This window comes from Salmo salar, chromosome ssa20 (assembly GCF_905237065.1).
Source record: "Salmo salar chromosome ssa20, Ssal_v3.1, whole genome shotgun sequence".
NCBI classification, from domain to species: Eukaryota; Metazoa; Chordata; class Actinopteri; order Salmoniformes; family Salmonidae; genus Salmo; species Salmo salar.
The window spans coordinates 3,066,735-3,210,913 of record NC_059461.1 but is presented as its reverse complement, the minus strand read 5'-3'; the positions used below and the strand labels follow the sequence as shown (position 1 = coordinate 3,210,913).

The window sequence follows — 144,179 nt, the reverse complement described above, 5'->3', positions numbered from 1 at the left end:
TAAAAAATCCTCAGCAAACACCACACAATACCTCATAATGACAAAGCGAAAATAGGTTTATAGACATTTTTGCACATAAAAAAACAGAAACACCTTATTTAAATAAGTATTCAGACCCTTGCTATGAGACTCGATAATTGAACATAGGTGCATCCTGTTTCCATTGATCATCCTTGAGATGTTTCTACAACTTGAATGGAGTCCACCTGTGGTAAATTTAATTGATTGGACATGATTCGTAAATGCACACACCTGTCTATATAAAGTGCCACAGTTGACAGTGCATGTCAGAGAAAAAAACAAGTCATGAGGTTGAAGGAATTGTCCGTAGTGCTCCGAGACAGGATTGTGTCGAGGCACAGATCTGGGGAAGGGTACCAAAAAATGTCTGCAAAATTGAAGGTCCCCAAGAACACATAATTCTTAAATGGAAGAAGTTTCTATGATTTCTCTCCCTCTCTGCTCTGATAGACATGAGCCTGCACTGTCATCTCTCCAGCATTGCACTTCATTTATTTTCTTATAGAATCATAGCCGCACAAAGAGTTCTGAAGGAACTGCAGCACCCCTGATAAATTGAAAGAAATCTAACAAAGTCATAGAATTACTGCTGTCTGTTCAGAAATGAATTAAATCTTTCAGAATACCCTACTACACCATCAGAAGGCCTATAATTTAGCCACAGAGTATCAATAGATTATTTTTTAAATAGCCTAGCTGTGGATTGTAGCCCAATAACAAGGAATAGCCTACAGTCAAGAACGCGTGGCAAATTTGTCAGTGAAAAAACAGCATGCCGACAACACAGGCCTTTTACAATATTTCAAATACAATCAAAGGAAAACATAGGTTTGAAAGCAAATGGCTGCTGATGAAAAGAGAAGACTAATATGTCTGCTGTAGGCTACCAAAATATTTGATCAACTTCCAAATATTATTTTACAAAGTAAAACAAGATAGATAGGCTTTTGGCACGAGCGCATCAGCCATCACAAGCGAGTGAGCTGTGCATCACTGGGTGAGACAGTGAAACTGGAAAGCATTTTTAGGACTGTACTGTAATTTCCTCCTCATATTGTAGCTAACAATATGTGTCTCCACACACCTAGGCCTAGGCTACTGATGGATTCAAGACAAGGTAGTGTTTATTGATCTCAGATTCTCAGTTTGTCAGTGTCAAAGTAGCCTGCCATTTAGATCATTTGTGCGGCATTGAAAAAGATTCTGCCAATGTCTCCAGTCACGTAAAATGAGGTAGAATTGCATGAAATGAGTTCATAAAAAGGCCACATTTTTCCCAGACCATACTTCATGAAAAATTTTCCCCATGTGAGCAACTTCTGTAAGTGCTTCCACTCTACCGCTATATGCCACAATGCAAATGTGATTATATGCATGCAATGCTCATCCATTCCATTACCTTTTTCTTCCGGCACCTCCCGATTTACAAATGAAGCACTGCCCACTGTATCAAGTTCACCTGACAACCATAACCCACTGCATCAAGTTAACCTGACAACCATAACCCACTGCATCAAGTTCATCTGACAACCATAACCCACTGCATCAAGTTATCCTGACAACCATAACCCACTGTATCAAGTTATCCTGACAACCATAACCCACTGTATCAAGTTAACCTGACAACCATAACCCACTGTATCAAGTTAACCTGACAACCACAACCCACTGCATCAAGTTCACCTGACAACCATAACCCACTGCATCAAGTTCACCTGACAACCATAACCCACTGCATCAAGTTCACCTGACAACCATAACCCACTGCATCAAGTTCACCTGACAACCACAACCCACTGCATCAAGTTCACCGGACAACCACAAACCACTGTATCAAGTTCACCGGACAACCACAAACCACTGTATCATGTTCACCTGACAACCATAACCTACTGTATCAAGTCCATTTGACAACCACAACCCACTGTATCAAGTTAACCTGACAACCATAACCCACTGTATCAAGTTAACCTGACAACCATAACCCACTGCATCAAGTTCACCTGACAACCATAACCCACTGCATCAAGTTCACCTGACAACCATAACCCACTGCATAAAGTTCAACTGACAACCACAACCTACTGTATCAAGTCCATTTGACAACCACAACCCACTGTATCAAGTTCACCTGACAACCATAACCCACTGCATCAAGTTCACCTGACAACCATAACCCACTGCATCAAGTTCACCTGACAACCATAACCCACTGCATCAAGTTCACCTGACAACCATAACCCACTGCATCAAGTTCACCTGACAACCATAACCCACTGCATCAAGTTCACCTGACAACCATAACCCACTGCATCAAGTTCACCTGACAACCATAACCCACTGTATCAAGTTCACCTGACAACCATAACCCACTGCATCAAGTTCACCTGACAACCATAACCCACTGTATCAAGTTCACCTGACAACAGAAGTCAAGTACCTTTTACAAACATGTTCATCTATTGTTTTCTTCCTTTTTTGATACAATATAAAAGGACAACTCTGCGGTCCGTGTGAGCAGACATTTGTTATTCTTTTTTGGTAATATAATTTTGTTGAAAAGAGAATGGGTGCAGTGGGGATCAATAGCAGGTCAGTGTGTGATGGATGGTGGAGAGATTTCACCCCAAGACAAATTACTGTCTCTGCACCACACCACGCAGGCCCTTAAAAAGCCTGAAGAATACGGAGAGAAACAATTAAAAATGGCAGCCCAAGTTCCAATCGTGTTCCCCTATTAACACATCATTCATCTCCATTGCTTCTGCACTCCTATCGTTCACTCTCACTCTGTGAGGAAGAGTAATGAAGGCTGGGGTAGTCAGTAATCACTTGAGAGGAGGATACTCCTATTTCAAACACAGTGCACCATTTCAACAACTGCAGTAGGCTTGCATACCTCCTACGGTGTAAAGATCAGATGAGTACTTTTAGTAATGTTAGGCTGGATTGCACTTGCGTTACACAGTCAGTAACAAAGAGAGAAGCCACACAGCTCTTCAGACTTTATTGGTATAGATTATGCTCAGTGACCACGGAACAATAACTCAACATACAGCATAGTTCAGTTGGTAGAGCATGGCGTTTGAAACGCCAGGGTTATAGGTTCAATTCCCATGAGGGACCACTATGAAAAAAAAAATAATGAAAATGTATCCACTCTACTGTAAGTCATTCTGGATAAGAGGGGCCAGTTTATTAGGTACAACAACCCGGTTACGAAAATGGTTCACTCCTACAAACAGTCAGGTAGCCGTGGATTGCTATATAAAGCAGGTATCAAGGTATTAATTTACTGTTTGATTGAATGTAAGAATTGGCAAAATGAGTGACCTAAGCAACTTTGAGCGTGGTATGATTGTCGGTGTCAGGCGCGCCGATTCCGGTATCTCAGAAACGGTCAGCCTCCTAGTTTTTTCACCCACGGCAATGTCTAGGGTTTACTGAGAATGGTACGACAAACAAAAAACGTCCAATCAGTGGCAGTCCTGTGGGTGAAAACAGCTCGTTGATGTAAGGTCGAAGGAGAATGGCAAAAATCATGCAAGCCAACAGGCAAGCCACAAACGGCACTGTACAGTAGTTGTGTGCAGAACGTCATCTCGGAACGCACAACTTGGTTTGGTTTTTGTCACGGATGGGCTATTGCAGCGGACGATCACACCAGGTTTTACTCTTATCAGTGTGATGACGTTGGCCTGTGGGTAAGGTTTATGACCCCCCATAAATACTTCTCTCCCTTCCCCTCCCTCTGACCCTACTGAAGGACTCTCGAATAGCTTTGTTAAACATAGAGTCTGGGAACATCAAACAAGTGGGGGAAAGGAACCATATTTCGGTAATAAAACCAGTTGGAAATATGCGTTGGAACTTAATGGAGTATGGATGTCAGTTCGGTTGTCATCTGAGACATTATGACTTATGACAGTACGCCAAACTGTACCTGGGAAAGTCTACACATTCTAGTTATCAGATTCACATGGAATTGTGCAATTTAAATGTTTGATATTGAAACTGTTTGTTAGAAGATTAAATATAATTTTAGCTTCCAAATGAGAGAATTGGGTTTTCATAACCTCTATGGGCTAGGTGGGACGCTTGCATCCCACCTACTCAACAGCCAGTGTAATCCCGTGGCGCGTTATTCAAATTCCTCAAAAATGCTAAAACTTCATTTTTTCAAACATATGACTATTTTACACCATTTTAAAGACAAGACTCTCGTTAAAGCTGAACCCAGAAGCAGACCAGGACAAGGTGAGTAAAATGAAGGTGAGTATTTATTTACAGTCTTGATGTGAAAATAGAATAATCCAGGAGACGGAGCGGCAGCGGAGGTGAGTTGATGAGAGTGAATAGGCAGATCCAATGATGTCACTGAATCCACCGACGGCCAGGCAAGGGAGTTGAATGTTCCGGGAGGATGACTGTAGACAGAGTAAACGGGGGTGAGTAACCGGCAAAAAGTACAGAACAACAAAACTAACTCTGGAAACATGAGGCTAATACGCTGACACAACATACTGTTCGTTGCTAACGATCCGGCAGGGAACAAACAAAAAGTCAGCTCAGGCAGAAAACAGACTCAGGAAGCGGGATTCCTGACAGAGACATTCTTCCGAGGACAGGAAGATCTGTTGGCCAACCCGGCCAGCATCTACAACCAACCTACCGAAGCGCAGCTCAGAGTAGATATTTATTGCATTTTCCTTTTTCAAATGGGCGGTAATTTAGAATGCATAAGATTCTGTATTTACGATAGCACAGCTTCTCCCTTTGTTCCTCAGTCTTCCTGCTCTTTCATTCAAGCCCAACCCCCTCGCTTTGTGTAACTGTTACGCACGCCTCTCAAGAGAGAACGCAACACCCTGCTACAACTCAACTCTCCGTGGTGTGAAAGATATGGACTGCAGGTGTGAGTAAGGATGACAAATAGGCAGAGAATACCGTTAACAGGGAATTTATTCCTTCACACGGTATGTTTGGGGAAAAGGGGCTGGACGGAACCAAAGCAAAGAAACTAAATATCAAAGCCCCCTCTCCTACCTTACCTACTACTTACCCAACTAGCACCACCTGGTGCACTAACCAAAATACAGGGGATGGTCCGCCCAGGTCTTTCCTAGTGTGCATAGACAATAAATTACTACGGTTATGTATGCCCGCGGGCCTCTTGCCTAAGCACTCCCTAGGTGCCTTCCCCTTCCCCCCTGGGAACAAATGAAAGAATATTCCAAATGACTTCACAACAAACTGAGAAAAACAATTAACTCAGGACATTAAAGAAGCTCTCTCTGAGCAACAAACTAACACAGAACATTACAATCAGCTCTCACAGCAACAACTACACAGTACATACCAAATGTCTTAGCAACCACCAACATGCTATAACTCTCAACCATTATCTCTGGGTCTTCATTCTGAGCAACAGAACTGGGGCTTATATAGCTTCAGAAGAAGTTAGTAATTGGAGACAGCTGCGTCCTGACGAGGGGGCGGGGTCAGCTCTCCAATCAATGTTGATTGACCAATCAGCTGCTTGTAGAGAATTTCAGGAATCCATTTCCTGAAATACATACTGTACATGATAATACACAAACCATAACACAGAAACTGGGGAACGTAACAGTAACAAGCCTCATACAGGTTCCGTCCACCAGGGACGTTTTCTGTATGACATAATTTATATTCTGTGTATATGTAATTCTGTCTGATTAGTTTAGGTATTTGGTAAATAAATAATTAAACCCAATGTTGTATTGCTGATTCAACTTGTTAGCCAGGGTTCGTGAAGATAACCAATAATTTACAACTTTCATATGAAAATAAGGTGACGATTAATGTGGACTGCTATTGATGTAAAAGATTACTAGGTCTTTAAGAGTTTATTCGGAAGATAACAGCTCTATAAATGTTCTTCCGTGGTGCCCCGACTTTCTAGTTAATTACATTTACATGATTAGCTCAATCAGGTGATATAAATTACAGAGAAAGGATTTTATAGAATAGCATGTCAAATCACTTAATCCGGCATAGCCAAAGACACGACATCAGCTAAAAAGAAGAAGAAGCAGCTCCAGTGGGCACACAATCACCAACACTGGACAACTGAGGAGTGGAAAAATCTTGCCTGGTCTGATGAATCCCGGTTCCTGTTACATCATGCTGATGGCAGAATCAGGATTTGGCATAAGTAGCTTGAGTCCATGGCCCCATCCTGCCTGATGTCAACGGTACAGGCTGGTGGCGGTGGTGTTATGGTCTGGGGAACACGTTAGGTTCCTTGATACCAACTGAGCAACATTGCAATGCTCCAAAGAATTCAGGCTGTTCTGGAGGCAAAGGTGGGTCTGACCTGGTACTAGATGGGTGTACCTAATAAACTGGCCACCGAGTGTACCTGTATATATGGTATTTTGGCCTCCCTTACGTACTGTACTGCTACACTATTTAGTCACCACATAATGAAGTCAGCACAATGAATTACTGCTTTAGGTAACTGTTAATTTCTTGCTAGCCGGATAAAGCACTAAATAAACTTCAGTTAGTGCTAAACACGGCTGCTAGAATCTTGACTAGAACCCCAAAAAATGTATCATAGTACTCCAGCGCTACACTGGCTTCCTGTTAAGGCAAGGGCTGATTTCAAGGTTTTACTGCTAACCTACAAGGCATTACATGGGCTTGCTCCTACCTATCTTTCCGATTTGGTCCAACTCTCTAGAGACAGCGGGAGCGGTAGAGGTAGTCTGAATGATCGGCTACGAAAAGCCAACTGACATTTACTCCTGAGGTGCAAACCTGCTGCACCCTCAACAATCACTGTGATTACTATTATTTGACCCTGCTGGTCGTCTATGAACATTTGAACATTTTGGCCATGTTCTGATACAATCTCTACCTGGCACAGCCAGAAGAGGACTGGCCACCCCTCATAGCCTGGTTCCTCTCTAGGTTTCTTCCTAGGTTCTGGCCTTTCTAAGGAGATTTTCCTAGCCACTGTGCTTCTACACCTGCATTGCGTGCTGTTTGGGGTTTTAGGCTGGGTTTCTGTACAGCACTTTGTGACATCAGCTGATGTAAGAAGGGCTTTATAAATACATTTGATTGATTGATTGATTAATTAAAGCAGTACATGTACGAGGTATATACAGTAGCAGGGCAAGGTATCGAACAAGTATATCATGACTAAAACAGAAATCTGTTAGTGGGTGAAGTCAGTGGGAAGAATGTAAGAAGCAATAATATTTATACGATCAGATTAGAGATAATGATACCTATCCACGATACACATTACTTCACAATACAGATTACATTGGGGAGGGAGGGAGGGAAAATGGCACTGGGGGGAATGAAGCACAATCCCATAAAAGCTGACAATGACCGTAGCATTAACCCATCTCTCAGCAACTTCAGTTGGAGAAGGAGGAAGGGAGGGAGGATTAAATGAATATCAGTTTCACTGATTATAATACGGATGCAGTAGCCCTGCTATAAGGACAGTAGAACACTAGGTACCCATTACTGACAGATTAATTAGAGTGAATGTGTAAAACACAGTGGTTGAAAACATTGTAATACTTGAAGAAAAAGTAAAGATATCAATGACTCAAGTAAAAGTGAAAGCCACCCTGTAAAATACTTCTTGAGTAAAAGTTCTAAACGTGTTTGGTTTTGAATATACTTAAGTATCAAAAGTAAGAGTAAATGCTATTAATCATTTTAAATTCCTTATATTAAGCTAACCAGATAGCCATGGGCACACTAGAACACTCAGACATAATTTACGAACAAACTATTGTGTTTAGTGAGTCTGTCAGATCAGAGGCAGTAGGGATGACCAGGGATGTTCTCTTGATAAGTGTGTGAATTGGAAAATGTTCCTGTCCTGCTAAGCATTTGAAAGGTAATGAGCGCTTCTGCGTGTCAGGGAAAATGTGTGGAAGTAAAAAGTATACTGTATATTTTCTTTAGGAATGTAGTGGGTAGAAGTTGTCAAAAATATAAATTGTAAAGCACAGATACCAGCCAAAAATTACTTCATTAGTACTTCAAAGTATTTCACTAAGTTACTTTGCACCACTGGTAAAACATAATGGTTCGACAAAGGCTTAATGCCTATATAACCTACCAGTTCATGACACTGAACGGGTGCTTTAAAGCGTGTTTTAACTGGTGTATTAACTGGTGCATTAAAGAGTGTATTAACTGATGTATTAACTGGTGCGTTAGCTGGTGTATTAAAGACTGTATTAACTGGTGTATTAACTGGTGTATTAAAGACTCTATTAACTGGTGAATTAACTGGTGCATTAAAGCCTGTATTAACTGGTGAATTAACTGGTGCATTAAAGCCTGTATTAACTGGTGCATTAACTGGTGGATTAACTGGTGATTTAACTGGTGCATTAAAGCCTGTATTAACTGGTACATTAACTGGTGGATTAACTGGTGCATTAACTGGTGCATTAACTGGTGCATTAAAGAGTGTATTAACTGATGTATTAACTGGTGCATTAGCTGGTGTATTAACTGGTGTATTAAAGACAGTATTAAAGACTGTATTAACTGGTGTATTAACTAGTGTATTAACTGGGGTATTAAAGACTGTATTAATGTCACAAACCTCTTCGTCAGAAGATATGTTGAAATCGCTGTCGGACAAAGTGGACCAATATGCAGCGGATTGCGTGCTCATCATCATTTATTTAAATGTGTCCACGAGGAAAAAACTATAAGCAAAACTCACGACAGGAACAGTGTAGCAGGCTAAACAAAAGCAGTGCTAACATACAACTACGCACAAACAAAACACACACCTACTTATAGGACTCCCAATCAGAGGCAACTAGAAACACCTGCCTCCAATTGAGTCCAGCAACCAAACCTGCACATAGAAAACTTAATCTAGAACCTACTCATACTAAAACATACACCATCAAAACCCCGGAACACATAAATAACACACCCCTCTAAGCTATACACAAAAAAAAACTCTGCCACACCCTGACCAAGTAATACAAATAATCCTCTATACTGGTCAGGATGTGACAATTAACTGGTGTATTAACTGGAGTACTTAACTGGTGTATTAATTGGTGTATTAAAGACTGTATTAACTGGTGAATTAACTGGTGTATTAAAGACTGTATTAACTGGTGTGTTAACTGGTGTATTAAAGACTGTATTAAATGGTGTATTAACTGGTGTATTAAAGACTCTATTAACTGGTGAATTAACTGGTGCATTAAAGCCTGTATTAACTGGTACATTAACTGGTGCATTAACTGGTGGATTAACTGGTGCATTAACTGGTGATTTAACTGGTGCATTAAAGACTGTATTAACTGGTGAATTAACTGGTGCATTAACTGGTGCATTAAAGCCTGTATTAACTGGTACATTAACTGGTGTGTTAACTAATGCATTATCTGGTGCATTAACTGGTGCATTAACTGGTGCATTAACTGGTCTATTAACTGGTCTATTAACTGTTCACTTAACTGGTGAGTCAACTGATGTGTCAACTGTTGTGTCAACTGGTGTGTCAACTGGTGCGTTAACTGGGGTGTTAACTGGTGTGTTAATTGATGATTAACTGTTTAATTAACTGGTGCATTAACACACACACACACACACACACACACACACACACACACACACACACACACACACACACACACACACACACACACACACACACACACACACACACACACACACAAAAGCTTTATGACCCCCTCACCCCTAACCCACATACTGTACATACCCTCCACCGCCCCAGAACTCCACAATCCTCTACACTAAAAGTGCAGCCTTTTATTCATTCAGTGTTGTTGCTACAGTGGTGAATGATGGCGAATGATAGAGCATTTGACCCCAAGCTGCCCCAGGCCCTCAATAAAGGCCTTTGGTTTGGCTTCTCATCTATCAGCCTCTAGCCTGCAGTCATAACCCACAAGTCAACCCATCCAACACAATGTCTATGTCCCAGATGGCCATAGGGCTCTGCTCAAAAGTAGTGCACTATAAAGGAAACAGGGTGCCATTTGGTACTGGCATGACGTTGCCCTCTTTGGACACTGCGAGCACCATCCCCCTACCTCTGCACCATCCCCCTCTGTCTCCTACAACCAGGCTGCTGTGGTCAGAAGAGGTCATAAATTCCTATGAGGAGATCCTCTCCTCATGGCCACAGTATAGAGAGAGAGTGTTTTCATAGAGAGACAAAGGAATTTCTTCCACGATTAATCAGTTTAATCGCGTAATAATAATTACAGAGTTATTTGATAAATATGTCTTCAGTTTTAATGATGCCAAAGACACGACAGTACACAAATGTAATGTTAGTTTCACTCCGGATGTACTGATCCTATCAACAGTCAGTCAGCTGGGTCCCTCTCCGATTGCGGTTCCATCAAATTTCACTGTGAGAATTGTGACATCACATCAAAGCATTGTGGTTTACCCATAACAAAATGCTGTAACAGGCAATGCTGAAACATGAAACAGGCGACGAACCATCAAACAGGCAAAGCGTCAATACAGGGCTAAGATTGAATCATACAAAGACAGCTCCGACGCTCGTCTTATGTGGCAGGGCTTGCAAACTATTACAGACTACAAAGGGAAGCACAGCTGCGAGCTGCCCAGTGACACGAGCCTACCAGACGAGCTAAATCACTTCTATGCTCGCTTCGAGGCAAGCAACACTGAGGCATGCATGAGAGCATCAGCTGTTCCGGACGACTGTGTGATCACGCTCTCCGTAGCCGACGTGAGTAAGACCTTTAAACAGGTCAACATAAACAAGGCTGTGGGGCCAGACGGATTACGAGGACGTGTGCTCCGGGCATGTGCTGACCAACTGGCAGGTGTCTTCACTGACATTTTCAACATGTCCCTGATTGAGTCTGTAATACCAACATGTTTAAGCAGACCACCATAGTCCCTGTGCCCAAGAACACAAAGGCAACCCGCCTAAATGACTACAGACCCGTAGCACTCACGTCCATAGCCATGAAGTGCTTTGAAAGGTTGGTAATGGCTCACATCAACACCATTTTCCCAGAAAACCTAGACTCACTCCAATTTGCATACCGCCCAAACAGATCCACAGATGATGCAATCTCTATTGCACTCCACACTGCCCTTTCCCACCTGGACAAAAGGAACACTTATGTGAGAATGCTATTCATTGACTACAGCTCAGCGTTCAACACCATAGTACCCTCAAAGCTCATCACCAAGCTAAGGATCCTGGGACTAAACACCTCCCTCTTCAGCTGAATCCTGGACTTCCTGACGGGCCGCCCCCAGGTGGTGAGGGTAGGTAGCAAAACATCTGCTACGCTGATCCTCAACACTGGAGCTCCACAGGGGTGCGTGCTCAGTCCCCTCCTGTACTCCCTCTTCACCCACGACTGCATGGCCAGGCACGACTCCAACACCATCATTAAGTTTGCAGACGACACAACAGTCGTAGGCCTGATCACAGACAACAATGAGACAGCCTATAGGGAGGAGGTCAGAGACCTGGCCGTGTGGTGCCAGAATAACAACCTATCCCTCAACGTAGCCAAGACTAAGGAGATGATTGTGGACTACAGTAAAAGGAGGGCCGAGCACGCCCCATTCTCATCGACGGGGCTGCAGTGGAGCAGGTTGAGAGCTTCAAGTTCCTCAGTGTCCACATCAACAACAATCTAGAATGGTCCAAACACACCAAGACAGTCGTGAAGAGGGAATGATAAAGACTATTCCCCCTCAGGAAACAAAAAATATTTGGCATGGGTCCTGAGATCCTCAAAAGGTTCTACAGCTGCAACATCGAGAGCATCCTGACTGGTTGCATCACTGCCTGGTACGGCAATTGCTCGGCCTCTGACCGCAAGGCACTACAGAGGGTAGTGGGTACGGCCCAGTACATCACTGGGGCTAAGCTGCCTGCCATCCAGGACCTCTACACCAGGCGGTGTCAGAGGAAGGCCCTAAAAATTGTCTAAGATCCCAGCCACCCCAGTCATAGACTGTTCTCTCTACTACCTCATGGCAAGCGGTACCGGAGTGCCAAGTCTAGGACAAAAAGGCTTCTCAACAGTTTTTACCCCCAAGCCATAAGACTCCTGAACAGATGGCTACCCGGACTATTTGCATTATGTGCCCCCCCCCCAACCCTCCCAAACCCTCTTTTTACGCAGCTGCTACTCTCTGTTTATCATATATGCATAGTCACTTTAACTATACATTCATGTACATACTATCTCAATTGGGCCGACCAACCAGTGCTCCCGCACATTGGCTAACCGGGCTATCTGCATTGTGTCCCGCCACCCACCACCCACCAACCCCTCTTTTATGCTACTGCTACTCTCTGTTCATCATATGCATAGTCACTTTAACCATATCTACATGTACATACTACCTCAATCAGCCTGACTAACCGGTGTCTGTAGGTAGCCTCGCTACTTTTATAGCCTCGCTACTGTATATAGCCTGTCTTTTTACTTTTGTTTCATTTCTTTACTTACCTATTGTTTACCTAACACCTTTCTTGCACTATTGGTCAGAGCCTGTAAGTAAGCATTTCACTTACTTGTGTATACCTGTTGTATTTGGCGCACGTGACAAATAAACTTTGATTTGATTTGAACTGGGAAACTTGGGTCGCGACGGGTTCAGGGATTTTCACCAGTAGTAGGCCTAATGTAGCAACAAGCTATAGTGCTGCACACAACATATACATAACCCATGTTTCTATTGTCTTGTAAGTACTACTAACAATGCCATTGCCCCTTCAGTGCTTTTTCACTGCTCAATTATTTTATTTGTATTTAACCTGTATTTAACTAGGTAAGTCAGTTAAGAACAAATTCTTATTTTACAATGACGGCCTACACCAGCCAAACACGGACAACGCTGGGCCAATTGTGCGCTGCCCTATGGGACTCCCAATCACGGCCGGTTGTGATACAGCCTGGAATCAAACCAGTTTCTGTAGTGACGCCTCTAGCACTGAGATGCAGTGCCTTAGACCGCTGCACCACTCGGGAGCCCATTTGATGCCATAGAATTACTCTTTGTAACTTTATATCTGCCGTAACCCAACACCCCCAGAGCGATGCCTAATTGAGCACTTTGAATGTCAATTTTTGGGGTTTAAAAACGTGTCTTTGCTCATCCGACTAGCCAGACAACATCTTTCTATCCTCTATCCCACTATGCAGCAGCTAAGGAGGAATTATAAATGGTGTAAAACCTTCATTAGCAGTACCCGGTTGATTTATAGAGGCCAGTAAGCCTGCTGCTGAGGTCTTATGTAAAAACTGGACAGTCAAGGCCGTATTTAGCCTCCCGGTAATCAATCACTACAACACTATGAAGGATGGAGGGGGGAGAGAGGGAGGGGGAGGGGGAGAGAGAGAGAGGGGGCGGGAGAGAGAGTGGAGAGAAAGAAAGGGGGAGAGAGAGGGGAAGAGAGGGAGGGAGAGAGAGGGGGAGAGAGGGAAAGAGGGAGTGGGAGAGAGGGAAAAAGAGGGGGAAGGGAAGAAAGAAGAATGAGTAAAAGAGAGAGAAAGAGGGAGACAGGGGTCTGGATGACGGGAATCTGCTGGAACGAAGATATTCAAATGCAAGAGCAGAGAGGAGAGCAGGCATACTTTTGACTTTGTAAAGGACATACAATGGAAAAGCGTATCATTGTAACATGTCACGGTACATGTAAGTAGGTACTGTCTGTGTCTTTCACAATGGTGGACTTATGTTTTTTCTTCCTCATTTCAGATAATAATTTGATATTATGCAGCAGAAGTTGTTTTCTCGTAATATATAAATCAACTGTCAACTAAGCATTTCCCGTTCCAATTTAAATGCACAAATTTCCATAATGGGGCAAATCCGTGCTTTTCTGAAGGTGATATTACCCTCATCAAAAACGCCCCAATCTTGAGAGGGACTGTTTTGATCATTCATTCTGTGAGTAGTGCAGCATTTGAGCATCAACTGCCCATAAAGCAGTCTGACAGGAAAATGAGGATATATTTATAATGTCTCCCCACTGTGTCCCCGGTGAACGTCTAGCAATCTGAGGGCATCATCAATAACACCAAGGCTACACACCAATTGGCACCCTATTCACTATATAGTGCACTACTTTTGCACTTTATAGGGTATACTCATGCACTTTATAGGGAATACTAGTGCACTTTATATGGATTAGGGTGCCAATTGGGATAGAGACCGAAAGAGAGAGGCCTGTTAGGTTGACTACTGCCACTTACAGACAACTCTCTGAGCTTCATCCACCTCCATGTGGGCCACAGAGAAATCACCTCTGGAAACTGGCCCGCACATTGCACCCAGAAGACACAGCGCAGCAGCGGCCGGTAAATACCAGTAGTGCCGGTAATGGTCCATCCAGGATTGCCTTCCATTGGTCATGTGTCAGAAGAACAAAAGTAACTAAAAACAAAACAAATCTCAATATTTCACATAAATCAACATGAGTGTCAATCTGTTGCCAGATGCATATTTCCCAATATCCACCCCATCAAGGTGTCCTTTTAACTCAATAAAATTGACTAAGCAACAGAGAGGTAGCAAGTGAAGGCTCAAGTCATTAATTTCTCTGGAGTAGGCCTGCTCCGCACCATGCTTTGAGGACTGGGATGACCTTTTCCTGGCTTAGAGAGAGCAGAGACGAATGGTACCAAACAAATGAGACATTAGAATAGAGAGGCAGGGGAGACAGAGGGAAAGAGGGAGAGGGTGGGGGTGGGAGAGATAGAACATAGGAGGGGGAGAAGGGAAGTAGAGAGAGGAAGGAAGGAGATAGAGAGAGTGAGGGGGAGAGAGAGAGAGAGAGAGAGAGAAAAAAAATCCCTCCGCATACAAACAGGAGAGACATAATTAATGGATCTGAGGCATGTCATTGTCACACCAGGAAACCCTCTTACCTCCTCTTAGAACAGAAGACATGAGAAAGAGATAACTAATAGAAAGATTGGCCATGTCCTGAAACATCCTTTCAGAAGGGCATGGCTACTGAGCATGTTCCCATTGACCCATCACTTTCACCCAGTGGTGACTAATCAGGGTTAGTTGAAGGACCGAACGGCTACCCAATTTTAGAGGTGTGTGAAATATCTTAATATGGGGTAAGGAAATGGAATCTCCAGAATGACTAGTATACATTTCACAAGAGGAAATGGAGGAAATGGTTGGACATAATCGCCCGCTTCTGTGTAAACTCAGATATCATTAAATCATGCTGACCTACGTTAGACATGAAATTTAACCACTATCTTCACTTACTGGGCAGATTACTGTCCTATTAACTCTCTGTGCTTGGTGTCCCGCTAGCGGGATAATTCCGACAACATCCGGTGAAATTGGAGAGCGCCAAATTCAAATTACAAAATCGTGATATTAAACATTCATGAACATACAAGTGTGTTACATCATTTAAAAGCTTAACTTCTTGTTAATCCAACTGCATTGTCAGATTTCAAAAAGGCTTCACGGCAAAAGCATACCATGATATTATCGGAGGACAGTGCCCCACATCAAAATACTTTTTCAACCAGCACCGGCTTCACAAAAATCACAAATAGCGATAAAGTAAATCACTTACCTTTGAAGATGGTCCTCTGTTTGCAATCCCAAGGGTCTCAGCTACACAATGAATGCTTGTTTTGTTCGATAATTTCCTTCTTTATATCCAAAAAGCCAGTTTAGTTGGCGCCATTGATTTCAGTAATCCTTTCCTTCAACATGCAGACAAAGGAATCCAAAAAGCTACCGGTAAACTTTGTCCAAACAAGTGAAACAATGTATCTACTCAATCCTCAGGTACCCTAATATGTAAATAAATGATAATATTTCAGACGGAAAGAACGGTGTTCAATAGGAAAGGAAAATAACGAAGAGCGCACCCTCATTCACGCACGCCAAAAGCCTACCTTTCTTGATGAGAACACCTTGGATAAACAACAACTACTTGTTTGTTTTTCAAGAAACAAGCCTGAAACCCTGTATAAAGACTGTTGACATCTGGTGGAAGCCATAGGAACTGCAATCTGGGAGCTATTTTTATATATAGACCCATAGACTTCCATTGGAAAGGCCTGTGACCTGCCATATCAGTTCTGTTATACTCACAGACATTATTTTAACAGTTTTAGAAACTTCAAGGTGTTTTCTATCTAATTTACCAATTATATGCATATCCTAGCTTCTGGGCCTGAGTAACAGGCAGTTTACTTTGGGCATGTCAGTCAGGCAGAAATGCAGTATACTGCCCCCTAGACCTAAGAAGAGAACAGTCATGGTTTAATCTCATATCCTGACATACAGTATATCCCCCTGCCTTGTTTGGCCTGTCCTGCCGTGGCATGCAATGCCATCTAGATTGGACAGAGACCAAGCTATAGTTTGTGTCGTTTGTAACCAACATGTCAGCTGTGTGCTCTCCCAAATGTCTAATAAATGAGTCTTTATAAACCAAGGTTGAAGCAAAGCAGATACACTGGTTTGTATGTAAAATCACAGAGAAGAAAAAATACTTTCTAAATAATGGGCCATTTAGTTTTTCGATGTTTGTGTCGTTTGTAACCGATCAGCGCCCGGTAACTGCTATACACGTGTGTTAGGTTAACCGTGTGTATCCTCTCTGCTTGGCCTGGCATGCTATACCAGGTAAAGTGAACAGAGCTATGCCGTGCACCCACTGCTATACACTTATGTTAGGTTAACTGTATCAAATAACTCCTGAAAGGTACTGCAATTGCAACCATTGACCATGCCGCTGGAGAAGGCTTTAATTGGGTGTGGGCGTATTGAGCGCTCCTCTCCCTCACATCTATGGTCGATGCGCCTAGCAGGACGAGCGGTCAAAGGCAGAGGTGTGTCCCAAATGGCACCCTATTCCCTTTCATAGTGCATTACTTTTGACCAGGGCCTATAGGGTTCTGGTCAAATATAGTGCACTATGTAGAGAATAGGTTGGCATTTGGTACCCAGGCAGAGCCTCCTCTCCTCCTTCCCCTCCTCCACTCCTCTCCTCCCTCTCAGATCCATGTTTCAGCCCCGGAGTCATGGGTGAGGCGCGCTTTCATGTTAGCGTGATCCTCAGCTGGGTGGAGCTCATGAGATAACAGATAACAGCCCTCCTCCCTCTCCTAAGAACTACCAGTAGATCTCCTGACCTGTCCTGTCCTCTCATTGGCCTATTGTATAGTAGTAAAGACATGTAGTTTTCACCTGATCTGTCCTGTCCTCTCATTGGCCTATTGTATAGTAGTAAAGACATGTAGTTTTCACCTGATCTGTCCTGTCCTCGCATTGGCCTATTGTATAGTAGTAAAGACATGTAGTTTTCACCTGTTCTGTCCTGTCCTCGCATTGGCCTAGTGATTTGTAGTAAAACGATGTAGTCTTAACCTGATCTGTCCTCACATTGGCCTAGTGTATAGTAGTAAAGACATGTCGTTTTCACCTGACCTGTCCTGTCCTCACATTGGCTTAGTGATTAGTAGTAAAGATATGTAGTGTTCACCTGACCAGACCAGTCCTCACATTGGCCAAGTGTATAGTAGTAAAGACATGTAGTTTTCACCTGACCTGATTCCCAGAGCCACGACGGGCTCTCGCATTCACACAGGGCTACACTACAAAGGTCAAATTAAAATGACTACTGGCCAGCCATGTATGAATATACAAGTCATCTTCCATACATGATGAATTGTATAATTATGAGAATCACGGTAAAATGATTGATGTCTACCACACCTTATCCACACTTTATCTTGAACAGAAGGGATTTACTGTAGCATATATCCCAGAGAAAAGCTGTTTACATGCAACTATGGGAGGCTATACGGCCAGTAACCAATATCAGATTACAGGGAAGAAACATCACGACCACAGAGTGAGCTGTCATTAAGTGTCAACTTGTAGTAAATGTGTTGGTGTAAATCTGAGTTGAAATCTAATTTCAGGCAACAACAGCCTGATGTGTGTCGTTTTTCCATTATTCATAGAAATTACCAAAACATCATGAGTGCATAGTGCACTGTCATAAAATAAGGCACATTTAATGCTCCAAATCATGCTTGAAATAGATTCAGTGTCATTAACACAAGGCCTGCTCTTATTGCAGGCAAAAACATCCTGGCGTGTTGTGTTCTTCCATTGTTGAAGGAAATTAAGTTTCTATTACTTTCTACAGAACATCACATTAAAAACCCCTAGAGTCGATTTCCTTGCCCCGTAGGAAATCTAATTGAAATAATAAAGAAATCCCCATAAAAAGCAGTCAGTGTAAGCTAGAGATATCTGTCTCAGTCGACCACATACGCTGATGTCGCACTTCCGCATCTGCGTTGAAAGGTGACAGAGCAAGAGCGATTTTTGTCAGACCATGAGGTACAATTAAAATGACTACCGGCCAACCGAAAATCGGTCTTCTCAAAATCGTCTGTAGATTCCGAACGGTTTGTCCACAAATGTCTTGGGAGTCGTCTGAATTTGTTACAGTCGATCTGCCATCTTCTGTCTATAGCGTCCGAACAGTTTGGGCTACACACCACTCTGTGGAAAGGTGAGACACTCATGTACACATAGTGTACATGTCAGTTGTTTTCTCTAGGACACCCTATATGGAAACTGTTTAGTGCCAAAAATAAGATGTTAAATACATGATCTTTCTTATATCTCTCAGATATAGGACAGAACAAACTTCCTTCAGCTTCCTTCAGCTTTTTTATACTTCAAGAGGTCTTCAAATTCTAAATCAAATAGACTATACTGTATGTACAAAAGTATGTGGACTCCCTTTCAAATTAGTGGATACGGCTATTTCAGCCGCACCCATTGCTGACAGCTGTATGAAATCGAGCACACAGCCATGCACTCTCCATGCACAAACATTGGCAGTAGAATGGCTTTACTGAAGAGCTCAGTGACTTTAAATGTGTCACCGTCATCAGATGCCACCTTTCCAACAAGTCAGTTTGTCAAATTTCTGCCCTGCTAGAGCTGCCCCGGTCAACTTAAAGTGCTGTTATTGTGAATAATGGCACCAGAGGGGATGGCTAGCCTTTTACGAGCTCCTAACCAACTGTCCTTCTATGCATAGTCACTTTACAAATTACCTTGACTAACCTGTACCCCCACACATTGACTTGGTACCGGACCCCCTTGTATATAGCCTCGGTATTGTTATGTAATTTTCTTGTGTTACTTTTTGATTTTATTTCATTTTTTTTACTATCGTTTATTTAGTAAATATATTTTTTTATCTATTTCTTGAACTGCGTTGTTTGTTAAATGACTTGTAAGTAAGCATTTCATGGTAAGGTCTACACCTGTTGTATTCAGCTCATGTGAAAAATAACATTTGATTTGATTTGATGTGGAAACATCTAGGAGCAACGCGTACCGCGTAACGCGTAAAAAACATATGTCCTCGTTTGCAACACTCACTACCAACCTGAGTTCCAAACTTCCTCTGGAAGCAACGTCAGCACAAGAACTGTTTGTTGGGACTGGAGCAGTGGAAACGCATTCTCTGGAGTGATGAATCACACTTCACCATCTGGCAGTTCAACAGACGAAATTGTGTTTGGGGGATGACAGAAAAATGCTACCTGCCCCAATGCATAGTACCAACTGTAAAGTTTGGTGGAGGAGGAATAATGGTTTCGGGCTGTTTTTCATGGTTTCGGGCTAGGCCCCTTAGTTCCAGTAAAGGGAAATCTTAACGCTACAACATACAGTGACATTCTAGACGATTCTGTGCTTCCAATGGTGTGGAAGAAATTGACTTGCCTGCACAGAGCCCTGACCTCAACCCCATCAAACACCTTTGGAATGAATTTACATGCCTAATGCTATTGTGGCTGAATGGAAGTCCCCGTAGAAATGTTCCAACATCTAGTAGAAATGGAGGCTGTTATAGCAACAAAGGGGGGACCAACTCCATATTAATGCCAATGATTTTGGAATGAGATGTTCGATGAGCAGTTGTCCACATTCTTTTAGTCATGTAGTGTAGCTAAATGATCCTTGGTACGACCTTCTTAAAACAATTCCATATAGCTTAGTAGAATTCCCCCATCCCTAGCTTAGACAGGGCTCAGACGGTTATGGGTTAAGATATCTTGAAGCAATCAAAGCATATTAGACAATCCACTAATGTGTAGCTAATCAACACTAGAAATTAGTTGTGGAGGGCTTACACTGTTGTTTTAACTAAATGTGAATTTAGCTAAGTATGTATCATTACAAGTTGGTTTGTTGACAGATTATAGAGCTGACGTCAGACCTTGTGGCTTTTAGACATTTACAGAATTAAATCTCCCCTGCATGAGAAAGTGTTTGCAGAACCAAATCAGTCATTGGCAATTACAGCAATTTCGTCAACATTTTTCTCAATTATACATTGCAAACAAACCATGTGATCCAAGTTGACTTAAAGCTACAGTCTTCAAGAAACTTGGTAAATATTGAGAATAAAATGACCATAGAACAGACTCCCAGATCCCAGATTATACCTGTAAAATTGCTTTCCCTGATCTAAAAAGCTGTTAAACCAGTTGGATCACTGCTGGTAGTGAAACGTGTTAGAAACAGAGTGGTATCATCAGCATCTAGGCCTATTTTTTCCATACGATCCAAAGCCAGGGATTTATCCTGCAAATATGGCCTACCATGTCCACAGTAATTAAACCTCACACTTTCATTGATCTGCTGCTCCTTTTCTCCACCATTCCTTCCCTCCTTCCTTCCTTCCTTCCTTCCTTCCTTCCTTCCTTCCTTCCTTCCTTCCTTCCTTCCTTCCTTCCTTCCTTCCTTCCTTCCTTCCTTCCTTCCTTCCTTCCTTCCTTCCCTCCTTCCTTCCACCTCCCTCCCTCCCTCCCTCCCTCCCAGTAGATCTATTGTTTACCTAACACCTTTCTTGCACTATTGGTTAGAGCCTGTAAGTAAGCATTTCACTTCCTTGTGTATACCTGTTGTATTTGGCGCACGTGACAAATAAACTTTGATTTGATTTGAACTGGGAAACTTGAGTCGGCACGGGTTCAGGGACTTCACCAGTAGTAGGCCTAATGTAGCAACAAGCTATAGTGCTGCACACAACATATACATAACCCATAACCCTCCCTCCCTCCCTCACCCCTCCTCTCCTCCATCCATCCCTCTGTCCACCCATCTTTCTCTCCCTCTAACTCTCCCTCCCACCCCTCCCTCACCTTCTCTCACCCCTCCTTTCCTCCCTCCCACTGTCCACCCACCCACCCATCCCTCCCTCCCTCCCTCCCTCCCTCTGTCCCTCTATCCGTCCATCCCTCCCTCCCTCCAATCCCTCCCTCCCTCTGTCCACCCATCCCTCCCCATCCTTCCCTCCTTCTGTCCAAGATCTCTCCTTCTCTCTCTCTTTCTCTCTCACTCCCCCTCCCTCCCTCCCTCCCTCCCTCCCTCCCTCCCTCCCTCCCTCCCTCCCTCCCTCCCTCCCTCCTCCCTCCCTCCCTCCCTCTGTCCACTCATCTCTCCATCTCTCCATCCCTCCCTCTCTCCACCCATCCCTCCCTCTTTCTGTCCACCCATCTCCATCTCCACCTCCCTCCCTCCATCTGTCCACCCATCCCTTCCTCCCTCTGTCCGTCCATCTCGTCCACCCATCCCTCCCTCTGTCCATCCATCTCTCCCTCCCTCCCCTGATATTAGACTCTTTAGCTAGATCCTTTCCTCCCATGTCAATTCAATCGATATTAATTTTTGATTACAAACATTTTATTTTTTATATGAAAATCATTAACCATTAAACATACAATAACATACTGCACAACTCAATGAAAAACAATCATACCATTATTTGCACTTCCCTAATGACTCAAGTAATTGAATCTATGTCTGTGTCACATATTGTTTACTAATTCCTGTTAAGTGCTACGCTCATAAGCTTCAGTTCCAAAGTTCATGTTCGTATGATGTAATACCATGTGCTGTTGCATGGAGTTACATGTAAGAGCGGTATATTTAGGAATCTGGGGGTGGGGGATGATGAAATTGCAATGATAATATATTATTTACTGATTAAAGGACAAAATCGCTGTCTCATTAAAGTAATTTGTAGATACAAAAATGTCTCAACACAATAATATTATAATATATATAATACATCTCTTAACAATAATGCATTGCTGCAGAATGTACTGAATTGTAGTTAGTGTCAAGATCCCCAATTCCCTGGGTCCTTGTCTCAGATGTCTAAAAAGCTCAAGTCCTCAGGCTTCCCCAGTTCCTCTATTCTCTTCTGACCTCACATCAACTTCTTATGCAAAGCTGGTGAAGCGAATAGAGAGAGAGAGAGAGACTTATTAAGAGAGCAGATGAGGTCCTTGACTGATCCCTGGCCCTGCTTCTCTTGCTTCTCTTTCATATCCAGCATAGATTTGCTGCCTGCTCATTGACATGTAAGAGCTGCCTGACCAGGGCTCGTTGACATAGGCATGTTCCTGGAATCGAAGGGGAGATTGCCTCATCAGCCTGAGGTGAGGAGAGAAGACGGAGAGGGAATAAGAGGGAAGGAGAGGAGAAGAATGAGAGGGAGGGGGAGGAGAGGGAAGGAGACTGAAGAAATCGGAGAGAGAAGAAGAGAGAAGGAGTGGGCCGTAGAGGGGAGGAGAGAAAAGGAGAGGTGAGAGAAGGAGAGGAAAGAAGAGAGGAGGAGAGAGAAGGACAGGAGTTGAGAGAGAAGGAGAGGAGAGAAGGAGAGGAGAGAGGAGAGGAGAAAGAAGGAGAGGAGAAAAGAGAGAAAGAGAAGAGAAGAGAGAGAATGAGAGGAAAGGACAGGAGAGAGAAGGAGAGGAGAAGAGAGGAGAGGAGAGGAGAGGAGAGGAGAGGAGAGGAGAGGAGAGGAGAGGAGAGGAGAGGAGAGGAGAGGAGAGGAGAGGAGAGGAGAGGAGAGGAGAGGAGAGGAGAGGAGAGAAAATAAATGACAGAGATCCTGGTCCTGTCCTGAAACGGCCCTTAGCTCTCTGGACTTGAAAGGATCTGAGAGGATTTGATAGATTTAAGCAGTGTGTCAAATGCTGCACATTGCCTATTGCCTATTGTGTTCACCTGTCCAATCCTCTCAGACACTCTGCAAGTGTTTAGTGGGCAGGAGTCTAGTGTTTCTGAACAGGGACCTAAAACATCTTAGGAACTCTGGAAGATGTATCATATTCATTGGGATCGCCCACTGCAGCTAAGAGGCTTTTGGCTCTATTCACTGCAAGGTAGATAGAGTCTTCAGAAAGGGAATAGTTATGCAAGTAAATATAAGAGATTAGATCTTTAGTACTCATCTATGTTGTATATCTCTGTTGTATATCTCTGCTGTATATCTCTGTTGTATATCTCTGTTGTATATCTCTGTTGTATATCTCTGTTGTATATCTCTGCTGTATATCTCTGTTGTATATCTCTGCTGTATATCTCCGCTGTATATCTCTGCTATATATCTCTGCTGTATTTCTCTACTGTATTTCTCTGCTGTATTTCTCTGCTGTATTTCTCTGCTGTATTTCTCTGCTGTATATCTCTGCTGTAAATCTCTAGTCCTCACCACAGTATACGATACATGCGTGTGTGGTACTTGTATTGATGTTGCAATTCAACGACAAATACATATCTCATTAACATTTTAACATTTATTGTAATCCCTTTTGTGGGATATATTACTTTCAACATTTGCCTGTGAGAATTTGAAAGGATATCAATAAATAAAGTTGTTTTGCAATCGCTGTGTGGTCTACAGGGCTCAAATTAACTTTGGACAAACAAAAAACTTGTCTACTCGATGAACTGAAACCTAACTGCTTGGGATAGTGTGACAATACTTCAGAGGTAAGACACATTGCATTAACATTAGAGCATTGTGCCTTTATTCAGCATCTGTAGGGACTAGGAGTCGTAATACCTTTGATCTTGTATAATTATGTCTAGAGACAGGACAATGTGACAGAAACATCCAGATAGAAAACGATAAAAAGGAATAATCTGATAATCCTACTTAAATGTAAACTATGATGAGATTAACACCGGCGTACACACGTTATCTTGGATTAGTGAGCACTGTGGACTTCCAGAAACTCACTCTATTTCTTTTCCTTCTGTCCCCATCATTTAAGGATTTTACATGATGTATTGTTGCTTTTTACCTTCCGTTTTGAATGATTATATATGCCATTGAAAATACTATTTGAATAAAGCCGGGTTACCAAACACACTACTAAAGGTTATGTTGTGAAACGTAAACATCTATCTGCCAATAGACGTGCTCCAGTACTGTGAACACTAATTCACAGTAGTAATAGTAATAATTAACAACTCGTGTCTTCTGTAAGAAATACCTATATATCATAAAATAATTACAATCATAACTTGTTTTAAACCATTTGTGAGAGCTAATGGTGAGGGGAAACATTACGTTTGCTAGTGCCATGGAGACTGAGGGGAGGATTGAAGAGATAACAGTGAATGAAGTGAAGCAAATTACCTCATTCCATTTGGAGACGACATTTATTTGTCTTCATCTACCGAGGAGGCGGTATTAGACTCCAAACAATCAAGAATGAGAGCGAGAGAGCGAGAGAGAGAGAGAGAAGAGAGAGAGAGAGAGAGAGAGAGCGAGAGATATAATATTTTTGTTGTGACAAACAGATGATGCAGGCCAATAACAAGATGCTATTAGGATTATAAAATAATAAAGACTGGGTTTGGGGTTGTTATTAAGGTGGTAGACTGGACCGTTCTTAATTTTGGCACATCTAACAGACCTGGTTTCAAATACTATTTGAAATCATTTAAAATATGTTATCGGGGCTTGATTGAGCTTGCCTGGCGCAACAGAAATAATACAAATCACACAACTGCAAACCCTGCCCATCTGTCACTTCAGGTAGGCTAAATCAAAAGTCTAAAGTATTTGAAATATGTAAAATACTATTTGAACCCAGGTCTGATTGTCTTTAACAAACATGATGCTAGCTATAGTACAGTACAGTAAGTGAGAGAGAGAGTGCCAGTAGAGAATTATTTTCAGAGAGAAAGTACAAATTGAACTCCATATGTTCGAGAGAGAGAGAGATAAAGATGTATGACTGATTCTCGTTGTACCTTCACTTTCTCCTTCTCCTGTCCTACTTTGACCTAAAGTTAGAGAAAAAGTGGTGTACTGTAGGCTTTGTTATATAAGGTTCTTATACTGTTCTGTACTGTAGTGGAGTTGATTGTCCAATGTAATCTTGTTGACTCTGGTTGTGCTCAATCTGCTACACTGACACTAAGATCAAATAGGTTTTATATTCCGTATTCCATCTCACCCAGGGTCACAAATAGTCTTAATAAACAATTTATAGAAACAATTCATGCTTATACCCAATAAATGTTGATTGTTTACAACTTCATACACACACACACACACAGTAGGCCTATACAGTGGACCATAAGTCCACACACACACACACACACACACACACACACACACACACACACACACACACACACACACACACACACACACACACACACACACACACACACACACACACACACACACACACACACACACACACAGTAGGCCTATACAGTGGACCATAAGTCCATACACACACACACACAGTAGGCCTATACAGGGGACCATAAGTCCATACACCGACACACATTAGGCCTATACAGTGGACCATATATCCATATGTACCAACTTACAGACAGCTGACGAAAAGTGCAACTGATTTTGCTCGTGGGAAAAATACACCCATTGATGTCTGTCATTGCGTCCCTGCTTCACCCAGAAGACAGCATCAAACCTCAAACCATGCTGCTTGCCCAAGAATCCTCTACTGTCTAGGAAACCCAGGGTCAACAGATAGACAGAGCGCACTAAGATGCACAGAGAGACAGATAAAGAGAGTGAGAGTGAGATAGAGATAGAGATATAGAGATAGATAGAAGACAGAGAGAGACAGATAGAGTGAGAGAGAGACAGAGAGAGAGAGAGAGAAGACAGATAGATAGAGGACAGAGAGAGAGCAAGAGAGGAGAGAGAGAGAGAGAGAAAGAGAGAGAGAGAGTGAGAGAGCGAGAGAGAGAGAGAGAGAAAATAAATATTCTTGTCCTTTAAAACCAAGTGACAGTCTCAAGGAATGTAGCCTTGTGGGCCGATAACGTATGACTTCACCACCGGTGAGGATGACATGACATGTTTGCATATCCCCTCCTTCAAAAAGTTGTGGCCGTCAGGCGTCATCTAATTTCTTGTCTACCTCCCAAATTGCACCCTATTCCCTACCTAGTGCACTACCTTTGACCAGACCGCTATGGGCCCCTGATCAAAAGTAGTGTACTGCATTGGAAAAGGGTGCCATTTGAGACTCAGGCCCTTTTCCTGCCGGTCGCCAGCCGCACTCAAGTACATACAGCGGACGACTGCATCTTAATGTATGAGTCCGAAATGTCAATCCAATCCAGACTGTCGCCATGTTTTAGACGAGGCAATCTAATTAAAACAGCAAATGGAAAGGGGGGGGGGTCAGAATACGTACAGCTTAATGTGAGTAAGTCCACGTTGCCTTTATTCCAATGAGTTAATGAGGTTCTGGACAGAGTGTAAAAACAATTCCATCACTGCTTTTGTCTTCTACAGACCAGCGAGGGAAAATGAGCTGTCAGGAGGATCTTAATGACAACAGGGGTTCGTCTGCTGGGTCACTGGTGATATATGACGAGCTGTGCATCCCGAATGTATGTACTTTTGACCCGGGGTCTGGTACAATGTAGCGCGCTACATAGGGCAATAGGGCGCCATTTGTGATGCAAATAGTCTCATCTTATTGAAGACACAACGGCAGGGTGAGTGACCTACAAGTTTTTTTTAAATTAACAGAAAAGATTTGATGTCTCACATTGATATTGTGATCCTAATAATAACAGCTGCTGTTGAGAGAAGGATTGGAAGGAGGACATCTTGATTGGTTTGCATGGCTTCAAAGCAATGTAGAGTGTTACATTATGGAGCCTGGTATGTAATCAATTCAGGGTACCTTGTAAAAGATTGATATCAACTGAATGAACAGCCATAATTAATTTAAGATGACTCCAGTGATTTTGATGGAGGTGGGGAACAACACTATCCAAATACAACTAATCTCCACTGCATACTAGCTAGTACCACTGCACAGGACACAAATTATTACAATTTGGACAGAAATAAGGCTAGTACTGCTCATGTCATTTACTTAATCATATGCCTCCAGTGGCAATACCCTCAAACTTTCTCTCCTACCAAAGGAAGTATTTTATCTGATCCAGCTCTTATGCTTGATCCTTCTGGTTGCTGATGAAAGCATAGTATAGAACCAGAGCTATCTGCTTTGAAACTCCAACAGCTTGACTCCACTCATTCCATTACGTTCATGAATTAAATATTTTGAGATTCTGTCCCTAACGTTCATTCATATGGTGATGATGCTCACCTGCAGTCATGTACAGTCTCTTATTCTACGGAGGAGTCTATAGACTCCAACCTCTCCCACAATATACCTGTGTCCCTCTCAGTCCTGCAGTATCATTGTTTGAGTCTCAAATGGCACACTACGGGCCCTGGTCAAAAGTAGGGAACTATATAGGAAATAGGGTGCAATTTGGAATGGATATTTATGAAAAATCCACTACAGTGGTAATGTGGGTATCTTGGAGAGTAGAGACTGTAGGCAACAACACATCAGCCCCACTGACCCTCAAAACGGGGGCACCTCCGGGGTGTGTGCTAAGTCCCCTCCTGCACTCCCCTCCTGTTCACCTACAACTGTGTGGCCACGCACGACTCCAACACCATTATTAAGTTTGCTGACGACACTACGGTGGTAGCCTGAGCACCGACGATGATGAAACAGCCTATAGGGAGGAGATCAGAGACCTGGCAATGGGGTGCCAGGACAACAACCTCTTCCTCAACGTGATCAAGACAAAGGAGCCAAGCACACTCCCATCCACATCAGTGGGGCTGTAGTGAAGCGGGTCTAGAGCTTCAAGTTCCTCTGTGTCCACATCACTAAGGATCTATCACGGTCCACACACACCAACACAGTCGTGAAGAGGGCACGACAACACCTCTTCCCCCTCAGGAAGCTGAACAGACTTGGCATGAGCCCTCAGATCCTCAAGAAGTTCTATAGCTGCACCATTGAGAGCATCTTACCTAATGCATCACCACTTGGTTTGGCAACTGATTCGCATCTGACGCTGCCGGCCACGACCGGGAGTCCCATGGGGCAGTGTATCAATTGGCCCAGCGTCGTCCGGGTTAGGGGAGTGTTTGGCCAGCAGGGATGTCTTTGTCACATCGCGCACTAGTGACTCCTGTAGTGGGCCAGGCACAGTGCACGCTGACACGATTGCCAGGTGTACGGTGTTTCCTCTGACACATTGGTGCAGCTGGCTTCCGGGTTAAGTGGGCATTGTGTCAAGAAGCAGTGCAGCTTGGTTGGGTTGTGTTTCGGAGGACGCACGGCTCTCGACCTTCGCTTCTCCATAGTCCATATGAGACAAATCAAATCAAATTTTATTTATTTATATATATATTTTTATTTTATTTATATAGCCCTTCGTACATCAGCTGATATCTCAAAGTGCTGTACAGAAACCCAGCCTAAAACCCCAAACAGCAAGCAAAGCATGTGAAAGAAGCACGGTGGCTAGGAAAAACTCCCTAGGAAAAACTCCCTAGAAAGGCCAAAAACCTAGGAAGAAACCTAGAGAGGAACCAGGATATGAGGGGTGGCCAGTCCTCTTCTGGCTGTGCAGGGTGGATATTATAACAGAACATGGTCAAGATGTTAAAATGTTCATAAATGACCAGCATGGTCAAATAATAATAATCATAGTAGTTGTCGAGGGTGCAACAAGCACGTCCGGTGAACAGGTCAGGGTTCCATAGCCGCAGGCAGAACAGTTGAAACTGGAGCAGCAGCACGGCCAGGTGGACTGGGGACAGCAAGGAGTCATCATACCAGGTAGTCCTGAGGCATGGTCCTAGGGCTCAGGTCCTCCGAGAGAAAGACAGAAAGAGAGAAAGAGAGAATTAGAGAGAGCATATTTAAATTCACACAGGACACCGGATAAGACAAGAGAAATACTCCAGATGTAACAGACTGACCCTAGCCCCCCGACACATAAACTACTGCAGCATAAATACTGGAGGCTGAGACAGGAGGGATCAGAAGACACTGTGGCCCCATCCGATGACACCCCCGGACAGGGCCAAACAGGCAGGATATAACCCCACCCACTTTGCCAAAGCACAGCCCCCACACCACTAGAGGGATGTCTCCAACCACCAACAAGGCCGAGTATAGCCCACAACGATCTCCGCCATGGCACAACCCAAGGGGGGGCGCCAACCCAGACAGGAAGACCACGTCAGTGACTCAACCCACTCAAGTGACGCACCCCTCCCATGGACGGCATGTAAGAACACCAGTAAGCCTGTGACTCAGCCCCTGTAAAAGGGTTAGAGGCAGAGAATCCCAGTGGAAAGAGGGGAACCGGCAAGGCAGAGACAGCAAGGGCGGTAGGAGATAGGTAGGAGCAAGCCCATGTTATGCTTTGTAGGTTAGCAGTAAAACCTTGAAATCAGCCCTTGCCTTAACAGGAAGCCAGTGTAGGGAGGCTAGCACTGGAGTAATGTGATCAAATTTTTTGGTTCTGGTCAGGATTCTAGCAGCCGTATTTAGCACTAACTGAAGTTTGTTTAGTGCTTTATCCGGGTAGCCGGAAAGTAGAGCATTGCAGTAGTCCAGCCTAGAAGTAACAAAAGCATGGATTAATTTTTCTGCATCATTTTTGGACAGAAAGTTTCTGATTTTTGCAATGTTACGTAGATGGAAAAAAGCTGTCCTTGAAACAGTCTTGATATGTCCTTCAAAAGAGAGATCAGGGTCCAGAGTAACGCCGAGGTCCTTCACAGTTTTATTTGAGACGACTGTACAACCATCCAGATTAATTGTCAGATTCAACAGAAGATCTCTTTGTTTCTTGGGACCTAGAACAAGCATCTCTGTTTTGTCCGAGTTTAAAAGTAGAAAGTTTGCAGCCATCCACTTCTTTATGTCTGAAACACAGGCTTCTTGCGAGGGCAATTTTGGGGCTTCACCATGTTTCATTGAAATGTACAGCTGTGTGTCGTCCGCATAGCAGTGAAATTTAACATTATGTTTTCGAATGACATCCCCAAGAGGTAAAATATATAGTGAAAACAATAGTGGTCCTAAAACGAAACCTTGAGGAACACCGAAATTTACAATTGATTTGTCAGAGGACAAACCATTCACAGAGACAAACTGATATCTTTCCGACAGATAAGATCTAAACCAGGCCAGAACTTGTCCATGTAGACCAATTTGGGTTTCCAATCTCTCCAAAAGAATGTGGTGATCGATGGTATCAAAAGCGGCACTAAGATCTAGGAGCACGAGGACAGATGCAGAGCCTCGGTCTGACGTCATTAAAAGGTCATTTACCACCTTCACAAGTGCAGTCTCAGTGCTATGATGGGGTCTAAAACCAGACTGAAGCGTTTCGTATACATTGTTTGTCTTCAGGAAGGCAGTGAGTTGCTGTGCAACAGCTTTTTCTAAAATTTTTGAGAGGAATGGAAGATTCGATATAGGCCGATAGTTTTTATAATTTCTGGATCAAGATTCGGCTTTTTCAAGAGAGGCTTTATTACTGCCACTTTTAGTGAGCTTGGTACACATCCGGTGGATAGAGAGCCGTTTATTATGTTCAACATAGGAGGGCCAAGCACAGGAAGCAGCTCTTTCAGTAGTTTAGTTGGAATAGGGTCCAGTATGCAGCTTGAGGGTTTGGAGGCCATGATTATTTTCATCATTGTGTCAAGAGATATAGTACTAAAACACTTTAGTATCTACCTTGATCCTAGGTCCTGGCAGAGTTGTGTAGACTCAGGACAATGGAGCTTTGGAGGAATACCCAGATTTAAAGAGGAGTCTGTAATTTGCTTTCTAATGATCATGATCTTTTCCTCAAAGAAGTTCATAAATGTATTACTGCTGAAGTGAAAGCCATCCTCCATTTGCGAAGGCTGCTTTTTAGTTAGCTTTGCGACAGTATCAAAAAGAAATTTCGGATTGTTCCTATTTTCCTCAATTAAATTGGAAAAATAGGATGATCGAGCAGCAGTGAGGGCTCTTCGATACTGCACGGTACTGTCTTTCCAAGCTAGTCGGAAGACTTCCAGTTTGGTGTGGCGCCATTTCCGTTCCAATTTTCTGGAAGCTTGCTTCAGAGCTCGTGTATTTTCTGTATACCAGGGAGCTAGATTCTTATGACAGATGTTTTTAGTTTTTAGGGGTGCAACTGCATCTAGGGTATTGCGCAAGGTTAAATTGAGTTCCTCAGTTAGGTGGTTAACCTCTTACATCTAGACGTTCCGCTAGCGGAACACCTGCTCCAATATCCAATGATAGGCGTGGCGCGAATTACAAATTTCTCAAAAATACAAAAACTTAAATTTTTCAAACATATGACTATTTCACAGCATTTTAAAGACAAGACTCTCCTTTATCTAACCACACTGTCCGATTTCAAAAAGGCTTTACAGCGAAAGCAAAACATTAGATTATGTCAGCAGAGTACCAAGCCAGAAATAATCAGACACACATTTTTCAAGCTAGCATATAATGTCACAAAAAACAAAACCACAGCTAAATGCAGCACTAACCTTTGATGATCTTCATCAGATGACAACCCTAGGACATTATGTTATACAATGCATGCATGTTTTGTTCAATCAAGTTCATATTTAAATCAAAAACCAGCTTTTTACATTAGCATGTGACGTTCAGAACTAGCATACCCCCCGCAAACATCCGGTGAATTTACTAAATTACTCACGATAAACGTTCACAAAAAACATAACAATTATTTTAAGAATTATAGATACAGAACTCCTCTATGCACTCGATATGTCCGATTTTAAAATAGCTTTTCGGTGAAAGCACATTTTGCAATATTCTCAGTAGATAGCCCAGCCATCACGGCTAGCCATTTAGACACCGACCAAGTTTAGCCCTGATCAAACTCCGATTTACTATTACAAAAGTTTCATTACCTTTGTTGTCTTCATCAGAATGCACTCCCAGGACTGCTACTTCAATAACAAATGTTGGTTTGGTCCAAAATAATCCATCGTTATATCCGAATAGCGGCGTTTTGTTCGTGCGTTCCAGACACTATCCGAAATGGTAAAGAAGGGTCGCGAGCATGGCGCAATTCGTGACAAAAAAATTCTAAATATTCCATTACCGTACTTCGAAGCATGTCAACCGCTGTTTAAAATAAATTTTTATGCCATTTTTCTCGTAGAAAAGCGATAATATTCCGACCGGGAATCTCCTTTTCGGCAAACAGAGGAAAAAATCACAAAGACGGGGGCGGTCAGGTCACGCGCCTAAGCCCAGAGTACCTTGATCGGCCACTTGAGAAAGGCGATAATGTGTTTCAGCCTGGGGCTGGGATGACGACATTCAGGTTTTTCCCGGGCTCTGAGCGCCTATGGACGACGTAGGAAGTGTCACATTAGAGCAGAGATCCTTAGTAAAAGATAGAGATGGCAAAGAAGTTCCAGAAATGGTCCGACAGGCCACTTCCTGTAAAGGAATCTCTCAGGTTTTGACCTGCCATTTGAGTTCTGTTATACTCACAGACACCATTCAAACAGTTTTAGAAACTTTAGGGTGTTTTCTATCCATATATAATAAGTATATGCATATTCTAGTTACTGGGTAGGATTAGTAACCAGATTAAATCGGGTACGTTTTTTATCCAGCCGTGAAAATACTGCCCCCTAGCCATAAGAGGTTAACTGATTTTTGTCCTCTGACGTCCTTGGGTAGGCAGAGGCAGTCTGGAAGGGCATCAAGGAATCTTTGGGTTGTCTGAGAATTTATAGCACGACTTTTAATGCTCCTTGGTTGGGGTCTGAGCAGATTATTTGTTGCGATTGCAAACGTAATAAAATGGTGGTCCGATAGTCCAGGATTATGAGGAAAAACATTAAGATCCACAACATTTAACATTTAAACCAGGGTTAAACCCAATCTACCCAATTCAATTTGATTCAACAATCAAAGACTTTAACTACCAATTGGATACCACGAAACTGAGGAGAAAAAGGGGTAACATTTTTTAAATAAATATGTACGTATCTACCTCAATTACCTTATACCCCTGCCCATCGACTCAGTTCTGGTACCCTTTGTATATAGCCAAGTTATCGTTACTTGTGTATTCATTATTACATGTATTATTACGTCTTATTTCTTTTCTATTATTCCTTTATTTTCTATCTCTCTGCATCGTTGGGAAGGGCCCATAAGTAAACATTTCACTGTTAGTCCACACCTGTTGTTTACGAAGCATGTGACAAATACAATTTGATTAGATTTGATAATAAGGTGAGTGGAAGTAGTGTGATCAGTAATAGTATATCCCCACCCACACACAGACGTATTGACATAATAGGAAAGAGTAACCTAGGCTACAGGCATGTTTACGCAGTGTATTTATTTACAAACTACTGCACATATAAACACTAATTATTCCGAAAATGGAAATGATCTACATGTGAAGGGAGTCTGCCCTGTAGGTTATAAGAAGGTTTTCATAGTAGCTACCCAGAACCAGTCAGGGATTTTAATTTACGATGGGAAAAACAGCTATTGTAAAACAAACAATGCATGTTATATTGAATTGAGAGCCAGGTGTAAGTTGAAACAGAGGTTGAAGTCTCTCCTTGCTTTTGTACAACATATGACCTTTGACATTCCTGGTTACGAAGGTCATGTATGTTACAATGTCAACTGCTGACCCATCCGGCCTCTACTGAAAAGAGATTCAGCGAAGGCTCAGCAGGGAATTCAATTAGTGTCATTCAATAGCAAAGGGGACTGTAAACCAGGGTTAAACCCAATCTACCCAATTCAATTTGATTCAACAATCAATCCATAATTGTATGATCTGGCTGATATAGTATTCCTGAATTGCTTCAGTTGGTTTTAGTGTCTGTTGCTTAAAATACACCATGAATTGTATTGTGGAGTGCTGTTTCACCTGTGAAATGTTACTAAGTGATACAGGGCTCTCTATACTTCAGATATACGGATTAAGGTTAAGGCTGAGGATAAAATGGAGACTGTCATCTTTAATTTGAGGGTATTTTTTATCCATATATGGTGAACCCCTTAGAAATTACACCACTGTTTGCACAAAGTCCCTTCATTTTGGGGGAGCAACAGTATTGGGACAAATTCAGTTATGTGTATTAAAGTTGTAAAAAGTGCTTACATCAAGCTTGTGACTCTACATATTTGTTGGATGCATTTGCTGTTTGTCTTGGTTGTGTCTCAGATTATTTTGTCCCCAATAGAAATTAATGCTAAATATATTGCATTGTGTCATTTTGGAGTCACTATTATAGTAAATAAGAATAGAATATGTTTCTTAACACTTCTACATTAATGTGGATGCTACCATGATTACGGATAATCCTGAATGAATTGTGAATAGTGATTAGTGAGAACATTACAGATGCACAAATATCATACCCCTAAGACATGCTAACTTCTCACCATTACAATAACAAGGGAGGTTAGCATTTTATATCACACCACCAAGACATGCTAACTTCTCACCATTACAATAACAAGGGAGGTTAGCATTTTATATCACACCACCAAGACATGCTAACTTCTCACCATTACAATAACAGGGGAGGTGAGCATTTTATATCACACCACCAAGACATGCTAACTTCTCACCATTTCAATAACAGGGGAGGTGAGCATTTTATATCACACCACCAAGACATGCTAACTTCTCACTATTACAATAACAGGGGAGGTTAGCATTTTATATCACACCACCAAGACATGCTAACTTCTCACTATTTCAATAACAGGGGAGGTTAGCATTTTATATCACACCACCAAGACATGCTAACTTCTCACCATTACAATAACAGGGGGGGTGAGCATTTTTTGGGGAGGTATGATATTTGTGCATCTAACTTTTTTCACTCATCAATATTCATGATTCATTCATGATTATCTGTAATCATGGTAGTATTCCCATTCATGTAGAAGTGTTTAGAAACATATTATATTCTTATATACAATAAAAGTGACTCCAAAATGGCACAATACATTATTTACCATTCATTTCTGTTGGTCACAAAATGATCTGAAACACAACCAAACAAACAACAAATGCATCCAACAAATGTGTAGAGTCACAAGCTTGCTGTGGTCATAACATGCTAGGACTATGGGACCAAATTCTGAACTTTGTACTACCTTAATACACATAAAGTATAAGTGAATTTGTCCCAATACTTTTGCTCCCCTAAAATAGGGGACCATGTACAAAAACTGCTGTAATTTCTAAAAGGTTCACCAGATATGAATGAAAATACCCTCAATTTAAAGCTGACAGTCTTTAAATCCAAACTTTTGGAGTATAGAGCCAAAAAAAAAAAAATGCTTCACTGTCCCAATAATTGCGGAGGGAACTGTAAGTTAATTACTATGTCAGAAGAGTAAACTAAAATCACTGTTTGCAGAGTGCTAGCCCACAGGCTTCAGGAGATGATTGCTCAATTGCATTCATATTTCATCATGTCCTTTGTATCCTCTACTGCATTTGGTCTCCATTAACAAATGGATAGCAGAAAGGGTACTAAAAAACGGCATGTATGTTACTATGACATCTGAAGCTTCAATTGCACTGGATCCACTTTGTTGCCCCAAGAGTAGCTAAGGCTGCAACATGGTGAGAGCATTTTCACCACTGAAGCTGCGCTGGTGCTGTGCATGGGCTGAAAGGACATCTTTACCATGTTGCAACTACACATTGACCTACCGCTAGGAGGCGCATGGTACTTAGAAATAACGGCGCGGGCGGTACTGATCTAATTCCCTTGGGTTTCAGTACATCTAGCCTACAGAGTGCACAGCGAAGGGAATTTGTTCTCTCTTGGTCCAATCAGTCTCCGCAGCATGCATGCATCAATGGAGCTTAATATTCAATCACTTTTTAACTGCAGTCTTTATTACATCAAATAGGTGTAATGGGCGCATCCACTCAAACGTTTCGCATGATCCCCTCAAGCTTTTTGTGCACTCCTGTGTACCCTACTACCGTCGTGTAATTGTAACCCAATGACGGTGCGCAAATTGATAAGACAATAGGCTACGGTCTCCATTTTACCTTGATGGTTAATTTGACGAATGCTAAACGGTGATGAAGATTTGGGAGATTTCTATCAGACTAGAATTGTGTACTACATTTTAATGTAATAACAAAAGCTTGTATATTTAAAGGAAGGAAATTAAAATCATGTTCAGGCAAATGCTGCTTCTCAAATATCCCTTTTCCGCTTATACTGCTTGTCGGTCAGAACTGCGTTGCCCCTTCCCTACCATTATGCCTTGTCCCATAAGTAGGCTAGCCGTTCACCTGCACAGTGTATTTTGTTGTGTATTTTCGTATTCATGTGCGTGCTTGAGCATGTTTGATCCAAAATAGATTCCCCGCACGCCAAACCACCCGTATCTTCTAAAACATTCATTAGCGCGCAGTCCCTGATCCAGACCCATAAAACATTAATCTTTGAATTCTCTCTCTCTCCCCCTCTCTCTCTCTCGCTCACCGCCCCGCCCTCTCTTTTTATGCGACCCCCATGCAAACCCATGTTGTACAACGCAGGGCAGTGCGGCCAATATCCAAACACATATAGATGTACTTCCGAATACAGCCAGTTTGAAATCAGACAGGATGTGTACATCGGTAGCCTGTCCATGGATTCCTTTCTGATTTTTTCTGTCTCTTTTAGACTTTCCCAATTTTGGAACTTAGTGCTCTTTGTGTGTTTTTTTGTTGATTGTTTGTGCGTCCTATTGGGGTGTTCTAGGCTCTGCGCTCCAGTAGCCTACGTTGTGTGTTGGTTGAGTTTGGATACTATACACTTCTTGTCTCGCGCCCACTGGCCCAAATGACTGTGCGCCGTTCCAGCCGGAGACGTTGTTCTCCAGTCGGCTTCAGCAGGAAAACCTCCGGCTAAAGTTTGAATGTAACGGTGACTGGGAGGTCCGTGACAACACCTTGCCCTGGATTTGCAATTATCTATCGATTGCAACTAAAGAGCGGATATACAGTCTCCGCAAACAGGCTGCATCTGTTGGATTTATTCAACTACTGGATTTATTCTAAAATCATGAAGACCAGTCTTGTTGAGGGTAAGTACACAGGCAACATCCCATAAAGTTGATTATAGGTTGCATTGACTAGAATGATACAGGTACGTGATTGTAAATTAGGACACACCAATAAAATCGAAATCGAGCAACGTCATTGCCCTCTGCATGCTACTACCTAGAGAAGGTAACTTGGAGGAGAGCGCGCGGAACCCCTAGAAATCAACGGAAGGTTGTTTGGATGATTTGGACTAAGAGAAAACATTTCTCAATGGATTTCGATTTGGTGAACATAATGCAATTTGACTAAGTGCTTTGTGAAAGAAAAGTTATCATTCTATTAGCGCTACTCGTACCTTCATAAAACAATATATTTATAAAGTAGAATAATATATGTTAACCTAGCTCTGACAGTATTGGATCAATAACGTTGAATATGAACATTGAGGGGGGTAATTAGTAGGTCTATATCTCATGTTGGCTATTCATCATTTATTGATTGCCGTAAAACACAACCTCACACCATGATTGACTATGATGTTATCAATAATGATTATATAGATATGACATTCTACCACTAGACTATCTGGCCAAGAGACAGTTGCTTCAGTATATTTACACACAGTTTGGAATAACAATATGCCCGAGCGGATCAACCTCGCGCCTCGCCCGTATCTTCTATTTTGGCGGTTTGTGCCATGGCCATTAGGAGCTGCTGTTTGATGAAGTCTGCAGATGGTCTGCTTTAATGCTCATGCCGGTCAGATTATATCGCTCTTTTCCAACTGCTTTGCCCATAATGAATGGTTTAGTGGTGGCCTGGGCTATGTCTGGAACCAGTGTGACAACAGAGGGCACTGGGGTATACAGGGAAGGTGATTTTAATGAATGTGGGTCGGGAGAGATCCAGATTTGTGTTGGTGATCATGTAGCAGTAAAATAAATCATGTAATGACTGGCTGGTGTGTGTGTCGAGGGAGGGGGGCATATCATAACTTCACACGCACGCACACGCGCACACGCACACACACACACACACACACACACACACACACACACACACACACACACACACACACACACACACAGACAGACATTCAAGCCCACTCTGCCTACGCAATATGTCGTGTACACTCCTATAGCCTCATGTTGTTCATGACTAAAAACAGAGGATTATAGGAGAAAAGCAGCAGATTACAGTAGACGACAACAGTGTGTTTTTATTCCACAACTACAACTCAAACAGGCATGTATTTGTTTATTCCGTTTGAAATACACACAGCTAATGCTAATTCATTTGTATCCCATCCCATTTCATTGGCATGGCACTTGGAATGCTCCCCAGTGTTCTATGAGCTAAGGTTCATCATTCACTTTCTGTTGTGATCTAGTAGTAAGTTTAAAGAAACGCCAGACAATGTCTGCTGATATTTCAGTGGGGTTGTGCTGTTGTAATTTGTATACCTCAAAGGCCATTAGGCCTACTTTTAATAGATTCATAAATAAGGCCGTCATGTCGTGTGTTTATTGAACTGTCACAGCTAAAGCAGGTTTAATGTGTGCGGTTTCTCATTCAGACAGAATATGATCAAATTTCAGCCACCTCTCCTGGAATAACACCAGTATGTGTATATACAGTACATTTACATTCTGATCTCTGACATTGCTCTTTCTGATTTCTCTTCATTTTCTTCATTTTGTACTTTTTCTGGATTATCTGTGTATTCTTTTTTGTCATTTTTTCGAGGTATTATTGCAATGTTGGAGATAAAAAAAAAAAAAAGAATTTCACTGCACCTTTGATAACACTTGAAAATCTGTGTAGGAGACTAAGAAACATTGATTTGAATTGATTTGAGCTGTTGCTCTGGGGCTTCTTTCTTTAATTCCTATCAAGCAAAGCCAATAGAAGACAAACAAATGGATAAAACCATTATATGGAGCTGAATGCTTTCGTTTCATGAGCTTTGAAACCAAACAATGAGGGCTTTTTTCAATGAGTTATTTTTTTGGCAACACTGTGCAAGGAAAAGATACGTTTTGCTGACTTTTTGCACTATCTTTGTAAATAGGCTGCTTGAAGTGACCAGTTATGAGGAAGCAGGATTAATTGTTTGGAATATTAGAGCTGAAAAAAAGATTGCACAGAAACATGAATAACAAAGTTTGATTAGCATATAAGCTGCATTAGGTATGATCAAACATCACATACATACATACATACATACATTCACAATGAGACATGGCAGCTGCTGTACTCTAAAAGGGATTTTAAAATAAATGTCGGTTTGTGTTTGAGAGTCAGAGAGAAAGAGAGAGAGAGGTTACAGCGATAGAGAGCCTGGACGGAAAGAAGGAGAGACAAGGGAAGCTGTGAGAGAGGTGTGTATGAGAGGTGTGTGTGAGAGAGGTGTGTATGAGAGGTGTGTATGAGAGCATGAGAGAGATTATTATTACCTAGCTCAAATTCTATGTGAGTGAATTCTCCTCAATGTTTTCCTATTAGAAGACACATTCTGCCAATGTATTAGTCAAGCATCTTAAAGCTTTGGAGGGTGCATATTATGAACAATGTGGTTGAGAGACAGAGAGACAGAGAAACAGAGAGAGAACAAGAGAGACAGAGACAGAGAGCGAAAGACAGAGAGAGAGAGAGAGCGAGAGGGAGAGAGAAAGAAAGAGAGAGAATGAGAGAGAGAGAGAACAAGAGAGAGAGAGAACGAGAGAGAGAGAACAAGAGAGAGAGCGCAAGAGAGAGAGAGAGAGAGCAAGAGAGAGAGACAGAGATAGACAGAGAAAGAGAGAGAGAGAGAACAAGAGAGCGAGAGATCGAGAGAGACAGAGAGAGAGAGCGAGAGAGAGAACAAACAAGTTGCCTCCACCATTTCTCCACCATGCAATGCAGTCCCATGTGGATCAATATAGTGCTGAGAAAAGGTGTTGCATGCGTGTGCTCCTACCCAGGATGCTCTAATTGAGGTTCTTCAGATAAGGCAGCAAGGCTAAACTGGATTGGCCGTGACTGGCATACGGCCAATGAAACAGAGGCAGAACTCTTCCCGTGAGGTTTGAGATAAACCTCCCAGGGGTCAATTGCAGTCAACAGGATTGTCTTCAACACAACATATGTTTTGGCATTAAGCTGATACGCAACCCGAGACCCAATTACAGTTGGAGGAAGGAAACACAACACTTTAGCCCGGAAAAGTGACTGTATGCTATATAAAAAATACCAGACTGGATGCAGCTGGAAAAGATTGGTTGAGTTACTTCCCACGCTATTTCACCAAAGTATTTTTAAACGTAATCACATTCTATCACGTTGCATCAAAATACGTTTTTTAAATGTAATTTGCTAGATGTTATCAACGCTCATAGCGTGTCTAAATTTAAACCAGGTTTCAAGATTTGGTTGATTTCAAATTTAATTAATGTTTGAATGAATTGAAGGTTGATCTGGTGATGTCTTTTCCCAGTGGGAAGTGAGTCTTCTACAATAGCTATAGAAATATACAGATGTAGGATCTTAATTTGAGCCGGTTTGCTACAGCAGGAAAATAATCCTGCAGCAACGGGTAATGCGAATTATTATGTGGATTATAATGAATAGATTTTTTGTAGGGGTTGCTGCATTTGTCATTAGGGCAAATCAAGTCTATCATTTTAACGTGGAAATTACAAACTTTAGAAGCCTTTTGAAACCTTGAATACACTACAAGTATTATCCTCTCTTCAAGTTGCCCTTGTGTTTCTACACCTTGGCTGTAAAGCAAGGTAACAACATGTATTCAACTATTATTTTTTCAAGTACAGTATTCAACAGGTTTTATAGCTCTTAAATTGATACCATCAGAGTGAATCCTTCTCCAAAGTCTCTGATGGCTATAATACAGTGGAGGCTGCTGAGGGGAGGAAGGCTCATAATAATGTCTGTAACGGAGCCAATGGAATGCCGTCAAACACATGGAAACCATGGAAACCATGTGTTTGATGTATTTGATAACATTCCACTGAATCCGCTCCAGCCATTACCACTAGCACATCCTCCCCAATGCAGGTGCCACCAATCTCCTGTGCTTTAATAGACAAATCACACAGTAACAACGAATGCTTAAAGGCAGTGGGTGGCAATTTCCCAACGATTGTACATTGATGTAGCTCGTTCTTCATTGGGGTGTGTCTTAAAGTCAAGTGTCTTTAAACGTGACCTAAATCTTGAGTAACAGAATCACATTCGACACCAGAGACCTCCTTCTTCCCATGTGCCTAAATGGCCAGCAAGATGATACCCTCTCATAGGGAATACCCTTGATCCTAGACGTGTGCAGGGGGTCGTAGTTAGTGTCTAGTTTTCGATTGCATTGGCAGAAAGTCTCCATAGATTGGTAATCTGAAGGGTACGGGTTGCATCCCAAATGGTACTCTATTCCCTATATACTGCACTATAGGCCCTGGTCAAAAGTAGTGCACTATATAGGGAATAGGGTTCCATTTGCAACACAGTCAATGTTCAGTGAATCCTAATGAGCCCCAGTTCTTCAGGTGAACCCTTTTAATTGGCTCAGCAGGCTAGCCCTCATGAATCGCAGTGTTGTTTACACACACAGAGAGAGAGAGAGAGAGAGAGAGAGAGAGAGAGAGAGAGAGAGAGGCCCCAGAACCATCCTGTAGGTTAGCCCATGTCTTCCAAACCCGTCATTACTAATCAGTAGACAGAGACTAAGAGGATAAACAAAGAAAATTATATTTGTTTATGTGGAAGAAAAACCAAAGGTTGAACTGAGTAAATAGAATCTGAAACTCATTCAGATTATAGGGTTCTAATCCCCTCTTTGGGTTATAGGGTTATAATCCCCTCTTTGGGTTATAGGGTTCTAATCCCCTCTCTGGGTTATAGGGTTCTAATCCCCTCTCTGGGTTATAGGGTTCTAATCCCCTCTTTGGGTTATATGGTTCTAATCCCCTCTCTGGGTTATAGGGTTCTAATCCCCTCTTTGGGTTATAGGGTTCTAATCTCCTCTTTGGGTTATAGGGTTCTAATCCCCTCTTTTGGGTTATAGGGTTCTAATCCCCTCTTTGGGTTATAGGGTTCTAATCCCCTCTTTGGGTTATATGGTTCTAATCCCCTCTATTGGGTTATAGGGTTCTAATCCCCTCTTTGGGTTATAGGGTTCTAATCTCCTCTTTGGGTTATAGGGTTCTAATCCCCTCTTTGGGTTATAGGGTTCTAATCCCCTCTCTGGGTTATCAGGTTTTAATCCCCTCTCTGGGTTATAGGGTCCTAATCCCCTCTCTGGGTTGTCAGGTTCTAATTCCCTCTCTAGGTTATAGGGTTCTAATCCCCTCTCTGGGTTGTCGGGTTCTAATTCCCTCTCTAGGTTATAGGGTTCTAATCCCCTCTCTGGGTTATAGGGTTCTAATCCCCTCTCTGGGTTATAGGGTTCTAATCCCCTCTCTGGGTTGTCGGGTTCTAATTCCCTCTCTAGGTTATAGGGTTCTAATCCCCTCTCTGGGTTATAGGGTTCTAATCCCCTCTCTGGGTTATAGGGTTCTAATCCCCTCTCTGGGTTATATGGTTCTAATCCCCTATCTGGGTTATAGGGTTCTAATCCCCTTTTTGGGTTTTAGGGTTCTAATCCCGTCTCTGGGTTATAGGGTTCTAATCCCCTCTCTGGGTTATCGCCTGACTGTTGGAATTTAGAATTTGTAAGGGACAACTAGAATTAGAATTTCCAGGATGCTACAGCCTATGAGAAATGATGTGCCTCCTTCGACTGACCGACCGGTAGGTCATACAATATGAGCCTTGGCTGTTTCTTCTGGGTAGGGCCAGTATCCTGTCCAATCACCGGGCTGAAAATTCAGTTACGCAAGACTGGTGACACATTTATTAGTGTGCTTAAAAACTCCACTCTGACAGAAGCGGTAACGTAATCGTTTAAAGAAGCCTACGCATGGCATCCAAGATCAAAACCTCACCAACAGTAACATTGTGCAATATTAGGACTCACATCACATGCAAGGGACGTACTGTATGTGGAGTCGTATGCAGAACAGATGCTCAGTTTAGATATGATACACCATACAGCCAACAAACAGACTAACCACACGAACGCCCCTGGGGCAATCCACTATGTCACTATCTCCAGCAGGGGTGCAACTTTGGTTTTACAAGTGGGAGAGGGCATCTTTTTATTTTATTTTTCTATTTAATCCAGTCGGATAAACACAGCCTACCCGACTGCTAGGAGCTATGGTCCTAAAGCACACCCTTTGCCTCATTTTGTATCACATTCCAATGATAACACTGGGGGGGAAGAAAATGCAATTTCAGAATGTGGCATGTCCCCCTGTCCCCAGTGAAAGTTGCGCTCCTGATCTCCAGTAGCCATCACATCTTTTGAATCTGATGCTCCTCTCACTGTATTGTTCTATCAGATATAACCATTTAACTCTTTAGCATGCGTTTATACATAGGTGGATGGCTCTGTGAGCTAGCTAATTGATGGGCCTGACCATCTCGTTTTCCCCACACGCACAGCCACTCTCAGGGGCTTCAGCAGAGCACAGGCCTATCTGATATCTGACACACATAGTTAATACGATGTTATCGGTACTGGCATGAGCTAGTTACAGTGGAGTACCATGTCAACTAAATCAACGATATCTGCCACATTGGGTTAATAGTGTGTTCTCTACTGGCATGAGGCACGCACAATGTAAAGTCAAGGATAACCAGCCCTATCAGGACCGACCAGTGCATGTCTATCTGACACAGAGAGGTAATGCTGAGTCATGTGTACTGGCACAAGGCACACACGGTATAGTACCATGTCAACCTTATCTGACAGGTTCCATGTCAAGTCAATTCACCCTGTAAATACTGTACTGTTCTACACCTGCTGTATCCTGTGTATGTGACAAATAAGCGTTGAAACTTTAAACTTGAAGTCAAACAGGCCCATATGGAATGACCGCTCCATGTCCCGGTGTATACCATGTAACTTGCGTGGTTTAATCTATCTGGGTCCAACCTAACACAGCTAGTTAATGCTATGTAGTACTGTACCATGTCTATGAAGTTAACCCTATCTGACACAGCTAGTTAATGCTGTGTAGTACTGTACCATGTCTATGAAGTTAACCCTATCTGACACAGCTAGTTAATGCTGTGTAGTACTGTACCATGTCTATGAAGTTAACCCTATCTGACACAGCTAGTTAATGCTGTGTAGTACTGTACCATGTCTATGAAGTTAACCCTATCTGACACAGAGGGTTAATGCTGTGTAGTACTGTACCATGTCTATGAAGTTAACCCTATCTGACACAGCTAGTTCATGCTGTGTAGTACTGCACCATGTCTATGAAGTTAACCCTATCTGACACAGCTAGTTAATGCTGTGTAGTACTGTACCATGTCTATGAAGTTAACCCTATCTGACACAGCTAGTTAATGCTGTGTAGTACCATACCATGTCTATGAAGTTAACCCTATCTGACACAGCTAGTTAATGCTGTGTAGTACTGTACCATGTCTATGAAGTTAACCCTATCTGACACAGCGAGTTAATGCTGTGTAGTACTGTACCATGTCTATGAAGTTAACCCTATCTGACACAGCTAGTTAATGCTGTGTAGTACTGCACCATGTCTATGAAGTTAACCCTATCTGACACAGCTAGTTAATGCTGTGTAGTACTGCACCATGTCTATGAAGTTAACCCTATCTGACACAGCTAGTTAATGCTGTGTATTACTGTACCATGTCTATGAAGTTAACCCTATCTGACACCGAGGGTTAATGCTGTGTAGTACTGTACCATGTCTATGAAGATAACCCTATCTGACACAGCTAGTTAATGCTGTGTAGTACCATACCATGTCTATGAAGTTAACCCTATCTGACACAGCTAGTTAATGCTGTGTAGTACCATACCATGTCTATGAAGTTAACCCTATCTGACACAGAGGGTTAATGCTTTGTCCTCGGTGCTCTATATTGGCAAGTGTAGTACGGTAGTAGCATGTCAGTTAGTTAACCAGGCCTATTGTGACCAGTTTATCTGACACAGAGGGTTAATGTTATGGCATGAGCACATCCAACACAATGACAAGTCAACCTTATGGTGACTGAATGCTGCATGTCCTGGTGTATGTACTTCTCATGAAAGGGTGCATTTCAGAGCGCCGGTGCGATTGGTTCGGTTTGTGACGCTGATTATGCCACAATGGAGGGGCTGACTGATGGCCTAGTAAATTGTTAATTAGGCAGAGAAGAAGCCGTTCTTAAATTAGACGGTTGAACAGAGCCTTTGTCAGGCTGATAACTCAGTCAGCACGTAGCCTAGCTCTGATCCTTCTCTAGTCAGTCTGTGTATACTCTCCTGCCTTTACTGTAGCCATACTGGCCTGGTTCTTTAGATCACAACGGTGGAGGTTACGACAGAGGTTAGGTAGAACCGGTCCTAGATTATTTGTAAAGAGGAGAACGTAACTACGGTGTAATCAGACCACACAAACTACAGCAGAGTACTGAAATCCAGGCCTTGGGGTCTGTAACACTGCTAGGTTTAATCTTTGCTACTGGTGTACGTCCTAGTGAGTGAACTCTAGTTCAATAAATATAATTACAATAAAAGCAGCAGTACTGTAGACCTAAACGCCTGGGTTTGAACACCCCTGTTCCACAGCGATGTTTGATCCAGACAGAGCCCCCAGATATAGAATATGGTGCCCTTCATATCTGATCAATCATGTTTATTGATCAGTCATAACTGAGATATGTTCCCGATTCCGATCATGGTTTATATGTGTCAATCTCAGTTTGTTATGATGGAATAATTTGTTAATGACTGAGTATTAGTGGTCAGCTGGAAAGAATGTCCATTTCTAATATCAGAGTTGACCTGCTTCGACAGGCTTTGCAGCTCAGGCAGCTCTGAGTCTTTGGATGCTGGATGTGTTTTATTAGCTGAGATGTTTCCAGCAACAAGAAGGCTGTGAAGTGATGATTAGCCTAGATCTGATAGGGAATGGATTAAGGGAAATAACTCAAACAGTTTTTTTTTCTCTCAAGTAAGATAGATATTCATAGATATATTTCTGGCAGTGTTCATCTCATTAGTATTGAGCGAAAACGTTGGTCTCTCTCTGAATTCCTCTGATCTACCTCCTCTATTTTGCATGAGTTGCTACTGGAAAATAAAGAGACCGATGGTGAATCTTTTCTTTTACAATCCTGTGATCTTAGTTTGAAGAACTCTGCACTTTTGTAGTGGTTCTATTCTATTCATTCTTAGAACCTTCCTGTTCTGCATTCTATTCATCTTCATTCAAAATTAAGTTCAAAAGATCACTTTAAAGGGGCTTCTTGACTTGCATGTATCACTGCATATATAGTATATTTTTTTTTCTTGTGAAGAACAAATACATTTCTGTATGCTGATTTCTTCTGTCCCGCTTTCAAAAAGGTAGCTTTCAAGTCTCTAGACCTAAACTCTGACAGATGAGTGGAAAGAGAGATACAGAGAGACACTGTAAATAGATTGATAGAACAATGGATAGATGCTCAGCTTGGATGAATAGAATCACATTGCAGTGCAGTGGAGGAGATTGGCGATGTGTTTTCTGCTCCCTGAGCGTTGTTGGTAGTGCACAGTTGAAATATGTATGGTAAGCCCTTCAAAGGAAATAGCATTTCAGGCCGTCACTCTGCTGCTCTGGGGAAATGTATCTGTTGTAGGACTGAAAGCCCATTCTGCGGGAGGGAGCAACAGCAAAACATAGATGCCAGTATCTTTCAAACAAGAATTCACATTTCCACCAACTGATAAATAACTTTCTTTATCTGGGCTGAATGTCTTCAATAAAACCCTTTCCAAGGGAATCGAGGAATAGTTTAGATGGAGAATGGTGAAGATGGAGTTTACTAAATGCACAAACTAAATGTAATGCGAGAAGTTCTGTGACACTTCTTCTCAACAATGCCACTACGGATAAAGTGGTAAATGAAATGCACCTTGTATAGTTAAAATAGCCTATATATCCAATACGTTTTTGCAAGAGAGCAGCCAGCAAGAGAAGGAATCTTGGTGCAGTTGATAGGAACTTTTCCCTCACATGGACAAACAAGATAATTTCAATTCTACTAACCTCAGTAGGGATGACTCAGTACTGATTGTGTATTGATCAAATCATAGTATTGAAGTATAATGAATGAAGTCAGATTATGTCATCAGTAATACAGTACATTCAGCCCAGTCATCACATAGGAAATCATATGTTTGGGTAATATTGATACCCATAGAGTTACATATTTATAGGATCTCGGTGTTGGATATACGAAAAATATGCATTATATAAGGAAGCAAACACCAGCCCCCCTTTAAAGGAACAATCCACAACTAGTTTTTCAGCCAAACAGCAGCCCTTCCACTTGGTGTATTATAAAGCTACATGAATGAGATCAGTCCATGAGAACAACATTGTTTTAACCATTATTGTTATAAGGCAGTTGTACTAAGCTCGAGAGGCACATATTATTTTCCTCAAGAATATAATAGGTATTGTTAATCGAATTGACCATTGAAGAGGTGAACATTTTGCAGATTGGACCTTTTAAATGTTTCATCAGTGTTGAGAGATGTCCAAGTGAATCAGTTTCTACTGTGCGTCTTCTGAGAAGCCTAAAGTAGGTTACTCTCATTAGAATGTAAATCTGACAAGTGCAGCCAGACTCCCTTTGCCCCTTCGGTGTGTATGCTGAATAACACTCTCTCTCTTCTCTCTCTCCCTCATGCTACCTTTCTCTCTTTCTCTCCTTCACTGTCTCTCTCACTCAACGCGCTCTCTCCATCCTTCTCTGTCTCTCTACCTCTCTAGGTCTTTTGGATACACTCTCTCTCTCTCCCTCTCCCTCCCTCCCTCCCCCAGGTGTAAAGGCTGATTATCTAGTGTAGATATCAGGACATGCCAAATTAAATGTGACCGCAGCCACTCTGCCAGACCGTCCATTATAATGATATCAGTAATCTGGTGTGCTCAGGGGGAGGGGCGGGGACTAGGGGGGGATCATAGAGGAGTGAACATGGATCCTTTTCAGTAGGAGGCCTGCCTTGATGGCCTGGCTTGGCTGGCAGGAGAGCATGCAACCAGAGCTATGGCTTTTCCCTTATCAGATAAGATGGTGTGTGTGTGTGTGTGTGTGTGTGCTGTTTTCACATTGACCTAACCTCACCCATGGATCCCATCCATGGCCTGGCCAGAGTCAGATCACATCCAACATCACTTCCAACAGGGCAGGGCAAAGCAGCTGGTTGTATTAACATCATTTCAGCTTTGCCCTCTGCATGGGAACCAATGGCCAGGACTTCCTGACCCGAAGCCTGGGTCATGATGAACCCTGGTCCAGTTCAACAGCTTTGTCGGAACACGATTATGAACATCATCTTGTGTGTCCATTTTAAGCCATTTCCATGTGTGTGTGTTCGTGTGTACCTGCATGTGAGTGTGTGTGTGTGTGTGTGTGTGTGTGTGTGTGTGTGTGTGTGTGTGTGTGTGTGTGTGTGTGTGTGTGTGTGTGTGTGTGTGTGTGTGTGTGTGTGTGTGTGGGCTTCATGACATGCTGTGTGGGATTATTTAGTTTATTCTTCATTTTGCGGTCTGTGTGTGATGATGACGATGAAAGAATCGATCAGAGATTCAGAGGAGATGTCTGGGTGGCTCAGTTATTCATATTGCTAATCAAAATCGGAACTTGTTTTTGCCTGTTCACTTGTCTGTTCATGTTTCGAGTTAATCCAATCATCGCAGCAATTAACTTGACTGAGAAAGACAAGCGCTCCCAGTAAACAATGCTCCAAATGTCAGGAAAAAAATAAATAGTTGGAAATGAATTCTTATGATACATCATGCATGCTATTGGATGGTAAAATCCCCTAAACATTCTGGATTCCCGGAAACCAATGAAATCATTGCAGATATGACTTCAGATTTGGCTTATTCAAAGAAAATGACCAGTGCTTTAACATCTGACTACCTTTTTTCATAATTCAAGTAATCAACTTAATTCTACTATATACACTGCTCAAAAAAATAAAGGAATACTTAAACAACACAATGTAACTCCAAGTCAATCACACTTCTGTGAAATCAAACCGTCCATTTAGGAAGCAACACTGATTGACAATAAATTTCACATGCTGTTGTGCAAATGGAAAAGACAACAGGTGGAAATTATAGGCAATTAGCAAGACACCCCCAATAAAGGAGTGGTTCTGCAGGTGGTGACCACAGACCACTTCTCAGTTCCTATGCTTCCTGGCTGATGTTTTGGTCACTTTTGAATGCTGGCAGTGCTTTCACTCTAGTGGTAGCATGAGACGGCGTCTACAACCCACACAAGTGGCTCAGGTAGTGCAGCTCATCCAGGATGGCACATCAATGTGAGCTGTGGCAAGAAGGTTTGCTGTGTCTGTCAGCGTAGTGTCCAGAGCATGGAGGCGCTACCAGGAGACAGGCCAGTACATCAGGAGACGTGGAGGAGGCCGTAGGAGGGCAACAACCCAGCAGCAGGACCGCTACCTCCGCCTTTGTGCAAGGAGGAGCAGGAGGAGCACTGCCAGAGCCCTGCAAAATGACCTCCAGCAGGCCACAAATGTGCATGTGTCTGCTCAAACGGTCAGAAACAGACTCCATGAGGGTGGTATGAGGGCCCGACGTCCACAGGTGGGGGTTGTGCTTACAGCCCAACACCGTGCAGGACGTTTGGCATTTGCCAGAGAACACCAAGATTGGCAAATTCGCCACTGGCGCCCTGTGCTCTTCACAGATGAAAGCAGGTTCACACTGAGCACGTGACAGACGTGACAGAGTCTGGAGACGCTGTGGAGAACGTTCTGCTGCCTGCAACATCCTCCAGCATGACCGGTTTGGCACATGGTGTGGGGTGGCATTTCTTTGGGGGGCCGCACAGCCCTCCATGTGCTCGCCAGAGGTAGCCTGACTGCCATTAGGTACCGAGATGAGATCCTCAGATCCCTTGTGAGACCATATGCTGGTGCGGTTGGCCCTGGGTTCCTCCTAATGCAAGACAATGCTAGACCTCATGTGGCTAGAGTGTGTCAGCAGTTCCTGCAAGAGGAAGGCATTGATGCTATGGACTGGCCCGTCTGTTCCCCAGACCTGAATCCAATTGAGCACATCTGGGACATCATGTCTCGCTCCATCCACCAACGCCACGTTGCACCACAGACTATCCAGGAGTTGGCGGATGCTTTAGTCCAGGTCTGGGAGGAGATCCCTCAGGAGACCATCCGCCACCTCATCAGGAGCATGCCCAGGCGTTGTAGGGAGGTCATACAGGCACGTGGAGGCCACACACACTACTGAGCCTCAGTTTGACTTGTTTTAAGGACATTACATCAAAGTTGGATCAGCCTGAAGTGTGGTTTTCCACTTTAATTTTGAGTGTGACTCCAAATCCAGACCTCCATGGGTTGATAAATTGGATTTCCATTGATTATTTTTGTGTGATTTTGTTGTCAGCACATTCAACTATGTAAAGAAAAAAGTATTTAATAAGATTATTTCATTCATTCAGATCTAGGATGTGTTATTTTAGTGTTCCCTTTATTTTTTTGAGCAGTGTATAATTCACCCAGACTATTATTACGAGAGATCCGATGTTAATGCTGTTGACTTAACATGGTAATTTTTCAGCTAGCCTTACACTACTGCTGATCTTTCTTCTCTGTTCTGAGAGATGCTTGGTCTTGTGGAACATTCCGGTGATTTCCAATGAATCTTTCAGCGGTTGTGCCGTAGGTAATTGACAGGTTATGTTTTCTCTCTCTCCATATTGAGTTCCGTGCCTGACTGTGAAGCGATTCCCACCATGCGGCACACCGTTCTACAACACAGAGCAATGTGAGCCAGGATAGACAGCATGCATGTACCTCCTCTTGTCCCTCCCTCTCACAGTGTTTTTCTCCCTTCGTTTACTCCCATAGGCATGCATGTACGCCTGCACACTGACTCACACATGGGTTAGGCGGTAGAGTAGAGAGAGCATATTGTCAGAAGGAGATGCACAGTAAATACCATAGGCATCATGTTGGCATCTCCCACTGCTCCTGTGTGTCAGGAAAAACACCATGATAGAAAGAGGTGTTTTCATGTGTTGACTCCTCAGGAGAAACACAATGAAAGTGACAACCTCCTCTGTGTGATAAAGGTGCTATGACTCACTGTTCGGTTTATTATTAGGTTTAGACTTTTACACTTATAGTAATTTAGCAGATGGTCTTATCCAGAGCGACTTGCAGGAGCAATTAGGGCTATGTGCCTTGCTCAAGGGCACATCGACAGATGTTTCGCCTAGCTTAGGGATTCGAACAGGCGGAAGGGCGGAAGCAGAGATTGAGAAGTGCTGCTTTAATTTCCCATAAGTCAACGCTTGTTGCTTTTCCCTGAAACAGTTTCAGAGGCCCAACCCAGTTATAATATCAGTGGTGCTGGCCTGTATTGAGTGGAATATCACTCTACATTAAAAACCATCAGTACCCATTAGCTCCATCATCCAGTGTGAATAGAGTTCACCACTGACTGGGCCGGCCATCATCCAGCAAATGGATAAATTATAGACTATAAACTACATTACTTATGATGGCTAGAGCAGTGAAGGTTCTGCTATCAACACCATCATGCTCTGAAATAGTTTATTGCTGAAGCAAGAGCAAAAAGATCTGGGCACTTATTCACAAAGTGTCTCAGCGTAAGAGTGCTGATCTAGGATCAGGTCCCTGCTGTTTTATTCATTATGATCTGAAAAGGAAAACTGATACTAGGTCAGCGTAATCATTTGACGTGGCCTGTCTGAGTTGCTGCCTTGCTGCCTGTTACAGGATAGGATATTAATTTTCTAAAATTGGATAGATTCATCTGGCATATTATCACCGCCATCTCCATACAAAACACAATCCCAATGCCTCTCTTTAGACAAACATCGAGGGCCATAGCTATACATATTAGAAACATGTTACCATATTGACTCATCGGTCACTTAGCGGCAAACGGGCTGCCGTTAACGGCTAATTAAAGCTATTAAAGAGAGCGTGAGCTAATGCGTTTTCTACGCTAGATCATGGAAACACAGTGTCTCCTTTTAGTCCCAGGTCAAGATGAGAGTAATTAACTGAGTATTAAAGTCTCAGCGAGATGCGATGCCACGTTGGTTGGTTCAACAGCTCTCTCTCAGAGTGGAGGAGATGGATGACGGGCTGGGCTTCTGAGCGCTGATAGAGAAACAGGATGCGTACCAAATGGCACCCTATTCCCTATAAAGATAGGGCTCTGGTCAAAAGTAGTAGACACTGTAGGGAATAGGGTACCATTTGCGGCAAAACCGAGTAGAGGAGGAGAAAGCTTCTGGAGTGGTTCCCACACTTTAATTTTAAGCTCTACTTGAGGATTCTTGAAAAATCAGGCACTGCATGTCTCTCTCTCTCTCTCTCTCTGTCTCTCTGTTGCCCAACTCTGTAATGACACAAAGTTGAGGCGTTCGTAAAGCATTTAGCTAATGACTAAGAGAGAGATAGAGAGAACTTATTCGAGGAACATGGTTCACACGAAGCAGAGATTTGGCCGTTTTCAATTTGTTCACTTTAAACTGGTAGCGGAACGTCACACCACATGGGAGGATGTGTATTTAGAACATCTGTTGAACCATCCATGAACTCCTGATGTCTGATTGTGTTCTGAGACTTCTTATCTGGGTTTTAGAGATTAAGACAGAAAGAAAAATAAGGTGACAAGACTAAACAACATTCTGAAGAATAAATACAACATGTGGAAGAGAGAGAGCAGACATGTACATTTCCTAAGTGAAAACAATGTCCTGAGCAAATGTCAAATTGGCTTTTTAACAAATTACCGTACGACAGACCACGTATTCACCCTGCACACCCTCTGAGGGTTCATCTCTAGGAGACAGAACGCATCTCCTTCCTGAGCGGTATGATGGCTGTGTGGTCCCATGGTGTTTATACTTGCGTACTATTGTTTGTACAGATGAACGTGGTACCTTCAGGCATTTGGAAACGGCTCCTAAGGATGAACCAGACTTGGGGAGGTCTACAATTCTTTTCTGAGGTCTTGGCTGCTTTCTTTTGATTTTCCCATGATGTCAAGCAAAGAGGCACTGAGTTTTGAAGGTAGGCCTTGAAATACATTCACAGGTACACCTCCAATTGACTTACATTATGTCAATTAGCCTATCAGAAGCTTCTAAACCATGAGATAATTTTCTGGAATTTTCCAAGCTGTTTAAATGCACAGTCAACTTAGTGTATGTAAACTTGTGACCCACTGGAATTGTGATACAGTGCATTATAAGTGAAATAATCTGTCAGTAAACAATTGTTGGAAAAATTGCTTGTGTCTGTAATGCATGATGATGCATGATGGTGTATGTGGGTTAGATACTCTAGCTAGCTACATTTTCAGACGTTACACATTTCTACTTTTGACAGAAAGTGGTTTAATTTCAAGCTAAAGTGTACTGTTAGCTAGCTAGCTAACGTTAGTTGGCTGGCTCCCTTGCTAATGTTACTTGTATGATGTTATTATTCATTTCCCAGAACTGTTTGCTTTGCTAGTTAGAGCCTAATGTTAGTTAGCTAACATTGAACCGTGTTGGTTAGTTCCAAGCAGATTCATGCAGGGTAGTAATGACATGATTTGGCACTATGTGTAAGGGCTGTCTTCAGGAATGGACCAAAATGCGGCGGAGTTAGGGTTCGTCATATTTAATGTCACGAACACTATGCATTTACAAAAACAACAAAAACTGACAGCCAACACAGTCCTGTCAGGTGTAACCACATTGACAAGCACAATTACCCACGAAACACAAAGGAAACGTAGGCAACTTATGTGTGACTCCCAATCAACCACAACCCTCTACAGCTGTGCTTGATTGGAAGTCACACGGCCAAAATCAATGAAACAATAAAAAACACACACTCCCTTCTGCCACGTCCTGACCCAACTACACCCTCTACTGGTCAGGACGTGACAGTACCCCCCCCTCAAGGTGCAGACCCCGGGATGCACCTAAAAAAGAACACACAAGAAAATCCCCAACAAAAAGGAACACCTAAACAATAAGGGAGGGAAGGGAGGGTGGCTGCCGTCACCGACGGCACTGTGCTACACCCTCCCTCCCCAACCCACCTATCCTGGAGGTGGCTCAGGTGCAGGACGTGGACCTCGCTCCACCTTCGGCGTCGCCCACTTTGGTGGCGCCGATAGCTGTGCCGGGCAGACGGGCCACTCGGGCCGACCCTGGCAGACAGACCACTCGGGCTGGGCCGGAGGACTGGAGGGCCACTCGGGCTGGGCCGGAGGACAGGAGGGCCCCTCGGGCTGGGCCGGAGGGCAGGAGAGCCCCTCGGGCTGGGCCGGAGGGCAGGAGGGCCCCTCGGGCTGGGCCGGAGGGCAGGAGGGCCCCTCGGGCTGGGCCGGAGGGCAGGAGGGCCCCTCGGGCTTGACCGGAGAGCAGGAGGGCCCCTCGGGCTGGGCCGGAGAGCAGGAGGGCCCCTCGGGCTGGGCCGGAGGGCAGGAGGGCCCCTCGGGCTGGGCCGGAGAGCAGGAGGGCCCCTCGGGCTGGGCCGGAGGGCAGGAGGGCCACTCGGGCTGGGCCGGAGGACAGGAGGGCCACTCGGGCTGGGCCGGAGGACAGGCAGGGCACCCTGGCAGATCCTGGCAGGCGGGCACCTCTTGCAGCTCCGGGCAGTCTGGCCACTCCGGCAGCTCCGGGCAGTCTGGCCACTCCGGCAGCTCCGGGCAGTCTGGCCACTCCGGCAGCTCCGGGCAGTCTGGCCACTCCGGCAGTTCAGGGCAGTCTGGCCACTCCGGCAGTTCAGGGCAGTCTGGCCACTCGGGCAGTTCAGGGCAGTCTGGCCACTCCGGCAGTTCAGGGCAGTCTGGCCACTCCGGGCAGTTCAGGGCAGTCTGGCCACTCCGGCAGTTCAGGGCAGTCTGGCCACTCCGGCAGTTCAGGGCAGTCTGGCCACTCCGGCAGTTCAGGGCAGTCTGGCCACTCCGGCAGTTCAGGGCAGTCTGACGACTGTTGACTGGCGGGCAGCTCTGACGACTGTTGACTGGCGGGCAGCTCTGACGACTGTTGACTGGCGGGCAGCTCTGACGACTGTTGACTGGCGGGCAGCTCTGGTGACTGTTGACTGGCGGGCAGCTCTGACGACTGTTGACTGGCGGGCAGCTCTGGTGACTGTTGACTGGCGGGCAGCTCTGGTGACAGTTGACTGGCGGGCAGCTCTGGTGACTGTGGCAGTTCCGGGTCAGGATTCACCAGGCTGGGGAGACATAACGGAGACCTGGCTCTGGGCGCAGGCCCTGGACTCACCAGTCTGGGAAGACCCGCTGGAGGCCTGGTTTGAGGAGGTGGCACAGGAGAGACCAGGGTGGAGAGACCCACTGGAGGACTGGTCTGTGGAGGAGACACGGGCTTGACCAGGATAGGGAGACCCATTGGAGTACTGGTCCGTGGAGGAGGCACGGGCTTGACCAGGATAGGGAGACCCACTGGAGGACTGGTCTGTGGAGGAGACACGGGCTTGACCAGGATAGGGAGACCCATTGGAGTACTGGTCCGTGGAGGAGGCACGGGCTTGACCAGGATAGGAAGACATGCAGGAGGCTTGGTTCTGGGCGTAGGCACAGGACGTGCAGGGCTGGGAAGACATACAGGAGGCCTGTTTCTGGGCGCAGGCACAGTCTTTTCCAGACAACCAGCACGCACCTCAGGACGAGTATGGAGAGCTGCCTCAGGTGACATCATTCCCACGACACGCTCATTAGGGCGAATGCCGTATTTTATGCACCTTACTAGCAGCTCTCTCATCTCTCTCTCTCCTATTTTCCCCATTAATCCCGTCACAGTCTCTGTCTCATATCCCTCGCTCACCTCCAATGTCATCCCGACTGGCTCTGGTTCCGACCTCAGCTCCACCGACTGTCCCGTGTGCCCCCCCCAAAAAAAATATTGGGGCTGCCTCTCGCGCTCGTTGCGCTCTCTCTCCTCATAATAGCGCCTCTCTGCTCTCGCCGCTTCAATCTCCCACTGCGGGAGGCGATATTCCCCAGCCTGAGTCCATGGTCCCTCTCCGTCCAGGATCTGTTCCCAAGTCCATTCGTCCATAACTCTGTACTCCTGCTGCTCCTTCCTCTTCTGCCGCTTGGTCCGGGTTTGGTGGGTAATTCTGTAAGGGCTGTCTTCAGGAATGGACCAAAATGCGGCGGAGTTAGGGTTCGTCATATTTAATGTCACGAACACTATGCATTTACAAAAACAACAAAAACTGACAGCCAACACAGTCCTGTCAGGTGCAACCACATTGACAAGCACAATTACCCACGAAACACAAAGGAAACGTAGGCAACTTATGTGTGACTCCCAATCAACCACAACCCTCTACAGCTGTGCTTGATTGGAAGTCACACGGCCAAAATCAATGAAACAATAAAAAACACACACTCCCTTCTGCCACGTCCTGACCCAACTACACCCTCTACTGGTCAGGACGTGACACTATGTTCATTTTGTTTACCTAGCTAACGTTTACTGGCTGGCTCGTTAGCTAACGTTATGTGACGAGTGTGATCTTACACTGACAGTTGTGTTAACCTGACAGCTGTGGCTGCTTTGCGTGATGTATTGTTGTCTCTACCTTCTTGCCCTTTGCGCTGTTGTCTGTGCCCAACAATGTGTGTACCCTGTTTTGAGCTGCTACCATGTTGTGCTGCTGCCATGTTGTGTTGCTACCATGTTGTTGTCATGTTGTGTTGCTACCATGCTATGTTGTTGTCTTCGGTCTCTCTTCATGTAGTTTTGTGTTGTCCTGCTCAATATGCCTTAGCTAGCCTTTTTGTTCCACCCCCACACATGCGGAGACCGCACCTGGCTTAAATGGTACCTCTAAGAGACAAAACCTCTCTCATCATCACTCAATGACTTGGCTTACCTCCACTGTACTCACATCCAACCATACCCTTGTCTTTACATTATGCCTTAAATCTATTCTTCCGCGCCCAGAAACCTGTTCCTTTAAGCATCAGCTGTCATAGTAGCTTACCGATCACTGTACCTGTACACAGCCAATCTGTAAATAGCACACCCAACTACCTCATCCCCATATTATAACTTACCCTCTTGCTCTTTTGCACCCCAGTATCTCTACTTGCACATCATCATCTGCACATATATCACTCCAGTATTAATGCTAAATTGTAATTATTTTCGCCTCTATGGCCTATTTATTGCCTACCTCCCTACTCTTCTACATTTGTACATAGATTTTCTATTTTTCTCTTCTTTTGTGTTATTGACTGTACGTTTGTTTATGTGTAACTCTATGTTGTTGTTTTTGTCACACTGCTTTATTGTATCTTGGCCAGGTCGCAGTTGTAAATTAGAACTTGTTCTCCACTGGCCTACCTGGTTAAATAAAGGTGAAATAAAAAAAAATATTAAGAAAATATGTTTTAATCCCAGCCCCTATCCCCCTAGAAGGCCTTTTGTCTTTTGCCTTTTGGTAGGCCATCATTGTAAATAAGAATTTGTTCTTAACTGACTTGCCTAGTTAAATAAAGGTTAAATAAAAATAATAAAAATAAATAATAATAACAATTGTTTACCTAGCTAGCTAGCTACATCTATTAAGCTAAAGTTTACTGTTAGCTGGCTTGCTCCCTAACTAACATTACGTTTATGAGCATTATTATTCCTATTCAGAGCTGTTTGCTTTGCTAGTTAGAGCCTCATTTTAGCTAGCTAACATTGAACTTGGTTGGTTAGCTCCCTGCAGATTCATGCAGGGTACTAACGACATGATTTGGAACTATGTTCATTGTTGTTTAACTAGCAAATGTTAGCTGGCTGGCTCGTTAGCTAACGTTACGTGACGTGTGTGATCTTACACGTTGTTTACCTAGCTAGGTTTATTGTTTACCTAGCTAGCTAGCTACATGTCTTAAGCTAATGTATACATCACCCGTTGAATATCAGTAAACTTCGACAAAAAAGAGTAATGAAATTGTTGCCAGCATAGCTGTTTTCATGTTATAGATAAATAAATCATCGGCCAGAGAGTCAAGTGTGCGCTCTGAACGCTCCGAGAGCAAATCGAGATGGGTGGGGCTAAAGCTTAAGAGGGTGTGAACGATGCTGAATGGGTGTAGACAAAGCAGAGCTCTTCACTAGATACCAAAACAGTCAAAGGCCATTTTCTCAAAAGTGAGTTTACAAGTTTATCAACTTTCAGAGCAGAATTACTTTCCCATTGTTCCTCAGAAATGCAGTGTATGATATACCAGTTTAAAGCTCTACTTTTATCCAATGTATAAAACACCACTTCAAATTTTGCTACATCAAATCCAGGTGGTGAGTCACATATTCCCCTCAGATTATACAAACCCAAAAAGAATTCCAAAACAAATAAAATTTGGATAAACTCCCATATCTATCAGGTGAAATACCACAGTGTGCAATCACAGCAGCAAGATTTGTGACGTGTTGCCACAAGAAAAGGGCAACCGGTGAAAAACATACACCATTGTAAATGCAACCTATTTTTATGTTTATTTATTTTCCCTTTTGTACTTTAACTATTTGCACATTAAAACACTGTATATATACATATGACGTTGGAAACTTCTTTATTCTTTTGGACGTTTTGTAAGTGTAATGTTTACTGTACATTTTTATTGTTAATTTCTATTTCACTTGCTTTGGCAATGTAAACATAGGTTTCCCATGCCAATAAAGCCCTTAAATTGAAATTGAAATGTAATTGAGAGAGAGAGAGAGAGAGCGAGAGAGAGAAGAGACAGAGAGAGCGAGAGCGAGAGCGAGAGAGCCATGGGAAGCTGTGCTGCCTCGCTGAGTCTGCAGTATCTTTCCTCCTCTCTACTCAACGTATTGAATACAGGAGGAGAGCTAAAGGGCCAGGGATTCTACTGCCAATTTGACTGCATCTTCAAAGAGATATTAACATAGCGCCGGATCCCTTTTATCTTCTGTTAATTTCAATAATGCCAGCCCAAATAAAAATTCTGAGAATAAAACGGCTTAAAAATATCAGACACATAAAGAATGAAAAATGAAAGGGAGGGGAAAAAAGTTAAAATGTAAATGAAAATGAACTGTATCCTCTATTTCAGACATACAGAGGGAGACAGACAGACGCTCTCACAACCAACTGTCACTATGTGTGAGCAGTAGCTGTGTGACTATGTTGTCATAGTTGTAGTATACAGTTTGTGATACAGGTGTAAAACACAGGTGTAACTATAGGAAAAGAACATGAATATAGGCAGCATGGTTTGTGATTTGAATGTAATTCCCAGGTGGGCCTGTTAGTACGTCATTGAACCACTATCGTGATAATAACACACATATTCACTGGAAGCAGCAACAGTCAGGCTGAGAAAGGTGGCCTGTCTGTCTGCCTCAGTTCAGTGGGTTGAGCTGCCATGGGAGGGCTGTTAGGGTAGGAACTCAAAGTGGCATGAATCTAAGAGGGGAGGAGCGTGAAAAGCAAAACTCTAAATGTGTGTAACACAAACAGCGGTACGTTGTTTTCGTGCCTCCCTCCCACAGCATCAGGGAGATGGGAATATCATCTATTTTGGTGGATCCAACTTCCGCCCCTTACACAGCAACACACATCTCATCCTCTTCACCTAACAGACAAACGCCTCTCTCTCTCTCTCATTCCCTGCCCAGTTGCAGAACCCCATGTATACTTCATCACTGTAGCCGTTCTTTGAAAGTTTTCCAGCCAACTGTTTTTGTTTTCTTTCTTTCAAAGTTGGGTACATTTCAACCATGTCCCTAGTTACAATAGGCGAGGCACAATACTCCCATATGGGACTCAGCCGCACACAGTCAGTCAGAGTAAGTTTTCCAGGTTTTCAAAGTGAACTTCAACCATTCAACCCTCCCTGCCTCCCTCTCTTTCCCACCAAACTTTTCTGTCACCTCATATTCCATGTTTAAGATGCACCAAACAGTGAAGTCAACAACAACAAAAAATAATCCTGGAGGAGCATTATGATGTGAAGTGGTCCTATGTACTATGCGATAGAAAAGAAAGGGAAAGAGAGATAGAGAGAGAGAGGTGGAGGTAGAGAGAGAGAGAGAGATTGAAGACAGAGAGAAGATAGATACGCTTCTGAAAAGGAATGGGGGATGAGAGAAAGAGAGAGAGAGAGAGAGAGAGATGGAGGAGTGTGTGAATACTGATACACCCCACAGAATTCTCCACCTGCTTTCATCTCTCCTCTTCAAACCCAGTCTTCACGTCTTCAACCAAAGAAGTTCTATTTCAACAGATCTATACCTCCTACATGCCCTTTTACATACACTACATACTCCTTGGTACACTCTTTCAGTTTTTAAGAAGCCTCCAATCCAGAGCTATATATGGACAGTACATTTTTACATATATCTGTGGCTCTGCTCCAATCTGTTCCCTTCATTCATGTCATATACCTGCCCGCCATTGCTTGTCATCTTGATTGACGTTACAGCATGCCATGAGGATATTAGCCTATGATTTACTGAGAGTGATAGCTAACACAATTTATTGGCTCGGCTAATTGACTTCGGGGTAATTAGAATGGCATGATGAATGAAAAGTAGCCAGTCAAATTGGCTTTCGCTACTGTGAGGTGAAATCAAAACAAAACTGATGACACCAAGGAGCGTGTTAGTGCCCTGCTTAGTTGTTCTGCTTTAAAGTTTTGACTACGTGAAACTCAAATTCTTGAGCTGCATTTGGGCCTCTGCTCCACTAGGAGCTAAAAGGAATGAGTCAAGTGAGTCAAACACCAATAAACATACTGAAGCGAATTCACATAAGACTTTCAGGAGCACCGCACTGTTCTGAAATAACTCTCGGACATGTTGGGTTCAACGGTTACCGAATCACAAAACACTTGCTGCCGTGATTCACTACCTCTCTGATGTTGCCCTAGAGTCATTGGAGCTTCCGTTGGTTTGGATCCCTACTGCTGTACTTTGGTGCCCTCCATTTTGTAATCCCTCAGATGTATGTTGCCATGGTAATGGCTTCTGATAATACAGAGGGTGCAGTAAAGTTAGAAGTCAGCGAAAGGAGCATTAGGTTCTCAGTGAACCTCACAACAGAAAATGATTAATTGTTTCAAAATATGTTTGGATATTGTGTCTATTGCTTGAGAAATCAATATAGCTGCAAAGGAAATGCTGAAGAATACACAAACAGATAAGTTTCACATTTTACCATAGTATTATCACTCACTATCTTTCTTCGGGCAGCTTAAGAATTGAATGGCCAAGGTGCTTGCAGTGTATATGAGGACCATTTCAACCTCTCCCCAAACATGAGCGACAGCTAATTTCTCCAGTTACCTTCTTAGCTGCCTACTCAAGGAGCTGCCAGTCGCCACTCCAGCGGCACGGCTCCATCCAGGTTGTTATCTGAGCTGCTGACCAGACTGACCGTTGAGGTCTGGCGGAGTGATGTCACCTTATCTTTTCAAGCAGCTCAGATACCTTTCTTCTGAAGAGAAAAGCAGATATCTTATCTTCTCAGGTTTGGGGGTCTGGGCCCTCTACGGGACTGAAGTAGCAGGCCTGGCTGACTCCTGTTGGGAATGTGGAACTGACACACAAAAGAAGCCCACGCCTTCATCTTCAAAGTGTTGATTTGTTACACCTTTAAGCATAAGTTGACTTTAAGTCCTCTGTCCTCCTGATAAGATCTGGGTCTTAAAGAGAGAGGAGAGAGACTGTCTGAGATTCATCACATCATTCTGCATGGTGGTGTTCAATTCCAACTGACATTTACACAGGCTTAAAGGCAAATACTCCAGTGTGAATAAGGTCATTTTGTTAAAGGTCCAATGCAGCTGTTTTGATTTCAATATCAAATAATTTCTGGGTAACAATTAAGTACCTTAATGTGATTGTTTTCAATTCAGATGGTCTAATGGAAACAAAAATAGCATCTTAGCAAAGGGCATTTTCTCAAGCAAGAATTTAGCTACAGTAGGACTGTCTGGGAGTGGTTTGAGTGGGGAGGGAAAAATTAAAAACTACTTGTTATTGGCAGAGAGGTTTAGAACTCTCTTTCTTGTTGTTCTATTAACTCATTTACTGCCTGGTGCTGTCACCAGGCAGACCAAAACTCCATCCCACCAAAACAGGCTGAAATTTCAGGCAGCCTTTTCAAACAGCTCTTACACTAAAAGGGCATTATCATAATTTCACAGTATTATTCCAACCTCATAGTGTAGAAATATATATAAAACACATGTTTTTGACTGCGGTGGGTGTTTAAGCGTACCTATTTCTATTCAGTTTCTCTCTATATTACTCTATTGCTAGTCTCCCTGTATCCCTGTGCATGCTTAATACCTTGCTTTCTCTCTCTCTCTCTCTCTCTCTCCCTTCTCTCTGTCTCTCTCTCCCTTCTCTCTCTCTTCCTTCGCTCTCCATTCTCTCTCTCTCTCCCTTCAATCTCACTCTCCCTTTTTTTTCTCTCTCTCTCCCTTCTCTCTCTCTTTCTCTCTTCATTCTCTCTCTATTTCCGTTCCCTTTTCTCCTTCTCTCCCGATATGGTCCACCTGGTCATCTTATATTGGAAACAAGCCTTCAAAGGACTAAATCCCTTGTCAGGCACACTCACATACACACAACAGCCACCAAACAAAACAAAGAAATCTGTTTTAAACAGAATCAGACACGATGATATAAAATATTCAAAAGGGACAAGAGGATTTCATTGCTTTTGTTTATTTATCCCAGCCTGTTCCCACGTTCTGATATTCAATTCAAAAAATAAAAACTTTAATCCCTAAAGTCTCTTTTTTCCTCCCAATAATGCGATAGCTAGCTTTGCTTTCCCTCCACTAAGCCCTGTTTGCTCAATGGTAGAGCAGCATCAGCCTGCCGCATAAGGTCGATAGTAACCTTGTGTAATGGGGCACTTTAACTGTAAAGGGCAGTTGCTCATCCTATTTGTTTCCATATGATTTTATCCCTGTCTGTCTGTCTCTCTCTGTCGTTCGGTCTGTTTGTTTATGTCTGTTTGTCTATCTCTCTGTCGTTCTGTCGTTCTGTCTGTCTGTCTGTCTGTCTGGTGCTCTGTCGTTCATTCTGTCTGTCTGCCTGGCTGTCTGTCTATCTCTATCGGGGCGGCAGGTAGTGGTTACAGAATTGGGCCAGTAACCGAAAGGTTGCTAGATCGAATCCCCGAGCTGACAAGGTAAAAATCTGTCGTTCTGCCCCTGAACAAGGCACTTAAACCACTGTTCCTAGGCTGTTATTGAAAATAAGAATTTGTTCTTAACTCACTTGCCTAGTTAAATAAAAAAATCTCTCTGTCGTTCAGTCTCTCTCTGTTGTTTGGTCGTTCTGTCTGCTTGTCTGTGTGTTGCGTGCAGACATGTTAATGACCATAAAGTCTGGTAGGCTACTATGTAAATTGGTCTTCTAGAGTGAGCCTGTCTAATAAACAACCCTTGTTGTGATACATGGATGTAGTCTAATGTCTGGGGATGAAATCCAAGAAAACGAATAGGTCAAATGGATTCTCTTTTCATAAATATATGTTTACCCCCTCCTTCTTTTTATCCTCTTTTATCCTACATTCTGTAGGGGTGTTGTGATTAGGACAACCAATTTGTTACGCTAAGGGAAGCAGAAATGTTAAGATAATGGGTTGGTGTATCAGGATTGTCAGTCAGAGTTGTTTACCATGTCTTATTAAATCATGATGGAGGCGAGATAGCTAGGAGAAGTCTTAAAGTTATCTAGAATAAGTCTTAAAGTTATCTAGGAGGTCTTAAAGTTAGCTAGGAGAAGTCCTAATGTTACCTAGAATACGTCTTAAAGTTAGCTAGAAGAAGTCGTAAAGTTAGTTAGGAGAAGTCATAAAGTTAGCTATAGGAGAAGTCTTAAAGTTAGCTAGAAGAACTCTTAAAATTAGCTAGGAGGTCTTAACGTTATCTACGAGGTCTTAAAGTTAGCTAGGAGAAGTCTTAAAGTTAGTAAGAATACGTCTTAAAGTTAGCTAGGAGAAGTCGTAAAGTTAGTTAGGAGAAGTCATAAAGTTAGCTATAGGAGAAGTCTTAAAGTTAGCTAGGAGAAGTCTTACAGTTTAGGTGTGGGACTCTGAGCTAGGTGCCAATCAGACCACTGGGTTCTGATTCATATCCATTAATCACTACTCTTTTTCCACATTGTACTGTTGGATTCCATACTAGAATTTATTGATGTATAATGAATGTATATGTTGGTGTCAATGGAAGGTGGATGAGAACTAGGTGTATGGAAAGTTACTGAGTGAGAAAGGGAGTGCAGAAAGTTTACAGAACATTCTGTCAGAACATGCTATTGTTAAATCTCATGTATCCTATTGAGAGAGGCAAAGAGCAACAGTCTGGTTTCAGTCACTGATAAGGTAGGGCTCTCTTTGTTTAGAACCTAACAATGCTTTAGAATTAAATGATGACAATTTGTTATACCTCAACTAAGAAACTTTCAAAACTGGAAAATGATTTAGCGCCAGCAGGTTTTCCTGACCAGAAACTCTTGTGATTTAGAATGAGAGGATAATAATTCCTTATACCAGAAATAAGATTCTTGCAAAGATTTACATTTTTTCCTGATTACATGATCTGACCGGGGAAGAATTCTGGGCCCTTGTTGTTTCTGATAAGAAATACTGTCCCGAAACATGTTCTACCCCATTAGACCTGCGGAAACAAGGGAAGTATTTGGCAAGGAAGGGAAGTAAGCCTCTCGTCAAACCACATAAATCCAATCAATTGAATGAAGCAACAAACAACTAAGGCTCCTGTTGCAAAAACTGTAGCTATTCTCAGCCCCTGCCAAGACTTGTCCTCTGAGAGATAAACTTTGACTTTGAGCCAAGGTCTGACAGCCAGGTCTCCAAAGTGGTGGTGATTTCCTGCTGTAAGGCATGTGCGTTGCACTGCTTGGGGACTGCGGTGGAACATGGCAGACTTGCACAGTAGTCCAACTTCAGGCTCAGATACCAAATATCAGACTTGTCATTAATTCACTGTAGGCTGAGTACCAACTTCAAGTCTCCAATTATGCCAAATAGTCCCCAACTCGTCAAGTCCCCAACTCTGCTAAATATCACCATTTTAGTGAATGTTTTCTATTTTCCCTCTTGTATCTATGATTGGTCAGATGATTGGTCAGATGACGTGGATGCTACGCTACAGGACTGTTTTGCTAGCACAGACTGGAATATGTTCCAGGATTCATCCAATGGCATTAAGGAGTATACGACCTCAGTCACCGGCTTTATCAATAAGTGCATCGAGGACGTCATCCCCACAGTGACTGTGTGTACATATCCTGACCAGAAGCCATGAATTACAGGCAACATCTGCATCGAGCTAAAGGCTAGAACTGCCTCTTTCAAGGAGCGGGACACTAATCCGGACGGTAATAAGAAATTCCGTTGTGCCCTTAGACGAACCATCAAACATGCAAAGCGTCAATACAGGACTAAGATTGAATTCTACCACACCGGCTCTGACGCTCGTCGGATGTATTTGTATTTGTATTTATTATGGATCCCCATTAGCTGCTGCCAAAATTAAGGCAGTTTATGCCATTTTAAAAACATTACAATCCATTCACAGATTTCACAACACACTGTGTGCCCTCAGGCCCCTATTCCACCACTACCACATATCTACAGTTCTAAATCCATGCGTAGGTATAGTGCGTATGTGTGTGTGTGTGTGTGTGTGTGTGTGTGTGTGTGTGTGTGTGTGTGTGTGTGTGTGTGCCAATGTTTGTGTTGCTTCACAGACCCCGTTGTTCCATAAGGTGTTTTTATCTATTTTGTAAATCAAATTTTACTGCTTGTGTCAGTTACTTGATGTGGAATAGAGTTCCATGTAGTCATGGCTCTATGTAGTACTGTGTGCCTCCCATAGTCTGTTCTGGACTTATGACTGTGATGATACCTCTTGTGGCATGTCTTGTGGGGTATGCATGGGTGTCCGAGCTGTGTGCCAGTAGTTTAGACAGACAGCTCGGTGCATTCAACATGTCAACACCTCTCATAAATAAAAGTAGTGATAAAGTCAATCTCTCCTCCACTTTCAGCCAGGAGAGATTGATATGCATATTATTAATATTAGCTCTCCATGTACATCCAAGGGCCAGCCGTGCTGCCCTGTTCTGAGCCAATTGCAATTTTCCTAAGTCCTTTTTTGTGGCACCTGACCACAGGACTGAACAGTAGTGAAGGTGTGACAAAACTAGGGCCTGTAGGACCTGCCTTGTTGATAGTGTTGTTAAGAAGGCAGAGCATCACTTTATTATAGACATACTTCTCCCCATCTTAGCTACTACTGCATCAAAATGTTTTGACCATGACAGTTTACGATCTAGTGTTACTCCAAGCAGTTTAGTCATCTCAACTTGCTCAATTTCCACATTATTTATTACACGATTTAGTTGAGGTTTAGTTAGTGTTTTGTTCCAAATACAATGCTTTTAGTTTTATAAATATTTAGGGATAACTTATTCCTTGCCACCCACTCTGAAACTAACTGCAGCTCTTTGTTGAGTGTTGCAGTTATTTCAGTCGCTGTAGTAGCTGACGTGTGTAGTGTTGAGTCATCCGCATACATAGACACTTTGGCTTTACTGAAAGTCAGTGGCATGTCGTTAGTAAAAATGGAAAAAAGAAAGGGGCCTAAACAGCTACCCTGGGGAATTCCTGATTCTAACTGGATTATATTTGAGAGGCTTCCATTAAAAAACACTCTCTGTGTTCTGTTAGACAAGTAACTCTTCATGCACATGATAGCAGGGGGTGTAAAGCCATAACACATACGTTTTTCAAGCAGCAGACTATGGTCGATAATGTCAAAAGCTGCACTGAGGTCTAACAAGACAGCCCCCACAATCATTTTATCCTCAATTTCTCTCAGCCAATCATCAGTAATTTGTTTAAGTGCTGTGCTTGTTGAGTGTCATTCCCTATAAGCATGCTGAAATTCTGTTGTCAATTTGTTTACTGTGAAATGGCATTGTATCTGGTCGAACACAATTTTTTCCAGAAGTTTACTAAGGGTTGGTAACAAGCTGATTGGTCGGCTATTTGAGCCAGTAAAGGGGGCTTTACTTTTCTTGGGTAGCAGAATGACTTTAGCTACCCTCCAAGCCTGAAGGCACACACTCTCTAGTAGGCTTAAATTGAAGATGTGGCAATATCGTCTGCTATTATCCTCAGTCATTTTCCATCCCGATTGTCAGACCCTGGTGGCTTGTCATTGTTGATTGACAACAATCATTTTTTCACCTCTTCCACACTGACTTTACGGAATTAAAAACTACACTTCTTCATGATTTGGTCCGATATATTTTGATGTGTAGTGTCAGCATTTTTTTGCTGGCATGTCATCCCTAAGTTTGCTTATATTACCAATGAAAAAGTCATTAAAGTAGTTTGCAATATCAGTGGGCTTTATGATGAATGAGCCATCTGATTCAATGAATGAAGGAGCCGAGTTGGCTCTTTTTCCCAAAATGTAATTTAAGGTGCCCCAAAGCTTTTTACTATCAGTCTTTATATAATTTATCTTTGTTTGATAGTGTAGTTTATTTTTATTTAGTTTAGTCACATGATTTCTTAATTTGCAGTACATTTGCCAATCAGTTGGGCTGCCAGACTTAACTGCCATACCTTTTGCCTCATCCCTCTCAACCATACAATTTTTCAATTCCTGTTAAATCCCCTTGGATTGATGCGTTTTTTACAGTCATTTTCGTAACGGGTGCATGCTTATTAGTAACTGGAATAAGTAGTTTCATAAATGTGTCAAGTGCAGCGTCTGGTTAATCCTCATTACACACCACAGACCAGCGAATATTCTTTACGTCATCAACATATGAATCACTACATGTGGCAGGGCTTGTAAACTATTATGGACTAAAAAGGGAAACCCAGCTGCAAGCTGCCCAATGACACGAGCCTACCAGACGAGCTAAATGCCTTTTATGCTTGGAGGCAAGTAACACTGAAACATGCATGAGTGCACCAGCTGTTCCGGACGACTGTGGGATCATGCTCTCTGTAGCCGATGTGAGCAAGACCTTTAAACAGGTCAACATTCACAAGGCCGCTGGGCCAGACGGATTACCAGGAGTGTACTCAGAGCATGCGCGGACCAACTGGCAAGAGTCTTCACTGACATTTTCAACCACTCCCTGACCGAGTCTGTAATACCTACAGTTGAAGTCGGAAGTTTACATACACTTAGGTTGGAGTCATTAAAACTTGTTTTTCAACCACTGCACAAATGTCTTGTTAACAAACTATAGTTTTGGCAAGTTGGTTAGGACATCTACTTTGTGCATGACACAAGTCATTTCTCCAACAATTGTTTACAGACAGATTATTTCACTTATAATTCACTGTATCACAATTCCAGTGGGTCAGAAGTTTACATACACTAAGTTGACTGTGCCTTTAAACAGCTTGGAAAATTCCAGGAAATGATGTCATGGCTTTAGAAGCTTCTGATAGGCTAATTGACATAATTTGAGTCAATTGGAGGTGTATCTCTGGATGTATTTCAAGGCCTACCTTCAAATTCTTCAACTTGCTTGACATCATGGGAAAATCAAAGGAAATCATCTAAGACCTCAGAATAAAAATTGTAGACCTCCACGAGTCTGGTTCATCCTTGGGAGCAATTTCTAAACGCCTGAATGTACCATATTCATCTGTACAAACAATAGTACGCAAGTATAAATACCATGGGACCACGCAGCCTTCATACCGATCAGGAAGGAGACGTGTTCTGTCTCCTAGAGATGAACGTACTTTGGTGCGAAAAGTGCAAATCCATCCCAGAATGACAGCAAAGGACCTTGTGAAGATGCTGGAGAAAACAGCTACAAAAGTATCTATATCCACAGTAAAACGAGTTGTATATCGGCATAACCTGAATGGCCGCTCAGCAAGGAAGAATCCACTGCTCCAAAACCGCCATTAAAAAGCCAGACGACGTTTTGCAGCTGCACATGGGGACAAAGATGGTACTTTTTGGAGAAATATCCTCTGGTCTGATGAAACAAAAATATAACTGTTTGGCCATAATGACCATTGTTATTTATGTTGGGAGGAAAAAAGGGGAGGCTTGCATGCCGAAGAACACCATCCCAACCGTGAAGCATGGGGGTGGCAGCATCATGTTGTGGGGGTGCTTTGCTGTAGGAGGGGCTGGTGCACTTCACAAAATAGATGGCATCATGAGTTAGGAAAATTGTGTGGATATATTGAAGCAACATCTTAATACATCAGTTAGGAAGTTAAAGCTTGGTTGCAAATGGGTCTTCCAAATGGACAATGACCCCAAGCATACTTCCAAAGTTGTGGCAAAATGGCTTAAGGACAACAAAGTCAAGTTATTGGAGTGGCCGTCACAAAGCCCTGACCTCAATCCTATAGAACATTTGTGGGCAGATCTGAAAAACAATGTGCGAGCAAGGAGGCCTACAAACCTGACTCAGTTACACCAGCTCTGTCAGGAGGAATGGGCCAACATTCACACAATTTATTGTGGAAGCTTATGGAAGGCTACCCGAAGTGTTTGACCCAAGTTAAACAATTTAAAGGCAATGCTCCCAAATACAAATTGAGTGTATGTAAACGTCTGACCCACTGGGAATGTGATGAAAGAAATAAAAGCTGAAATAAATCATTCTCTCTACTATTATTCTGACATTTCACATTCTTAAAATAAAGTGGTGATCCTAACTGACCTAAGACAGGGAATTTTTACTCTGATTAAATGTCAGGAATTGTGAAAAACTGAGTTTAAATGTTTTTGGCTAAGGTGTATGTAAACTTCTGACTTCAACTGGAGATTTCATGGATTTATTCTATCTAATGACACCCTCTATTGACAATCATAAACATTCATTGGCAGCAGAGAAGACATTCCTTCCACATTTAACGGTCGGACGATGTGGTTCGATGCTGTTTTATATTCAGTCCATTGACTGCTGGGATTTGAGCTGTCAGCTATCTGCTAGCCTGGATCCTTAAACAAAGAGACCATGACCGTACGTACTGCTGATGGTTGAGACAAGCCATGTTTACCTTATCCCCTCGGATTACCGTCCAGGACATGAGGGTCAGCAAGAATTCCTTATTTTTATTCTACATATGGATGGGACGCGAGGGTGAGGTGGTCCCCTATATTTCAGAGATGGATGGAACCTGAGTGTGAGGTGGTCCCCTATATTCCACAGATGGATGGGGCGGGAGGGCGAGGTGGTGCCCTGTATTCCACAGATGGATGGGACGTGATGGTGAGGTGGTCCCCTATATTCCACAGATGAATGGGACGTGATGGCGAGGTAATCCCCTATATTCCACAGATGGATGGGACGTGAGAGCAAGGTAATCCCCTATATTCCACAGATGGATGGGACGTGAGGGCGACGTGTTCCCCTATATTCCAAAGACGGACAGTATGTGAGGTAGAGATACCCCATAGAGGGATGGGACGTGAGGATGAGATTCCCTAAACTCCCACATCACACATTAGTGACAGGTGATGCCAGAGCAAGGAAATTAAGGTTGCAGAATATTTGAATGAATGTCAATGCCATCCGCCTCTTGTGTTGCTATTGTATATGTTCACAACACATAAAGCACTGTATCATGTGCCTTTTAATTGTATTTGTCATAGGATTCATCTACCTCTTAACTTAATGCAAGCTGCTGGACAATAAATTACCATACACTTTTATAAGCAACACCTCTCTTGACAGGTTGTTGTATCTTTCTACTGTTGTTAAATACAGTAGCCTAGCTGCCTCTGTCTTCCTAGTATACCTTGTGATGCTGGAACATTTGTGTTTGAGTGTGTGTGCACATGTGCCTCTGTGTGTGTGTGTGTGTGTGTGTGTGTGTGTGTGTGTGTGTGTGTGTGTGTGTGTGTGTGTGTGTGTGTGTGTGTGTGTGTGTGTGTGTGTGTGTGTGTGTTAGTGCTGTTGATTGCCCCATTTACTGCAGAAACATATTCGTAGAGATATGTCAAGCAGAATCAAATCATGAGTTCAATGAATACCATTTCTAATGGATTCATGGCAGACCATATAATGAGCTTTTGGACATCTCTGGTCTCCTCCTTTAGACACACACGCACGCATGCATGCACGCACGCACTCCTTCCTTCTGACAGAAAGGCATGTTTAAGACGAGCTACAGAGACCAAGGCACAGAGAGTGTGATCACATCGTCACATTGGCTCTCAGACATCTTGTACTACTACCATGGAGGACTTATTAACTATACTACAAACATGGAATGGAGTCTCATATGAAATCGTAATCAATGTTAACCGATATAGGAGTTCGGAGAGTGGGGATTTAGGTCTGTACAAGACAAAATGCTTAATAGGGCTTTTGATCAGAGATGTGCTTAGGGTATTTCATTATAAAGTAGTAACAGCAAGCCCACCCAATCAGAAGAAGGACATGTAAGAAGTCCCTGTGGAGCAGAGACCATGTCAGAGTTGGTCTGTTGGGACTGGGATGACCACTAGGGGGCAAGCTTGAGCTTTTCTCACACAACTTTACTACATGACATAATGAGACGCTTGGATCCCTTCCACCATCTCCTAATACTTGCCTGCTATCAATGTAGTGTGTGTTTGGCGTGGTGAGTGGGTGAGGGAGGGGGTGAGGGAGGGGTGTGTGTGTGTGTGTTTGGGGTAGTGAGTGGGTGAGGGTGGGGGTGTGTGTGTGTGTTTGGGGTGGTGGGTGAGGGGGTGTGTGAGTATGCTTACATGCGTGCATGTGTGTGTGCGTGAATGCATGCGCGGCTGTGTGAGTCAGTTGGCCCACATTAATCTTAATCTATTAAAAATATCAGCGGGCTACTTAGTATTCTGATTGAGGCGAGTCGTGTGGACATTAGTCTGGTGTCTTTCCTCACGGCTACATTTTCTATCGAAGCTCATTCCTCTGCTCTCTCCCCCATTGCACAGTGGCTCATTTTCTGTGTCTGCCGCAATATGCATCAGTCATGGGTCTACAGTGTCAGCCCAGCCCCCCTGATCAAATCCTCTCACTCTGACAGCTCTTTTCATCCTGCATTTAGCTAGTTGCCTTGTACCTGTGCCGCTGCCTCTGCAATCTGTTCTGGAGTGGTGCTCCCTCTCTCTGCATCTATCTGTCTTCCTCTCTCTCTCTGTCTAAGTCTTTGTCTGTCTCTCTCTCTTCTCCCTCTCTCTCGGTCTTTCTGTCTTTCTTTCTGTCTGTTGTTTCCACTGAGGCAGGTAGAGCAGATGGCAAGCCATGTTTTCCCATGAGGGCATGGTCCTCACTAGAGAGAACAGCACAAACTGTACTCAACTGTTCTGTATTGTTGGTGTTCTGTGATGTGATGTACTAGCTGTCCTTGTATAACTGGTGCAGACTACTGTAGCTATGGTTGTGTCCCATATGGCACCCTATTCCTTATGGGCACTAATCAAAATGAGCGCATGATGAAGGCAAGAAGGTGCGATTTGGGACACTATATGAAGTATAAGTATTCAGCCACCGGCCTTTCCCTGTTGTGCCTGATGAGGAGAAGATACAAGTCTTCTATCACTTAAAGCAGTGCGGAAAGACCCCAGGGAGAAGGAGTGTGGATTAAGCATAGCTGATTCCTCTCAGGAGGCCAGGAAGGCCCAGCCTCCATCAAATATTAACATCATGGAGGAACTAATTTAACTTAAAATAGTTTAATTGAATTTCTCTCAGTGATTGTTGTCACAGGCAGGCAGCCACCAAGGGCAAGAGAGGAGAGCATGGTAGATGGGGAATATGGGTAAGTCATGTCACAGTCACCATCACATAAATGGCAACTACAAGGATTGTGCTACAAACAGTATGTTGTTATGTTGTTGAATAGTTGTTCATAAAAGCAGTTACCAGGCTATATATTTTTCAGATGTTGGACATGTTTTCCTTCTAACCCCCTGCGGTTACCAAGTATAACAAAAGACATGGGATTAGCCTGTGGAGCTAATGACAAGCTTTTAGCCCTCCTAGCCATGGCGGCTAATTGAGCTCTTATTCAGACCCAGAGGGTAATGCATCATTAATCATAATGTGCTTGTCAAGCTCCTTTGTGTATCGAGGCTACACAGGTCCTCAAACTGATTAAAAGTATAGGCTATGGCATTTCTGAAGTGACAAAGCAGTAGCATATTTTTAAAGTATAGACTGTGGCATTTGTTAAGTGACAAAGACCTACTGTAGCGTATTTTCGGCTCAGTTTTGATAGATGAAGACATCAACTCCAAACATTTAGCTGGCATGAAATTGTGTTTAACAGTTGTTGGTTTCATTGGCAACTGTGAGATATTAATGCTAGCAGCAGGCTAATAAGATAAAAGAAGTTGAATGAGTAGGTATAAATTATCTAAACATTTCTGTTGTTTGTAGTGCTGGCTATCTGTTTGAAGCTATTTTGTGCCTATAAAAAATTTCATATTTTAAGTGTTTGTTTTTCGTTATTTGGCTGTACACTTATACACTGTAATTGATGATATACCATCTTTGCTTCTTTGTCGTACAACAGGTAGTTTGCATTGAGAAACATCCACTAAAGATTATGAACGTAGAAAGGGGATGTGTCACGATTCCCACCGACGGTGGCGCCCCCTCCTGCTCGGGTGGCGCTCGGCGGTCGTCGTCACCGGCCTATTAGCTGCCACCGATTCCCTTTTGCTTTTCCCTTTTTTTATTTTGTGACACCTGTGGTCAATTAGCCATTAGAGGGGCTATTTAGTTTAGCTGGCCCGCTCCTGTTCGTGCGGGATTAATGATTGTTTCTTGTGTGACGGCTTGTGTTCATGTCGACGTTGTTGTACGCCGCATGTATTTTCTCCCCTGTGTGTGGGAACATTTGTTTTTTGTGAGTGTATATTAAAAACACCACTACCCTGTGTTCGCTGCTTCCTGCGCCTCATTCCTCCTCCACAATTACCAAGCCTTAACAGAATCCCGCACCCCGATAGAAGGCATGGAATCAGCGGGAGCAGCGGCCACTCCTCTGCCCTCGATGGAGGAACGCGTACTTCACCACACGACAGTCCTCCATCGCATCGGATCGGCAATGGACCAGATGATGGAGAGGATGGACAGATGGGAGAGAAGTGGTATCCTCTCTCCACCTCCACCTCCCCCGATACAGCCATCTTCGCCTCCCATGACGTCTGGCTCTGGCGCGCTTCGTCTGGCGCTCCCGAGGGAGTACGATGGGGCGGCGGCTGGGTGCCAGGGGTTTTTGCTCCAGCTTGAGCTGTACCTGGCCACCGTCAGACCTGCTCCCACGGGGGAGGAGAGCGTGAGTGCCCTCGTTTCCTGCCTGACGGGCAGAGCTCTGGAGTGGGCTAATGCGGTCTGGAACGGTCCAGACTCGGCGAGGGACCACTACCCGGAGTTCACCCGCCGCTTTCGGGCCGTGTTCGACCACCCTCCGGAAGGAAGAGCGGCGGGTGAACGGCTGTTCCACCTCAGGCAGGAGACGAGGAGTGCCCAGGACTTCGCGCTGGACTTCAGGACCTTGGCTGCTGGGGCGGGGTGGAACGACAGGGCCCTCATAGACCACTACCGCTGCAGTCTCCGGGCGGACGTCCGCAGGGGAGCTGGCCTGTCGGGACACAGCTCTGTCCCTGGACGAACTGATAGATATGTCCATACGACTGGACAACTTGCTGGCTGCCCGCGGGTGTTCGGAGAGGGTCCTGCCCGTTCCACCTCCGTGCACCCCCGCCCCTACCCCTATGGAGGTAGGGGGGGCCGTGCCAAGGGGCACCGGAGGTGGTGGCTCCTCCTGCACCAGCTGTGGTCGGAGAGGACACACGGCCGACCGGTGCCGGAGGAGCCAGTCTGGGAGTCGAGATGGTAGGCAGAACACTTCTCGGTTACCTCAGGTGAGTCAGCACCAGATTCACCCAGAACCCCCTGTTGGTCATGTGTTTTTACCTGTTTTGTTTACTAAATGTTTTCCCTCTTCCCAGCATAGGGCGCTAGTCGATTCAGGCGCAGCTGGGAATTTTATGGACCGTGGACTTGCCATTAAGCTGGGCATTCCGCGGGTGCCGATAGATTCCCCTTTCCCCGTGCACTCCCTAGATAGCCGACCATTAGGGTCAGGGCTAGTCAGGGAGTCTACGGTGCCACTGGACATGGTAACGCTGGGGAATCATAAGGAACGCATTCGTTTTTTCCTTATTGACTCGCCTGCGTTTCCGGTGGTGCTGGGGGTCCCCTGGCTGGCTGGTCACAATCCCCGTATTTCGTGGAAACAGGGGGTTCTCCAGGGGTGGTCAGAGGAGTGTTCAGGTAGGTGTCTAGGAGTTTCCATAGGTGCTACGTCGGTGGAGAGTCCAGACCAGGTGTCCACCGTGCGCATTCCCCCCGAATACGCCGATTTGGCGATCGCTTTTTGTAAAAAGAGGGCGACTAAATTACCACCTCATCGACAGGGGGATTGTGTGATAGATCTCCAGGTTAACGCTGCGCTTCCCAGGAGTCACGTGTACCCCTTGTCACAGGAGGAGACGTCGGCTATGGAGACATATGTCACGGAATGCCTGGGACAGGGGTACATTCGGCCCTCCATCTCACCCGCTTCCTCGAGTTTCTTTTTTGTGAAGAAAAAGGAGGGAGGTCTGCGTCCGTGCATTGATTACCGAGGTCTAAACGCTATTACGGTGGGGTTTAGTTACCCACTACCTCTCATCGCTACGGCGGTGGAATCATTTCACGGAGCGCAGTTCTTCACAAAACTGGATCTCAGGAGCGCGTATAACCTGGTGCGTATCAAGAAGGGAGACGAGTGGAAAACCGCCTTTAGTACCACATCGGGCCATTATGAGTACCTCGTCATGCCGTATGGGTTGAAAAATGCTCCAGCCGTCTTTCAATCCTTTGTTGACGAGATTCTCAGGGACCTGCACGGGCAGGGCGTGATTGTATATATCGATGACATTCTGATATATTCCGCCACCCGCTCCGCGCATGTGTCCCTGGTGCGCAAGGTGCTTGGTAGACTGCTGAAGCATGACCTATACGTTAAGGCTGAGAAGTGTGAGTTTTCCAAACGAGCCGTCTCCTTTCTGGGTTATCGCATTTCCACCACGGGGGTGGTGATGGAGTGTGACCGCGTTAAGGCCATGCGTAATTGGCCGACTCCAACCACGGTGAAGGAGGTGCAGCGGTTTTTAGGCTTTGCCAATTACTACCGGAGGTTTATCCGGGGTTTTGGCCAGGTAGCGGCTCCCATTACCTCACTGCTGAAGGGGGGGCCGGTGCGTTTGCGATGGTCGACGGAGGCGGACGGAGCCTTCAAGAAATTGAAGACGCTGTTCACCGACGCACCCGTGTTGGCGCACCCGGACCCGTCTTTAGCGTTCGTAGTGGAGGTGGACGCATCCGAGGCTGGGGTGGGTGCCGTGCTATCACAGCGCTCGGGTGCGCCATTGAAACTCCGCCCCTGCGCTTTCTTTTCGAAGAAGCTCAGTTCGGCGGAGCGTAACTACGATGTGGGGGACAGGGAGTTGCTAGCAGTGGTTAAAGCTTTGAGGGTGTGGCGGCACTGGCTTGAGAGGGCTAAATGCCCCTTTCTCATCTGGACCGACCACCGAAACCTGGAGTACATCCGGGCAGCGAGGAGACTGAATCCACGTCAGGCGAGGTGGGCCATGTTCTTCGCCCGGTTTAGGTTTACCATCTCCTATAGACCAGGTTCCCTAAATACTAAGGCCGACGCGCTGTCCCGTCTCTATGACACGGAGGACCGGCCCATCGATCCAACTCCCATCATTCCAGCGTCTAGGCTGGTGGCACCTGTGGTATGGGAGGTGGACGCGGACATCGAGCGGGCATTGGTGTTGGAACCTGCGCCTGCGCAGGTGCCCGTGGGGCGCATGTATGTGCCGCTCGGTGTTCGTGATCGTTTGATTCGGTGGGCGCACACGCTACCTACTGCGGGTCATCCTGGTGAGGCGAGGACAGTGGGGAGTCTAAGGGGGAAGTACTGGTGGCCCACCTTAGCTAAGGACGTGAGGTCCTATGTCTCTTCCTGTTCGGTGTGTGCCCAGAGTAAGGCTCCTAGGCATCTACCAAGAGGGAAGTTACAGCCCCTCCCCGTTCCACAACGACCATGGTCGCACCTGTCCATTGACTTCCTGACAGATCTTCCCCCCTCTCAGGGGAACACGGCGATTCTGGTGGTTGTGGATCGGTTCTCTAAGTCCTGCCGTCTCCTCCCATTGCCCGGTCTCCCTACGGCCCTGCAGACTGCGGAGGCCCTATTTACCCACGTCTTCCGGCACTACGGGGTGCCGGAGGACATTGTCTCTGATCGAGGTTCCCAGTTCACATCCAGGGTCTGGAGAGCGTTTATGGAGCGGCTGGGGGTCTCGGTCAGTTTGACCTCCGGTTATCACCCCGAGAGCAATGGGCAGGCGGAGAGGGTGAACCAGGAGGTGGGCAGGTTCCTGAGGTCGTATTGCCAGGACCGGCCACGGGGAGTGGGCGAGGTATATTCCCTGGGCTGAGTTAGCCCAGAACTCACTTCGCCACTCCTCTACTAACATATCACCCTTTCAGTGTGTGTTAGGTTACCAGCCGGTCCTGGCACCATGGCACCGGAGTCAGACCGAGGCTCCTGCGGTGGAGGACTGGGTCCAGCACTCCAAGGAGACCTGGAGAGCCGTCCAGGACTCACTAAAGGAGGCCAGTGCGCGGCAGAAGAGGAGTGCTGACCGCCACCGCAGTGAGGCGCCCGTGTTCGCACCGGGAGACAGGGTCTGGCTCTCGACCCGGAACCTGCCCCTCCGCGTGCCCTGCCGGAAGCTGGGGCCGCAGTGTGTGGGGCCCTTCAAAGTCCTGAGGAGGATAAACGAGGTGTGTTATCGGTTGCAACTCCCTTCCTATTACCGTATTAACCCCTCGTTTCATGTGTCTCTCCTCAGGCCGGTGGTAGCTGGTCCCCTTCACGAAGATGAGGTGCCGGAGGTCCCTCCGCCCCCTCCGCCCCCTCTGGACATCGGGGGGTCCCCGGCGTACAGCGTACGGGCCATTCTGGACTCGCGACGCCGGGCGAGGGGCCTACAGTACCTCGTGGACTGGGAGGGGTACGGCCCGGAGGAGAGGTGCTGGGTGCCGGCGGCGGACGTCCTGGACCCATCTATGTTGAGGGAGTTCCACCACCTCCGTCCGGATCGCCCTGCCCCTCGCCCTCCGGGTCGACCTCGAGGCCGGTGTCGGCGCGCTGCGGGAGCCGCGCGTCAGGAGGGGGGTACTGTCACGATGGTGGCGCCCCCTCCTGCTCGGGTGGCGCTCGGCGGTCGTCGTCACCGGCCTATTAGCTGCCACCGATTCCCTTTTGCTTTTCCCTTTTTTTATTTTGTGACACCTGTGGTCAATTAGCCATTAGAGGGGCTATTTAGTTTAGCTGGCCCGCTCCTGTTCGTGCGGGATTAATGATTGTTTCTTGTGTGACGGCTTGTGTTCATGTCGACGTTGTTGTACGCCGCATGTATTTTCTCCCCTGTGTGTGGGAACATTTGTTTTTGGTGGGAATCGTGACAGTACGGCGCCCCCTCCTGCTCGGGTGGCGCTCGGCGGTCGTCGTCACCGGCCTATTAGCTGCCACCGATTCCCTTTTGCTTTTCCCTTTTTTTATTTTGTGACACCTGTGGTCAATTAGCCATTAGAGGGGCTATTTAGTTTAGCTGGCCCGCTCCTGTTCGTGCGGGATTAATGATTGTTTCTTGTGTGACGGCTTGTGTTCATGTCGACGTTGTTGTACGCCGCATGTATTTTCTCCCCTGTGTGTGGGAACATTTGTTTTTTGTGAGTGTATATTAAAAACACCCACTACCCTGTGTTCGCTGCTTCCTGCGCCTCATTCCTCCTCCACAATTACCAAGCCTTAACAGGATGGGAAACATTATGTTCTATTGTTAGCCAAAGATACTGTACAGAGCTCTTTTCAGTCCTAAAGTTGAATGGGATACTGTAGGGATTTGTATCCTATCCAGCTGAATAGCGTATATCCCTAACAACTCCCTCCATACTCCCTCCACTAACTCAAAATAAGATCCCACAAAAACCAGTGGGGAAATGGCTGCCTAAATATGATCCCCAATCAGAGACAACGATAAACAGCTGCCTCTGATTGGGAACCATACCATGCCAACATAGACATAAAACAACCTAGATTACCCACCCTAGTCACACCCGGACCTAACCAACATAGAGAATAAAAGGCTCTCTATGGTCAGGGCGTGACAGCAAGGTCATTTTTTTCATACATAGACGTAGAAAGGCATTGTGATTGTTCTCTAACACTTATCAAGTGACTGTTGTATATCACCCTGCTATTGTCCCTGATTCTGTTAAAAAGCCATTTCCTGCAAAGAAAACTGTGCATAAATAAGAATACCCATATTGGTCATTAAGAAAGGCTTGCTAATGAGGATTTGATGAGGGGGTACACATTATCTATTTCAGCCAGTCCCAATTAAGTATTGTTTGCATTAGGGACCCTGTGAAAACTCTAAAACTGGAGCGTTCACATCATCATGACAGGGGCTTGTAGCACTGGCAGTGGGCACTGGTGTCTGTGTGTATGTGTGCGTGCACGCTCATGTGTAAAGTAGCAACCCACAGCCGTCAGTTCAACGTCTAATTTTGATTTACATTTGGCGGAGTCAATTAACGTGAATTCAATGTGAAATCAACAACAAATGTCAAATGCTTAAGATAAAAGTAGGATGAAAAAAATAGTAAATGCCCTTAATTAAGTTGATTACACAAGTTTTCCACGTTGATTCAACATCATCACAATGATTTTTGGGGTTGAAATGACGGAGAATTTTTTTTGATTCAACCAGTTTTTGCCCAGTGGGAACCGCTGTGTTTGAAGCTCAGCAGAATGATGGAAATCCCTGCTGTCAGGTGATGTCTGCTCAAGTGATGAGGTGGGAACGCAGACAGCCTCTGTAAGCAGAATCCTCAGCTGCAGAGCACAGCTTTGTTTATGAAGGGAGATCAAGTGGGCTTTGTTGCTCTGTGTGTCTCTCGCCTCTGCTGGCTGGCTGCTACTTAATATTTCATGCATGCACACAGGTACACAGGCACGCAAGCATGAGCGTACACAGATACTCAGTCAAACAATGTCAAATGCTGACGATTGCCAGAAAGAGCAGGGTGGGGTGCAATTAACTTGAAAGTATTGAATTCAGAAGTCAGATGACAGTTGTAATGACTTTGGAATTGGATTCATATGCCTCCCTGCCCATTGAACCATTGCTTAGGGAAAGTACTCGCTCACATACATGTTTATTGTACTAATATGGGAACCTCTATTATCAGCACTCTAAATTCTCTGACGTTTTGTCCTAACCACTTACAGTACAGTGCTTTCGACACGTGTCGCTTCTAGAACTCATACATGCAATCTCATGCCAATTGTGATGTGTTGAGAGTTGAGTTCTCACCAACAGGTCCATTGGTTGGACCAGGAGTGGGTCCACGTTTGCCCATTAGCGCCAACTGCTGAAAATTGCATTAATTTCACAGCCAACCATGATCTAACAGGCAGGCAGCTAGGCACTGCTCCTGGGAGTAAAGAACAGCTGAAGGATGCAGTTTAAAAATACACGATTGTTTTTCTCCAGGGGTAGAGTGACTCATTACCCAGGCTCCATAGCAGCAGCAAGTGCTGTATATCATCTGGGGCGTCCTACAGTACCCTGGCACATGGTTACAGACCCTGGCACATGGTTACAGTACTGTATACTGGTTGTTTGGAACAGGGACAAACACCTGGGCCAGTATTCAGAAAGCATTTCATAGTTGGAGTTGAATAATTAATGAGATAGTATGCACAGGGGGTCCTGATCCTAGATCAGACCTGAGGGGGGCCATGGTGAAAGAAAAGAAAAGCTTTGGAGAAGTCTCAGAAGGATGCCAGCGGAGTCGCTGACATGTTTATCCTCCCAGCTCATCTTGCCATGGCTTGTTCAGACTCCACTTGCGACAAGCCGAGGTGTGTCGTGTCGGATTTGGGGAGATAGCTAGCTAGAAACCGAGGTCTCATCGCTCGGATTGGAGACGCCACGGTGCGACACAGACGCTCCTTTCCTTCTCGCTGCCATTGGATCCTGCCCTTATCAGATAGCCACCCCCCTTGACAAGCTTCTCCAAACTGCCTTTCCTTTCCGCACCCCTCACTGTCCCTTCTCTCCCTCCCTCCTTCCCTCCTCTATCTCGCTGAATGCAGCCCAGGGGGCACGGGCGGATAGAGGGGGGCGATGTGGCGTCACCCTGGGTCTGGGCTCATCCTTCACACTGGCGATAAAGAGAGGTGGAGGGATGATGACTTCCCATCGTCGATGTGCGAACGGACAGGACTCCATCTTTGGAATGAAAAAGGTGACTGATCCATGGAGGGCTCAGATGTAAAGAACACATTTTTCTGCCTTATCAGGAGACAGCAGATTAGGAGACAGAGGAGACAGCAGATCAGGAGACAGAGGAGACAGCAGATCAGCAGACAGAGGAGACAGCAGATTAGGAGACAGAGGAGACAGCAGATCAGCAGACAGAGGAGACAGCAGATTAGGAGACAGAGGAGACAGCAGATCAGCAGACAGAGGAGACAGCAGATTAGGAGGCAGAGGAGACAGCAGATCAGGTCTCTTTCTCTCTCTCCCTCCTTATCATACAGTCTCCTCTGCAGAAAATCTATTTTCCTGCAGCAGGGCTCTTTGTCTGCACGGGGCGTGGCAATACAGACAGCTGGTAAATAATGCATGTCTTTCTCTCTTCATCCTTCTAAAGGAGACCAACTGCTCAGCTCTGTTCGCTACAACAGAACCTCTGAAGTGGGCTCATTAAACCAGCCCAGCTCTCTCTCTCTCTCTCTCTCTGTGTTTTGGGGGGAAGCATTCCCCAAAAAATCCCTGGCTCAAAATGCACGCTGCATGGGGCCAAAGGCGGTCATTATTACAACCCTCACAAAAAAATTGAGAATCAGAATCTGTGGTGCAGATTGCTGCCCATTCCGCCCCTCTCTTCCCTCCTAAGTGCCCCCCTGTGTCCCTACTGTGAAGGACCGAGGAGATGTTAGGACTGCATCATTCGCCGAAGAGTCCCCAGCACCAGTCCCGGTACAAATGGGGTCTTGTTCCCAGCACCGTTTGCCAGCTAGGCCAACTTGATGCTATGCCAGATAGGCCAGATAGGCCAGCTTGATGCTATGCAGTGTGTCGACAGCAGCAAACATCAAACAGAGGAGCAGATGGCGACTGTGACGTACAGTACGTCCACATGAAGGCATCCTGCTCTGGAAGGAATTCAGAACAGAACAGAGCAGGACTGATCGAATTCATGTCTGGGACTTACAACCTCTGTCTTCCCGTCTGTGATACTGTCATATTTCAGCACGAAGAGGGGGATTTCTCCTCTTTTCTTCTCATTTTCTCACTACATCCCTAGGTGGTCCCTTTTTCATCACTTCCTGAAAAGAGTTTTAGCCTTGTAAAGATGAGCCCAGAATTTGAGGATAAAGAATCTCAATTTCCTTTTTGTTTTGGATGTGTTTCAGATTATTTTGTGCCCAATAGAAATGAATGGTAAATAATGTATTGTGTCATTTTGGAGTCACTTTTATTGTAAATGAGAATAGAATATGTTTCTAAACACTTCTACATTAATCTGGATACTACTATGATTACAGATAATCCTGAATAAATACGCACAAATATCACAACTCCCCAAAAAATGACAACCTCCCCTGTTATACTGTAATGGTTAGAAGTTAGCATGTCTTGGGGGTATGATATTTGTGCATCTGTAACTTTCTCACTAATCACTTTTTACAATTCATTCAGGATTATCCGTAATCATGGCAGCATCCACATTAATGTTGTAATGTAGACGCAGTGAGTCAGGAAGCAGGTGCGATTAGTGAGTTTAATGATAACGAACACAGACAATACAAAACAGGAGAAGCGTTGACTTAGAAACACAAACAATGCTACCTGATGATTGATATAACAGAGTGCTAGATAAATGCGTAACGATGGTTGCCAGGTGTGCGTAAAGATGGGTTGCCAGGACCGGTGGCTAGTAGACTGGTGACGTCGAGCGCCGGAGCAGGAGAACGGGAGGAAACATAACAAATGTAGAAGTCTTTAGAAACATATTTTATTCTTATTTACTATAAACGTGACTCGAAAAAAACACAATATATTATTTACCATTAATTTCTATTCTATAATAATACATTATTTACCTTTCATTTCTATTCTATAGTAATTCATTATTTACCTTTCATTTCTATTCTATAGTAATTCATTATTTAACTTTCATTTCCATTCTATAGTAATAATCTGAAACTCAAACAAATCAAACAGCAAATGCATCCAACAAGTTTGGCGTCACAAGCTTCATGTAGTCATTGTGTGCTATGAACATTGTACCAAATACTCATATTTTACTACTTTAATACAGATAAGTGAATTTGTAGTACAATACTTTTGCTCCCCTGAAATGGGAGACTATGTACAAAAAGTGCTGTAATTTCTAAACGGTTCACCTGATACCCTCAATTTAAAGCTGACAGTTTGCACTTTAACCTCATTGCTTGATTTCAAATCCAAACTGTTGGTGTTTAGAGCTAAAGAAGTGAAAATGCTTCCCTGACCAAATTATTCCAAAGGGCATTGTAAATGGCGATATGTGGAGATATGTGGAGATATGTGGAGATATGTGGAGGCAGAAGAGTAGATATGAGAATGTGTGCCCCCGTGATGTCAGCTTTCCACCCACACACACACAGTTCAGCATGGAGCAAACGCAAATGGGATTTACAGGCACTAAGCAGTAAATGTATCTGTTTGACATTGCTATTTTGAAAAGAGAAACCGTTGGAAATACCACAGTAACGGAGAGAACAGTTCTCTTATTACTGGGCATACAGTATATGGCCTGACATTATATTAGTAGAAATTTAAGTTTAAATTTCTCAAATCATCTTGGGTGGAAACATCTTTGAGTTTGGAAATATCTTTCAGAAAACACCACAGTACAGCAGAGAGGAGAACAGTTCTGATATTATTGGACAGAATCACAGAACAGAACTAAGGCCTACTTTATTGTTGGTCCTAATGCGTTAGCTTGCAGAGATGAAAGTAGAGAGAGGGTCTGTCTTTTCCAGGTCAACGTGCCTCAAGGGTGCTGCCTGAGGATCGGAAATAGATGGTCAGAATAAGTAGAGATCTGTGATGGGAGCTTACTGTATCCGCTGGGGCTAAGCCTTGTGGGAATCACTCCTCCTGCATTAATTTCTACAAACCTGTTTTACTTGGTCATTATGGGGTATTGTGTGTAGATTGATGAGAAAAAAAACGAATTTGAATCCATTTTAGAATAATGCTGTAATGTAGCAAAATGTTGAAAAAGTAAAAAGGTCTGAATACGTTCTCAAATGCACTGTATATCCATACTAAGATTATTAAGGGATGTTTGCTGTCCACTAATGTTGACCTCATCTCATAAAGAATTTACTGTATAGGTGTTATTCTTCAAGAATCAATGAGTATATTTAAAATACCAAAAATGTATATGAAAGTAACAGTTCGCGCCTTTAAAGCTGCATAGTTAGCCATCCGCATTGGTGATGAGACATGATGCGACTCCAGTTGTGCTGTGCAACCATATTACTTCAATTGTGTTAGGCAATGGATAGCTAAAGGATGTCAATTGAGCAGCCACATGAGTAAACACGTTTGTTATGTTTGTGCTCCCGAATGGCACAGCGGTCTAAGGCACTGTATCTCAGTGCTAGGGGTGTCACTACAGACCCTGGTTCAATTCCAGGCTGTGTCACAACTGGCTGTGATTGACGGCGCACAATTGGCCCAGCGTCGTCCGGGTTAGGGTTTGGCCGAGGTAGGCCGTCATTGTAAATAAGAATTTGTTCTTGACTGACTTGCCTAGTTAAATAACGGTTAACAAAAAAGTGTAAATACAAATGTGAGTTGAGCCTTGTTGGTTCAAATGCAGTAGAAGAGATGAGGATCTCTACTGTAGGCTAAGGTGGCAGGATAGTGACTTGTAATACCATCGCTATAGCAGTACTTGAAGTACCATAACTATTGCAGAGTCGGTATGTCAACAACAACATTCTCATACAAAAATATGTAAACACGGGTACACACACACACACCTCAAGAGCTTGTAACCTTGTAAATCAATCCCTACACCTGCACTATGCAATCCGATTGTCCCATTCATCCAGTTGTGTGCCTGTCCTTTACACTCCTAACAAAGCAGAGTAGCACATACAGTGTTGGATAAGAAATTGAATTGACCCATAAAATAGCAGCGTACAGAGACAGGACAAAGGAATCTAAGATGTCACTTCAGTTCAGTTCCTTTTTCAAAAACAAAGCAGACCATCTGTCAACTGCATGCCATTGTGTGGTATGTAAAGCAAGCCTCTTACCGATCGGCATGGTAGCATTGTGTTTTATTCTACTGTATGTACGATGCAAGACCAAGTGCTACTGCTACCTTGAGGGTGAAACATCACACATGTACATACACACTCACGCACACAGACATGCACACATTTCATGTCAATCAAGCTTCAATCAGCTCCATGTAGATTGCTGGATCTATCAAAGCTAGGTTCATTTGTCTTTTTTACAGCATTGCAGGCTTTTAAGTCCAATGAATCTATCATTGACTGGCTGGGGAATAGCAAAACTCTTTCAATATAATAAACGTTTGTGTCATTCATTCTCTGCCTTGCATGTGGAGGTTGGAATGGCAGATGCTGGTGGAAGCTGCAGGTTTCTAAACCATATGGAACTCGGTGTGTGTGTTCACTTTATTTGTGCTTTCCAGTTATTCATGTGGCTTCTAAGTTGAACCCCAGTATGACACTATAGCCATCACAGAAGGATTAGCCGTTTGTTAGGCTTTGCTGACGTACTTCATCTGGGTTCATCAGTTGAATCGTACCTTTCGGGCCTGTCTCAATCTGGCTAAGCCTGAGATGATTGTGGATGAGACGTTTGTCGCATCCCTGCTTAGTCAGCTAAAGTAATGCAGCCCTCCACCAAAGTGCAGAGCTGGCAGAACCAGAGCAGACAGCGAGCGGTTACATGACACATTAAATAGATAAGAGAGGCGTCGATAGTGGTGTGTCTCTCAAACCATTCACAGTTCAGATTTCAGCTTGTCACGTTGAAAACCAGGATACAAAACAGTAATTGCCTGAAACTCTTTGTGCAACTATAACTTTTAAAATGGCTGGTACTGCACACTTTTAATGCTTCCATCCTGTAAGAGAAAATAATGGGTTGAAAGATCACATTGAGCTTCAGAGAAAGAGTTGAAGCAGCTTGTAACCAGGCAATTCTTCCACCGTCTGCCGCTCACAATGCTCTGTAAATTGAACACTTAAGAAGTGGATGAGATTTAGTGTGTAGGTCGAGAGTTAGTGCCTTGTTTGATTTATTGTCCTCCAATTTGTAACTCGACCGCAAACAGAGTTAATCTCAACTTCCCTCTCTGTTGTTGACGAGCAGACAAGAAGTGGCATCCTTAAACGACTAGGTGCCAAATGCCAAACCCTAGAATTTTGTGGTAATGATCCTATCAAAGTGTTCTGGACGAAGTACATAATGTTAAAGGTCTGACTGTAATGCCTTTTTAAGCATGAACAACTGTTTTATTGGGCTTCTGGGGCTTAAACTGTTTCTAAATAGGCTAACTAACTGCATAACTATGCCCAAGACAATGAACAAAATAACAAGTGCCAGTTTAAAATGGTGCCAAAAACATAATTAACTGTCATGTCGATGTAGAGATTGCAGACAGAGTAGATAATGTGGGCTGCTGGCTTGTTTATTCTGGGCAGAAAACATTTGTTAACAGTCTAAATGTTAAGCAGAAAACAAATACCAGTCTGAAACAGTTTGGTGTCAAAACAGTCGAATGGTACGGTAATGAACCTTTCAGACAGATGCAGAGATTGCAGACAGAGTAGATAGTATTAGAGGTCTCAATGTGGTTCTTTTCAGTACGAAGTGCCACTTTATTGGGCTTCTAGGTTGTTTATCTATGATTATTTCTCTATCTTGATGAAACACTTCACACAAGGAGGTGTAAGCTTTGCTATCAGCATAACAAACAACTTGATTTGACCTGTTGGGTTGGTTTGTTCTGGGACACAAAATATTTCTAAATAACCTCTAACTGACTGGGTGCGTAACTGTGCCAAACACTAGAACACTAGAATTTTACCGTAATGTACCTGTCAGAATAGAACAGAGTAGATAATGTTAGAGATCTCACTGTGATTCATATCAGCTTGATTAACTACTTTCATTGGGACTGCTTGGTTGTCTAGTCTGGGGGCAGAAAATACTTCTACATAGCATCTAGCTGGCTGCACTGCATAACTATGACCGACAACAAAGCAGCAGCATACACATTCCATATTCCAAGTATTCTAAGTCATCCACACAAACTGTGTGCACCGTGTGTGACAATTGTCAGTGAATCAGTGAACCTTGGCATGGATCTCACTCACACCAGACACTTTGAATCAAGAGGTGTTAGCATTGCTATCCTATCACAGACTTAATTGAACACCACCGGTGTTACGGCACTCTGATAATACAGCGGTGAATCATTAGTCCACATTCTCGTTTATTTCAGGGTAATGTATTCTCTCAACCCTGCAGGTCTGGCAGCCTCACAGATTTCAAATTGATGCTTGATTGCTAATAAAAGTCTGCAATGCGAGACAGTGATTTCGTTTTTGTCTGGGGAGGAGGGGCATGTTTTTTTAAGGGTTAAGATGTGATGGCTTCATCTAAATGATGATTTACGATGGTCCCCAGATAGAAGAGGACTAACACCTGTGCCTAGTAGCCCCCTATGAGCTGCTGGTGACACGTTCCACATCTGGCCAGCACTCTAAATGCATTAGCTGATGTGTCATAATCGCACATGTAATTGCCAAAATAAAGGAAACACCAACCTAAAGCGTCTTAATAGGGCGTTGGGCCACCAGGAGCCAGAACAGCTTCAATGCGACTTGGCATAGATTCTACAAGTGTCTGGAACTGCGACACCATTCTTCCATGAGACATTCCATAATTTGGTGTTTTGTTGATGATGGTGGAAAACGCTGTCTCAGATGCTGCTCCAGAATCTCCCAAAAGTGTTAAATCGGGAGGAGATCGGGTCACTGAGATGGCCACGTCATGTTGTCGTCAAATGGGATGTTAATTGTTTAATTAACTCAGGAACCACACCTGTCAGGAAGCACCTGCTTTCAATGCACTTTGTATTCTTTTATTTTCTCAAGTGTTTCCATTATTTTGGCAGTTGCCGATATGTAGCTTCGGTATTTCTGCCTGCGTGATATAGACCAGGCAGGACAAAGCAGAGATGGACCATCACCTTTGCCCAGTATCCTCCTAAAGAGTTACCTGGTGACACATTTCAAACACTTGACAACAATACTTAATACAGTATCTTCTGTACTGCTACGTGGTATATTTAAGTTACTGTATGCTGAAGAAAATAATATTTATTATGCTCATACCAGAATTATGCTAATACAGAGAAAGAAAAGCAATGCTTAGTATCTCCCTAAAACTCACATCTGGAAGATGGCAACTATACTAAATAGGATTTGTGCAACTTAATACTCTTACAATATTTAGGTAATACTTACATGCTTCTGCATGGCATATTACTTTTACTGAAGAAATAGGCCCATGCAGAATGAGGCTTGCTGTTAAAGTAGAGAGATGTGCTAAGGGCTATGAACTCCATGGTCCAACCACATGATATAGGCCGACTCTTCTATGTTGGCTCCTTTGTGCTGGCCACACACACGCACTCGACTGAGGCCTGCATTACTTTCATCTCACATTGCTTGCATGATACATTCTACACAATGTAATGTGCGAAGTGGCAATGCCGGTGGGATTGAGGGGGCAGAGAGAGAACTGTATGGAAGAGACTTCAAATCACATGTCGAAGTGATCATAATTTGCAGTGAGGGTTGGTGTAATGCCAGGTCTACAACATGGTGAGAGGTTTTTAGTTCTTACATGTTTTTCCGACTTCAGCCCAGACATTTTGTCCCTCGATAGTTAAATTGTGTCATGTTTCCTGTTTTACGACTGACAATTTTGCATTTATTTCATGTTTTCTCTTCTCACCTCTCACATAAAATGTCCCTTGTTTTAACATCCTTGTGAGGACTTCTGGTCCCCACAATGATAGTAAAACCAAACACACACACACACACACACACACACACACACACACACACACACACACACACACACACACACACACACACACACACACACACACACACAGTTTCTCCCTTCTTTCTCTCTTTTGTCTCTCTCTCCCTCTGACCTCCGGTTTCCTCAGTTATTCATGAGCCATCTGTCTGGATGAGATGAGTGTTGTGGCAGATGTGTGGCAGACAGGACCTGATCTGTCCCTCTGCCGCTCCGCTAATTGTGTCCTTGTCTGCATACCAGACCATGGGCTCTCCCAGAAACACACACGAGTGCAAACACAAACACATACATGCACGTACAAACGCAAATGCAGGCGCGCTCATACACACACACAGACACACACACACACACACACAAACAAATACGCACACCACAGGTGCTCCCACTCCAAAGCTAGTTATAAACGATCTTACCCTTAACAGCCTGATCAGGATACACATAGCTTTATGTGCTGTTAGATGACCTGTTCTCACCCTGCATATATTCATGTCAGGGAAACATTTAGGAATTGTAGTTCTATCCCTGCGTATGTGAACGACTCGATTTGGTCTTACGTAGCAAAATGTTTAATTGTGTTTTTTATATTAGATAAAATAATTGACTCTGAGTTAGAACATGGTATATCATACACTACAGTTGAGGAACAATGGGAAAGTAATTCTGCTTTGAAAGTTGATCAACTTGTAAACTCACTTTTGAGAAAATGGCCCTTGAATATTTTGGTACCCCTACTGCAGAGCTCTTCTTTGTCTACACCCATTCAGCATTGTTCACATCCTCTTAAGCCTTAGTCCCACCCATCTCTTTAAGGATTCACATGTGAGGCCATGTGCTAAACAGAGCTTGAGTACTGTAGTGTACTAAATGACCGAAGATTCCAAGATTAAAGGCTGGTTTATACTACGTCTATCAACATGTCTGTAGACAGTTGTCGCAGTGACATCATGAACATTCTATTGTCGTCCTACATCAAACTTGTTGTTTTCATTATGAAAAAGTATAAACACAAAAATGACAGGCTGCATGACATCAGCAGCCTGGTGGTCCAAAATAGTACAACTGGTGTATTTAACACCAATCAACCCATCCGTTTAAAAATGTATTTAGTATATGTCATTCTAGCAAACCAGGCAGCTAAAAGCAATTTTCTAAACAATGTTTTGGTTCCTTTCTAGCTTGTTAGCTAGCAAGCTAACGTTAAAAAATACCATATCATATAGCTGACAAGGTCTTAACTTGAGCTCATTTGTATTCATTATTACATGAAAATAAACTCACAACAAGATCATTATTGTAGTGGTCTGGGTGTAGCTGGTGCAGAGGAGTCAGGCGCAGGACAGCAGAGATGAGTAACACAAGTACCTTTACTCAAATATTCCAATAAGATGTCGTAATACCGAGCCAACAATAACGGACCAAACATACATAAAACAATCACGCACAAAAACCATGGGGAAAACAGAGGGTTAAATAATGAACATGTAATTGGGGAATTGAAACCAGGTCGTGGCAAGCTAATTACAGAAAATAGCTTACAGTTGTGAGTGCGATGAAATAAAAGCAGAGCCTTCTACTGGAGAATTTTAGAACTTGGACACTGTCTCGTTGACCTAACGTTATATCCTAATTTGACTTTGGTGAAGGTCATTTTGTTCTTCACATTACCGTCTCTGATAAACACACATTATATAAAATAAAAAAGTTTATTTGTCACATATGCAGGATACAGAGGGTGTGAACAGTAAAGTGAAGTGGTTACTTGCATAGTAGAGTCTTTTAATTAGACATGTAGCTTGCTAGCTAAACAATGAACCATAATCCAAACTCATAAGGTTACTACTTTGCATGAATCTGCTGGTAGCTAAAGCTAACAAACTAGGTTCAATGTTAGCTAGCTAGCTAACATTACGCTATAACTAGCAATGCAAATGGCTCTGAGATACGATTCATATTACTAAAACAGATCATATACTTAAAGTTAGCTAGCAAGCCAACCAGCTAACGGTAGCTAGCTAGCTAACATACTCTTTATCTTCTATTGAAAATACTTTGACTAAATTACAAATGTATAATATCTGAAAATGTAGCTAGCTAGACTCTCTTACCTGTATACATGGATGAATGCTTCTCCCTCTCTTTCATGGATGCCATGGTTGACCTTAGTTTGAAGATATCCTCTGGAGACAGGTGTTTAATACAACAGACTTCTTCTGTGTGTTTTATTTTAGACTCCCTCCGCATTATTTGCAATCAAACGCCAGAATTTTCTCCATCTTCATAGCTATCATACTCTGCTTCCACCGGGCATTGCACTGATGTCAAAACGCAGCTCTTCATGATATCTTTCAAAATAGCCGCTTTAGAAAGGATTACCTACACATACTGAGCAGCCCATGTTAGGGCTGGGCGATGTGACGATATATATCGTGTGACGATAGAAAAATGTATTTCGTTGTGTCACAATTCACACTCTTTACGGCAATATTTTTCATGAATTTGATGACGCTTTGCGCTCTTGTGGAAGGAAATTTGCAACACAAACAAACATGGGGGAGAGTGAACGTGACACAAAGCACGGAGACACGGAGCTCGTACCTAAAAGACGGGCTTCTTCAGTCGCATGGACGTGGTTTGGGTATGAAAAGTCTGATACGGACCAGAAAATCGTCCTCTGCAAAATATGCCGCAGGCCAGTCCCAACAGGCTCAAAAACCACTAACCTCTTTTACCACCTACACAAGAATCATGTGAAACAGTACAGATAGTGGCCATGGCTGAGACCCCAATAAGTACAGTCAAGTACTCAAAACAAACCCCCGACTCAGACGTTGCAAGAGGCATTTGCCCGCGGCACACCATATGGCAAAGAATCATGAAGATGGAAGGAGATAACAGCTGCCATTAAACTTACATCTGCAAAGACATGGCCCCAATTTACACAGTCGAGAAACGGGGGTTTCGTGAGTTGGTGCTAACACTCGAACCAAGGTACCAAATGCAAATTGATATGTGACACGTATTAATGCCAAAATAACATGCAGGACAGGCAAGCCCCCCAAAATATATATATATATATATATATATATATATTTTAGACCTATATTTATTTTGTTTTCTATTTACCTTTTTAGATTTTACACATCAATATTTGATATTTTGCTACATGCTTAATTGAACATTTGCACAAAGGTTCCAAATGAAAGGAGAAATAATCAAATATGAGTAAGTACCTTTTATTTGTTGACTATAATTCAAAATGTAATAAGAAATAGGCCTTTACATGTGGTCATTTTATAAAAACTATTTTTTCATTGAATTTACATAAAATGTGCTATATTGTGATATGTATCGTTATCGGGATATGAAATGACCTATATAGGGATATGAGATTTTGGCCATATCCCCCAGCCCTAGCTCATGTTATAGACAGAAACGTGCTACATGGCAGACCAATCCCAACTCATCTCTCGGCATGTCCGGCCCATCCAATATCTCAGCCAATTATGGCTAGCGGGAAGGTTCTCGTCTTTTTCCGTGGCTAAACCAACTAGGCTCGTAATTGAATAATTTTATTTGTATTTACAGATGGCATACAGGTATGTTATTAATGCACGTAAAAGTTCACATGTTCCAGAATGCATTGCTGCCAGAAAATGGATTTTGATAAAAAATACCAGTTTACATTCAAATGCCTCTCCTGTAAAGTAGTGGCATGTGACTATTTTCCTGAAATGAGTCACATATGTTCATGGCAGGGAAACATTTAGGAACTGTAGTTCCAACTCTGTGTATGTTCATGCCAGGGAAACATTTAGGAACTGTAGTTCCAACTCTGTGTATGTTCATGCCAGGGAAACATTTAGGAACTGTAGTTCCAACTCTGTGTATGTTCATGCCAGGGAAACATTTAGGAACTGTAGTTCCAACTCTGTGTATGTTCATGCCAGGGAAACATTTAGGAACTGTAGTTCTGTCGCTGCATATGTTCATGGGGGAAGACATTAGGAACTACAGTTCCATCCGTGTTAAAGGGGGAAGCATTAAGGAGCGGTACCAACTCTTCAAATCCGGTTTCCCATTATGCCGTATACTGAGTGAATTCCCCTATAAAGAGTAAATGCCACCAGTCAAAGATGTTGGTCCTAGTATGACAGCCGGCAATGGTTTTAATGCACTTGATCACCATACACAATCACTTGGGTTTACAACCACTTTGTGAACATTGCCCTTAGCTTATTGATTTATACATGATATTAGGCTGCATTTGTATGCAGCCTAATATCAAACAGCCTAAAGTACACAGGTCTCGACTATATTTGGAACATGTTAAATTCCACACAGCAACAAGAATCCCTAACGCTGTGTGAGTGGAAAGAGGCCATTGCATCCCCTGAGATGCATTGTGTGATACATCTCCTAGAGAGACTTCTCTTCCCTTCTCCTCTCAGCTAAGGGATAAATAACACTGTCATGTTACCCATCCGGGCCCAATCTATTTCTCTTCAAAGTAAAGCCTGCGTGATGAATTGCAGACCCTGTGGATCCCCTGTCCCTACATGCCCTTTTGTGCTCTCAGGGCACTTGGCCGGGTCGCTGGGTCAGAGTGGGATGCCTCCATCATGCTGAGACAAAGCACCGGATGGGCCTAGAGTAGTGAAGTGGCACACACACACACACACACACACACACACACACACACACACACACACACACACACACACACACACACACACACACACAGACACACACACACACACACACACAGAGCCAGGGACGTATGCAAATGAGCCGGGAGGGTGTCAGGCTAGTCATGCACTGCTGCGTTAAGTAAACACCTCTCTCTGGCTGCTCCCACTTCTGTCCTCCTCGACCCTCATCACACCTTGCTATTATCTCAAGTGTTTTCTGTTCTCCCACATTGTTATTTTTGTTTTGGCAAATAACACAATTAGACGAGTGAGGAACAACCTTGATGTCTGCCATTCATCACTAGGTTGTTAACTGTCTGGGCATATCTCCACCTCTGTCTCCCTGTCTGCCTCTCTGTATCCCTTTCTATCTGCCTCTCTGTCTGTGTCTCTTTCTGTCCGCCTCTCTGTCTGCCTCCCTGTCTGCCTCCCTGTCTGCGTCTCTGTCTGCCTCCCTGTATGCCTACCTGTCTGTCTCCCTGTATGCCTACCTGTCTGTCTCCCTGTATGCCTACCTGTCTTTCTCTCTGTCTGTCTCTCTGTCAGTCTGCCTCTGTCTGCCAACCTGTCTGCCTCCCTATATGTCTCTTTGTCTGCCTCTCTGTCTGTCTCTCTGTCTGTCTCTTTCAGTCCCTCTGTCTGTCTCTCTCTCTGTCTGCCTCCCCTCTATCTGCCCCCCTGTCTGCCTCTGTCTGTCTGTCTATCTGTCTGTCTCTCGTTCTGTCTCTCTTTCTGTCTCTCTTTCTGTCTCTCTTTCTGTCTCCCGTTCTGTCTGCCGCTCTGTCTGACTCTCTGTCTGTCTCTCTGTCTGTCTCCCTGTCTGTCTCTCTCTGTCTGTCTCTCTGTCTGTCTCTCTGTCTACCTCTCTGTCTACCTTCCTGTCTGCCTCTCTGTCTGTCTCCCTGTCTGTCTCTCTGTCTGCCTCTCTGTCTCTCTGTCTGTCTCTCTGTCTACCTCTCTGTCTGCCTCTCTGTCTGGCTCTCTTTCTGTCTCCCTGTCTCTCTCTCTCTCTGTTTCTCTGTCTGCCTCTCTGTTTGTCTCCCTGTCTGTCTCCCTGTCTGTCTCTCTGTCTGTCTCTCTGTCTGTCTCTCTGTCTGTCTGTCTCTCTGTCTGCCTCTCTGTCTGTCTCTCTGTCTACATCTCTTTCTGTCTTCCTGTCTGCCTCTCTGTCTGTCTCCCTGTATGTCTGCCTCTCTGTCTGTCTCTCTGTCTGTTTCCCTTTCTGACTCCCTGTCTGCCTCCCTGTCTGCCACCCTGTCTGCCTCCCTGTCTGTCTGCCTGTCTTTGTCTCAAATGGCACCCTGTTCTATATATAGTTCACTGTTTTTCACCAGGATCCATATGGCTCTGGTCAAAAGTAATTCACTACACAGGAAATAGGCTGCCATTTAGCACTCAGCCTTTGTGAGGAAAAGTGCTTCTCAAACATGCAGGAGAGCCTGAGTCAATGTGCGTTAGTTTATAAAGAGCTTGGAAGGAAGTCTGGCCGCCGCAAGACAAAGAGGTTCTTGTCTCATCTTAGACAGAGTTAAGATTGTTGTTAGACCATAATGGACTTTTCAAGAGGGACAGAGGTGCCAGTTTACTGGAACACCAGAGATTTGGATTTGTGGCTGTTGGTGTGTCAGGACTGTAGTTAGACACAACAGATAGGGGAGATAACATGTTGAAACCAAAGTTGGCAAAATAAGATAAAGATAAATAGCTTTTTTTGTTATTTGACATGGTTAGCACCAGTACAATGTTATCCTGTTGGGGCTACAGGTTAGCAATGAACCCCGAGACGGGATTGCTAACAAGGCTGGAAATTCAAAACATCAAAAATCTAATAATTTCAATTTCTCAAACAATCAACTATTTTACACAATTTAAAAGATAAACATCTCCTTAATCTAACCACATTGTTCGATTTTCAAAGAGGCTTTACGGCAAAAGCATAAAGTTAGATTATGTTAGGACAGTACATAGCCACAAAAGTACAAACATCCAGTTTCAATTCAAGGTCAGGCGTCACCAAAAGCAGAAACCAGCTAAAATTATGCACCAACCTTTGACAATCTCCATCAGATGACACTCCTAGGACATTATGTTATACAATACATGCATTTTTTGTTCCATCAAGTTCATATTTATATCCAAAAACAGCATTTTACAGTAGCGTGAAATTCAGATTTTTTCTTCTCTGAAATGCTTCCGGTGAACATAACAAAATTACTATTCGAAAACATTGGTAAATTATAATATTGTCATTCAAAGAATAATATATTATCATCTCGTAATTGCTACCGAATGGCCAGATCTCAAAATAACTTTACTGGGAAATCACATTTTGCAATAAACGGGGTGCTATGCTAAGAACAATAAGCTATGCTATACAGTTAGCATCATCTAATATCGATAATAACATTGTAAATATCCCCTTACCTTTGATTATCTCCATCAGAAGGCACTGCCAGGAATCCCAGGTCCAGAACAAATGTGGTTTCTTTTGACAAAGTTCATAATTTATGTCCAACTAACACCAAGTAGTTAGCGTTCATTATGCTCCCACAAAACGTGGTGGGGGGGGGGGGGTGTAAAATCACGCCGAAAAGCTAAAAAAAAAATAGTAAATAATCTATTTACGTTTGTTCAAACATGTCAAACGTTGTTTAGCATTAATCTTTTGGTCCATTTTTAACATTAAACATCAGTAATATTTTCACACAACCTATCCTATGTCTAGATAAACAATTATGACAAACTCACGCTTCTCAGATTTATGCGCAGGCACAAAAAAATGAAGTGACGACATGTCAACTTCCCTGCATTCTAATTTGCTCTCTGTTTATCATAGACGCTTCAAACAACTTTATAAAGATCGTTGACATCTAGTGGAAGCCGTAGGAGTTGCGAAATGAATCCTTTCTCACTATGGTATCTATAAAACTATGACACTAAATAGTACAGTCACAAAATTCTCATTTTTTTAAAAATCTATTTTTCACAGGTTTTTGCCTGCAATATGAGTTTTGTTATACTTACAGACACCATTCAAACTGTTTTAGAAAATTCAGAGTGTTTTCTATCCGAATGTGTTAATAATATGCATATCCTAGCTTCTGAGTTGGTGTAGGAGGCAGTTAAAAATGGGCACATATTTTTTTCAAAATTTCTCAATACTGCCCCCTAGCCCCAACAGGATACAGTACCAGTCAAAAGTTTGGACACACCTACTCATTCAAGGGGTTTACTTTATTTGTACTATTTTCTACAATGACATCAAACCTATGAAATAACACATGGAATCATGTAGTAACCAAAAAAGTGTTAAAGAAATCAGAATTTGAGATTCTTCAAAGTAGCCATCATTTGCCTTGATGACAGCTTTGCACACTCTTGGCATTCTCCCAACCAGCTTCATGAGGAATGCTTTTCAGACAGTCTTGAAGAAGCACTTGTTGGCTGCTTTTCCTTCACTCTGTGGTCCAACTCATTCCAAACCATTTAATTTGGGTTGAGGTTGGGTGATTGTGGAGGCCAAGTCATCTGATGCAGCACCATCACTCTGCTTCTTGGTCACATAGCCCTTACACAGCCTGGAGGTGTGTTTTGGGTTATTGTACTGTTGAAAAACGAATGATAGTCCCACTAAGCGCAAACAGATGGGATGGCGTATTGCTGCAGAATGCTGTGGTAGCCGTGCTGGTTAAGTGTGCCTTGAAATAAATCACAGACAATGTCACCAGCAAAGCACCCCCACATCATCACACCTCCTCCTCCATGCTTCACGGTGGGAACCACACATGCAGCGATCATCTGTTCACCTACTCTGCGTCTCACAAATACACGACTATGTCTTTTGTTACTACATGATTCCATGTGTGTTATTTCATAGTTTTGATGTCTTCACTATTATTCTACCATGTAGAAAACAGAAAATATAAATAAAAACCCTTGCATGAGTGGGTGTGTCCAAACTTTTGACTGGTACTGTATATGCATTCATTATGTCAGTTTAGCCACATAAATATTTTACATTAGTATATCAGCACTGTAAAGTTGATTGGAATTGAGCAGAACAGTTGAAAGATCGAGTTTGATATACACAACAGCTCAATAGTGAGGGCAAACTATTAGCAATGTTGTGATAAATAAGAGAATCTCCCAAAGGTAAAAGGTGAGGGAGCAATCAGAGGTCGGTAGATAGGTCAGGACGTACAGTTTAGTAGACTTAGCAGGTCAATACTGCGTGTGAGTGCAAACTTTTACATCGATGATAATGTTTTGAGACATGGTGTAATTCCCAAAAGAAGGTGAGAGAACTTCTGTGAACTATCAAATCACACAGAGGTCATTCTGAAAGACCAGAGGGAAAAGTAGCGCTTTAATCACAGAAGAGTAAAAGCACATTAAAAACAAAGTCCAAAGAGGTCAATGTGATGAGTGCAAAATGGCGTTGGATTGTTCATTTGTTTTGACAGGAACTAATGGCGAGGCAATTGATATAGTACTATATATACAAAAACAATTGGCGAAGAAAAACCTGAGGACATTGATTTGCTTAGTGTCAGAAGATGCTAATGAAGACAAAATTACGTGGGGAGCTCAGAAAACCAGATATCCGAAATAAAGCGAATTGGTGGATGTAGCCTGTTAATGAACATAAAAAATAAGACAGTGAGTGGACATACAGTGAGGAGATACGAAGCGTGCTCTATCTGCAGCGGTAAAAAATATATATATATATAAATTGCTATTGTTAGGAAAGTAGGAGCTGTGGCTGGGAGGGAAGAGAAAAAAAAGTGATGCGATGCAGAACGAAAGAGTAGTGGAAGAAAACTCTTGACAGCTTTCCGGTGGCAGAGTATATCTGACTGAAGGTTGAGCAGGGAGGTTGGAGGGAAAGTGCAACAGAGGGCTGCTGTCAGGGCACACCACAGCCTCCGTTTAACAAGGGCCAGGGATGAGCTGCTACTGCTGCATGAACAGCAGGAAGGCAGGATGGAGGGATGTGAGAGGGAGAGGGAGGGTGTGGTAGAAAAAGTGAGAGGGAGCGAGGAGTTGAGAGAGAGAGGCAGAGAGAGGGACGGGAAATGGAGGGAGGCAGGGGAGGAAGAAGAGGAGGAAAGAGAGGGATGGAGAGGACAGGAGGGGTAAAGCTCATGCATTTTCCAGTACTTCACTACCTGTCACGGCAGAGAGCCTGGGATTCCAGTGATGGGTGTGGCAGCTGGGAATGGAAATCCTCACTTATGATAGGGGCTAGGGTCGGATTCACTGAGATTTGGGCAATATTTGGCACTGCCACCTGACATGGCATATTGGATTCTCTCCTGCTGTTACACTTTGACACCTTGATCTGCCTTTGATGAATTAGTGAAATCTCTGTACTTGTATCTGTACTGTGTCTGCATGTTTTTTTTATTTATTTCACCTTTATTTAACCAGGTAGGCCAGTTGAGAACACGTTCTCATTTACAACTGCGACCTGGCCAAGATAAAGCAAAGCAGTGCGACACAAACAACAACACGGAGTTACACATAAACAAACGTACAGTCAATAAAACAATAGAAAAAAAAAATCTATATTCAGTGTGTGCGAATGAGGTAAGATTAGGGAGGTAAGGCAATAAACAGCCCGTAGTGGCAAAGTAATTACAATTTAGCAATTAAACACTGGCGTGATAGATGTGCAGAAGATGAATGTGCAAGTAGAGATACTGGGGTGCAAAGGAGGAAAAAATAATATTAAATAACAATATGGGGATGAGGTAGTTGGATGGGCTATTTACAGATGGGTTATGTACAGGTGCAGTGATCTGTGAGCTGCTCTGACAGCTGATGCTTAAAGTTACATTGCTAGGTTAGAGATAGAATATTGTTCCATTGTTAGGTTAGTGCTAGAACATTGTTCTATTGTTAGGTTATAGCTAGAACAGTGTTCTATTGTTAGGTTAGAGCTAGCACATTGTTCTATTGTTAGGTTAGAGATAGAACATTGTTCTATTGTTAGGTTAGAGCTAGAACATTGTTCTATTGTTAGGTTAGAGCTAGCACATTGTTCTATTGTTAGGTTAGAGCTAGAACATTGTTCTGTTGTTAGGTTAGAGCTAGAACATTGTGCCATTGTTAGGTTAGAGATAGAACATTGTTCTATTGTTAGGTTAGAGCTAGAACATTGTGCTATTGTTAGGTTAGAGCTAGAACATTGTTCTATTGTTAGGTTAGAGCTAGAACATGGTTCTATTGTTAGGTTAGAGCTAGCACATTGTGCTATTGTTAGGTTAGAGCTAGAACATTGTTCTATTGTTAGGTTAGAGATAGAACATTGTTCTATTGTTAGGTTAGAGCTAGAACATTGTTCTATTGTTAGGTTAGAGCTAGAACATGGTTCTATTGTTAGGTTAGAGCTAGAACATGGTTCCATTGTTAGGTTAGAGCTAGAACATTGTTCTATTGTTAGGTTAGAGCTAGAACATTGTTCCATTGTTAGGTTAGAGCTAGAACATTGTTCCATTGTTAGGTTAGAGCTAGAACATTGTTCCATTGTTAGGTTAGAGCTAGAACATTGTTCCATTGTTAGGTTAGAGCTAGAACATTGTTCCATTGTTAGGTTAGAGCTAGAACATTGTTCTATTGTTAGGTTAGAGCTAGAACATTGTTCTATTGTTAGGTTAGAGCTAGAACATGGTTCTATTGTTAGGTTAGAGCTAGAACATTGTTCCGTTGTTAGGTTAGAGCTAGAACATTGTTCCATTGTTAGGTTAGAGCTAGAACATTGCTCTATTGTAGGTTATATATAGAAAACTGTTCTAATGTTAAGTTAGAGATAGAACATTGTTCTATTGTTAGGTTAGAGCTAGAACATTGTTCCATTGTAGGTTATATATAGAACATTGATTGTTCCATTGTTAGGTTAGAGCTAGAACATTGTTCTATTGTTAGGTTAGAGCTAGAACATTGTTCTATTGTTAGGTTAGAGCTAGAACATTGTTCTATTGTTAGGTTAGAGCTAGAACATTGTTCTATTGTTAGGTTAGAGCTAGAACATTGTTCTATTGTTAGGTTAGAGATAGAACATTGTTCTATTGTTAGGTTAGAGCTAGAACATTGTTCCATTGTTAGGTTAGAGCTAGAACATTGTTCCATTGTTAGGTTAGAGCTAGAACATTGTTCCGTTGTTAGGTTAGAGCTAGAACATTGTTCTATTGTTAGGTTAGAGCTAGAACATTGTTCTATTGTTAGGTTAGAGCTAGAACATTGTTCTATTGTTAGGTTAGAGCTAGAACATTGTTCTATTGTTAGGTTAGAGCTAGAACATTGTTCTGTTGTTAGGTTAGAGCTAGAACATGGTTCTATTGTTAGGTTAGAGCTAGAACATTGTTCTATTGTTAGGTTAGAGCTAGAACATTGTTCTATTGTTAGGTTAGAGCTAGAACATTGTTCTATTGTTAGGTTAGAGCTAGAACATTCTTCTATTGTTAGGTTAGAGCTAGAACATGGTTCTATTGTTAGGTTAGAGATAGAACATTGTGCTATTGTTAGGTTAGAGATAGAACATTGTGCTATTGTTAGGTTAGAGCTAGCACATTGTTCTATTGTTAGGTTAGAGATAGAACTTGTTCTATTGTTAGGTTAGAGATAGAACGTTTTTCTATTGTTAGGTTAGAGCTAGAACATTGTTCTATTGTTAGGTTAGAGATAGAACATTGTGCTATTGTTAGGTTAGAGATAGAACATTGTGCTATTGTTAGGTTAGAGCTAGAACATTGTGCTATTGTTAGGTTAGAACTAGAATATCGTTGGGTGGAGGGGGGGTGAATAGTTATGCATGCTCAAATTGACAGTTTTTGTATTTTTTCTTGTTTGTATCACATTAAAAAATATTTTGCATCTTCAACGTGGTAGGCATGTTGTGTAAATCAAAAGATACAAACCCCCCCAAAATCTATTTTAATTCCAGGTTGTAGGGCAACAAAATAGGAAAAATGCCAAGGGGGTGAATACTTTCACAAGCCACTGTATATTTCAACAGACAAGCTCAGTCAAACACAAATAACATAATTTAAGTGATCTCCAATATTTGAACCTAGGTCAGCTCTCCACCCTGGCAACCAGCACCAATCCCCACTACACGTATCTTTACGCGACACGATAAATGTCAAAAGGTCAGAAATCTCTAGGATGCCATTAGTTATGTCCAACCTATTAGCGCTGGCTAATTCTGCATAAAATCGACCCACCCATATTTAATGAATCAGCTTCTCGGGACCCCTCTCCTCGATTGCCCGGGGCTTCATGCTTGCGTCGATAGCAGGGAGGAAATGGGTCCCCAGGGCCAAATAACCACCGACTGCTCTCTCTTTATAGACACACTGCATCACTAGTAAGAGGAGAGCTATTTCCCTTCAGAGGGCACTGTTATACTGGATTTGAATGTGGATGTTGCTTAAACTGTATATATGCCATTTGTAAATGTGAAGGAAAGCACTGCATTGGTGATTTGAGGGAAGGGATATGTACTGATGTGAATATCTTAGGGCATTGTCTGATTGCAGAAGATTACCATTGCTACCAGAGAGCAATATTGCTGATTTGCTTTACAGGAAATAACAATCAAAAACCAATCAAGAGATAGGCAGAGGTGTTAAAATGACAAACATCACATTTGGAAACCTTCTAGGAGCAACATTTACATGGAAATAAAGATGAACATGAAGTAGTTTTTACGTAGTTTTTAAAACTGACCCTCTTTCTCTCTTTCTCAACCTCCCCCTCTTTCCCCCTCTCTCTTTCCCTCCCTCCCTCCCTCCCTCCCTCCCTCCCTCCCTCCAGGGGGGCGACTCCTGTTCCTGGTTGTATGGTTAAACCTGGTGCCTCGAGGAGTGGATGGCTGCCCGGCCAAATGTGTGTGTTACAGCGAGCCACGGCCCACCGTGGCCTGCCAGCAGCAGGGACTGTTCTCCATCCCTACCGAGATCCCTGTGCGGAGCCAGCGGATATTCCTCCAGAGCAACAAGCTGACTGTGGTCCGCTCCACCAGCTTCAGCTCCGTGCACAACCTTACCGTCCTCTGGATGTACTCCAACAATATCAGCCACATTGAGGCTGGGGCCTTCTACGGTCTGGAGCGGCTAGAGGAGCTGGACATTGGGGACAACAGTAACCTGAGGATCATCAGCCCCACAGCCTTCAGGGGTCTGTCCAAGCTTCACACCCTCCACCTGCACAGGTGTGGCCTGTCGGAGTTACCTGTCGGAGCGTTCCAGGGACTGTTCTCCCTGCAGTACCTCTACCTGCAGGACAATAACCTGCTGGCCCTGCACGACGACACCTTCCTGGACCTGGCCAACCTCACCTATCTGTTCCTGCACAACAACAAGATCAAGACCGTGTCGGACCACATGCTGCGCGGCCTCATCAACCTTGACCGCCTGCTGCTGCACCAGAACCGGGTCATCTACGTCCAGCCGAGGGCATTCAGCGACCTGGGGAAGCTGACCACGCTGTTCCTGTTCTACAACAACCTTACCGTGCTGACCGGGGAGACCATGGACCCGCTGGTGTCCCTGCAGTACCTGCGTCTCAATGGGAACCAGTGGGTGTGTGACTGTCGGGCCAGTACCCTGTGGGACTGGTTCAAACGCTTCAAGGGCTCCAGCTCTGAGCTCGAATGTAACGTCCCCCTGGAATTGTTCGGGAAGGACCTGAAACGGCTGAAGAGTAACGACCTGGAAGGGTGTGTGGAGACACCCCAGATCCAGACACAGCTCTTCAGCTCCAAGCCGCGTTCCGGAAAATTCCCCTCCACTGAAAATCCTCTGGGAGACGGAATTCCTAGATGTTGTCTTCCAGACAACGATAAGTCCTCTATCATCTCCGGGAAAACGATCGCTGACCCCTCATCTTACAACAGCCGTCAGATCACCAATAACCCCCTCAAGGAGAAGGAGAACATATCCAAGACCAAATTCAGAGAGCATGAGCGAACGAAAAACGAGACAATCCGGAATAAGCAGAGTCTCAACGACGGGCCTCTGGGGACCCTGTCCAACAACCTTGACCAGTCATTGGTTCAAATTGAAGACCTGGAACGTTCTACAGCCCCAACCAGGAAGAAAAAGAAGTGCACTAAAAAGCCAAAATCTGATGCCCAGTGTCTCAAAGGCCATGGATCTACAATGCAGGTGGCGAGTTCCCTCTTCATGTCCATAATCTGGATCTGGTTCTCGTTGGCCATGTCTTAGGACCTTAGGGGCTGGCTGGGAATCACATGCTAAATATACATTGCTGGGACTCACAGATTGTTATTAATGCTCATGACAATAATACAGAATCTTTCTGCAGTGACCTCTGACCTCCAATAATAGCCTAGAGACTGATAACCAGAAGGTCAGGTTTGGACACATTACCAGGGTAACAAGGACTAAGTCCTTGAAGTTAAACTACAAAAGAAGTTAAAATACAATTTAACAAAATGGATGCCTTTACAGAACACATCATATCTAATGTATATAATAAATCGGTGCCCAAATTGTTTGTTCTGTATGTACTTTACTGTACCGTGTCTAAGCTACACCACTTTGGAGACTCTCCTTATTCCTATTTCCCTCTCAAAAAGCTTTTACTGCAACAACAGTGACTGCTGAGACAGACCACTGAAAAAATAGGAAAAAACATGAATTCCAAGGGCCGGCTGAACGCACACAAAGAACGTTTATTAAAAAATTGATTTTCATCCCCTCCCCCCATTATTTATAAAAAAAGTGATGCATTTGTTGGGTACTGTTATGTTTTTTATGTTTATACGTATTTCAGTAAAGGCAAATGTTTATTGTTCCCCAGTTTGAGTTCTGTTTTCATCACAGTATGGATACAGGTAGCATTGGCTAATAGAAGGCTGGCTAAATGTTTTACAGAGATTGCAATGGAATCATAGATATGCATTTTATTTTACTTGTGTACAAGTATGAATATATTATGAATAAAAGGTCTCCTTTCATATAACTGGTTGGTTATTGATGTTCTTTTTAGGCATTAGAGGTATAGTCTTCAGTATATCATCAGTATAACCAGTAACACAATCACACAGAATTCAACAGCCTCAAACAGAATCACTCATAACTGCTCAATCGTATTTTGCTTCTTCAGACTATTGTTCATGAACACAATGTAATGTAATACATGTCCAAACGTATAGGAGGCCTTTGGCAGTGTCTGAATTCCTTCGCACATAGAAATATGAAACAATGTACATTGATGATCTATGATCTAAAGGACACAAGGACATATTGCATAACATAAATAATAGCAGAGGCAGGTTTCCTCTTGCACTGCCAACTCAGGGATTACATCATCAACACTCATAAAAATGTACAACAGCATTCTGTTATGCTATTTTAATGAGGTATGTGAAAAATATATGCCCCATAACACTATAAAAAGATCCCTCAGATGTTGTAAAAAAAATGGCCCTGAGATCTACAGTGAACAGCAGCTAGTGTCACATAACATATCACCTAAGCGTACAGTAAGTAGACCCTAACCTCTCCCCCAGTTCCTTCTAAACAGATGGCAGGCCAAGCAGGGATGGACTGGGACCACAAATCGGCCCATTTCTAACACACTGGCCCATTTATTTCCTTTGAGGCTCTTACTCCAGCTAAGTTGTTTCCTGGAGGCCCCAATTATTAGCCAAATAAATTATTCTATATGTATTTTTTTTTACAATAAACAATATTGACAGGCCCACTGGGCTAAAGATGGACCAGCCCATCTGGCACATGCCTGAATTGCCCTGTGGACTGTTCGTATCTGGGCCTGGCCCACAGCGGCAGGGCAGGCTCATATTTTGTGGTGCTTTGTCAACCCTGGCCTGATCTCGGTATCTTAGCCCCGGTAGTACTCTGCATTTAGTTCTTTCTCCTCTCGGTCCTCCACGGGATACTGGCACCCGCTGCCTGGGTGAGTGACGCGCTGGCTCTTCTGTGTGTGTGTGACCAGCATAAGCTCACTTGGCGGCAGGTAGCCTAGTAGTTAGCGCGTTGGGGCAGTAACCAAAAGGATGTCGTGGATGTCGATCACAGTGGATGTCGATTGTGGCAGCCCCCCTTGCTCCTCTCTAATTCAGGGTTAAATGCGGAAGACATATTTCAGTTTAATGCATTCAGTTGTACAATTGACTAGGTATCCCCATATCCCAGTCATGAAACAGATTTCATTAATCTACTAAAGCAGGACTGCACTGCATCAAGCTTTCTGGAGACCACATGTCCTATCTGTCTTTCACTATATTTTGTCTTTTTCATTTCTGTACTTTGTAGGGGTGTCTAAGGGCACCAGCTCTTATGCCACCAATGCTGACATGACTAAAAAGAGTACCCATATACCTTTTGTCAACAGGATTGCCCTAAATGCTTTCGATATGACCCCAAAAAGGTTTTTATATTCTCTGTTTTTTACTTTTGTGGTGGGAGTTGATCTGGTCTAATGTCACCAAAGCTGATATGTCTGTAAAGAGAAAGCCTGCCCTTACACATCTTTCATCAATGTGCTTTTGGTGTTACCTCTAAAAGTGACTTGAAATGATTCACACAGACTTATTCGTACACCTCCTGTCCATATATTATTTTAGTATGACCTCGGAAAGCTATTTGAAAAAGATCTATACGGACCAATAGGTCATAAAATACCATTTGGAATAGCCATACCACTGTTTCTTTGTTCATATGCTTTGCGTGCGGCAAAATCTTGCTTTATCAGTAACTTCAAACGCAGTATGACACTTGCATAAGATGCCTCAGGGCAAATGACAGGAACACAAAATAAGGTTTATGTATATTGCAATCCATGATCTCTATATTGCTCATGATTTCACTAAATGATTTAACACATATGACAACCTGGCTGTATATTCAAAGAAAAAATACTCACATGGCAATTTTCATTGAAGGAGAGGAGAGGAAGAAGAGAGGAGAGGAAGAGGGAGAGGAAGAGGAGAGGGAGAGGAAGAGGAGAGTAGGAAGAGAGGAGAGGAAGAGGAGAGTAGGGAGAGGAGAGGAAGAGGAAGAGGAGAGGAAGAGGAAAGGAAGATGAGAGCAAGAGGAGAGGAAGAGGGAGAGGAGAGTAGGAGGAGCGGAAGAGGATAGGAACATGAGAGGAAGAGGAGAAGAGAGTAAGAGGGGAGGAAGAGGAGAGGACCCAAGGGAGTCATGGAGATATCAATCTGGAGAGGGAATCAACAGGAGACGTAGGCATGCTCTTCTTCTACCTCCCCTCTAATAGACTAACTTGCTTTTCCACTCATTGTTAAATTAACAAACCTGTGTTAAAATAATAGCTGACATCTTTGGCTGGCGCAATAGGAATAGGAATGGATTGGATATTCATGGAAACTTAAATCCCTTCTATCTGGCAGTCCAGGCAGGCTAAATAAATGCTCACATTATTTTAAATAGTTCAAATAGTATTTGAACCCAGTTTTTGAGGCACTGTAGCTGGTGGAGGTGAAAGGCCTAGTGATTGTCCATCCTCTCCTGTTCAATCTTATCAAGATGATAAGCAGGCTAAACTACTCGATCCCATCACCCTGTCCATCTCCTCCCTGAAAGAAGGCATCTAAATGTCAATCATGTACATGTTAGGAGCCAAACACATACACAACTTCATACACACAGTATAGGTAATCCTCTGCAGTATAAACACACACTGTGCTGTTTTCCCTTTGTCATATACAGTACACACATTGAAATAGACACACATACAAAACCCTCACAACAACTCGTTCCCACTCCCGACAGGCCGCTGAAGCGACCAAATCTGATCTGGCTTCTGATCATGGCCTCAAACAGTTGCTGGGGCTGCAATGTCTTCCAGCAGAGCCGTGATGAGCTGAGACCACAGTCCCAAATGGCAGAGCAGAGCACTGGACACCTTCTCATCCCACTGCGCCTGAAATTCTCACCTCAAAGCCAAAGGCTGTGTCAGAAATGGCACACTATTCAGCGCACTACTTCTGACAAGGTTCATAGGGGCCTATATAGGGAATAGAGTGCCATTTCAGACATATACTAGGAGTGGATTCCTTTATCCTTCCAAGAAACAGTTTTATCCTCTTATCGCAGTGAGGAGAAAAGTAAATTAAACAAATTATAAGTACCCCACCTGCAGCAGGAGTCGTCCGGATGCAACATTGACTAGAATATTGGCTGGGAAACAAAATAAAAATAACTCAGGGCTAGGGATGATATCTGGTGTTAGAAGGAGGAAAATAGCTAAATGTAGCATTTAACTTGTTTTCAGCCCCCACCATGCAGCTGATGTGCAGTCATACTGTAATGGCTCTTGGTAGTTATGGTATAGCTTGGTAGTCATAGTAGCTCTTCTAGATTTGTTCAGATGACATATGTAAACAGTTTAATTAAATTTGATGAGCAAAAAATATTGTTCAATGTTTATTCGTTTTTTTGTTCGCTACAAACCACAAAGAAATATCTTAATTTCCACTTAAATTTGTATTTATTGTAACTTCCACTAACATACTTGAGAGGAGAGCCATCATTTAACTTTAATTTACATTAAAGTTTCATTTTCTGGAAGGGCAATAAACGTTTTCACGGATCATTTTCAATATTGCAATAACTGCCATGATCGATGTCATTTGGCATTGCATTTCTATTCAAATTTTTAGGGGGAGTGCTCGCAGTTATTTGTGGTTTATGTTTTCTAATTTGCTTATATTTAGCATATTTTAATTAATTTCAGCTTGCTTCAAAGACAAAATAACAAGGACTTTTACAACAACAAACAGTTAATATCAGCAGTCCAGCAATCCAGACCATTTAAAGAAAATTCTTCAATATTCAATAAAAGTGATCTGCCTACAACTCTCCATGCATATTCTCTTTGACTCTCCACATCTCCTTCACAGAACGCCCCTTTGATCATGAGTAATAAGACATTTTTCTAAGCTCCACTGAATGTGATTGAAATATTAGAGTTCATGGCCCGGGGCGTAGGCTTATATGAGAAAGTTTATGCTGCTCACCGCTAAAGGACCTCAGACATATAAGGACCACAGACACACACACACACACACACACACACACACACACACACACACGCACACACACACGCACACACACACGCACACGCACACGCACACACACACACACACACACAGTCATCCTGTAAGAAAGGCCCTGATAGGTTCAGTGGTGGCATAAAGCAGTCCCAAAGAAAACGACAGCCTCCACAAAAACAAAATTGCTCACAAACTTCCTAAAATATTCTTTCAACTTTTCTTTCTGTAATTCAAAGAGATGGGGCACAGTACACGATGGCTTCACAGTTGGTACATAATTATTACACCAAAGTCGCTGAGCTGGTATTTTCCAGAGTCAGAAAGCCCAGGGCTCTGTCCATCAGCATGGCTGCCTAGGGTGATGCTCGGTGAACAGATGGTTCATCAATGTCACCCTTCTCCTCTCTGATGTCCGCACGGCGCGGCACAGTGGAATAAGCAGCCTCATTTAAATAATTTGTGAGCATTTGACACGTTTGTGAATATTTGCTGGGATCAGTGTGTAACTTTAACCTTCACCACTTCTCAGACTGCTGAGAGAAAGACAGGAAGGTGATATTAATGGGTTAAAGGGGCATGGGGTGAGGAATGGGATCATGGGGTAAATTCCTAGCAGAATGTTTTAGACGTTGTGACATCAGAGACCACTATCATCCTTGTCTCCTTCACAATGTGGCTAACAGGTGAGACGGTAACAACGTGGCTCAAAAACAACACCAACAACAACAGCAAACCCAACAACAACAGCACCACCACCAACAACTGCAAACCTAACAACACCAACAACAATAAAAACAGCACCACCACCAATAACAACAAAACCGAGAACAACAACACCAACAACAACCCAACAATAGCAACACCAACAATGCCAACAACACCAATAACACAAACAACACCAACAACACCAACAACAACAATACCAACAATAACAGCAACACCCCCACCACCATAAACATGGCTTCTGTTGCTGTAGGATTGTCCATGAGGCATCCAGGTACAGTGGACACATTAGTCCTCACTCTAAACCAGTGGTTTTCAAACCTTTCCTCGGGGACCCCCAGCCATTCCATGTATTTGAACTGCTCCAGAGCTAGAACAACTCATACATCTTGTCAACTAATTATAAAGCCCATGATTTGGGGAATCAGATCAGCTAGTTCAGGGCTACAACAAAATTGTGAAATGTTGTGGGGGTCTCAGAAGAGAGATTTGAAAACCACTGCTCTAATCTAACCCTACATACAGTACCTTTGGAAATTATTCAGACCCCTGGACTTTTTCCAAATGTTGTTACGTTACAGCCTCATTCTAAAATTGATTAAATCGTTTTTTTCTCTCATCAATCTACACACAATACCCAATAATGACAAAACCAAAAAATGTTTTTAGCAACGTTTGCTAATTTATACAAAATTCAAAACTGAAATATCACATTTACATGTGATACATGTACAAGTATTCAGACCCTTTACGCAGTACTTTGTTGGAGTACCTTTGGCGGCGATTACAGCCTCGAGTCTTTTTGGGTATGACGCTACAAGCTTGGCACAACTGTATTTGGAGAGTTTCTCCCATCCTTCTCTTCAGATCCTCTCAAGCTCTGTAAGGTTGGAGGTGGAGCGTCGCTGCACAGCTATTGTCAGATCTCTCCAGAGATGTTCAATTGGGTTCAAGTCCGGGCTCTCGCTGGGCCACTCAAGGACATTCAGGGACTTTTTCCGAAGCCACTCCTGCGTTGTCTTGGCTGTGTGCTTAGAGTCGGTGTCAAATCAAATCAAATGTATTTATATAGCCCATCTTACATCAGCTGATATCTCAAAGTGCTGTACAGAAACCCAGCCTAAAACCCCAAACAGCAAGTAATGCAGGTGTAGAAGCATGTGGCTAGGAAAAACTCCGTAGAAAGGCCAAAACCTAGGAAGAAACCTAGAGAGGAACCAGGCTATGAGGGGTGGCCAGTCCTCTTCTGGCTGTGCCGGGTGGAGATTATAACAGAACATGGCCAAGATGTTCAAATGTTCATAAATGACCAGCATGGTCAAATAATAATAATCACAGTAGTTGTCGAGGGTGCAACAAGTCAGTACCTCAAGAGTAAATGTCAGTTGGCTTTTCATAGCCAATCATTGAGAGAATCTCTACCACTCCTGCTGTCTCTAGAGAGTTGAAAACAGCAGGTCTGGGACAGGTAGCACGTCCGGTGAACAGGTCAGGGTTCTATAGCCGCAGGCAGAACAGTTGAAACTGGAGCAGCAGCACGGCCAGGTGGACTGGGGACAGCAAGGAGTCATCATGCCAGGTAGTCCTGAGGCATGGTCCTAGGGCTCAAGTCCTCCGAGAGAGAAAGAAAGAAAGAAAGAAAGAAAGAGAGAAAGAGAGAAAGAGAGAATTAGAGAGAGCAACCCAGACAGGAAGACCACGTCAGTGACTCAACCCACTCAAGTGACGCACCCCTCCTAGGGACGGCATGGAAGAACACCAGGAAGCCAGTTACTCAGCCCTTGTAATAGGGTTAGAGGCAGAGAATCCCAGTGGGGAGAGGGGAACCGGCCAGGCAGAGACAGCAAGGGCGGTTCGTTGCTCCAGATCCTTTCCGTTCACCTTCACACTCCTGGGCCAGACTACACTCAATCATAGGACCTACTGAAGAGATGAGTCTTCAGTAAAGACTTAAAGGTTGAGACCGAGCCTGCGTCTCTCACATGGGTAGGCAGACCATTCCATAAAAATGGAGCTCTATTGGAGAAAGCCCTGCCTCCAGCTGTTTGCTTAGAAATTCTAGGGACAATTAGGAGGCCTGCGTCTTGTGACCGTAGCGTACGTGTAGGTATGTACAGCAGGACCAAATCGGAAAGATAGGTAGGAGCAAGCCCATGTAATGCTTTGTAGGTTAGCAGTAAAACCTTGAAATCAGCCCTTGCCTTAACAGGAAGCCAGTGTAGGGAGGCTAGCACTGGAGTAATATGATCAAAATTTTTGGTTCTAGTCAGGATTCTAGCAGCCGTATTTAGCACTAACTGAAGTTTATTTAGTGCTTTATCCGGGTAGCCAGAAAGTAGAGCATTGCAGTAGTCCAACGTAGACGTAACAAAAGCATGGATTAATTTTTCTGCCTCATTTTTGGACAGAAAGTTTCAAATTTTTCCAATGTTATGTAGATGGAAAAAAGATGTCCTTGAAACAGTCTTGATATGTTCTTCAAAAGAGAGTTCAGGGTCCAGAGTAACGCTGAGGTCTTCACAGTTTTATTTGAGACGACTGTACAACCATCAAGATGAATTGTCAGATTCAACAGAAGATCTCTTTGTTTCTTGGGACATAGAACAAGCATCTCTGTTTTGTCCGAGTTTAAAAGTAGAAAGTTTGCAGCCATCCACTTCCTTATGTCTGAAACACAGGCTTCTAGCGAGGACAATTTTGGGGCTTCACCAGGTTTCTTTGAAATGAACTGCTGTGTGTCATCCGCATAGCAGTGAAATTTAACATTATGTTTCCGAATGACATCACCAAGAGGTAAAATATATAGTGAAAACAATAACGGTCTTAAAACGGAACCTTGAGGAACACCGACATTTACAGTTGATTTGTCAGAGGACAAACCATTCACAGAGACAAACTGATATCTTTCCGACAGATAAGAGCTAAACCAGGCCAGAACTTGTCCGTGTAGACCAATTTGGGTTTCCAATTGGAGCACGCGGACTGATGCAGAGCCTCGGTCTGATGCCATTAAAAGGTCATTTACCACCTTCACAAGTGCAGTCTCAGTGCTATGATGGGGTCTAAAACCAGACTGAAGCGTTTCGTATACATTGTTTGTCTTTAGGAAGGCAGTGAGTTGCTGCGCAACAGCTTTTTCAAAAGATTTTGAGAGGAATGGAAGATTCGATGTAGGCTGATAGTCAAGAGATATAGTACTAAAACACTTTAGTGTCTCCCTTGATCCTAGGTCCTGGCAGAGTTGTGCAGACTCAGGACAACGGAGCTTTGGAGGAATACACAGATTTAAAGAGGAGTCCGTAATTTGCTTTCTAATGATCATGATCTTTTCCTCAAAGAAGTTCATTAATTTATTACTGCTGAAGTGAAAGCCATCCTCTCTCGGGGAATGCTGCTTTTTAGTTAGTATCAAAAATAAATTTCACATTGTTCTTATTTTCCTCAATTACGTTGGAAAAATAGGATGATCGAGCAGCAGTGAGGGCTCTTCGATACTGCATGGTACTGTCTTTCCAAGCTGTCTTTCCTGTTGGAAGGTGAACCTTCACCCCACTCTGAGGTCCTGAGCGCTCTGGAGCAAGTTTTCATCAAGGATTTCTCTGGACTTTGCTCCATTCATCTTTCCATCTATCTTGACTAGTCTCCTAGTCCCTGCCACTGAAAAACATTGCCGCAACATGATGCTGCCACCACCATGCTTCACCGTAGGAATGGTGCAAGGTTTCCTCCATATATGAAGCTTGGCATTCAGGCCAAAGAGTTCAATCTTGTTTTCATCAGACCAGACAATCTCATGTTCTGAGAGTCTTTAGGTGCCTTTTGGCAAACTCCATGCGGCTGTCATGTGCCTTTTACTGAGGAGTGGCTTCCGTCTGGCACTCTACTATAAAGACCTGATTGGTGGAGTGCTGCAGAGATGGTTGTCCTTCTGGAAGGTTCTCCCATATCCACAGAGGAACTCTAGAGCTCAGTCAGAGTGATCATCGGGTTCTTGGTCACTTCCCTTACAAAGGCCCTTCTCCCACGACTGCTCAGTTTGGCTGGGCGGCCAGCTCTAGGATGAGTCTTAGTGGTTCCAATCTGTGCCTCGACATAATCCTATCTCAGAGCTCTACGGACAATTCCTTCAACCTCATGGCTTGGTTTTTGCTCTGACATGCACTATCAACTGCGGGACCTTATGTAGAAAGGTGTGTGCCTTCCAAATAATATCAATTGAATTTACTACAGGTGGACTCCAATGAAGTTGTAGAAACATCTCAAGGATGATCAATGGAAACAGGATGCACCTGAGCTCAATTACGAGTCACATAGCAACGGGTCTGAATACTTAGGTAAATAAGGTATTTTTGTTTTTACATTTTAAAAGATTTGCTAGCATTTATAAAAACCTGTTTTCACTTTGTTATTACGAGGTATTGTGTGTAGATTGATGAGGATCTTGTTTAATTTAATCAATTTTAGAATAAGGCTGTAACGTAACAAAATGTGGAAAAAGTCAAGTAGTCTGAATACTTTCCAAAGGCACTGTATATTGGTGCCCTTTATGAGGAATCTTGAATGGAACTTTGAAGAGGATCAAATGTCCAACACATCTTTCAAAGCAGTCTTTATGTCGCCATGTTATGACAGCCTTTACATGCGTACAATATCTATGTACAGTAAATTATGACAATTAAAACATTTTCGTCTCATTGCAGAGGGGAGGTGTAGTATCCAACAGGGGTAATCCCATAATCCATTTATCAAGGCCTGAGCTGATCATCCTTTCTCAATCAGTTAGGATTTTGGAATGTAGAGTGGCAATTTGTTCTCTAGCTAAATTCCCTAGATTAATAGACTATTTCAGAGCCATTCCTACTAGTTTGGGACACGGCGTACCACTGACACGCTGTAGTACGAGGCTGAAGAGCTTTTGCAGTAGATTATGCTGATATCCAATAGGATTTGACAGTTTTCACCTCATGAAACGACCACAGTAGTACTGGTACATCTAATGATCCATCTAAGCGTTATTAAAAATAATAAATCATACACACATGCGTGTACATGGATGGACACACACACAGGTGCACACACACACACACACACACACACACACACACACGCACACACACACACACACACACACACACACACACACACACACACACACACACACACACTACTCTCCCATGACTGTGTACCTGCCAGAGGGCAGAGGGATCAGTACAGCTGGGCAGCTCCCATTCTCACAACTGTAAATCCTGATGAGGCAGGCAGCACACAGTCAGTAATAAGACAGGCAGCACATAGTCAGTAATCAGGCAGGCAGCACACAGTCTGTAATCAGGCAGGAAGCACATAGCCAGTGATCAGGCAGCACACAGTCATTAATCAGGCAGGCAGCACACAGTCAGCAGCACATTGTCAGTAATCAGGCAGGCAGCACACTGTCAGTAATCAGGCAGCAGCGCATAGTCAGTAATCAGGCAGGCAGCACACAGTCATTAATCCGGCAGGCAGCACATAGCCAGTAATCAGGCAGGCAGTACAGAGTCAGTAATGTCAAATCTGTTCTGAACCAGATGCCTGAGAGAACATCTGAGGGCAGGACTGAAACCATAACACCATGGTTTTAAAAACCATTTTAACCAACAGAAGTGCTTATGTATTGATATACTTTATTTGACTGGGAGAATTCACACTAATGAACTTTTCAGAAAATAATGAGATGTAACCATGACAGACTTGGCTCGACAGATCATTTTTTACCATGGACCATATTCATGTATTGCATCTCCATCACTCGGTTGCTACATGCCATTGTTATGAACGTTCTTAAAACATCTCCGCAATATTAGTGCCCTACAGGTATGAAAGTGACTGGTGCCCAGTCATTCTGCACTTTGGGCTAATTACTGTTTAGTCAAAAGTATACTCTAGTGGCCTGGAAAATTATGACATTGGTAAAGTAGGCAATTAATTAGTAGGTAACAACTTGCCATCCTGATGGTGTTGTCAAATTTATTTCAGAGAGATGGCTATAGTTGCCATTGGCCAGCAAAGTTCATCAAAAATAGCTAGCAATGCTAACATTAGCTAGCTAAATTTCGGTGCTGTCCTTTCAGTCTTAGCGAGATAGCTAAAGTTATGCTATATCTAAAGTCAATCTGGCGACTTAACAATGATGACAAAAGGTTCTCCAATTAATTATTTGCCTCCTTTTGAAATATAATTTTGTTTCCAAGCCACAGTAATGTACTTTAGACAGAATTTTAATCAGTGCCCATTGAGAATACATTGAGAAGAATGCTCAGTTGGGCATCAGGCTTAAAATGAACTTTCAAAACAATATTGTGACGGAACGTGTAACCCATGAATAATGTGGTTTAACATTCAAACTAACAGAACTGTTTCCAACATAAAGGAGAAAAACTGTTTCAAAATGTCTGCCTTTCCTCCTTCTCAATTAGCCCGCAATCCTTCTTAATTAGCCCCCCAGCGCCCAGGAGATATGGAGGGAAAATCCATCTCTAACACAGTAATGTGTTACATTAATGTATTATACTGTGGAGGCATCTTCGTGGGAATAGCATGCTCTACCCCCAACCAGGAGGGATGGCAGGCCTATGGTCTTGAGGTACTTCTGGGGCGCTAGAGGGGCGCTAGAGGGGTTATGTGCAATTCTGTACACGTCCCTGCCTCCAATTTTCACTCTCTAATGGAGCTGAGCATGTTCCGGAGCTAAGGAGTACTAAAATAGAGTTCTTCCTGACAGCCAGGGTCTTACTATGCTAATGTTAAACCCATAGGATTAGAAATTAGAATACTATAACAGACATGAACCTTCTTATGATGGTCCAAAGGTCAGCCATGTCGGTCAGGGAGTTGGTCAACTATGGTTTGCCAGTGCTGTGATAAGATATTGTGTAAAACAATGAATGTGAAGAATTTATCTGCACTATGTCTGTGTTAATTGTTATAATTCACTGCCAATATGCCAACATTCCATACAAACAATGCAGTCAATACACTGGCTGAAATCAGTTGACGATAGGCCTTAGACAAGTTGTAAATGCAACAAGTACTGATATTGTATCATATAATAGCGTTGATATATGTAAACAGACATTTATGGTCTGTTTACATATATTTTAGAGGCTATTTATACACAAAATGTGTATAAAACCCATAACAACTGTATTTATATTATATGACAATATTTTAGGTTGACTATAATTACAGAACACAATTTCTGATACATCACATGCCTTACTTTTTCCCCTGCATACGTAACAGCAAGAAATGCATGACCTATGCTTCTACTTCAATTCATTCCAATTACACTGGTTTTGGATTTCTCTCTGACCAAGATGACTTTCATTTCGGTCCCATTATGGAACTTTGATGGTTTATGACATAGCCCCTCTAGTAATTTAATAACATCTCTATGGTTAGTCTCTAAAAGTCTAAGCCTTTGGGGGGGACACACATAATTAACCCTTTTTTTGTTGTTGACACAAAACTACCTCCATACAGTGCCTTGCAAAAGTATTCATCCCCCTTGGCGTTTTTCCTATTTTGTTGCAGTACAACCGGTAATTTAAGTGGATTTTTATTTGGATTTCATGTAATGGACATACACAAAATAGTCCAAATTGGTGAAGTGAAAAAAATTTATTAAACAGAAAAGTGGTGCATGCATATGCATTCACCCCCTTTGCTATGAAGCACATAAATAAGATCTGGTGCAACCAATTACCTTCAGAAGTCACATAATTAGTTAAATAAAGTCCACCTGTGTGCAATCTAAGTGTCACATGATCTGTCACATGATCTCAGTATATATACACCTGTTCTGAAAGGCCCCAGAGTCTGCAACACCACTAAGCAAGGGGCACCACCAAGCAAGCGGCACATTAAGATCAATATGCTCTCAAAACAGATCAGGGACAAAGTTCAGGTCAGGGAGAAGTACAGATCAGGGATGGGTAAAAAAAAAAAGATGTTATTAAAAAATTCATGTTCGCCAAAAGGCATGTTGTAGATTCCCCAAACATATGGAAGATGGTACTCTGGTCAGATGAGACTAAAATTTCACTTTTTGGCCATCAAGGAAAACGCTATGTCTGGTGCAAACCCAACACCATCCCCACAGTGAAGCATGGTGGTGGCATCATCATGCTGTGGGGATGTTTTTCATTGGCAGGGACTGGTAAACTGGTCAGAATTGAAGGAATGATGGATGGTGCTAAATACAGGGAAAGTCTTGAGGGAAACCTGTTTCAGTCTTCCAGAGATTTGAGACTGGGATGGAGGTTCACCTTCCAGCAGGACAATGACCCTAAGCATACTGCTAAAGCAACACTTGAGTGGTTTAAGGGGTAACATTTACATTTCTTTGAATGGCCTAGTCAAAGCCCAGACCTCAATCCAATTGAGAATCTGTGGTATGACTTAAAGATTGCTGTACACCAGCGGAACACATCCAACTTGAAGGAGCTGGAGCAGTTTTGCCTTGAGGAATGAGGAAAAATCCCAGTGACTAGATGTGCCAAGCTTATAGAGACATACCCCAAGAGACTTGCAGCTGTAATTGCTGCAAAAGGTGGCTCTACAAAGTATTGACATTGGGGGGTGAATGCACGCTCAAGTTCTGTCTTTTTGTCTCATTTCTTGTTTGTTTCACAAGAAAAAATATTTTGCATCTTCAAAGTGGTAGGCATGTTGGTGTAAACCAAATGATACAAAAAATATGATTTTTTGGGGGGGTTGTAAGGCAACAAAATAGGAAAAATGCCATGGGAGGTGAATACTTTCGCAAGCCACTGTACTTCCATTCATTTTTTTTTTTGCGGTAGCAGTTACCTTCAGACGATACCCGTGACACTTGTGGGGGTCATAGAGCAAAACCATTTCGTGAGAAGACCAATTTTCCGGATGGCTCAGATGCTGAAGGCCGGCTTAGGCCAATGCGTTGGATTGAGAAGCAGCCCATGCTAAAAAAACAAATACAGTGCCTTCAGAAAGTATTAGACCCCTTGACTTTTTCCACATTTTGTTACTTTACAGCCTTATTTTAAAATTGATTTATTGTTTTTCCCTCATCGATCTACACACAATACCACACAATGACAAACATTTTTGCTAAAAAAACTGAAATATCATATTTACATACTGTAGGTATTCAGACCCTTTACTCAGTACTTTGTTGAAGCACCTTTGGCAGCGATTACAGCATCAAGTCTTCTTGTGAATGACGCTACAAGCTTGGCACACCTGTATTTGGGGAATATCCCAATCTTCCCTGCAGATCCTCTCAAGCTCTGTTAGGTTGGATGGGGAGCATTGCTTCACAGCTATTTGCAGGTCTCTCCAGAAATGTTAGATCGGGTTCAAGTCTGCAGCCTGGCTGGGCCACTCAAGGACATTCAGAAACTTGTCCCGATGCAACTCCTTCGTTGTCTTGAACGTGTGCTTAGGGTCTGAGATCCTGAGCGTTCTGGAGCAGGTTTTCGTTAAGGATCTACCTGTACTTTGCTCAGTTCATCTTTGCCTCCATCCTGACTAGTCTCCCAGTCCCTGCCACTGAAAAACATCCCCACAGCATCATGCTGCCACCACCATGCTTCACAGGGATGGTTCCAGGTTTCCTCCTGACGTGACGCTTGGCATTCAAGAGTTCCATCTTGGTTTCATCAGACCAGAGAATCTTGTATGTCATGGTCTGAGAGTCTTTAGGTGCCTTTTAGCAAACTACAAGTGGGCTGTCACGTGCCTTTTACTGAGGAGTGGATTCCAAAATGTGGAAAAAGTCAAGGGGTCTGAATACTTTATGAAGACACTGTATATCTAGCTTAAATTGACAGATTTTGCTGGAGATTTTTTTATCATGTTATTTAGATTGACGCATGTTGCGTCAATAGACTTATTTTTACTACACCGTGGGATTTACAGAATTCTCTACTATTGAAATACTATATGTGCACTATGCCACCTTTAAGTACCACTCAAGATGGCATCACAAAAAGGCATTGGAAATCCATTATCAGATAACTTTGTTCCATAGTTGTATAGATGAATTAAGGGATAAGCGCCTCCGTTCTGTACATTACCTTGCTAAATGACTACAATGTGTAAAATGTCAACAACAAAAAAATGGATGACGCAGCGGGAAGAGGGAGAGCCAAGTCCTTTTGCGGAGTTCATTTTTCCAAGGTAATGTACAGAACGATCTAATCTTCTGTTTGCTAGAGATGCGACACAGTCGTTCTTGAGATTAGTTCAATATTTTTGGTCACAACACAGTTGTTCGTTCTTTATGTTCCATTGCCATGCTCAGTGGCAACATTCTTATCCCTTGCTTGCTGCTAGTTAGCCAACTAGATTAGCTCAATATTTTTAGTCACAACACAGTCGTTCTTTATGTTCCGTTGCCATGCTCAGTGGCAACATTCTTATCCCTTGCTTGCTGCTAGCTAGCCAGCTAGCTATGGCTGCACAGTCATGGCCACTGCAGCCAGAATAACAGCAAAGTGTATTCAGTTGTGTTTGTTTAAGCTGTTTATCCTGCTTATACAACAGTTGCCCAAGAAAACAATACTATAAGCACACGAGTAGAAACAATATTTTTTTGCTGATAGTTTTGTTTATATAAAGGAATTCATACTTTCTCATCATATTTATGGACACTACCCAGTCGTTTGTTCTTTATGCTCTGTTTCCATGGTCTCTGGCAACATTCTTATCCCTTACTTGCTAGCTAACCAGATAGCTAGGGCTAAACACAGTCACGACCTCTGCAGCCAGAATAACAGCAAAGTAGCTGTTTTCTACTGACAGTCATTTGAGTACATCCATAACAATGAGCTGATAATGCCCGATTTTGCCTGGCGTAGATTGAAAAGTTTACCTTTTCGTCAGGACACTAGTTTGTTGCTAGCAAAACTGCCAATATGACAAGCGAACAAAACAATATCAGTTGCCTAAAACAGCTGGTCAAACTAGAAACATGGGAGTATTTGACAGTATGACTGCAATAGGGACCAGAGAAATTCATGTTCATCACTCACGACCTCTTTTCCAACTGTCCCGATATCTTTTCTAACTGTCCTGTTATCTGGTTTTAATGTCCAGTCTAGAATGCCATTCTAACCAATCAGAAACGAGGATTCAACAATGCTGTGGTATAAACAAACAAAATAATACAGACCCCATCAAAATAAAGTATTTATAGAACCTTCTGACTCACAATAACACAATAACAAAGCATCTTTCAATCAGAGAGCAACAGGCTATTATTCTCTATTCTATCAGAGGAATATACAGTGCCAAGCCTACCATTGCTGTGCCAATGGCCTGCAGGTGCCTGGGCACGGGACAATCCATCCCACTGTTCAATCCAGTAACTATGACTGATTCTCCCCAATCCGCACACCCCATTGTGTGCACAATCTTGGCTCAGGTTCCCCAATCTCATCCCTGCTGGGTGTTTAGAGAGTGAGGACGGAGGGGGTAGCCAGACAGATAAAGTGAAAAGAGACAGAGAGAGAGACAGAGGCATTTAGAAAGAAAGGAGAGAAGAGAGGTGAAGGGCAAAACTCTCATCCAAGCACTAAAAATTACAAAATAAGATAACGGTTAATGATTCCCTTATCGGCTGTGTCATGATTAATGATTATAACTGTAACAGTCTTTCTCATTAGTTTTCTCTTGATTAGAACTATCGTCCAATAGACACTTATTACCATTGCAGCTTTTATAACCACAACATCAAAATTTGGTTTACAATTCTGTTAAGTAAAATGTAATTCATTGGGCCTTAAATTCACTTATATGGTTTACAGCTAGATTACACACAGTATGATAACCTGACATTGCGTGTTTGGAGATATACAGTTGAAGGCAGAAGTTTACGTACACTTAGGTTGGAGTCATTAATACTCTTTTTTCAACCATTCCACAAATTTCTTGTTAACCTCTCTGGGCCAGTGGGATGTGAACGTCCCACCCTAGTCAACAGCCAGTGGAATTGCGTGGCGCGAAATACAAATACCTCAAAAATGCTATAACTTCAATTTCTCAAAAATATGACTATTTTACACCATTTGAAAGATAAGACTCTCGTTAATCCAACCACGTCGTCCGATTTCAAAAAGGCTTTACAGCAAAAGCAAAACATTAGATTATGTCAGGAGAGTACCCTGCCAAAAATAATCACACTGCCATTTTCAAAGCAAGCACTTATGTCACAAAAACCAAAACCACAGCTAAATGCAGCACTAACCTTTGATGATCTTCATCAGATGACACTCCTAGGACATTATGTTATACAATACATGCATGTTTTGTTCAATCAAGTTCATATTTATATCAAAAACCAGCTTTTTACCTTAGCATGTGACGTTCAGAACTAGCATTCCCACCGAACACTTCCGGTGAATTTACTAAATTACTCACAATAAACGTTCACAAAAAACATAATAATTATTTAAAGAATTATAGATACAGAACTCCTTTATGCAATCGCTATGTCCGATTTTAAAATAGATTTTCGGCGAAAGCACATTTTGCAATATTCTGAGTACATAGCTCGGCCATCACAGGCTAGCTAATTTGACACCCACCAAGTTTGCGACAACCTAAACTCAGAATTACTATTAGAAAAATTGGATTACCTTTGCTGTTCTTCATCAGAATGCACTCCCAGGACTTCTACTTCAACAACAAATGTTGTTTTGGTTCCAAATAATCCATAGTTATATCCAAATACCTCCGTTTTGTTCGTGCGTTCAGGTCACTATCCGAAGCGTAACGCGCAAGCGCATTTCGTGACAAAATTTCAAAATATTCCATTACCATACTTAGAAGCATGTCAAACGCTGTTTAAAATCAATTTTTATGCTATTTTGCTCATAAAATAGCGATAATATTCCAACCGGACAACGTTGTATTCATTCAAAGACTGAAAGAAAAAAATGGAGAAGTCTTGTGAACGCGCATCTCAGTCTCACTGTCCCCAGGCAGGCCACTTACAAACTCTGCTGCTGTACTTTGCCCAGAGACAGGAGATGCGTCATTCCGCTTTCTGGCGGCTTTAGAGAGCCAATGGAAGCCTTAGAAAGTGTCACGTAACAGCACAGATGCTGTAATTTCGAGAGAGATGCAACAGAAGGACAACACATTGTCAGACAGGGCACTTCCTGCATGGAATCTTCTCAGGTTTTGGCCTGCCATATGAGTTCTGTTATACTCACAGACACCATTCAAACAGTTTTAGAAACGTTAGAGTGTTTTCTATCCAAATCTACGAATTATATGCATATTCTCGTTTCTGGGCAAGAGTAGTAACCAGTTTAAATCGGGTACGTTTTTTATCCGGCCGTGAAAATACTGCCCCCTAGCCCCAACAGGTTAACAAACTATCGTTTTGGCAAGTCGGTAAGGACATCTACTTTGTGCATGCCAAGTCATTTCTCCAACAATTGTTTACAGACAGATTATTTCACTTATAATTGACTGTATCACAATTCCAGTGGGACTGGTGCAATTCACAAAATAGATGGCATGATGAGGTAGGAAAATGATGTGGATATATTGAAGCAACATCTCAAGATATCAGTCAGGAAGTTAAAGATTGGTCGCAAATGGGTCTTCTAAATGGACAATGACCCCAAGAATACTTCCAAAGTTGTAGCAAAATGGCTTAAGGACAACAAAGTCAAGGTATTGGAGTGGCCATCTCAATGCCCTGACATCAATCCCATAGAAAATGTGTGGGCAGAACTGAAAAAGTGTGTGCGAGCAAGGAGGCCTACAAACCTGACTCAGTTACACCAGCTCTGTAATGGGGAATGGGCCAAAATTCACCCAACATATTGTGGGAAGCTTGTGGAAGGCTACCCGAAACTTTTAACCCAAGTTAAACAATTTACAGGCAATGCTACCAAATACAAATTGAGTGTATGTAAACTTCTGACCCACTGGGAATGTGATGAAAGAAATAAAAGCTGCAATAAATCATTCTCTCTACTATTATTCTGACATTTCACATTCTTAAAATAAACTGGTGATCCTAACTGACCTAAGACAGGGAATTTTTACTAGGATTAAATGTCAGGAATTTTGAAAAGCTGAGTTTAAATGTATTTGGCTAAGGTGTATATAAACTTCCGACTTCAACTGTAGCTAGTGACTCATGCATCCTGCATGATATTAGGTTGACTTAAGCATCCATGTTCTGTGAGTAGTTAAGGCCATGATGGAGCAACGGAAGTGCATAGTCGGATCTCGGAGAAATAGTCCGTTTGATCATCCATCAACAAGTGCTTTGCAAACCCATGATGCTTCCCAAATGGAACCCTATTCCATATATAGTACACTACCTCTGACCAGAGGCTTATGGGCCCTTATCAAAAGTAGCAGGCCTTGTAGTAATAGTATGGTGGCAGGTTGTCTAGAGGTTAGAATGTTTGGCCATTAACAGAAAGGTCACTGGTTCGAATACCCAAGCATTTGGTACAAGCATTTCCTTACACCCGCAATAACATCTGCTAAATATGTGTATGTTACCAATACATTTAATTTGATACCCAAGCTGACAAGGTGAACAATCTGCCGATGTGCCTTTGAGCAAGCCACTTAACCGTAATTCGCTCCAGTGGCGCCATATTACTATGCCTGACCCTATAAGACAACACATTTCACAGCACCTATCCGGTGCATGTTTTCTGTACGCTATATAGTGAATAGGGTGCCATTTGCGAGGCAGTCCCAGCCTTTTCCACACCCTCACCATGCATCTATAAACCTCTCCTCTCCTATACTATACTGATTGAAGGCAGCACAGCCACCAGTTACACTGTACTGATGGAGGTTGTGTGTATTAGGTATTTGTTGTGAAATTGTTAGATATTACTTGTTAGATATTGCTGCATTGTCGGAACTAGAAGGACAAGCATTTTGCTACACTCGCAATAACATCTGCTAAACACGTGTATGTGACCTATCAAATTTGTTTTGATTTTATGAACATCATCTGGCCAGTCATCTCCTCTCTGTTATGAGACAGTCAACAGCAGAGTATGTTCTGGATAGACAGGAAAATTAATAATAATGAAATATTCAATCCATCCACTTGGACTGGGAATTGTAATGTAATGTTTAGTCAATGCAATGAGATCCTGGTCCATCATTTAATGCTTGTGTGGGAACGCATGGATATCTGATTAAAAAGCGTAATCTGAGAGTGTTATTTTGGACAGTATGTACACTGTTTTGATTCCAGCTGAAATCTAACAGTTCAACAGTTTGTCAGTCTACAATATGTGACTCATTTCGGAAATTAAGCGTGTTTTGCGTGTCACTACTTCACAGGAGAGACATTTTAATGTAATTTTATTTTTATCAAAATGCCTTCTGGAACATGTGAATTTTCATGTGCCCTAATAACAAACTTGTATGCCATCTGTAAATACAAATACAATTGTTAAATTACGAGCCTAGTTGGTTTAGCCACAGAAAAAGTGAGCATCCTTCCCACTAGCCATTATTGGCTAAGATAATGAGTGGGCTGGACATGCTGAGAGATGAGTTCAGATTGGTCTGCCATGAAGCACGCTTCTGTCTATAATGTGAGCTGGTCAGTATGTCCAGGTAATCCTTTCTAATGCAGTTTTTTTAATATATATCACGTAGTAAAACTGCATAAGTGCTGCTCTCCACTTTCTGGAGGGCCGAGTTTTGAAAATTAGTGGAATTAGAGTATGCTAGCTAAGGAGATGAAGAAAATTCTGTAGTTTGATTGCAAATATGCAGACGGAGTTGAAAAGGGAACACACAGAAGGCTGTTGTATAAAACACCTGTCTCCCCGGATTACATCTTCAAACTAAGGGCAACCATGCTATCCGTGACAGAGAGGGAGAAGTGTCCATCCATGTATATGGAACAGAGAGTCTAGCTAACTACATTTTCAGATATTACACATTTCTAATTTGGTCAGAAAGTTGTTTTCATTTCAAGTTAAAGTGTACGTTAGCTAGCTAATGTTAGCTGGCTGGCTAGCTAGCTAGCTAATATTACGTGTATGATCTGTGTAGTAATATTATTCGTATCTCAGTGACATTTGCTTTGCTAGTTATAGCCTAATGTTAGCTAGCTAATATTGAACCTGGTTGGTTAGTTACCTGCAGATTCTTGCAGGGTAGTAACGTTATGATTTGGGATTATGGTTCATTGTTTAGCTAGCTACATGTCTAAACAAAAGACTCCACTAATCAAGTAACTATTTCAATAGAATATTGATGTCACTGAGACAACGGTGGATAGGCGTAGCTGGTAAATTCGCTCTGGCTATCTACTCCAATTTCAAAGTACTCCTTTCTGAGTGTGCCAGAGCGCAGAATAACTGATGAATTTACAAATGCTCAACACCTGTTGAATAAGTCAGTAAAAAAGTGTAATTAAATTGTTGCCAGCAGCACAGTTGCAGTCACCAACACTCTGGATAATGTGAAAACACCCTAACCAGCTCTGCTAGTGCGAGTAAAATGGTCAGAGTGAGCTGTTCTCTCATTTGTGTCTGGAAGTAGCTAGCCAATGTTAGCTTGGGTGCTTGACTGCTGTTGTTAGGTCAGAACACTTGGATCAACCCTACTTCTCAGCCAGAGCTTCCAGTGTGCACTCTGAAGCTCCGAGAGCGAAACACTCTGAATTTACAAATGGCCAATCTGACAACGCTCTGAGTTTACTAATGCCCAGAGCACACTCTGACACTCTAGATGAAATGTACGAATCCACCTGTAGTATAAGTCAGCCTTTAGTCTAGAAATCTTTGATTGTTTAGTACATAGCCTCATGTGACTCCTTAACCTGTCTGGGCTAGGGGGCAGTATTTTCACGGCCGGATGAAAAACGTACCCAAATTAAACAGTTTACTACTCTGGCCCAGAAACTAGAATATGCATATTATTAGTAGATTTGCATAGAGAACACTATGAAGTTTCTAAAACTGTTTGAATGGTGTCTGTCATTATAACAGAACTCATATGGCAGGCAAAAACCTGAGAAAAAGTCCAAGCAGGAAGTGGAGGATTAGAGAATTGTAGTTCTTCTTTCTAGTCCCTTTCGAAACTACAGTATCCGTGGGGTTATGTTGCACTTCCTAAGGCTTCCATTGGCTGTCTAAAGCCTTCAGAAAGTGGTTTGAGCATTCTCCTGTCACTGGGCAGATAATAGGAGCTCAGTTTCTGAGTGGACTGCCTGGCAACAAAGGGATTGGATATGCGCGAGTACGCTGTTCCTTCTTTTTCTCCTTGAATGAATACGCTATTGTCCGGTTGGAATATTATCGCAATTTTACGTAAAAAATGCCATAAAGATTGATTTTAAACAGCGTTTGACATGCTTCTAAGTACGGTAATGGAACATTTTGACTTTTCGTCTCTGGTTCCGCTTGCACGTTATGCCTTTGGATAAGTGATCTGTACGCACGAACAAAACGGATGTATTTGGACATAAATATAGATTATTTGGAACAAAAACAACATTTCTTATGAAAGTAGCAGTCCTGGGAGTGCATTCTGATGAAGATCAGACGTTTTGGTGGGAATACATTTTCTGAATATCACGCGCCAATGTAAAATGCTGTTTTTGGATATAAATATGAACTTTATCGAACAAAACATACATGTATTGTGTAACATAATGTCCTAGGAGTGTCATCTGATGAAGATCGTCAAAGGTTAGTGCTTCATTTAGCTGTGTTTTGGGTTTTATTGACACATATCCTTGCTTGGAAAATGGCTGTGTGATTATTTTTGTCTGTGTACTCTCATAACATAATCTAATGTTTTGCTTTCGCTGTAAAGCCTTTTTGAAATCAGACAATATGGTTAGATTAACAACAAGTGTATCTTTAAAATGGTGTAAAATAGTCGTATGTTTGAGAAAGTTGAATTATGACATTGTTGTTTTTGAATTTGCCGCCCTGATATTTCACTGGTTGTATCCCGCAGCGTCCCACCTAGCCCATAGAAGTTAAAGAGATGGGTGGGGCTAAAGCTTAAAAGGGAGTGAATGATGCTGAATGAGTGTAGACAAAGAAGAGCTCTCCAGTAGGTACCAAAACATTCAAATATGTAGGTTAGAAGTTTATCAACTTTCAAAACAGAATTACTTTCCCATTTTTCCTCAACTGTGGTGTATAGAATTGTCTAGCTCTTAGTCTCTACTTTTATCCAATGTAAAAAACCTAACTTCAAATTTTGCTACATAAGACCAAATCAAGCCCGTCGGTCACATAGTATGTATCATACTGTTACGCGGAGTGGAACAGGGAAACTCAAGAGTAGACTCAGATGAGGAGACTGGGATGAGGAAACCAAGATATTTATTGAAACACAGGGGGAAGATGGAGTGCAGGCCAGGGGAAACTCGGGCGGGTTGCAGGAAACCAGGTGCGGAGGCTGAGGTTGAAGTGAGAGGGGTTGGGACAGGGTAAGCAGGTCTGGAGGGGAATCCAAGGGAGCAGTAGAGTGGGGAATCCAGGGCAGAGTAGCAGGATGAGGAGACGTGGGACTGGAGACAGGGACCAGAGTCAGAGCGGGCAGAACTGTAGCGGAGAGGAAAACCGTGTCTGGCAAGGAAAACAGGCACAACAGGATAACATGATCTAAATAGTAACAAACGGCTAGAAACGTAGACTGACTAAGCAAAGATTACAATCTGGCAGTGTGGAAGTGGCAGGACTGAGTATTTGTAGAGGTCTTGATTATGGAACAGGTTGCAGCTGGTGTGGATCTGCTCTAACTCCAGCACACTTGTCTCTGCCCACACAATCACACACACAGAGAGAGGGTGAGAGCGAGTGGGAGAGAGCACTATGGGAGTGGCTGCAGGTCAAGGAGACACAGGACGAGCAGTAGAGGGCGTGGCAGGAGCAGATTTAACACATACAGGGCACCAAATATATAGTGTACAATCGTTAAATATGCACACAGGAAATGCAACTATATTTTACATATCTAAACTAGTTTTTTTTACTGCTATAAACAGCTGAACTGTTGGATAAGCCCAAGTTTGGGTGTCATAGTTAGCAGTTCTCTGATGCTGAGTTAATTAGCAGTTCCCTGATATTGGAAAAAAAGTTATTTGCTGTTGTCAGAGCAATTGGCACTGTTACGGATACAGGTATCCTGAGTGTGTACCCTGTATGTGTATTTCTTTTAGCTCCTTCTCCTCCTCACAGGTGACAATCATCACTCCCCAATCAGTCACCAATCAGCCACAAACAGAAGACACCTGCTCCTTTTCCCTCAACCAATCACATCCCCTTTCCCTTGGTTTAAAAACCCAGTCAGTTGTTTTCTCCTGAGATCAATCTGTTTGTTCAGTCTCTCTCTATAACTCATTCTCTCAGTCTCTCTCTCTGTGTGTTCCCAGCTCTCTCTTTCATTATTGATCTCTTTTCTATTGCTCCTACATGTCACATTTGTCCGGTTATCCTGTGAGTTGTTTTGTTGGTTGACTGTTTGTTTGGTGGGAAAAGGGGGTAACAAGACCAGTCGCCCATGGGTCTACATTACCCGTAGGAAAACAGTGTCTAAATACACTAGTTAGAACTGGGCGGACCACCCACTGTATTTTTGGATAGTTAGCTGTACTGAAGTAGGCTAGTCTAGTTTAGGGGTGTTTTTGGATTATTGTTTCTTTGCTTGGGTCCAGCTCAGCCCCTTTTCTCACACCCCATTACCGTGTGTTTATAAATAAACCATTAGAGTTTGACGATAGATTGTAATTGTCTGTGCTTATTTGTTCTCACTGTTACTTTTTCACTGTTATAATTTGCATAATTTATGTTACGTGTCTCGTTGCCATCCCCCTAGACTGCAGGGCCAAAGAGTATTCGTAACAGGCACCCATCTGTTCAGTTGAAACCTTATACACATATTATAGAATACTGGCTAATCAGGACAAAATGTATCTCACCGGTAACGAGGTAAAATGGGGGTCAAATCCTGCCTTTTGCTCAGAGGGTCTGGGTGTCCATAGTCCAGGTTGAAGGACCGTCTTTGAGTACAAGTCAGCATCTTGTGAGGGCAGAACAACTAAAGTGTAGACATTACAAAGGAGAGATCGGTATGTTAATATTGAAATTCATGTTGGATGTTAGCTAATAGTATGTTGAACTAAATCATAACAAGCACTAGACCAACCACTTGAACCTCATTAGTATTACAATGCTAACACCCACATGCTGTATGACCCTCCTCTGGACCTCTGGCTCTGGTGTTTGTGCAGCCAAAGCTTCGCCAGTGGAAACATCTTATTACTCTAAACATCCTATTGGCACATTCCATTCCAAGTGTATCTAATATATGCAGATGAGAGGGGTGGTTTGAATCCAACAACACCGTGTGTTGTAGCAGGAAAAATCCAAAGATATGCTGATGGATTTACATGACTAATTATTTATCATTTTAATTAGAGACAATAACAAGCAAGCAGATGTCCCAAACAGTAACTGTAGCTTTGAGCTATTAATCACTTTTTAACAGCTCAATCTGACACTTTTACTTCCCACTTTTATCTGACTTAATTAGCCGGCAAAAGGACAGAGGAGCGGTAAAATCGAGATTTCACACACACACGACAATGGTTTAATCGAGAAATGGAGCCTAACAAACACATCATTGCTATTCATTCCAGATATGGAATTGTGTGCAGTCTGGCTGTTACACTAAACTACTTCTCTCAAAAGAACTTACTTTCACGAATGATACTTTGGTGGAAATAATTCAGTAAGATGAAAACAATGCTTGAAAGTTGATATTTTTGTATGCGTTCTTAACTACCAGCTGGAGAATTAAGAAAGTTGTGCACCGGCCCTACATCAAAAAATGCATTTCAGTGTTCAATGCTCAGCGAGTGACCACAGCACTGTACAGCGCCTTGCAAAAGTATTCATCCCCCTTAACGTTTTTCCTATTTTGTTGCAGTACAACCTGTAATTTAAATTGATTTTTATATGGATTTCATGTAATGAACATAAACAAAGTAGTTCAAATTGGTGAAGTGAAAAAACTGAAAAGTAATGTGTGCATATGTATTCACCCCCTTTGCTATGAAGCCCCTAAATAAGATCTGGTGCAACCGATTACCTTCAGAAGTCATATAATTTGTTAAATAAAGTCCACCTGTGTGCCACATGATCTGTCACATGATCTCAGTATATATACACCTGTTCAAATCAAATCAAATTTTATTGGTCACATACATATGGTTAGCAGATGTTAATGCTAGTGTAGTGAAATGCTTGTGCTTCTAGTTCCGACCGTGCAGTAATATCTAACAAGTAATCTAACAATTTCACAACAACTACCTTATACACACAAGTGTAAAGGAATGAATAAGAATATGTACATATAAATATATGGATGAGCGATGGCCAAACGGCATAGGAAAGATGCAGTAGATGGTATAGAGAACAGTATATACATATGAGATGAGTAATGTAGTGTATGTAAACATGATATAAAGTGTCATTGTTTTGAAGTGACTAGTGATACATTTATTACATCCAATTTTAAATTATTAAAGTGGCTAGAGATTTGAGTCAGTATGTTGGCAGCAGCCACTCAATGTTAGTGATGGCTGTTAACAGTCTGATGGCCTTGAGATAGAAGCTGTTTTTCAGTCTCTCGATCCCAGCTTTGATGCACCTGTACAGACCTTGCCTTCTGAATGATTGTGTGGTGAACAGGCAGTGGCTCTGGTGGTTGTTGTCCTTGAAGATCTTTTTGGCCTATAGGTGTCCTGGAGGGCAGGTAGTTTGCATTGTGCAGACCTCACTACTCTCTGGAGAGCCTTACAGTTGCGGGCGGAGCAGTTGCCGTAGCAGGCGATGATACAGCCCGACAGGATGCTCTCGATTGTGCATCCGTAAAAGTTTGAGTGTTTTTTGTGACAAGCCAAATTTCTCCAGCCTCCTGAGGTTGAAGAGGCGCTGTTGCGCCTTCTTCACCACGCTGTCTGTGTGAGTGGACCATTTCAGTTTGTCCGTGATGTGTACGCCGAGGAACTTAAAACTTTCCACCTTCTTCACTACTGTCCCGTCGATGTGGAAAGGGGGGTGCTCCCTCTGCTGTTTCCTGAAGTCCACGATCATCTCCTTTGTTTTGTTGACATTGAGTGTGAGGTTATTTTCCTGACACCACACTCCGGGGGCCCTCACCTCCCCCCTGTAGGCCATCGCGCCGCTGTTGGTAATCAAGCCTAACACTGTAGTGCCGTCTGCAAACTTGATGATTGAGTTGGAGGCGTGCACAGTCATGGGTGAACAGGGAGTACAGGAGAGGGCTGAGAACGCACCCTTGAGGGGCCGCATTGTTGAGGATCAGCAGGGTGGAGATGTTGTTTCCTACCCTCACCACCTGGTGGCGGCCCTTCAGAAAATCCAGGACCCAGTTGCACAGGGTGGGGTCGAGACCCAGGGTCTCGGGCTTAATGATGAGTTTGGAGGGCACTATGGTGTTAAATGCTGAGCTCTAATCAATGAACAGCATTCTTACATAGATATTCCTCTTGTCCAGATGGGTTAGGGCAGTGTGCATTGTGATTGCCAATGCGTCGTCTGTGGAACTATTGGGGTATTAAGCAAATTGGAGTGGGTCTAGGGTGTCGGGTAGCGTGGAGGTGATATGATCCTGGACTAGTCTCTCAAAGCACTTCATGATGACGGAAGTGAGTGCTACGGGGCGATAGTTGTTTAGCTCAGATACCTTAGCTTTCATGGGAACAGGAACAATTGTGGCCCTCTTGAAGCATGTGGGAACAGCAGACTGGTTTAGGAATTGATTGAATATGCCCATAAACACACCAGCCAGCTGGTCCGCGCATGCTCTGAGGACGCTGCTAGGGATGCCGTCTGGTCCAGCAGCCTTGCGAGGGTTAACACATTTAAATGTTTTACTCACGTTGACTGCGGTGAAGGAGAGCCTGCAGATTTTGGTAGCGGGCAGTGTCAGTGGCACTGTGTTGTTCTCAAAGCGAGTAAAGAAGTTGTTTAGTGTGTAAGACATCGGTGTCTGCAATGGGGCTGTTTTTTTTTTGTAATCCGTGATTGACTGTAGAACCTGCCACATACGTCTCGTGTCTGAGCCGTTGAATTGAGACTCTACTTTGTCACTATACTGTCGCTTAGCTTGTTTGATTGACTTGCGGAGGGAATAGCTACACTGTTTGTATTCGGTCATGTTTCTGGTCACCTTGCCATGATTGAAAGCAATGCAATATACTCCGCTGTGATTATAATCAAAGAGATTTCTCTTGGTAGAGAATGCAGTCGGCATTTGATTGTAAGGAATTCTAGGTCAGATGAACAAAAGGACTTGAGTTCCTGTATATTATGATCACACCACGACTCGTTAATCATGAGGCATTCACTCCCACCCTTCTTACCAGAGAGATGTTTCTGTCGGTGCATTGCAGGAAGAAACCGGGTGGCTGTACCGACTCTGACAACGTATCCCGTGTGAGCCATGTTTCCCTGAAAGAGAATGAAACAATCTCTGTCTCTCTGGATTGCAACCCTTGCTCGAATTTCATCTCTTGTTGTCAAGAGACTGGATATTGGCGAGTAGTATACTCGGGAGCGGTGAGCGATGTGCCAGTCTACGGAGCCTGACCAGAAGACCGCTCCGTCTGCTCCTTCTGCGGCGCCGTTGTTTTGGGTCGCCTAATGGGATGTGATCCATTGTCTTGGGTGGTGGTCCAAACAGAGGATCCTCTTCGGGAAAGTCATATTCCTGGTTATAATGTTGGTAAATTAATGTTGCTCTTATATCCAATAGTTCCTCCCAGCTGTATGTAATACGACTTAAGATTTCCTGGGGTAACAGTGTAAGAAATAATACATAACAAAACAAAAATACTGTATAGTTTTCTAAGAACGCGAGGCGACCATCTCTGACGGCGCCGTCACGAAAGATCTGAAAGTCCCCAGAGTCTGCAACACCACTAAGCAAGGGGCACCACCAAGCAAGCGGCACCATGAAGACCAAGGAGCTCTCCAAACAGGTCAGTGAGGAAGTTGTATGGAAGTACAGATCAGGGTTGGGTTATAAAAAATATCAGAAACTTTGAACATCCCACGGCGCACCATCAAATTCATTGTTAAAAAATGGAAAGAGTATGGCAAACCCAATACCTCTCATCACCCTGAGAACACCATCCCCACAGTGAAGCATGGTGGTGACAGCATCATGCTGTGGGGATGTGTTTCATCATCAGGGACTGGGAAACTGGTCAGAATTGAAGGAATGATGGATGGCGCTAAATGCAGGGATATTCTTGAGGGAAACCTTCTTGAGGGAAACCTGCTTCAGTCTTCCAGAGATTTGAGACTGGCATGGAGGTTCACCTTCCAGCAGGACACTGGCCCTAAGCATACTGCTAAAGCAACACTCAAGTGGTTTAAGAGGTAACATTTAAATATCTTGGAACGGTCTAGTCAAAGCCCAGAACTCAATCCAAATGAGAATCTGTGGTATGACTTAAAGATTGCTGTACACCAGCGGAACACGTCCAACTTGAAGGAGCTGGAGCAGTTTTACATTGAGGAATGGGGAAAAAATCCCTGGTGGCTAGATGCGCCAAGCTTATAGAGACATACCCCAAGAGACTTGCAGCTGTAATTGCTGCAAAAGGTGTCTCTACAAAGTTTTGACTTTGGGGGATGAATAGTTATGCACGCTCAAGTTTCTTTTGGTCTTATTTCTTGTTTGTTTCACAAGAAAAAATATTTTGCATTTTGAAAGTGGTAGGCATGTTGTGTAAATCAAATGATACAAACCCCCCCAAAAAATCTATTTTTATTCCATGTTGTAAGGCAACACAATAGGAAAAATGCCAAGGGGGTGAGTACTTTCGCATGCCACTGTACTGTACATACAGAGATTATTGGAGGAGACATAGAAATAGACGAGAGAGACTAAACTCTCCATGTCTTTCTCAGGCCCTTTCTCTTTTTTCTTACTTACTTAAAAAAAAAATACAGCCAGTGGCACATCGACAGGAGGTGTTTTGATGTTTGACAAAAATGTAGGCAATTTATTGGACTGGTATTTAGAACATCAGAATTCATCGCAGAATGTTTCTGATCCTTCGGGTTCAAGGTCTTTTGGTAAACAAGACCGATTGTTCCAGAAGCATGTATATTTTACCACTGTCTGAGCCAACTTTATTACACACAGACGGTGCCGGGAGTTTAAGTCAGTCGCATATTGAAGGCTTCGGCTGGAAAGTATTTTGTAGATCGCTGGCTTGGTTTAACATCACACTCAAGCTTGGCACTTGAACAAAATCATGTTGACTAGCTGCTAGACAAGAAAGGGCCAGTAGAAAATGGGCCAGTGCTACAAATCAATCCTTGTCGTGTTATGTATTTTATCACAGTGAAAACATATTACTCAAAGAGCCACAAACACAAATAAAATGTAGTCAATATACACATTCCTTTACACGTTCCCCCATCTTCCTCCTCTTCCTCCTTCTCCCCCTGCTTCTCCTCCTAACATCCTCCTTCTTTGACTTCTTCTCCTCCTCCTCTTCCCCACCTCCCCCTCCCTCCTCCTCTTCATCATCATCACCAACATCATGGATGTCTTCTATTAATACGATGTTGTAGAATTATTTACAATGTAGGTAAGTGAAATCTGAGGTAGGGACAACGAGAGAGTGAGCTGTAGACTCTGGGGGAACAGTGAGTCAGCTAATGACGTACAGTAACAGCTCAGTACAGTAGAGTTGAGTATAGTACAGTAACTCTACTATAGGTTTTGACAGGAAGATGGAGCCGGTGCATGTCCCTGCGTGTTTGTAAAATCAGTGAAATACAGTTGAAGTCGGAAGTTTACATACACTTAGGTTGGAGTCATTAAAACTCATTTTTCAACCACTCCACACATTTCTTGTTAACAAACTACAGTTTTGGCAAGTCGGTTAGGACATCTACTTTGTGCATGACACAAGTAATTTTTCCAACAATTGTTTACAGACAGATTATTTCACTGTATCACAATTCCAGTGGGTCAAAAGTTTATATACACTAAGTTGACTGTGCCTTTAAACAGCTTGGAAATTTCCAGAAAATGATGTCATGGCTTTAGAAGCTTCTGATAGGCTAATTGACATCATTTGAGTCAATTGGAGGTGTACCTGTGGACGTATTTTTAGGCCTACTTTCAAACTCAGTGCCTCATTGCTTGACATCATGGGAAAATGAAAAGAACTCAGAAAAAAATTGTAGACCTCCACAAGTCTGGTTCATCCTTGGGAGCAATTTCCAAACGCCTGAAGGTACCACGTGAATCTGTACAAACAATAGTATGCAAGTATACGCAAGTATAAACACCATGTGACCACGCAGCCGTCATACCGCTCAGGAAGGAGACGCGTTCTGTCTCTTAGAGATGAACATACTTTGGTGCGAAAAGTGCAAATCAATCCCAGAACAACAGCAAAGGACCTTGTGAAGATGCAAGAGGAAAGAGGTACAAAAGCATCTACTGTATGTATTTGTTGGGTTCAGCATGTGGAGGAAAGCATCAGCCACGGTCTTACTTTCACCCCTCTTCTGAGGTCAGCTACAATTCCTGGTGGCACACTAGGCAGATTTACCGTGATTTTAATTATGATCTCGCTGCAGGTATCGTTCCTTTCAGTGTTCGGATAATACATGTTCGAATTAACGTGACATATATTTCCATAGTTTACAATCTGTATCTGGTTCATGTGCAAACAACACTTACCATAGATTCCTAGTGTACTGGTACGTTATCTGAGGTGAAAGGTTTGAAACAGCCTCCACTGATTAGGAACTTCGCCTTCACTCTAAACGGACACATTTACTGTACATCCATTGTCTAGACTCTATTGACCGGTCAATGCACCCCTGTTGCTAGGGAAGATTCCAGGACAATTATCCAATCATAATGAGAAACTTTGAAATGAGGTGTAAAACAGTTTTACTTGGATCTGTAAAGTCAAATTACACATTGAGTGCGTTGCATTGTGTAACATAAGCTTTTCCTACGTGGTGTTCAATAAAGTCCATCTATTTTCTGACGTTGCTTTTGATTATGGCTTCAAGGCAGTATGCTCCTATTGGTAGTATTGGACAGACCCTTCGAGGCGGCGATGGGAGTTTCATTGTACTCAGCCAAGCCTCATCTAACACCGTGCTACACTAATACAAACATACCGATATGTATGTATACACAAAGGTACGCATCATTGCCAAGCCACACATGCTGTATCACCAGGAGACAGCTCTGTATGGCTTCACACATTACAACACACGAGCTAGGTCTAACCATCAAATTATATTTGTCACATGCGCCGAATACAACAGGTTACAGTGAAATGCTTACTTACGAGCCCCTAACCAACAATGCAGTTAAAAAAATATGGATAAGAATAAGAAATACAAGTGACAAGTAATTAAAGAGCAGCAGTAAAAGAACAATAGCTAGACTACCGATGCAGGGTAAATGTGCGGGGGCACCGGTTAGTTGAGGTGGTATGTACATGTGGGTAGAGTTAAAGGGACTATGCATAGATGATGACAACAGAGAGTAGCAGTGGTGTAAAAGAGGGGGGGGGCAATGCAAATAGTCTGGGTAGCCATTTGATTAGGTGTTCAGGAGTCTTATGGCTTGGGGGTAGAAGCTGTTTATAAACCTCTTGGACCTAGACTTGGTGCTCCGGTACCTCTTGCTGTGCGGTAGCAGAGAGAACAGTCTATGACTAGGGTGGCTGGAGTCTTTAACAATTTTCATGGCCTTGCTCAGACATCGCCTGGTATAGAGGTCCTGGATGGCAGGAAGCTTGGCCCCAGTGATGTACTGGGCGGCTCGCTCTACGATTTGCACTGTTATTTTGTTGTTGCGCTTTAATTGTTTATTTTTCTATTTTCTTATTTTTTACTTCAGTTTATTTTAGTAAATACTTTCTTAACTCTTATTTTTCTTAACTTCTCATTGTTGGTTAAGAGCTTGTAAGTAAGCATTTCACTGTAACGTTATACCTGTTGTATTCGGCGCATTTGACAAATACAATTTGATTTGAAGATCACTTTACTGTTTCAGCGTGAGTGGTCCATTTGATGTATTCTTTGCTGGTCTCATTTAGGGGCTTTCTATAAGCTCAAATAACACCATATGTCAGAAAAGTTATGATTGGCCCCAACATTACCCAGATCTGTCTAAAGAAAACCAGGCTCAAAGCAAGAAATAAGACAGAAATTGGACGATAATGACACGATTATGACAGATAATGACACTCTTACCAAGGGAAGCTTTGTGTCTGGTCATTTTCCTCTTGATATACTAATGAATGTTATTCTTGAATAATTGTACTTAATAGTTAATGAATAATTAATGAATAATTGTAACTGGACAGAACATAAAGGACATATACAAAGTTGTTGAAAATCTAGAACTGATCCAGGAATAAAAGGGTGATGTTCAAGTCATACTACACTTCATTGGTGATAACATTGACAATGTTGAGCCTGTATTTCTGTTCATGTCTTTTTGTTCCCTGCAGTAGTCTTGACTCAGTAAATCCTGTAATTGGTGATTTTTCAACTTATTAAAACATGTCCAGTGACTTCTTCCCCTTTCGGTTCTCAGGAACCGCTAATGATGTGATGCAATTCAAAGTTCTTGAGTACTGTACATCCAGTACGATTACAAAATTACTCCATGCAGTCCAGGTCTATTATATACATTGCCTTCAGAAAGTATTCATACCCCTTGACTAATTCCACATTTTGTTGTGTAACAGCCTGCATTCAAAATGGATTAAATTGATTTTCTTCTCTCACCCATCTACAAACACTAGTCCATAATGAGAAAGTGAAAATATGTTTTAGAAATGTTTGCATATTTATTGAAAATTAGTAGCCTAGCGGTTAAGAGTATTGTGCCAGGTTCGAGCAAGGCACTAAACACTAACTGCTCCTGTAAGTCGCTCTGGATAAGATCGCTTGCTAAATGACTAAAATGTAAGTGTCTAAGAGCATTGCACACCTGCATTGTACAATATTTGACAATTTAAAAAAAATCTTCAAGCTCTGTCAAGTTGGTTGTTGATCATTGCTAGACAGCCATTTTCAAGTCTTGCCATTGATTTTCAAGCCAATTTAAGTCAAAACTGTAAGTACGTCACTCAGGAACATTCAATGTTGACTTGGTAAGCAACTCCAGTGTATAATTTGGCCTTGTGTTTTAGGTTATTGTCTCACTGAAAGGTGACTTAATCTCCCAGTGTCTGTTAGAAAGCAGACAATCATGCTTTCCTCTAGGATGCTGCCTGTGCTTAGCTCCTTGCCAATGACATGCGTTCTCATAACATGATGCAGCCACCATGCTTTAAAATATGAAGAGTGGTACTCAGTTACAGCTTAAGTCAGAAGTTTACATACAACTTAGCCAAATACATTTAACTTCTTGGTGACAGGGAGCAGTATTCAGAAATTCAGATGAATAACGTGCTCAAATTAAACTGCCTGCTACTCGGGCCCAGAAGGTAGGTTATGCATATTATTAGTAGATTTGGATAGAAAACACTCTGAAGTTTCTAAAATTGTTTGAATGGTGTCTGTGAGTATAACAGATCTCATATGGCAGGCAAAAACTTGAGAAAGAATCCAACCAGGAAGTGGCCTGTTGAAAGTTGTTGTTCATCTAATGGCTCTTTTTATTGAAGACTGAGGGTCTTTGGCGACACTTCCTACGGCTCCCATAGGCTCTCAGAGCCCGGGAAAAAGCAGAAGGATATCGAGGCAGCCTCTGGCTGAAACACATTATCGCGTTTGGCAAGTGGCCGATCAGAGTACTATGGGCTTAGGCGCGTGCCCGAGTCGACCCCATGCTTTATTTTCTTTCGTCTGTTTACCTAAACGCAGATTCCCGGTCGGAATATTATCGCTTTTTTACGAGAAAAATTGCATAAAAATTTATTTTAAACAGCGGTTGACATGCTTCGAATTACGATAACGGAATATTTCGAAATTTTTTGTCACGAAATGCGCCGTGCTCGTCACCCTTATTTACCCTTTCGGATAGTGTCTTGAATGCACGAACAAAACGCCGCTATTTGGATATAACAATGGATTATTTGGGACCAAACCAACATTTGTTATTGAAGTAGAAGTCCTGGGAGTGCATTCTGACGAAGAACAGCAAAGGTAATAACATTTTTCTTATAGTAAATCTGACTTTGGTGAGTGCTAAACTTGCTGGGTGTCTAAATAGCTAGCCCTGTGATGCCGGGCTATCTACTGAGAATATTGCAAAATGTGCTTTCACCGAAAAGCTATTTTAAAATCGGACATATCGAGTGCATAGAGGAGTTCTGTATCTATAATTCTTAAAATAATTGTTATGTTTTTTGTGAACGTTTATCGTGAGTAATTTAGTAAATTCACCGGCAGTGTCGGTGGGAATGCTAGTCACATGCTAGTCACATGCTAATGTAAAAAGCTGGTTTTTGATATAAATATGAACTTGATTGAACAAAACATGCATGTATTTTATAACATAATGTCCTAGGGTTGTCATCTGATGAAGATCATCAAAGGTTAGTGCTGCATTTAGCTGTGGTTTGGGTTCATGTGATATTATATGCTAGCTTGAAAAATGGGTGTCTGATTATTTCTGGGTGGGTACTGTGCTGACATAATCTAATGTTTTGCTTTCGTTGTAAAGCCTTTTTGAAATCGGACAATGTGGTTAGATTAACGAGAGTCTTGTCTTTAAAATGGTGTAAAATAGTCATATGTTTGAAAAATTGAAGTTTTTGCATTTTTTAGGTATTTGAATAACGCGCTACGGGATTACACTGGCTGTTGAGTAGGTGGGACACAAGCGTCCCACCTAGCCCATAGAGGTTAAACTCAGTTTTTCAAAATTCCTGACATTTAATCCTACTAAAAATTCCCTGTCTTAGGTCAGTTAGGATCACCAATTTATTTTAAGAATGTGAAATGTCAGATTAATAGTAGAGAGAATGATTTGTCAGCTTTTATTTATTTCATCACATTCCGAGTGGGCATTGCCTTTCAATTGTTTTACTTGGGTCAAACGTTTCGGGTAGCCTTCCACAAGCTTCCCACAATAAGTTGGTGGCCAGATAGAAGCCACGCCTGAGAAAAATGCACATGACAGCTCGCCTGGAGTTTGCAAAAAGGCACATGAAATACTCTAAGATCATAAGGCAAAAGACTATGTCGTCTGATGAGACAAAAAAAATACTATTTGGCCTGAATGCAAAGCGCTATTTCTGGAGAAAACCAGGCTCATGTCATCACCCATCTAACACATTCCCTACCGTGAATAATGGTGGTGGCAGCATCATGTGGCTCAGTTGGTAGAGCATGGTGTTTGCAACGCCAGGGTTGTGGGTTCGATTCCCACGGGGGACCAGTACGGGGAAAAAAACAATGTATGAAATGTATGCATTCACTACTGTAAGTCGCTCTGGATAAGAGCGTTTGCTAAATACCTAAAATCTAAAATGTAATCATGCAATGGGGATGCTCTTCAGTGGCAGGGACTGAGAGACTGATATGGATAGAGGGAACAATGAATGGGGCCAAATTCAGGCAAATCCTTGATGAGAACCTGCTTAGGAGTGCAAACAACGTTAGACTGGGGTAGAATATTTACATTCCAACAGGACAATGACCCCCAAGCATACAGCCATAGCAACACTGGAATGGCTTCAGAACAAGAATGTAAAAGTCCTCGAGTGGTCCAGCCAAAGCTCAGACATGAATCCCATTGAAAATCTGTGGAAAGATGTGAAGATTTCTGTTCTTTTGCCTCTCCCCATATAAAATAACAGAGCTTGAGAAAATCTGCAAGGAAGAATGGGAGAAAATCCAGATGTGCAAATCTGATACAGACATACCCAAGACAATTCAAAGCTGTAATCGTAGCCAAAGGTGGTTCTACAAAGTATTGACTCTGGGGTGTGAATACTTATGTAAATGAGATATTTCTGTATTTCCTTTTCAATAAATGTGCCCCAAAAAATGTAAAACATATTTTCACTTTCTCATTATGAGGTATTGTCTTAGACGGTTGTGAAAAAATACATAATAATCCATGTTGAATTCAGGCTGAAACACAACTCAATTTGGAATAAGTCAAGGGATACGAATACTTTCTGAAGGCACTGTATGCCTCATTACAATTCTGTCGTGGAGATCTACGGACAGTTCCTTGGACTTCATGGTATAGTTTCTGCTGTGGTACCTTATATACGTAGACAGGTGTGTTTCTTAAGAAATAATGTAAAAAAAATTGAATTGGCTGCAGGTGGACTCCAATCAATTTGTAGGGACATTTCAAGGATGATCAAAGGAAATTGAATGCACCTGACGTCAATTCGGAGTGTCATAGCAAAAGGGTGTGAATACTTATGTGAATTAGATATTTCTGTATTTAATTTTCAATACATTTGCAAAAATGTCTAAACATGTTTTCACTTTATTATTACGGGGTATTGTGTATCCTTCAACCACCTCAACCATTTCCAGTAAGCCTGCCAGGAGAGGCATCAATAAAATTCATTATTTTTCTGGTCTGGTCTGTGAGCGCCACGAACAGTGACTGCCGACTGGGATATTTGATTTGAGCTGCAGTAACACAGGTAGTCAGGAGGTTATGAGGAGAGGATGAGAGCACAGCTGCAATTCCCAGAAAGGTCACCTCTCTAATGAGGGGTATTAGCCCACTCATCACCCACCCGCCATGGAGGAGCTACAAACTGGCCCCCTCACCAGACAGAGATACAAACTGGCCCACTCACCAGACACAGAGCTACAAACTGGCCCACTCACCAGACAGAGATACAAACTGGCCTGTGGCAAATAATGGCGTTAGGGAGGAAGGAGGCGAGAGGGAGGGGGTTTGAGGATGGAGGGAGGGAGGTGGATTGAGGATGGAAGGAGGGAGGGGTTTTGAGTTGAGGATGGAGGGAGGGGTTTGAGGATGGAGCGAGGGGTTTTGAAGATTGAGGGAGGGAGGGGTTTGAAGAAGGAGGGAGGGAGGGGTTTGAAGAAGGAAGGAGGGAGGGGTTTGAAGAGGGAGGGAGGGGCTTTTAACCTCTTGGGGCTAGGTGGGACGCTAGCGTGCCACCCGTGGTGCACTCCATCAACAGCAGGTGCATTTCAAGAGCGGCAAATTTGAATCCAAATAAATGTCAAAATTCAAATTTTTCAAAAATACAACTATGTTACACCATTTGAAAGATAAACATCTCCTTAATCTAACCACGTTTTACGATTTCAAAAAGGTTTTACGGCGAAAGCATAAATTTAGAGTATGTTAGGACAGTACATTTACAAGAGTTGTGTGTAATGTTTTGTCAAGTCAAAGACAGGGTCACCAAAACCATAAAACCAGCTAAAATGATGCACTAACCTTTTACAATCTCCATCAGATGACACTCCTAGGACATTATGTTAGACAATGCATGCATTTTTAGTTCTATCAAGTTCATATTTATATACAAAAACAGCGTTTTACTATGGCATTGATGTTGAGGAAATCGTTTCCCTCCAATAACCGGCAGTCAAGTCAGCGTCAGAAATTAAATAATTAAAATTAGAAAACATTGGTAAAATATTATATTGTCATTTAAAGAATTATAGATTTACATCTCTTGAACGCAATCAACTTGCCAGATTTAAAAATAACCTTACTGGGAAATCACACTTTGCAATAATCTGAGCACTGCGCCCAGAAAAATACGGCGTTGCGATACAGACTAGACGTCATGTTGGGGAGATCTAAAATCGAAAATACTAT

General features: G+C 42.9%; 1 protein-coding gene across 1 annotated transcript; it reads left to right on the top strand.

Moving 5' to 3' along the window:
• Positions 1-36,854: 36,854 nt before the first annotated feature.
• On the top strand, positions 36,855-105,520 carry LOC106579809 (reticulon-4 receptor). Its single transcript, XM_014160004.2, has 2 exons — positions 36,855-37,382; positions 103,349-105,520. Exons 1-2 carry the CDS (start codon positions 37,361-37,363, stop codon positions 104,758-104,760), a joined length of 1,434 nt encoding a protein of 477 aa, XP_014015479.1. The 5' UTR covers positions 36,855-37,360; the 3' UTR covers positions 104,761-105,520.
• Positions 105,521-144,179: the final 38,659 nt, after the last annotated feature.

Coding starts and splice junctions, on each gene's coding strand:
- LOC106579809 (XM_014160004.2), top strand. CDS start 37,361: ATGAAGACCAGTCTTGTTGAGG. Junction 37,383..103,348: donor GAAGACCAGTCTTGTTGAGG/GTAAGTACACAG, acceptor CCCTCCCTCCAG/GGGGGCGACTCCTGTTCCTG.